Source organism: Sorex fumeus, unplaced genomic scaffold (genome assembly GCF_029834395.1).
Source record: "Sorex fumeus unplaced genomic scaffold, SorFum_2.1 ptg000041l, whole genome shotgun sequence".
In the NCBI taxonomy this organism is placed as follows: domain Eukaryota; kingdom Metazoa; phylum Chordata; class Mammalia; order Eulipotyphla; family Soricidae; genus Sorex; species Sorex fumeus.
The window spans coordinates 5,815,449-5,952,369 of record NW_026606098.1 but is presented as its reverse complement, the minus strand read 5'-3'; the positions used below and the strand labels follow the sequence as shown (position 1 = coordinate 5,952,369).

General features: G+C 60.7%; 7 protein-coding genes across 10 annotated transcripts; 5 read left to right on the top strand and 2 right to left on the bottom strand.

Annotated features, from left to right (window-relative positions):
• Window positions 1-6,204: 6,204 nt before the first annotated feature.
• On the top strand, window positions 6,205-12,049 carry POFUT2 (protein O-fucosyltransferase 2). Its single transcript, XM_056119580.1, has 9 exons — window positions 6,205-6,373; window positions 6,472-6,722; window positions 7,508-7,652; window positions 8,186-8,296; window positions 9,547-9,613; window positions 9,999-10,124; window positions 10,535-10,715; window positions 10,793-10,916; window positions 11,566-12,049. Exons 1-9 carry the CDS (start codon window positions 6,243-6,245, stop codon window positions 11,717-11,719), a joined length of 1,290 nt encoding a protein of 429 aa, XP_055975555.1. The 5' UTR covers window positions 6,205-6,242; the 3' UTR covers window positions 11,720-12,049.
• Window positions 12,050-15,532: 3,483 nt separating this feature from the next.
• Window positions 15,533-34,136, bottom strand: ADARB1 (adenosine deaminase RNA specific B1). 3 transcript variants are annotated; one of them, XM_056119578.1, is made up of 9 exons: window positions 34,076-34,136; window positions 31,333-32,255; window positions 29,058-29,172; window positions 28,315-28,483; window positions 27,931-28,079; window positions 27,095-27,263; window positions 26,270-26,451; window positions 16,838-17,016; window positions 15,533-15,753 (listed from the first exon to the last, which is right to left on the bottom strand). In XM_056119578.1, the coding sequence occupies exons 1-9, from the start codon at window positions 34,101-34,103 to the stop codon at window positions 15,574-15,576; spliced, it is 2,094 nt and encodes a 697-aa protein (XP_055975553.1). In that variant the 5' UTR covers window positions 34,104-34,136; the 3' UTR covers window positions 15,533-15,573. The 3 variants fall into 3 exon arrangements, 2 of the variants coding, with proteins under 2 accessions (XP_055975553.1, XP_055975554.1); XM_056119579.1 differs by having other exon boundaries at window positions 27,931-28,076; XR_008793232.1 differs by lacking the exon at window positions 15,533-15,753 and adding an exon at window positions 25,208-25,294 and having other exon boundaries at window positions 16,888-17,016.
• Window positions 34,137-70,707: 36,571 nt separating this feature from the next.
• Window positions 70,708-74,230, bottom strand: SLX9 (SLX9 ribosome biogenesis factor). Its single transcript, XM_056119581.1, has 5 exons — window positions 73,952-74,230; window positions 72,396-72,464; window positions 71,626-71,776; window positions 71,295-71,363; window positions 70,708-71,008 (listed from the first exon to the last, which is right to left on the bottom strand). The coding sequence occupies exons 1-5, from the start codon at window positions 74,190-74,192 to the stop codon at window positions 70,906-70,908; spliced, it is 633 nt and encodes a 210-aa protein (XP_055975556.1). The 5' UTR covers window positions 74,193-74,230; the 3' UTR covers window positions 70,708-70,905.
• Window positions 74,231-80,644: 6,414 nt separating this feature from the next.
• ITGB2 (integrin subunit beta 2) lies at window positions 80,645-96,150 on the top strand. Its single transcript, XM_056119426.1, has 16 exons — window positions 80,645-80,695; window positions 84,989-85,102; window positions 85,204-85,292; window positions 86,325-86,505; window positions 88,195-88,365; window positions 88,440-88,681; window positions 89,512-89,667; window positions 90,105-90,200; window positions 90,692-90,781; window positions 91,071-91,211; window positions 92,648-92,835; window positions 92,912-93,156; window positions 93,671-93,896; window positions 94,155-94,357; window positions 95,214-95,380; window positions 95,852-96,150. The coding sequence occupies exons 2-16, from the start codon at window positions 85,051-85,053 to the stop codon at window positions 95,912-95,914; spliced, it is 2,310 nt and encodes a 769-aa protein (XP_055975401.1). The 5' UTR covers window positions 80,645-80,695; window positions 84,989-85,050; the 3' UTR covers window positions 95,915-96,150.
• Window positions 96,151-98,549: 2,399 nt separating this feature from the next.
• Window positions 98,550-106,952, top strand: PTTG1IP (PTTG1 interacting protein). Its single transcript, XM_056119648.1, has 7 exons — window positions 98,550-98,665; window positions 99,530-99,738; window positions 102,079-102,131; window positions 102,639-102,747; window positions 104,506-104,680; window positions 105,217-105,263; window positions 105,806-106,952. The coding sequence occupies exons 1-7, from the start codon at window positions 98,550-98,552 to the stop codon at window positions 105,850-105,852; spliced, it is 756 nt and encodes a 251-aa protein (XP_055975623.1). The 3' UTR covers window positions 105,853-106,952.
• A 5,935-nt stretch (window positions 106,953-112,887) lies between these two features.
• SUMO3 (small ubiquitin like modifier 3) lies at window positions 112,888-118,418 on the top strand. 2 transcript variants are annotated; one of them, XM_056119318.1, is made up of 4 exons: window positions 112,905-113,064; window positions 115,129-115,257; window positions 116,435-116,506; window positions 117,670-118,418. In XM_056119318.1, the coding sequence occupies exons 1-4, from the start codon at window positions 113,044-113,046 to the stop codon at window positions 117,760-117,762; spliced, it is 315 nt and encodes a 104-aa protein (XP_055975293.1). In that variant the 5' UTR covers window positions 112,905-113,043; the 3' UTR covers window positions 117,763-118,418. The 2 variants fall into 2 exon arrangements, with proteins under 2 accessions (XP_055975294.1, XP_055975293.1); XM_056119319.1 differs by lacking the exon at window positions 116,435-116,506 and having other exon boundaries at window positions 112,888-113,064.
• Window positions 118,419-119,387: 969 nt separating this feature from the next.
• Window positions 119,388-135,246, top strand: UBE2G2 (ubiquitin conjugating enzyme E2 G2). The gene is made up of 6 exons (XM_056119317.1): window positions 119,388-119,535; window positions 127,337-127,372; window positions 127,464-127,509; window positions 131,242-131,360; window positions 133,394-133,534; window positions 134,894-135,246. The coding sequence occupies exons 1-6, from the start codon at window positions 119,493-119,495 to the stop codon at window positions 135,004-135,006; spliced, it is 498 nt and encodes a 165-aa protein (XP_055975292.1). The 5' UTR covers window positions 119,388-119,492; the 3' UTR covers window positions 135,007-135,246.
• Window positions 135,247-136,921: the final 1,675 nt, after the last annotated feature.

Below are 136,921 nucleotides of genomic sequence, written 5' to 3'. Positions count from 1 at the left end.
AGAACAAAACAAAACAAAAAAATAATTTTCTTTCATTTACTTTAAAAATTAAATGGATTCCGCGCTGTCGGGAGTGGGGCTGCCAGGCTGTGGGGTGGGTGAGAGCCCTCCCCACCCCAAGGGACCCAGCCCCAGCAGCCGACCTCCACTATGCAACCACTGCCACGCACCAGGTCGATTTATAAGACACCCTAACCATTTTCCACAATTACTACACCATATCTGATGGGGTTCAGACTATATAAATATATGCCTCTCAGAGAGCTCAGCAAGCTACTGAAAGTATCTTGCCCACACAGCAGAGCCTGGCAAGCTCCCTGTGGTGTATTCGATATGCCAAATACAGTAATGACAACAGGTCTCATTCTCCTTACCCTGAAAGAGTCTCCAATCATTGGGAAAAGACGAGTAAGGAGAGGCTGCTAAAATCTCAGGGCTGGGAGGAATAGAGACATTACTGGTGCCTGCTCGATTAATTCAACGATCAACGGGATGACAGTGAGAGTGACAGTGATTAATTTAAAAATAGTTTACATCTGCTTCAAGAGTTTTTTCCTTAAATTTGCATTTCAAGAAAGGCCCTTTAGTTTGCTTTTTATTTCATCTTTTATAATTTTATTTATTGAATCACCATGAGGGCAGTTACAAAGCTTTTGGGTTTAAGTCTCGGTAATACAATGAAACACTCATACCTTCACCTGTACCCACTCTCCACCACCAAAAACCCCAGTATATCTCCATCCTACACCCTCCCCTTACCTGTGGGGCAGATGATTTCCACATTACTCTCTCTCTACTTTGATCACATTCAATATTTTTTATCATTTTTTTTATTAGTGAAACACAATGAGGTACAGTTATAGACTTATAAATTTTTGTGCTTGGGTTTCAGTTATACAATGATCAAGTACCCATCCCTCCACCAGTGCCCATCCTCCCCCACCACGGGTCCTAGCATCCCTCCCACCCCCCATCCCACCCCCCCCTGTCCCACCCTGCCGCTGTGGCAGGGCATTCCCCCTTGTTATCTCTCTCTTCTTTTGGGTACTGTGTTTTGCAAGAGAGGCATTGAGTGGCAATCATGTTTGGTCTATAGACTACTTACATTCAATATTTTGACACCAGACTCACCATTATTATTTGGGGTTTTACCCCAACACTCAGATCTGCTGAAAAGGCAATATAGTAGACAATTTGTTTTCTATTGCTGGTTAAGAATAACGTATGATGTCACATGGCTGCAGAAGTGACCACGCGATTTTGAAATTCCAAAATTTTAACACTTAAATCTGGAGGGATTTCTGCCAAAACCTGCTGGGTTCCGAGATCTGTTCCTGGGTCTCTGGGATCATGGCCATTAAGCAGCTTGATCAGGAGCCAGAAAGGCCGTTCATGGGTGGCAACTTGGGGTCTCGTTGGGATGGGGAGGAAAGGGCCAGTTCCATCCCCATCCCATGAGGCCCCATGTGTCTCATCACTAAGGGCCCAAACATGACTGTCCAGTGGCCTCTGGAGGATGCAGGCCACCGAGCTGCCTAGGGTGAGCAGGAAGAGGGACAACACCCTTTCCCCCCTGGGGTGGCCTGGCGACAGTAACCTACCACGGGGTCTGGACGCATTTCTGCCAAAAGCCACTGGGTTCCAAGATTTGCTTCAGAGTCTCTTGGATCATGGCTGTTAAGCAGCTTGATCAGGAGTCAGAGAGGCCGTTCGTGGGCGATGACTTGGGGTTTCATTAGGGTGGGGAGGAAGGCTCTTTAGTTCTAAAGGTGTGGTAGAAAGAGCCCATCCAGGAAATTGGCAGGTCCCTCAGACCCTGAGGAAACCTGAGTGGCTTGTTTCTGAGGTCATGTCTCTGCCCCTGTTAAAGATTACATTAGTGGAGCCAGAGCAAGAGGACAGCAGGCACGGCACTTGCCTTACATGTCACCAATACAGGTTTAATTCCCAGTACCACATATGGTCCCTTGAGCCCATATGGTTCCTGAGCACAGAACCAGGGGTAAGCCCTGAGCACAGCTGGGTACACCCCACCCACCACCCAAAAAAAATTAGTGAGGCCTGAAAAATGGTACAGGGGTTCAGGCACCAGCCTTGCATTTAGCTGACCTGCTTTGGTCCCTGGCACTGTGCACGGTGCCCAGAGCCCTGCTGAGTGAGCCCCAAGCTGAGTCTGGAATAATGTCCGAGCACAGCAAGGCGTCTGCGGATCAAAAACAAAAAGATTGTGTGAGCAATCTCACCCTGCAACTCGACAGAATCACATGATGGCAAAGGCTGGCAACGTCCACTCAGCCACAGTACTTCGAGGCACTGATATGGAGGAGAAACACCACAGGCGCTAGCCATCATTTCCGGTTCTCTAGTGGAGCCCATTCCAAGACAGGGCCACCTCAAGTATAAGGCTCTGATAACTCCCGGGGCTGGAATAGTAAATCCTGCAGTGGCTGACCACTTTGGGGACCAAGTCCAATTCTTAAAATGGCAACAAGAGCCAAGGAACACCACCCAATTTCAAGAATCTCTTTCTCTGACAATCCCAGGCTGAAGAACCCTTGTGTGGGAAGGCTCAGAGTCAGGGGGTTTCTGCAGGGGTGCAAGGTGCCAGGGCCGTAGAGCCACATCCAGCAGTGCCAGTGGACCTGGCATAGGTAAGGCATGAGCCCCACCACCCAAACCCTCCTCACACTCTGAGATCCTTGTTTTACTATTATCCATATCCATAGGGGACTCCTTCTTTCTCTTCATTCAATGCACAGCTTTAAACTTCTCGCCCACATTTTAGTAACTCGGAAGAGGCCCTTTGTGGGAAATTAGAGGCATTTTTGTTCTTTCAACTGCAGTAAAAGCCATTGCCAGATTCATAACTTAAAAATTCCCTACAGGGTCAGAGCGATAGTACAGTGGGTAAAGCATTTGCCTTGCACGTGGCTGACCCAGGTTTGATCCTTAGCTCCTGTATGGGTCCCTGAACACTGCCAGGAGTGATTCCTGAGTGCAGAGCCAGAAATAATCCTGAGATTTGCCAGGTGTGGCTCAAAAATCAGAAAGAAAAAAATTCTCTACAGCTAGCTGTGATATTTGTACATTATTTTTTATCAACAATGATTTAATCTTTTCCTAATAAATTCAGATTAGATCACTCTAAAAGTTTCAGAGGCCCATTAAAAAACTTAGAAGTTTATCAATTTAATTGGGATTCAACCCACCAGCAGTTTTATAGTTTATGCAATAAATCCAAAGAAGCTCAGGTTCACCCTAGTATAAAACAAGATAGGAATCAATTGACAAAGGAGGTGAAAAGCTTACATATGGAAAAATTTAAGTCATTACTAAATGCGAGAGGACACCAGGAAGTAGAAGAATATTCCATGTTTCTGGATTGAAAGAATTAATATTGTCAAAATGACTACCCTATGCAAAGCCGTTGTACATACTCATTGTTATTCCAATCCGACTTCTAATGCCATTCCTGAAGGACATAGACAAATCCTACTGACTTGTATGTAACCATGAAGCTCCCAGAATAACCACAGCAATTCTGAAAAGAAAGTAGATGGGAGACATAGCAGTCCCTGACTTGCAATTATTCGAGAGGGGCTGGAGAGGTAAATCAAGGGACAAGCTTGGAGTCTGCCTGCAGGGGGCCTGGCTGATGGAACAGTTAGTGACCTGGGTCAGAGGGAGCCCGTGAAGACCTGTCCTCACTCACCTATGGTACAGAGAGATGCAAAGCAAGGGACCAGCCTGGGCAAACCCCGGGCCTTGCACCACAGAACTGAAATGACTGGGGGATGGGGAAGGAGGAGGCGGGCTCAGGGGACATGGGGAAGGGAGAGGTGGGTCTTGTCACTGTGGTGGCTGTGGTAGCTGTCCACCAAAATCAGGAACACTAACACTTTGTAGACATGTGGCCTTATACAACAAAAATTAGAAAAGAAATGGGAAAATGCAACCAGATAGAAGGAGAAATTCGATCTCCAAGGACAGTTGGCTGAAGCATTGGATTTGGGGGTACTCAGCCTGTGGCCACATCCCTGGACAGTCCGGGGCCTGCCCCCACTGACAGAGCAGGCCTTCTGAATTTTTCTGAACCAACAGAGCACTCAGCTGACATCTGCCCAGGCCAGGTGAGAACCCTCAGTCCCCGGGAACCTCAGGACAAGGTTCAACCAGGGCTCCACTGCTCTCGCAAGTCCAGGGGACACTGGGCCAGGGCAAGCTCCTGTCCACTGCAAACTCATGGGCCCCAATACGCCAAGCAGGGAAAGGAGAGGGTGTCCTCTCGGACGTGGGGGCACGCCTCTGGGACATCCGTGCCTGGCTCAGAGGAGGTGGGAGGGGATAAACGAAGAGGGTTCAGGAGCACGTGGGCAGCATGCTCGATGTGGAAGCTGAACAGTCCTTCCAGTGCCCCCTCCCATCCTGAGCTGTCCCCACAGGCCAAGGGACCTGGGGAATGGACCCTGCTCTGCCTCCCAGGCTTGCACTGGCAGGACTGGAGCCAGAGCCACTGTTTCTGGGACTCAGTTGGGCAAGAACAGAGCTCCCTGGGGCCAGCCCCAGCCCAGCCTGGGAGAAAGCTCCTCATGTCCCTACCACTATCCCTTCGGTCACCAGGGCTGCAGCCCAGAGCCTGGCTTAGCACAGCACTGCACCCCCATGCACATCCCCCACACCCACAGATTCCCCACCAGTCCTGTACCCCCACCACCCACAGGAAGCCCCACCCAGAGCACTTGGCAGTTTCTGGGTGGGAAAAGTCACTGAGAGGGTTGAGGCCAAGCCCTCAAGCCACTACCTCCTCTCCAGTCCACAGGACTTGGCCTCAGCACCAGCCCGTGGTATTGGTCACTCAGCCTCAGTACCAACCTACTACTAGCCATCAGTACTGACTACTGTACCCAGCCTCAGTACCAACCGTAGTACTGACCCACAGTACTGACCTACAAAACCCATCTACACTACTGAGTTTCAGCCCCTGTACCAAGCAAACTCAGTACTGATTCCTGAGGCCAGACAATAACCTCATGTCCACTGTCTGCCCCAAGGAGAAGCTGTCTCTCCTCTTTTGAGGGAAGTTCAGGTGGAGGCTCATCCTTGTGGGCCCCGTCCAGGTTGTTTTGCTGGGGACTCTGTGGAGGCTGGAAAGGCTGGACATGGCGCCCCTCCCACAGTAGCCCTCTCTGGCGTTACTGCCCGCAGCCTCTCTGAGAAAGGCGCCTCTGCCCTCTGGTGGCTCCAGTGTGTTGGGGACTCTGAGGGGTCCTCCGCCCTCACAGCTGGGGATCCCAGAGGAACCAGCTCTGGTTCTTGACCTAAAGACGTTTTCTGGGACAGCAGGAAAGCTCTTGGGCCATCCTGGAAGGTCCAGAAGTAGGAATCCGGGAAGAGAGGAAGAACGGAGTGGGGGTGGGGGTCCCACCTTCCGATCGCCTCAGAGGGCCAACTGGTTCCTCTGCTTCATGGGACTCGCCCCGGCTGTGACCACCCGCAAACGCAGGGACGGTGAGAACCCTCCGCCCCAGCCATATCTGGCCAGCACACCTGCGTCAGGTAACCCACGGGCTCTGCCAGAGAACTTGCCGTCCGTTTCTCTGCTTGCCCCACCGCTAACCCTAGTGGGGGCAACGCAGCGCGAGTAGAGCAACCGCTGGGAACCCTACAACCCCACGGCGAGGCCACGCGAGAGCGTCCAGGTGAGGGTGGGCACACGTGGCCTTAGCGTGGCCCCGCCCACAACTCCACCTCCATCGCCCAAGCCTCGGAAGATAGGCGGAGCCTGTTCCAGACCCGCCTGAGCCACGCCCACCGAGGCCCTGCCCACCAGTCAGCCCCGCCCACCAGTCAGCCCCGCCCATTTAACAGGCCCCGCCTACGGGCTGAACGTCCTCCAGTTCAGGGCTGGCGAAATCCAGTTAAAGAAGCCCGCCTGTTCGAGGTCCCACCTCAAGACAGCCCTACTCCCCAGAATCCCGCCCACTACGCAGCAGACAGACCCCGCCTCCAACCTGGGAAGCCCGCCTTTCGAGGCCCCGCCCATCAGACATGCCCCGCCAATCGCGTTCGTCCCGCGCCGCTGTCAGGCCCCGCCCACAGATCCGGCCGGGGCGGAATGGACGCAGAGCGCATGCGCCGGAGGCCCACGACGTTGCCGTGGTTACTAGAGACGGGCTTCGCGGGCCCGCGCGTGCGTTTCCGGGGCGGGGCGAGGCCTCGGGAAGTGCGTGGCCGCCGGGGCCATGGCGGCGCTCGGCTTGGGCTGCCTGCTGCTGTGCGCGGCGTGCTGGCCGCCTATCTGGGCCTCGGGCGAGGAGTTCTGGCCCGGCCAGTCGGCGGCCGGGCTCGTGGCGGGGGCGGCGTCCGACCGGCGGTGAGCGGGGCTGTCGGGCGGGTGGGCGGCGCTGACCTGCCCTCTGCAAAAACTCGACGTCCAGCGCTGACCCCGCGGCGCTGACCTGTCCCCCGCAGGTACCTGCTGTACGACGTGAACCCGCCCGAGGGCTTCAACCTGCGCCGCGACGTGTACATCCGTGTGGCCTCGCTGCTGAAGACGCTGCTGAAGACCGAGCCCTGGGTGCTCGTGCTGCCGCCCTGGGGCCGCCTCTACCACTGGCAGAGCCCCGACATCCGGCAGGTCCGCATTCCCTGGGCCGACTTCTTCGACCTGCCCAGCCTGGGCCGGAATATCCCGGTGCTCGAGTACGAGCAGTTCATCGCAGGTGAGTGGGCACTGCGGGAGCCCCTGCCGCGACACCAGCTCCGTGTCGCTGGGCTGTCACGCCCCTCGCACACGGCCGGGGTCTGGCGTTCCCGTGGAGATGGCACCGGGACCCCAAGGACATGGTTTCTTTGCACTGGATACACCTGCCTCCCCAGTGTCACCCCAGGTCCCCTACACCCACCAAGATGTGGCCCCATGTCCTGGGACGAATCTCAGGGTCTTGCCCAGCCTTCCCTCGCAGACCCTGGCCTGCTGCCTCCCTGGTGACAGGACGATGGTCAGGGCCTGGGGACCCCACCCTGCACCTGGCAGCCTCTTGACAGGCAGGTGTGGAATGGTGGATGCCCGGCTACACATCCTGGAAGCCTGGGCAGCAGAAGACTTGGTGCCTGGTTGTCCCCTCCCCAGAGCCACACAGGGAGGCCTTGGTGCAGTAATGGGAACGTGGGCAGGGCCTGCTCTCCTGGCTAGTCACTGTCCAGTGCCCAAAGCAAACGGGCATGGGGCCCTGGGCCGGGGAGAGCTGGGGCAGTGGGGCATGCATGCGGGTGCATGGATGCAGCAGGGACAGGGGGCACACAGTGTGTGAGTAGGAGAGAGTGCGAGCCTGGGTCCAAGAATGTTCTGGAAAGGTGCGGTCATTTGATGGGTGCTCCTAGGGCCAGGGGAGCCTCGAGGGCAGGGGAGCCTGTTGAGAGGGGCTGGGGAGGAGGCGTCAGCCCCGGATGGCTGTTCCGCCTGGGAAGGAGGCCCTGCCCACATGGAGCACTCTCATACTTTCAGAGTCTGGCGGACCCTTCATCGACCAGGTATATGTGCTGCAGGGCTACGCCGAAGGCTGGAAGGAGGGGGCCTGGGAGGAGAAGATTGACCAGCGGCCCTGCATCGACCCGCCCCTGTACTCACAGGACAAGCATGAGTACTACAGGTGGAGCCACGGCCCACACGCCATCACATACCCTGGCCTCACGCACACCCTCGCCCTACACCCCCCACCCCCGCCTCATGCATTCCCTGGCCCCATGCACACCCCTGCCCCATACACACCCTCACCCCACACAACACCCCTGCCCCATGCACACCCCCACCCCATGCACACCCCAGCCCCACTCACCGACACCCACACATGACAGTGCCCCACGCATGCCACTACCCACACACGCCACCACTGCACGCCTGTCTGCTGGTGCTGAACACCCACCATTGCCACTTGCACACCTGAAGGAGACCTTGCACCCCAGTTCTCTGAGGCACCCCTCATGCTCCCTGCATGCAGTTTGGAGGGGGCTGGCTTATCTTCCTCATGCCCTGTGTGTGGGAAGTGGCTGTGGGAGTGTGGGTGGCAACCCCTGCCCGTGCAGAGCAAAGTCCTGCAGACTCTGGTGCTGGACAAGGTCGCGGTGCAGACTCTGGCTTGGGCAGGTGCCTCCCTGAGTGTGTGTGCCTGCTCATGGTTTCCAGAGGCTGGTTTTGGGGCTATGAAGAGACAAGGGGCCTGAATGTCTCCTGCCTGTCGGTGCAAGGGTCTGCGTCCATCATCGCCCCTGTGCTTCTGAAGAACACGTCAGCACGGTGGGTGCAGGGTAGAGTATGCTGTGTACATGCAGGGGGTATGTGCTCGAGTCTTCACTGTGTATGCACATGAGTGCTCAAGTCTGTGCCACATGCTCATGTATATGCTTGAGTGTGTGCCATGTGCACATGTGTGCTTGAATGCTGTGTGCGCATATGTATGCTTACTCTGGTGTGTGCACATGCGTGCTTAAATCTGCTGTGTGCACCTCAGATTTGCATCATGTGCATTTGTATGTGCTAAGGTCTGTGTGCACACGCAGATTGAATCTGTACCGTGTGCACACATGCATGCTCAAGTCTGTGCCACCTGCACATGTGTGTGCCCAAGTCTGCACCATGTGTGTGCGTGTATGCTCAAGTCTTCACTGTGTGAGTATATGTGTGCTTGAGTCTTCTGTGTGCACGCAGGTGTGCTTGAGTCTGCAACATGTACACGTGTGCTCTAATCTGCCGTGTGCACACATGTGTGCCCGAATGCATCATGTATGCTTGAATCTGCACCATGTGCTCAAGTTTGTACCATGCACATGCATGGGTGCTCGTCTGCCATATTCACATGTGTGTACCCGAGTCTGCTGTGAGCCTCAGGTATGTCCATGTCTGAGCTCTCGACATGGGAGAACAGTGGGGGCAGGTCTCCCCCACTCCAGAGGCCTGTCCCAGGGGCACAGAGCTGGACTGAAAGAGACACAGCATCCACGCTCGGGAATGGGGAGGAGCGTGAGGAAGAGTAGATGGAGGTGCCCCGTGGACTCAGATGCAGAGTCCCCAGACACACACATACCCTTAATCTGCAGAGGAGTGGGTGGTGGTGCCGAGCACAGCCCCAAGAGGGCTGCCAGCAAACACACCCCCCAACCTCCCCCACTCCCGCCTCTGGGGTAGGCCTGTGAAGGTGTGGCCCGGTTCCCGGGAGACTCCCCTCCGCCCACCCTCATGTGATCCTCACAGGGCCCTGTCCTGTCCATGGTAGAAATGCATCACCCTGCTGGATGGGGCCTGCCCTTTCCTCAGGGTGCTAATTCTGGCCATGTCTGTGCCTAGTGCTGTGGACTGAGCGCCCGAACCCTGGCTGGGGCCACAGGGACTGCCCTAGGGTCCCTGTGGAAATAAAGCCAGAGGGAGCTGTGTGCCAGACCCCCCACTCTCGGGGGCCATGGGGTGTCCTGCCTCCAGGGCCCAGAAGAGGTCTGGACGTAGGCTGGCCCCTCTGGGCTCCAGCAGCCCCCGTCCTCGGCATCTTACAGGTCAGTAATGCTGGACCGAGCGGAGAACCTGCTCCACGACCACTATGGCGGGAAAGAGTATTGGGATGTGAGTGTGCCCCTCCTCCCCGCACCCTTTCCTCCTACTCGGACACACCTGAGACAGCACAGGGTCCCAAGCTCACGGGCACCGTGTGCCAATCAAAACCTGCCTGCAGCTTAAGCCCCGCCCCTGGCCATGCCCCCAGCGCCACGCCTTTCCGTGACTGGCCAGCTCCTGCCATGTGCTCCACCCTGGGGTCCCCTTCCCCACCCTGCAGGTGTGAGCGGGCAGTGGGAGGGGGTCTCCGGGAGGGGAGCTGCGGGCTCGGGCCTTTGCAGTGAGCAGTGGCTGGGTCGGGCCTCTCCGCTGACCCTGGGAACCCGGACTGGGGCTACACGTGCCGTCCGAGCCCCCCCGACTCCCGGGGTCCTGGGCTGCCTTGTGCCCGCAGACCCGGCGCAGCATGGTCTTCGCCAGGCACCTGCGGGCCGTGGGAGATGAGTTCCGGAGCCGCTTCCTCAACTCCTCCGATCTGGCCGACGGCGTCCCCTTCCAGGAGGACTGGACGCACATGAAGGTAGGAAGACGCATGATGGGGGCAGTGGGCGGGGTCAGCGGGACTGGTTGGGGACGGGGCGCTGGTGAAGGGGTGTGTCAGAGGTGAGGGCGTGGTCAGAGATAGTTGGTTACTGTGGCCACCGATGGTCACTGGTCTGGAGTGTATGGGGCGGGGGCTCTGCTTTCTCTGAAGCTGGGGGTCAACCCTGGGACTAGGTTTCTGAAAGCGAAGGAGGGGCGAGGAAGCTTGGTGGCCTGCCCGTGTCTTCACCTCACAGTACCCTGGGTCCCCTTCCTGGACGTCTGTGCTGTGTCCTTCCGGGCTGGCTCACATAAAGGCTTAGGTGATCACCGGCTTCCAGGGCCGAGGCAGCCCCCCACTGCAAGGGCACCCACGGGGAGCTCTCAGCCCCTCCCTCACCCCTCCAGGTCAAGCTGGGCTCAGCTCGGGGGGGCCCTTACCTGGGCGTCCACCTGCGGCGGAAGGACTTCATCTGGGGGCACAGGAAGGACGTGCCCAGCCTGGAGGGCGCCGTGAAGCAGATCCGCCAGCTCCTGAAGAAACACGCGCTGCGCCATGTGTTCGTGGCCACGGACGCTGTCCCACAGGGTACCCCTGCGCCCTGCGCCCAGCTGGACACCCCCCGCCTGCGCGGGGCACCCGCTCAGTGCCCCTTCCCCTTGCAGAGCTGGAGGAACTGAGGCGGCTGCTCCCCGAGATGGTGCGATTCGAGCCCACGTGGGGGGAGCTGGAGCTGTACAAGGACGGCGGCGTGGCCATCATTGACCAGTGGGTGTGCGCCCATGCCAGGTGCCTGCCCCCCGCTCATTGCCCTCACCCTCCCTCGCCTTCTCCAGCAGGACCCCTGACCAAGCCAGGGGCGGCCCCCATGGGCAGATCGAGCATGGCTCTCTGTGACCCTGGGGCTTTGCCGTGTGGGCTGGCGGCTCTGTGGTCTCTTCCTCGGCTGGCCCTGCAGAAGCTGAGCAGTAGGCTGTCCCCTCCCTGTCTGGGGGTCCGGGAGCCCCCCACCTCTGCTTAGATGCATGTCCTTGTCCCAAGAGCACACATGACTTCCTAGGACAAACCCCAGCACTTCCTACCCAGGTCTTCTTGCATCTCAGCCCCTCAGAAGTACAGGCTGGGCCTATCTGCTGTGCTTTGAGGGAAGAGACACACACACATACACCCCTGCATGCTACTGGACAGGACGCTGGGCCTGGGACCGGGTCCCCCGGGCTCCCTGTTTGGTTAGGCCCTGCCTCTGGCGGGGGGAGGGGAGAGAGATGTCCCCACACAGGACTGGGAGTGGGGCCATTTTGGAGGAAGGGTCAGTGTGGAGCTCCAGGGATGGCAGCACTGGCCACTTGGCAGGGGACTGCACCTTGGGAGTGGGTGAGAGCCAGGCGGATGGGGGTGTGGGAAGGCTGCACACCCCCTGACCACAGTGTGTCCACAGGGTTTTCATCGGCACCTCGGTCTCCACATTCTCCTTCCGCATCCACGAGGAGCGAGAGATCCTGGGCTTTGACCCCAAGACCACATACAATCGTTTCTGCGGGGACCAGGAGGACACGTGCGAGCAGCCCACACACTGGAGGGTCCTATACTGATGATGTCCACGGCCAGGCGGGTGCAAGCAGTGCAGACCTAGGGCACTGTGGGCCGGGCGGGGATGCAGGGCCAGCCCCTCGTCCCCAAAGGCTGTGGGGCTTCCAATGTGCCACGACCTGCAGCCCCCAGTGGCTGGTGCTCCCTGAGCCCCATGTGTGAGCAGCTGCTCAGAGCCAGGCCAGCCGGGAGGTGCTGACTCCCATCTCGGACAGCCCCTGACTGCAGGGGACAGAGTGGTCATGGCGTGGGAGCTACCCAGGCGGGCTGGTGCATGGAAATATTTATTTTCCGTTTGTATACTCAGGCCAATAAAACGTGTTTTCTAGAAAGCTGCTCCCCTCCCAGGCTTGTCTCTAGGGTGATGGCTGACCCACCATGTGGGGCCGCATGATATCCCCAGCTGACTCGGGGTGGAGGGGGTGCCTTTGCTTGTAGCACCTGAGGGCCGAGGGGAGTCAGGAGGGGTCTCTGGATTCTCCACTGCCCCCATGGCTCTGTGGCCAGCCCAGGGTGGGGGCACCCAGCGGAACTTCACGGGACACCCTGAGGAAGCAGCCGTGAGCCCCCAGGCCACGGGGCCGGCTGCCCTCCCATACCCCCTGCACCAAGCAGGGTCCAGTGTGGGCTTGGCCCTGCACTGCCGGTGGGTACTGCGGACCCTGAGGTTCAGTGCCTTCTGGTGGTCCCCGGGGGATGTCCTGAGGTCACAGGAAGGGGAGCCCAAGCCAGTGACTGATGTTGTGTTTGGAAGATGCGAGTACCTTCCTGGAGGCCCCAGGGTCAGGGACTTTCTGCGTGTCCTGGCAGAAGCTCCCAGAGCGCCCAGGGTCAGGGACTTCCTGCTTGTCCCAGCAAGAGCTCCCAGAGGGCACAGACAGACGGGAAGGGGTGAGATCTGTGTTCTGAGTACGCTTGTGAGTTCACACTGACTCAGAGATGGCAACCACGCCCACTCCAGCTTCCCTGGCTCGGGAGCAAGTGCCTGCACTGCTCACGTGCCAACGATGTGGTGACCTGGGCTCTGGGGCACGCCCGTCCTACTTGTCCCTGTACATGCGTGTACTTACAGGCAGCTACTCCACTGAGTGTCCCTGTACATGCGTGTTTATGGGGCAACAGCCCATGTTTGTGTCTGCACACATGTTCTTACAGGGCAGTGTCCCTGCACACATGTTCTTGCGGGGCAGTGTCCCTGCACACATGTGTTCTCACGGGACAGTGTCTCTGCACATGCTTGTTCTTAGGGGGCATTGTGGTGCCAGGATCTTATCCCAGCTTCAAGCTTCTGGGTCTCTCCTGGCCCACAGTGTCATTTTTACTGCCATTCCCTTCACGCAGTGTTGTGATTTGAAGTGTCAGTTGTCACCTGTGTGTGGCTTTGCTGGGAGACCACCACTGTGGACCTCGCGGCTCAGGCCAGAGCTGGGTGCTCTCTGCGTGCGGCTTGAACTTCAGAGCCTCCCTGCTGGCATTTCCTGAAATGACAGGCATTCGACTTGGCCTTAAAAGGCCCCTAAAGCATGGAGACAGTGGACAGACCCTCAGGGTTCCCGGTCTACGTGGGTGACCGACCTGTCACGCCATGTCCATTTCTCCTCCCCGGGGATCCTGAGCGTTCCTGCAACCTCTGTGTCCCCTCCAGGCGTGGGCGAGTGGCCCTGCTCTCTGGTCAGCTGTCCCCAGCAGGCGAGTGAGGCCTGGAGGCAGGATGCCTGTGTGGTGCAGGATGGGGTGGAATCCAGGGTTCTCAGAGCCCGGCCCAGCCTGGTGACACGCACACACATGGCAGCACACGCAGACATGAACGGTGAGCTTTATTGAGGACACTTGCATCCTTGTCTAGGGGGACAGCGTCTCATGCTCGTCCAGCTGTGGGCGAGGGGCAAGCTCATGCGGTGGTGAGCGTGGCATTATCAGGGACACGCGGAGACTGGGTGGGTGCCGGGAACTCTGGACAGTCCATCAGTGCTTGCATCCAGACTCGGACTGCAGACTCCAGCCCCAAGTGAGGAGGAGCTGCGGTGGTTCCCTGCGCCCCACCCTGTGTGCTGCTGTGGGCGAGCGCACACTCGGTCCCCGATCCCCCCTGAGACGTGGGGCTGGCCTGGCTCCACCGACGCTGGAAGCTTGGCTGGTCACATGCTCAGTGATGAGAGCCGGGGACCCGTGTGCGGGGGACAGAGGTCTGCGCAGTGCTGGCCGCAGACCCCGCCTTCCCCGCCACAGAGGGGACAGTCCAGACAAGGAGCGTGGCCGCGGCACGACCAGCAGCCAGTGTGCAGACACAGAATTCGGAGACTGGACGTTTGTGGGAAGGCTTGAACAGTCCAAATGAAACAATTCACCTTTGATTACAACAAAACTCCAAAACAGGAAGCGACAAGCAGAGTGGCATGAGCGGCTAGCAGCCGCCCAGCAGCAGTGGGACAGACATCCGAACTCTGGCCAGAGCAGCCCAGGCGTCCCTCAGTCCCAGTCCTCAGTAGGTGGCGCTATCGGGCGCCTCAGTCCCAGTCCTCAGTAGGTGGCGCTATCGGGCGTCTCTGTCCCGGTGGCTGCCACGCCCGGTGCTTCAAGGTCCTGGGTCCAGCCTGACTGCTCCACCTGACCAGCCTGGGGACAGTGGCTGTGCGGCTCAAGTTCCTCAAGTGACACCTCCATGCGGGATGCAGAAGCTAAGCCCTGGCTCCATGCAGGAGGGGTGAGGGTCCCCCAAAAAGCTGCCACTAAGACCCACTCGCTCTCCCAAAACACAGCCACCTCCCTACCCGCTAAGGAAACACCCTTCCTGAGCACCACGGGACACATGACCCTTGGTAGGCACCCAGCACCAGCCTGGTCCCACAGCCCTGTGTGGGGGTGGTGACAGGCTGCCTGCCCAGGGTACCCCTGGCTCCTGCACCAGCAGGCGGCTGAGAGGCCCTCCTGCAGAGCGCCCCCCATGGCCAGGGCTGAGTCCGGCTCCTCTTCTTCCTGAGTGTGAACCCCAAGGCACTGGGGGACGCCTGCACGTCCCCACCCTCCCCACCCCTGCCCGGGGCCTGTGTGCTGCAGGGTGTGGGCTGCACCCTGGCTCTCCAGTCACACCCCCTTCCTGCTCAGCACCTCCCAGCATCCACAGAGATGCCGCTGCCAGCACCTGCCTGCCCCTACACCTGTCCTGAGCCTGCTGCCTCCACCCAGAGCAGGGGCGCGCTCAGGAGCGCCCCAGTTACAGTGACCGCCTCCTCAGACCTGTCAGAACGTGTGATTGTGTCCGCACCTCAGAGGCCAGCGAGCCACACCCCACGACAAAGCCCAGAGCTGCTCAGAAGCTGTTAGAAGGGGCCGAAGGTCCCAGGCTGAGTCCGGGGACACGGTGCTCAGCGCCCTCCTGCAGATCTGCACCCACATGCCTGTGTGTGCATATCTGGGAGGTGAGCGCGTGTGCATCGGCGTGGGAGGTGAGCACGTGTGCTCGCACGTGTGTGGGAGGGGAGCCTATGTTGTGCTGTGTGGCTGTGCGGGAGCCGGGCCAGGCGCGGGGATGCTGGCTGGCGCTGCCTCATCTCCTCCGTAAAGTGCCCGAGTGCCTGGTAGAACACTTGTGCTCGGAACCACGTTCCTCGCGGCGAATAAGTTATTTATTCACGGTCGCGCGCGGTGACGCCTACTCTCCTACGTGGAAGGAAGCTCTACTCGGTAGAACTCGGCTCCTACAGGGGACGGGGTCAAGCAGCTGCGGGAATACTGACTCACCGGCCGGCCGCGGGGTGCGGGGTGGGCGCAGCCGCCTCCGCGCCCGGTGCCGGCCCGCCCCGGCACGCGCGAGGCCCCGCCATGCCCCGCCGAGCTGCGACGTCCGCGCTCCGGGTCAGGGGCTGAGGGAGAACTGGTCCTGCTCGGTGGGCTTCTGCACCCAGGCGCCCAGGCCCGCCTTGATGAAGGCCGTGAAGAGCCGCGCCTTGGCCGTCTGGTACTCCTTGGCCACCAGCTTGGACTCGTGGTACACGCCGGGCTTGAGGATCTTGGAGCGGTGCAGGTGGATGGGCATCTGCGGAGACAAGGGCCGTGACAGGGCGGGGCGGGGCCTCAGGGACGCACCGGGCAGGCGAGAGGCCCCACTCCACTCCGCTCGCATGCCGCACTGGACTGCAGACACCTCGCTTGGCCACCCTCCAAGCCGCGGGCCCCGCCCCGCCCTATGCCGTGGGGGCGGGGCCATGGTAGTGACGCATGTAGGGGGTGAGCCGAACACACGTGGGGGTGGAGCAATGATAGTGATGTATTGGGGGCGGGGTCAAGGTAATGATGCACGTGGGGTGGGGCGAGCCGTGGTAGTGAAGCACGTGGGGGCGGGTCGTGGTAGTGACGCACAAGGGGGCAGGGCCATGGTAGTGACGCACGTGGAGGCAGGCTGTGGTAGTGATGTACTTGGGGGCGGGCCATGGTAGTGACCCATCATAGACCCGGGCAGCTTGTGGGGGCCTGGTGAGAGCGTATTTCACGTGGTAGTGGCACACGTGAGGGCGGGGTCGTGGTAATGATGCACGTGGGGCGGGGCCATGATAGTGAGGCACGTGAGGGCGGGGCCACGGTAGTGACGCATGTGGAGGCAGGGCTGGGATGCACGTGGGCGGGGCCATGATAGTGACGCACGTGGGGGGGGCGGGCCATGGTAGTGATGCGCACGGGGCGGAGCCGTGGTAGTGACACACAAGGAGGTGACGCACTTGGGGGCAGGCTGTGGAAGTGACGCATGTGGGGGCGGGTCGTGGTAGTGACGCACGTGGGGCGGGGCTGTGGTAGTGACGCACGTGGGGGGGCGGGCCATGGTAGTGATGCGCAAGGGGCGGGGCCGTGGTAGTGACACACAAGGAGGCGGGGCCGTGGTGGTGACGCACTTGGGGGCAGGCTGTGGAAGTGACGAATGTGGGGGCGGGTCGTGGTAGTGACGCACGTGGGGGCGGAGCCGTGGTAATAACGCACGTGGGGGCGGGCCGTGGTAGTGATGTACTTGGGGGCGGGCCGTGGTAGTGACCCATCATAGACCCCGGACAGCTTGTGGGGGCCTAGTGAGGGCATATTTCAGGGCTGGCTGCGTCGCGGGTTTGGGGAGTCTGGTTTGGCCCCAGTACCTTGCCATGCACGCGCATCCAGCGGCAGTACAGGGCGTGCTTGCACAGGCGTGACGAGCGGCCCAGCTCGTCCTTGCCCGTGGTGGCGTTGATGACCTCCAGGGCCGCGTCACCCACTGTCCAGTTGACGCTGAAGTTGGGCGCCTTCCCAGGCTGCCGTGCTTCTGCATTGCTGATGCCTGGACAGGACACAGGCGGGTGACCCGCGGCCCAGGAGAGCGCTGGCCCAGCAGGGAGAGGTGCAGGGGCCCTGGTCACCCTCCTGTGCCCACGCCGCACGAGGGGCCCCTCTCCGCACCTGCTGTGTTGCAAGTACAAGAAGCCAGGGTTCCCAGGTCACCTGAGCACCCCAAAAACGACTTGCCTTGGAAAGGCTCCTGTGAGCTATTTCAAAGACTCCCATCTAGAAATAGGATGCACGCCCCTGCCCCTGGGTCATTGGTGACTCTAGGGGAAGACGGGAGCACCTGCTGAGCCCGCCAGAGAGGTTCAGCACCTCACAGAGGCTGAGGCCAGTGTGGCACCCGGGGATGCTATGGTTAGAGTGCTCGTCCCTGTCAGCAGCCCTCACTGTCCAGGTAGCAGAGCTTGGGCAGCCACGGAGGTGGACAGAGGGTGCAGGGCAGGGGCTTGGGAATGTCTGCTTCCAGAAGTCACCCACATCCCCAGACACACCTCAGTCCTCAGTCCTCCAGAAGCCAGGAAAGTCAGGGAGCAGGAGCCAGGGGCAGCTCCATCGGGGCTTCGCCCAGACCGGCATGTGCTCCAACACCTGAGCTAGTTCCCAGTCCTACCTACACACTTGCGTGCTCAGGAAGTCAGGGGCCCCAGTGAGTCTCAGCTAATCAAGCTATCAGATCAATACGAGGGGCCAAGGGTGTGGTGCTGCTCAGGAGCTGCCGTGCTGGCGGCATCCAGGGATGCACCCAGCAGTGCTCAGGGGACCATGTGGCATCTGGAATTGAACCTGGGCTGGACACTGCCAGGCAAATGCCCTAACCACTATACTATACACTGTATCAGGAGTCAGAGACAGTACAGGGGTTAGGGCGCTTGCCTTACACACAGCTGACCTAGGTTTGATCTCTGGCACACTTAGGGTTCCCTGAACACCACCAGGCATGATCCCTGAGCACAGAGTGAGGAGTAAACCCCTGAGCTCAGTCAGGTGTGGCCCCCAAACCAAAGCAATGAAATTTAACTATCACAATACTGGGGGAGCATGGATAGAGGAAACAGAAGTCCGTGGGGAGAGAGATGAACCATCCCGAATCACAATGACTCAACTGTCCAAGCACCAGAAGTGGGCATGCACCATAGGTCAGGGAAGGCACAGCAGGAGGCAGAGACCTGTCCATGGGACACAGAACTGGACAGAGACCTACTCAGAGGACGCAGACCCCAGCACAGGACACAGAGACCCGCCCACAGGACAGAGACCTGCCCACAGGACAGAGACTCACCCACAGGACAGTGACCCACCTGTAGGACATAGGACAGAGACCCAGCCACAGGAAACAGACCCCACTACAGAACACAGAGACCCACTCATGGGACACAGACACGACCCACCCACAGGACACAGACCTGCTCCTGGGTCACAGACCTGCCCAAAGGACACAGACCGCCCAAAGGACAGAGACCTGCCCACGGAACAGAGATTCGCCCATGGGACAGAGACCACGACAGAAACCTGCCCACGGGACACAGGACCGCCCATGGGACACAGACCTGCCCACACGACACAGACCCCGTCCACGGGACAAAGAACAGGACAGAGACCCGCCCATAGGACACATTCTCATTTAAGAGAACAGGGGCAGGGCTAGGAACCAGCTGGAAACAGGCAGTAGGGCCGCTCATGGAAAGGGGAGGTGGAGAGGCAGAGCCAAGATCATGATGGAGAAAAAGGTCATTTATAACCACAATGGAAGTAGCTTCCTGACTAAACAACTTATTCATGGGAACCAACTCTTTGGGGGCCCTCCCAGCAGTGCTTGGGGACCTGTGTTCATTCTTGCCTGGCCACGTGGACTTGATGTCTGGCGCTCAGGCCTATGGCTACGGGACTGCTTGTGCCCAACAGGGCTACACCTGGTAGTGCTGGAGTGGGGTAGGTGGCGCAGGGGTGGGGTAAGCGGCGTAGGGGCAGGGCATATGCACAGGGGTGGGGTAGGTGGTACAGGGGCAGAGTATGCAGTGCAGGGGTGGGGTAGGTGGTTCCAGGACAGGGTATGTGGTACAGGGGTGGAGTATGTGGTGCAGGGGCAGGGTATGCGGTGCATGGGAGGGGGCAGGGTGGTACATGGTGCAGAGGATGAACTCAGGCTCTGCTCGTGTAGAGAACAGACCAGCCCTCTCAGCTGTCTGCACAGCTCCTAGCTCCCTAAATCCTAAGTGTGCAGTCACAGGGCTGGGACACACACTCAGTGACTGAGAAAGGCGGAAAGAAGGGGAAACGTTTTGAGTTGCCAGATTCCCACCATCCCTCCCTCAGTCGCCAGTGACCGGAGGCAGCTCTGTGGGTACCCTATGCTGGCCTGTAGGATCAGCTCCGAATACACACACAGCATCCAAGGACGGTTCAGGAAGGTTCTACACGGGCTGGGACCCCTAACACGGCTTCTCAGCAGGTCCAGGGGACCCAAGTCATCACAGAACCGAGTCACAAATGAACCTGAGCCATCCTGGATACAGTGCCCTAACCTCCAGGAGGTGAGAAGAGGAAGGCATCCACACACTGCCGGGGCAGGCCAACCAGGACTGCAGCAGTGACCACACCAGCCTAGCATGGAAGGAGCAAGAGAAGGGAGTGCTATCACCAGACCCCTAGGAACACAGAGCCATGGGAAAACCCACAAAACTCAGCAGACCCACAGTCCCTGGGCAGACCATTGGGGAAACAGCCATGTACCCATCTCGGGGGGGGGGGGAGGGGCTGGATGACAAGGTGTGACAGCTGCAGTCCCCGCACACAGACCTGAAAACGGGAGCCTCCACAGCTCCTGTCCCCCTCTGAGGCAAATCAGTGGCTTCCCTAGCACATCCAGCCTCACTGATCTCACACCTTCTCCTGCATCCGCGCCCTCCTCTTCTGCTCTGCCCTCCCAGGGGTGAGGCCAGGCCTCCCGCACATCTCACCTCACCCCCTGGGATGGAACTCAACAGATTCTGGGTTCTGTTTCCTCTGCTCTGGGGGATGTGGAAGAGCAGGGAAGGGCACTGAGCCTGCCCTTCACCCCAAACTTCAGCAAGGGTGTCGCTGGACAGCAAGGTGACCACAGTAGGGACCACATAAGTGACTGGCTGGTGGAGGGTGGCAGGCAGTGCAAGGTTTGCTGTCCAGTGGCGTCCCTGGTGCAGTGCTGATACCGCAGCACTGCCCACTGCACCCTACAAGGCTGTCCACTCTCCAAGGGAGACCACGGGCCTGGGGCTATCATGAGGTCTTGGATCCTGATTCTGGAGGACTCTCTGAGGAATGGAGAACAGGCCCTCTCTGAGGGATGGGGGAGAACAGGCCCTTTCTGAGGGATAGAGAATGGGCCCTCTCTGAGGGATGAGGAGAATGGGCCATCTTTTTTTTTTTTTTTGGCTTTTTGGCTCTTTGGGTCACACCTGGCGATGCACAGGGGTTACTCCTGGCTCTGCACTTAGGAATTACTCCTGGCCGTAGCTCAGGGGAACATATGGGATGCTGAGAATCAAACCCGGGTCAGCTGTGTGAAAGGCAAATGCCCTACCCACTGTGCTATCACTTCAGCCCCGAGAACGGGCCCTCTCTGAGGGATTGCAAGAATGGGCCCTCTTTGAGGAATGGAGAACAGGCCCTTTCTTGCGGGATGGAGAACGGGTCTTTTCTGAGGGATGAGGGAGAACAGGCCCCCTCTGAGGGATGGGAAGAATGGGCTCTGAAGATATGGGAAGAAGGGCCCTTTCTGAGAGAATCAGGGCAAATTGGTTCTTTCAGAGTGATCGCCAGTGTGACGTGTCCAGTGTCTGAAGGAAGGGTCTGGACTGCAAATCAGTACATGCGGTGGGGCTAAGGGGGACCAGAAAGGCATGGGGTCTTCATGCTGTACTCTAAGCCCTCAGGCTTGCCCTTCAGCAGTGAGCACAGCAGGTGGTCTCCTGGAGAGGCAATGTCCCTACACTTACAGTATCCACATGCACATTCATATTTATACATTCACATGTCTATGCTCATATAATCACATAGTCATACTCTACACATGTATGCTCTAACTCACACACAGTATACACAGGCACGCTCATACAATATACACAGGCATGCTCATACACTCACATACTCTGTGTATACATAGGCATACTCATACTCACACACAGCATACACAGGCATGCTTATATACTCACTCAGTATACACACAGGCACACTCATCATCACTGTCACTGTCATCACCGTTATCCCGTTGTTCTTCGATTTACTCAAGCAGGTGCCAGTAACATCTCAAGCCCTGAGATTTTACCAGCCTCTCCTTACTCGTCTTTCCCAACACATTGTTGGTTCTTTCGGGGTCAGGGGAATGAGACCCATTATTATTACTGTTTTTTTATTATGATGATTTTTTTTATTATTACTGTTTTTGGCATATTGAATATGCCACAGCTAGCTTGGCAGGCTCTGCCGTGTGGGCGGGATACTCTCAGTAGCTTGCTGGGCTCTCTGAGAGGAATATATATACATATTTCTCTATCAAATATGGTGTGGGTAATTATGGAAAATGGGTAAGGAGTGTCTTATGATGTGTCCAGGAATATGTTCACTCATATGTGAGGCTTGGTCCGAGTGCGTGGAAAGTGGCCTGGAGCATGACAGCAGTTGGGTAGTGGAAGGCAGCTTCCGGGTCTGGTTCCCTTAGGGCAGGGAGGGCTCTCACCCGCCCCCCTCTGGGGTGCCACGAGTGAAAACAGCCTGGCATGGAGTCCGCAGGCACACTCATATACTCATACAAATACATATTATACACAGGCATACTCATATACTCACACAATCACAGTATACACAGGCACACTTATACACACTCAGTGTATACAGAGGCACACTCACACACAGTATACACATACATGCTCACCCATATGCTCATAGCATACACATACATGCTTATACACACAGTATACACGGCATGCTCACATAGTCACACAATATACACATGCACACTCATACACAGGCACACTCACACTCACTGTAGACACAGGCACACTCATACACTTGCACACAGTATATACAGGCACACTTATACACACAGTATACACAGGCACACTCATACCTTATACACTCTCACTATACACATGCACACTCACAGTATAAACATGCATGCTCATACACACAGTATACACATGCACTCATACACCAATATACAGTATACACATGCATAGTCATATACTCATATACTCACACACTCACACTCTACACGTGTACACTCATACACAGTATACACATGCACTCATACACCAACATACAGCATACACATGCATACTCATACACTCATACACTCACACTCTACACATGTACACTCATACACAGTATACACATGCATACTCGTACAGCATACATGTGCACACTCATATACATATGCTATACACAGGCACTCTCATGCACTCACACAGTATACACATGCATGCTCATACACATTCACACTATACATATGTATACTCATACACTCACACATGCATCCTCATATTTACATGATCCTACACTGGTACATACACATCTCACACAGGTGTGCATCCACACCTATGCACACATGCATGCTCATACACTTACACACTCACACTATACATATGCATGCTCACATACTCACGCTATACACACTCTGAAAGACTTCACATTGGTATGAAGACACACACTTTTACACACATATGCTCAGATACACATATGCACATTCAAACATATACACACTACATACATGCATATTCATACTTACATGAGCCTACACTGGTAATTACATACCTCACACAGGTGTGCATCCACACACATATACATATGCATGATCATGCACTTATACTATACACATGCACACTCATATGCTTATACAATCACACACATACACATGCACTCTCACATACTTACCCACACATTACACACATGCACACTCACATACTTAAAAACACAATACACACTCCTACACTAACATTTCACATGGTTGTGCATCCACTTTGATACACATGCTCAAACACATACACACTATGCTCATGCTTACACACACTAAACATATGCCACAGTGTTACACACCTTACATGAATGTGTATCCAGTTTTACACACATATCAGACATCCACGTGCACTCAAACTCTTACGCACATACACACTATACACATGCACACTCATATTTATACACACAATACATACTCTACACTGGAACTTACACACCTCACATGGGTGTGCATTCAGTTTTATACACATCCACTCACATGCACATTTGCTCAGAAACACAGATTATACACACTCTTAACTTGATAAACATTACATGGGTGTTCATCACATGCACATGCATGCTCATGCACTTACACACTCCACTGACACCTTACACAAGTGTGCATCCACACACATATACACATGTACACTCACACTCACACACACTCCAATACTGAGCACCCACACACTTAGACACACACTCATGGAGAAGCAGGGAAGCATGGAAAGAAGGAGGGGCCAGAGCTTTGGGGAATCACATTATATACCCTAATTTATATACATAACCCCACTGATCCCCCTCCAGACTTTATTAGCATGAGGAATGATATCATCTCACATGTCCATATTAGGGCATGTGCAATCTGACTAGTCAACCCACAATTCACCACACCCTCATTTGCATACTCAATCAGACTGGCTATTCCAGTCAGATGATTTCTTATGATATACCCAATTAGAAATCAGAAATGACTAGGGGGCAGGACCACATAATGTATATAAGCCCCGTAACTGTATAGAAGAGCCCCTTTTGTCCCCTGCTTCTGACCTTGCAAATGGCCTTGTCTATATAGCTGTTAAATAAGAGTTGTCAAACAGAAGACCTGCAGTGGTTGGAGTGCTAATTAATCTTAAACATGCACAAGAACCTAGAGCAGATGGCTCTCAGCAGTACCACAACCATTACACACAGGAACACACCCAACCACACGCTTACACATACACTGACACTGACACGGGTTTCACACATAAGCTTACGCATGCATACTCTTACTGACACATGCACGCGTACACATATACACACTCCTACTCTGACATGGATACTTAATACGTAGGTGGTAACACACATTCCTACACTTACAAATATACCTCATACACATGCACACATACACACTCAGGCACACACTCACGCCCACCGTGTATACTCAGGCCCCTTTCATCCCTGTCACTCACCTGCACCATCTCCACATAACTTGCTACTTTCTGACATCACACAGGACTGGCTTCCACACAGGGGTGCACTCTGGGGAGTGAGCACACTCCCTCGTCCCGTACCAAGATCGCTCCAACCCCTCAGATCCCCACACTCAGAGTGACTGCCAATACTTCGCCAAGCGCTGGCTGCACTGTGGATCCTGTCCCCTAGCCCTCTGGAGCCTGGGCCCGTGTCCTTGTTCTCCCAAGCCAGGCAGCATGCAGGCCAGCAGCTCTGCCAGAGCCTGGGTGGCAAGGCAGGTGCAGGATCTCTTCCTACGGGCACCATGTTTGGCACGGACTGGGAAGAAGAGATGAGAGCTGTGGAGGCCCCAGGCAGGCACCTGGTTCCACACATCCCTCCTCCCCCCACAGCACTGAGTGCCCCCGGGGCCCAGCCTGGTCTGCAGGCCCTTCCCTGACCCCTGCCACCTCCTGTGACATGCTCACACACGAGCAGTCAGTAAGCACTCAAGGACTTGCCCACTCACCCAGAAGGCCACACCCACTCCTGCCAGAACCCCATGTGGGTGAGAGTGGGTCTCCCACGTCAGGGCTGGCTGACCGCAGGCAGTGCCTGTGAGTGTATAGGGCAATCCCGAGATGCCTTCACCACCCCTTCCACAAGGGGGTTCCCTGCTCTAACCTCCTCAGCCCCTCAGTACCAGCTGTGGCCTTGATCTGAAACTCTTGCTCCTCCTCATTCCTGCTCTGCTCCAACACGCGGTCCAAGCCCTCCCACACACGTGCACGCACACATATGCACACACGCACGGCATGCACATGCGTGCACACACGATCACACGCAAACATACATGCACGCCGTTCAGCCCTGTTAGCCGGCAGCAGTGGGCACCACAAACAGGAGGGCCGCACACAGGGCAAACGGGGTTTAGTTCCAGGTTAAGGTTTAGTTCTGAGCTTAAAAGGTGAGTAAAACGGTATTGCCAAAAGGTGAGGTACCTTCACTGTGTCCTTTCAAACAAGGGCATGGGGGGTTAGGGGCCTCGAATCAGAGGTTCGGTGCCTTTTAGGGTTGGCCACTGTTTTCTAAAAGAAAAACGACAAACAGACCGGTAACATGGGGCGGGCCCACAGGCTCCTCATATCTTCCGGCCTTTGCCCTGTCACCCTCCACATGGGGTCCATGGCCCATCCCCACCATGGGCCCCCAAGGTCTGCTGGACACACCTAAGGCTGCATGAGGAGGGTGGGGGGAGTGCCAAGGCTGAAAATACTGTAAGGGGAACTGAGGTCCTCTGGGAGAGACAGGGGACCTGCCTGACCCTGGATGGCCCCTGACCCAAGATGACATCTTCTCTCTCTGACCCTGGACAGCCCCTCCCTGACCCTAGATGACCCCCTCCTTGACCCTGGACAACCCCTCCCTGATCCTAGATGACCCTTTCTCTGACCCTGGATGGCCCCTCCTTGACCCTGGGTGGCCCCTCTTAACCCTGGATGGCTCCTCTCTGACTCTGAACAGGCCCTCTTTGACCCCAGATGACCCCCTCCCTGAACCTGGACCGCCCCTCCCTGATCGTAGATGACCCGTTCTCTGACCCTGGATGGTCCCTGGCCCTGGACAAGCCCCTCTCTGACCCTGGATGACCTCTTTTCTGACCCTCAACGGCCCCTCTTAACCCTGGATGGCCCCTCTCTGACTCTAAATGGGCCCTCTCTGACCCTAGATGACCCCTCTCTGACCCTGGATGGCCCTTCTTAACCCTGGATGGCCCCTCTCTGACCTTGAATAGGCCCTCTCTGACCCTAGATGACTCCCTCTCTGACCCTGGATGGCCCCTCCCTGACCCTGGAAGGACCTTTCTTTAACCTGGACAGCCCTTCTCTGACCCTGCAAGGTCCCTCCCTGGCCCTAGAAGGGCCCTCTATGACCCTGGATGGCCCCTCTCTGATTCTAGATGACCCCTTCTCTGACCCTGGATGGCCCCTCCCTGACCCTGGATGGCCCCATCCCTGCCCCTGGGGTATCAGGGCCAGGCCACGCCCCAGGCTGGTACTTGCCACTGAGCAGGGGCTTGTTGAGCACGTAGAGGGGCGGGAGGCCCTCGATGTTGGAGATGCGCTGGTACATGGCCCGGGACAGGTGGTCCCCGTGGTAGAGGCTGCCCAGGATGATGCTGGAGAAGTAGACGGGCTCCACGAAGATGCTGAGCAGGGAGCCCTGCACGCCCACCACGTTCCACCTGGGACACAGGCCGGGTCAGGGGATAGCCACTCTGCAACAGCACTGCCCACTGGCCCCTTTCATCCTCTTGCCCCCTTCCTGGGGAGGGGGGGCAAACTGTCCTCCCACCCCCCTCCTGCAGAGGGTCCAGCAGTAACCCTGGGAAGACACGAGATCCCCAGCACCCCACAAACTGCAGCCCAGCCAGCAGGAGCCCAGCTGCCCCGGCCTGTCTGCCCTTGGCTCCAAGTGCACGGGGCCCCACACAGGCCACTGCCAGAGACACCTGTGCCATTCAGGAGCTGCCTCATGCCCTGCAGCGCTGCTGCACCATGAGACCCACTTGTTTCTGGGATAGACAGTGGCCGGTAGGCGTGCACACTGCTGGCCTTACTGGACACTAAGGCACAGACATCACCCGCACCAGCTGGGCCGCAGGCCAAGGGTGCTGATGCACGTCCTGAGGACCCGGGTGCTCTGTCAGGGGTTGGGCTGGTCCCCACCTCCACACTTTGTTTCTTTCCTGAAGCTGGACCCACCTCTCATCGGCAGCCATGGGGGTGGTGTCTTTGGAGAATGTCCACTGGGCCCAACAGAGAGAAACCTTGCTGCCAGTCATGCCCCACCCAGGGGGATGGGGGTTGAGGGACCGGGGGCCTCACCGTGCCATCTTGTCGCTGCAGGACATGGTGAGCAGCCTCTCGCCCTGCAGAACCCCGTCCCACGTCTGGATGCTGGCATTGGAGTGCACGGGGATGGTGCCCTCCCCGGACTCGATCTTGGTCCGCAGCTGGCCCCGCGCCTTGCGGTTCGGGTGTCTGTCTGCCGACTCTAGGGAGCAAGTGTGGAGAGCAGCCATGAGGCCCTGCAGCCCCTCGTGTGGTGCAAACAGGTGCCCACCCGCCATGTGCAGGGGCAGGAGAGGGCCCCACAGCACAACAGCCTGTGGAAAGGTGCGGGAAGTGACGGGCAGGTGCCATGGGGGAGGGGGCTGGTGGTCCCCGCATTTTCCAGTGGGGCTTTACCTTTCTTTTTTTTTTTTTTTGCGTTGCACTCAGCGATGCACAGGGGTTACTCCTGGCTCTGCACTCAGGAGTTACTCCTGGGAGTGCTCAGGGGACCAGACGGGATGCTAGGAATCGAACCTGGGTTGGCCGCGTGCAAGGCAAATGCCCTACCCGTTGTGCTCTCTCTCCAGCCCCTCCAGTGGGGCTTTAATTCTTAAATAAAACCTGAGAGCAGCAGAGGCCACCAAAGGGAGCAGCCAGTGCCCAGAGCTGTGGCTCTCCACGTGCCACAAACGTGGCCCATTTAATTTCCTTTCCTGTACTTAAGAACACTTCGCAACTTCCCACAGGGAATTGAGGATCATGCTGCTTCATAATCAAGGAAGATGTGGCATCCAGACTGCAAGCAGCCTCCGGAGCAGCAGGTAGGTTTGGGGGCAGCACCGGGGTCCCCACCAGGAAGGCACTGCAGGGCAGCCTCACAGCCATACCTTCCAGAATGGGCTCGTGAGGCGAGAAGATGCGGGCGTCTCCGCAGGGCGAGGTGCTGATGTATAAGTGGAACTGCACCGTGTCCTTCAGCCGGAAGCCCCCACGCTCCGAGTGCTGGAAGATGGATTTCTTCTGGTCCTCTCTGCTGCTGCCGGGGGCACGTGCCAGTGAGTGGTTCCACTGTGCCCGGGGCACCCACCCGCACCCAGAGCCAAGGAAGCTGGTACCATGTAGATTGTGAGGTTGACCCCCAGAGCACGGACACAGGGTCCGGGCGAGTCCCCTCCCCTGCAGGCCTGTAAGGACGAGGCCAGCACAGAGAGGCAGAGGGAGCCGCTCGTGGTCACCGTGTGTGCGTGGCAGGGGCGGGGAGGTGCCCGCACCTCAGGGCGAGCTCGAGCTGGGCGTACAGGAACCTGAGCAGCGAACGGCGAGAGATGATCTCTGCATGGCAGTCATTGAGCGCCAGGCCGCGGTCGCTCATGTACTCCCCGTTGATGCACTTGGTGCCCGTGGACACGCTGATCACTTTGGCATCTTTCACGTCCGTGCCTGCAGGACAGAAGCCACAGGCTGGCTCTCTGCTTGGTGCCCCTGTGCCCCAAACTCCCTGCATCGGGGCCGGCTCCTGAGGCCACACCTCTTCCCTGGGTCCTCTTCCCTGGTGGGAAGACATCCGGCATGGCCACCTCGGGAGGAGCCGAAGGGAAGAGCACATGGGTGGAGCTGTTCCTGCACCCAGAGGGATGGGGACAGGGAGGGGCCACCTGAGTGCTCCCCAGACAAGATGCCACACCCCAGGTGTTTTAAGTGACAGCGTTCCATTGGGGCTGCTGGGGAGGGCCTCCAGGCCCCACCCAAGGGGGCTCAAAGACCCAAAGTCCTTGGAGCAGGTCCAAACACTCAAGCCATAGCACATGGCTTCGGCAGAAAGGGCACTGCCTGCTGACACTTCAGCACCTCAGCACCCCCAGGGCAGCTTCTGTGCCCCACAGAGAGCCGTCGGGCAGCCAGGGCTGGCAGGGGTCCAGCAGGTCTTGGGCCTGTGTGGCTTCAGCACGGGTGTGGCAGGGCCAACTCTGCCATTCATGCCAGCAGAGAGGCCTGGGCACCCTCCAAACTGTACCTGTAGTCATGACAACACCAGCCAGGACCTTCCTGCGCGCGTGAGGGGAGGAGAAGTTGTCAGTCAGATCCCCGAACTTGTCCAGGACCAGGCGGGCCACCGCATCAGCCAACACCTGTGGGCACAGCAGGGCTCAGGGTGTGGACACCATGTGTTGGTGTGCACTCGGGTGCAGCTGTATCCAGACATACGAGGATAGGTTGGCACCACCTGCTGAGTGCCCACATGTGCCTGCAGTCCCAGCCACGCAGGCATCTGCATGTGTGTGCAGGAATGTGCATGTGTATAAGGCATGTGCATGTGTGTAAAGCATGTGCATGAAAGCATGTACATGTGTGTAAGGTATCTACATGTGTGCAGACATGTGCATGTGTGTGCAGGTATGTGTATGTGCAGGCAGGCTCGTGTGTGAGCAGGCAGGTCTAGTTGTGGGCATGGGTGTGCACCTATGTGCACTTGTGTGCATCTGTGTACGTGCACGTGTGTACATCTGTGTGGGGTGTATACCTGTGTGCATCTGTGTGTGTCTGTATGCATGCCCAGCTGTGTGCAACTGTGTGAGGCATGCCCAGGTGTGCATCTGTATGCGTGTATGCATGCAAACATAACAGCTGCATTCACAGACATGCAGAGAAGCCCCATCCCCAACCAAATCTGGTGCCCCCAGCCAGGGACTGGCACCAGTGAAAGCAGGTGGGACATGCAGCACAGATGGAGAAGAGGGAAGAGCTTTGCCCCAAGTCCTTTCACCCCAACACCTTAGGCTGGCCCTGTGCCCATCCACCCACCAGGGGCCAGCACCCGGCACGCTCTAGTCTCAAACACAAGCCAGTCAGCAGGCAGGAGTCACCAGTCTGAAGGGACCTTTCCGCAGCAAAGGCTCTGGCCTCGCTGAGACAGGAAGCCAGGGCATAGTACTAGGCCTGAAGGGCTACAAAGAGCTGAGGGACCTACAGATCACCCAGGCAGGACCCACAGATCACTCAGATGGGACCCACAGATCACCCGGGCAGGACCTACAGATCACCCAGGCGGGACTCAGAGATCACCTGGTGGGACCCACAGATCACTAAGTGGGACCCACAGATCTGGGCTTGCCCAGGTAATAGCCATGTGGTGGGTGGGAAGGTGCTGCTGAGGGGAGGGAGAGGGGCTCCAGGCCAGAGGTCTAGTGGGAGGCCCCCAGGGGCATCCAGGAACACAGTTGCAGAGTCGGCATTGGGAAGTCCTGGGACCCCCCTCCAGCAAGCAGCAGAGAGCCTCCACCGCTGAGAGGGGAGTGGTGGGGAGGGGTCAGGGCGCCCAGCAGCACCCACATTCCTGGGGCGTGGTAAGTGCACCAGTACCCTCAGCTCGAACCCCTGTGACTGCCTCACACAGAGGCAGCAGGAGGCGATGCTGCGCCAGTCCCCACTGTCACTCAGGGGACATGGTAGCTGAGCTGCACGTCCCCAGGAAGGTGCTGGAGCAGAGGCACTGCGGGGAGGCGTCCCCTCCCGGGAAACGGCAAACTGAGGGCCTTGAGCAGGAGTCATGGGGTGGCACAAAGGCCTCCCAGCCTCAGAATCCCCAGCACTGGCCGAGCACGGAGGAGTGTCCTGGGCTTCATGGATGCTGGCCCAGCAAATTCTGGTCACAGCACACAGACCTGGGCCAGGGCAGGGCTGCGAACACAGTGCGTGCCCACACACGCAAACACGTGTGCACACAACACAGGCACACATGCTCGTAAACACAGCACCGATGTACACACCGATGGCAGTGCACACCATGCAGAGACCTGCACGTGCAGGTACAGGCACACATGCAAATGCACACATATGCACTTATGAGCACAGAGGTGCAGGTGCACATGTGCACATACATATACACTCACAAGTATGCACAAGCACATGCGTGTGGCTTCCCCGTCCCCTCTGGGAACTGGACAGGGCAGCCACAGCCCTGCACCATGAGGCCATGGCTGCCCAGAGGAATCAGTGCCCACGTGGGCTTGTGGTTCTGAGCTGCTCTGCGCTGAAGGCATCCGGGAGCGGCTGGCTGGCGCATCCCTCCCATGCCCACCATGGCTAAGGATTAGCCGGCTGTGCTCGCCTCTCCTGACCCTCCTCCCACAAGTGGCTGAGGGGCACCTCCCTGTCCAGAGTCCAGTGCCCTGGGTGCAGCAGGACACCGGGTGTTGGGCAGACTGGGGGTCGCCACGTCGAGAGAGGGTGCCTGAGCGGCTTGGGGGCTGAGCTCCCGCCTCCCCCAGGGCCGCCCTGCGGCCCCTCACCTGCGGCGAGTGGAGCTGCAGTCCCTTGCTGGCCACGGGCAGGCGGGATGGTGTCTGATCCAGGTGCAGGTTGAAGATGGCAGCCAGGGCAGACTGCGCAGCGCGGGCCTTGGCCAGCTTCTTGTTGCGGCCCGAGCCCTCGAAGAACTGCCCGTCCACCACCACCGACATGACGAACTTCTTGGCGTGGCTCTCCCCGCTCTCAGACAGGAAGTCGTACCTGAGGCCCGGCCGCAGCTCGTTGAGGATCATCACGGGGTTCTTACCACTGGGCGGTGGGAAGGGGGGCGGCACGGGCAGGGGCGGCTGGGCCAGGCTAGCGGGCACGGGCGAGGCAGCCAGGCTGAGGTCCCCGCTGGAGCTAAAGGAGTCCTCGCCATTGGCGCCCATGTAGAAGGGCACCTCAGAGCGTTCCGGCGTCTCGAAGCCATTGAAGAGTGCATCAGGGAAGTCGGCCTGGTCCGACGTGAAGTCGGTCGTTGTGGACAGGGTCCGGCCCATGGCCAGGTGCGCCTCTGAGGCGTTGGGGAACTGCACGAAGGAGCGCAGGGCCTTCTCGGCCGCGTGCAGTTTGGCCTTCTTCTTGGTGGGGCCGCAGCCCTCAAACACCTGCCCGTTGACCTCGACGGCCATGACGAAACGCGGGGCATGCACGGGCCCTGTCTGTGAGAGCAGCGCGTACTGCAGCCCAGGCTTGATCTCATTGAGCTGCATCAGTGCATTCTTGGGCAGCGCTGGCCCCGGGGCCCTCCTCCTCTTCTTCAGGCGGAACTTGGCGCTGCCGTTGCTCCCCTCCTCCAGGGCCCGTTTCCTGCCACCCCCGTTGGAGAGCAGGGTGCCCTCGCCGGGCCCTGGGGCGCGGCCATCAGGGGCGGGCCCGGCACCCAGCCCCGAGGGCTCCTCGGCCCCTGCACTGCTGGAACCTGCAGTGCCCAGAAAGAGTAACTTACAACGCCTTCGATGCAGGACCTTGTAAATGCAAAATTTATAGGTTCCTTGGTCGCTCTCTGACTGGGTGGGTGGTGTGTGCTGATGCGGCCACTCGACCCGGGGGTACCAGGGGGACTCGGGGACAGCAAGCAGGCTGCCTGCTCTGTCTACACTGTTCACGTGAGGACTGGGGGCTTTAGACCACTTTAGACCAAGCAATGACACCGGAGTACCTACAGCTCAGAGTCTGGCTGCTGAAACGGGCAACTGGGTGAGGACCAACCCAGAAGGACCCGGAGCAGGTCCAGAGTCAGACTGAGCTTGGTCATTCCGCTCCACTCAGGGCCGCGGCTCTGGTCGGCCAGGACAGCAACGCTCTCCAGCCGCCAGGCGACCCTGGCTCAGCCTCGGCAGACAGCCTGTGCCATCACACCATACGCTGGCCGTTCAGAGACCACCTAGGAGCTGCGCCCATGAAGGTAACACAGTCTCACCCTAAACGGGGGAGGGTTCTTCTCTGAACCCCTCTCGTCGCCCAGAGAGCTGTAAACAGACAGAGAAGGGGCCAGAGCTGCTGGCAGGTGACCCATTCCTAACAAAACCCGGCAACCGCTGCATCTTTCAGGAAATGATTACTTGGTGGACTTACAAAACAATTTGGTCACCACCTTCTAAAGTAATAAAAGTGACAAGAAAAAATTTCGAACTCTAAATGTGGTTGTACTCCCGAAGAGCAATGAAGAAGCGGGTGGCCAGGCTCAATCAAGAGCAGCCGGTGACCATAGCCCGTGGGAAATGCAGCCACATGCCTGGCCCCCAGGGTGGGAGTCCACAGGAAAACTCTGAAGTACCCCAAGTGTTTGGGGGTGACATGGAGAATGGGGCACGGCAGGGCAGTGAGTGACCCAGAGACTAAGTGCCTGAGTGGTCAGCTGTCCCCACTAAGCTCTGCTTACAGGAGGCCCCTGACAGAGATCCAGCCAGGGATGCCTCGGTGTGGTTGGGCAGGGTGGGGAGGGGCCAACATGGAATCGGGGCGGGGCCAGGGGGCAGGGGGCGGGCAGCTGGACCTCTCTGGGCAACTGTCCCCTCTGACTCTAGACACACACCACCTCTCCCAGTGACAAAGCGGCCACCGGAATGCGCACTAAATTTTCATTTATAACATCCTCCAGCAAAAGCTCGATAGGTTACTCCTTTTGGTACTGGGAGGAAACAAAAGGTTATAAGCCAGATCCGCAGCTGTGACCCTGCACACAGACGCTTCACAGCACGGTCCCCAATCCTACGGTCTCTGATCCCACATGGACCGTCCCAGACCCCTCAGGGACCATCCCCGACCCCACAGGGACCGTCCCAGGTCCCTAGACTCATACTCCCTTCCCCAAGGCAGAGAGAGATGACACGGTATCACTCAGCCCTTCTTGTGACCAGGAGGCAGGTGAGGTGCCAGGAGGTGCCAGGAGGCAGGATGTGCTGCAGGTGCCTGTGCCCTGTCCCTGCGCCCAGAGAGCCACTGAGAGGAGAAATGGTGCAGCCTCCTCAGTGAGAGAGGCACTGTGTGGCCCTCACCTCCATGCAGGTACACCCGGGGTTCTTGGGGGCCCACTGTCCCCGGGAGGGCAGGCAGCCAGGGCTCTTGGGGTGTCGTGGTAACCATGAGCTGTGCTGTGCCAGCTCTGGACAGGACCTGGGCAGGTAGTGCCCTCAGCAGGGAGCTGCGTGGGACCAGCACAGGCCCCCCAGGGCTGAGCCAAGTTGGAGCCGCAGTGCTGGGGTCAGGGTCCGTGGGGGCCCACAGCCTGGGGCTTACTCAGGTTCTCGCTGTCCTCAGCGTCCATTGCCGGGGCCGCAGGGCACTGCCTGGGGAACTGGAGGCTGAAAGACAGTAAGGGGGCATGATCTTCCAGTCGTGGGGCACCAGGGTACATCCTGCTCGCGGGAAGGACCCAGCTCCTGCAGAGCCCAGGGGCGCTGGCTGGGGTCTGGACCCTTCAGCACAGCCCACACATAGGTCTGGGCAGGGGCTGCTCCGCCACAGATGCAGGGACGAGGCAGTCTGGAGCCCAGACCCAGGGTCCCTCCCTGCCCTTCACAATGGGGAGAATTTCCGGCCCAGAAGCTCTTGCCTACAGGAAGCAGCCACGCCAGCCAGGCCAGGACTGGCACAGGCCACCGTCTGCAGGAGCTTCCACAGGGCATGGCTGCTTTGCATGGTAAAAGGGGGCACTAGGCCCGCATGCACACGCCAGCTCTCCCGGGTGCCACACGAGTCACACACCTGCTGATGTGACTGCAGGTGGAGCCAGCGGGGGTGTGAGGCGCAGTCACCCCAAAGAAGCCATCGGCCGTGTCCGGGTTCAGCGTCTGCTGCTGTGTGGTCCTCCGTGTGGCTGGCGTGCGGTCTGCGGCCAACTGCGGGAGAGACGAGTTGTCCGCTGGGGCAGTGCAGGCCGTGCCCACTGCGTGTGGACTCACTGCAAGGGCAGTGGGGGGTGGGCGGGGCTGGGTGGTGCTAGCCCTTCAGGCATGTGGTGTGTGCCCATATGACAGTGTGTCCAGGTAGAGGCTGCTGTGAGTGTGTAGTCAAGTGCGTCTCTGAATACAGAGTCTGAGTCTGGCCACGAGCTTCTCTGGAGGCCCTTTACGGGGAGCTGCCAGGCCCTTTCTTTTGTTTTGAGGGGGCCACCCCCAGCGGTGCTCAGACTCACTCCTGGCAGGCTCAGGGGACCACATGGGGTGTTGAGGATAGAACCCGCAGTACCATCACTTGGGCCCCACCTTCTGAGCCAGCCTCCCCGCTGGTCTGGCTCCTCCACGCACACCTCCTGCCCGGCTAGACTCATGCATGCACAGCATGCGGGGCTGCATTCTGCGGGGACTGAGCTCGATTCCTCGGGTCCCGCTCCTGAGGGTGCAGGCCATACCCATGAGCTCACCAGGGACAGCGTCGGCCCCACACAGTCTGGGCAGGGCCATCTGGCTCTCTGGAGCGAGGTCTGAGAAAGGCCACATGGCCCCAGGGGACTGCATCCCCTTGTCTGGCATTTCCTGGGGGTCCACAAGGTGCCCTCCAGCCTCTAACCCACCCTTGCAGTCAGCACTTATGGGCTGGACTGCAGGGGTCTGCCCCAAGGCACGTGCCACCCACAGGGCACCAGCCCTTAGCAGGGTGCTCTGTGGTCCTGTGGGAGCCACGTCCAGCGGAGCACAGATCTGAGGATGAGACCTCCCCCAGCACAGCACAAGGCCCCAGCATGCATGCACCACTGGGGGTCCTTGCGGATGGCACGGGGCTTCACTGCCCATGATCGGGGGCCTGGGGCCCTGGGAGCCAGGTGTGACTGTCCACAGTAGCAATGTGAGAGAAGCCAAGGCCAGCAGCTATCCCTCAGGCCTCCTGAGCTGAGTGCCACAGCCAGCGACCCTCCTCGAAGGTCCCCCACAGCATGGAAACATCAGAGCTGACCCGCGACTTCGGGAAGCAGATCCCGGCTCTCCCTGCGTGCCCCCTCTGGGCAGAGAGCATCTCCTGGGCTTGCTGGGCAGGGGGGATGGGCTGCCCCAGCCTGACAGGACACAAGGCAGCACCCCACAGACACAGCCGCTCCCCCCGTGGGTGCCACATCCAGAGCTGCACCAAGTGAGGCTCTGTCTGCTGCCACCCCACGCGCCCCCTCAGAGATACACACGGCAGGTACCACGCACCCAACCACAGGACAAGGAGAACACGGGTCTAAGCAATGCTGGACAAGGTTGCAGTTCGGAGAAGGGCCGGGAATGTTTCCAAGTGGTGCTTGTGGGTGGGTGTATGATGGATGGATGAATGAGAGGGTGGGTGGATGGTGGGTGGTGGGTGGGTGCCATCCCGGCCTACACTGTCCCGTCACCACACCTGCACCTCAGAGACAAACCTCAGACCCCAGGTCCTGGGCTGTCCCCATGAGGACACTGCAAAGCACCATGCACTCCCAGGGTCGCCTGTAGCCCTGTCCCTGAGTGTCTCCCACCTGCACTCAGAGGGGACCCCTCCTGCTCTGGGTCTGCCTCTCTTCCACGCGCCACACCCCCACTTCTCCAGGGCGGGACCCCTGGGGCAGTGACATTCTGGGGAGTAAAAGGGGCACTTCATGGTAGGACACAAGTGCAACAGCAAAACTCATACATGGGGGACCTCTGGTGTCCCCCCCCCCATCCACCCCTACTCCTCCAAACGGAAGGTTCCAGTGAGTGATGGTGTTCACCCAGGCTTCTCCCCTGCACCGAGGCCCGGGAAGAGGCCGCTGCAGAGACTTGGGAGGAAGCCCAGCATCACACAGAGGGGCTCTGCCAGGAGCCCCAGAACCGAGATGAGCCCAGGCTCTACCTCAGCACCCCCACCCCATGCCCCATCTTAGGGGTAACTGGGAGAAGCGCAGAAGCCACAAAATGGCCCACGGAAGGTCTGCATGTGCGCCAAGGCCAGTGTGGGCAATGCCTCAGGTCTGGACTCACCCGGACTGGGGGACCTCAGTGGGGAGCAGCACTGATGATGGACAGCGCCAGACCCAAACACCTCAGTGCTGCCAATTCCGCAGAGCGACCCTGTGCCACCAGGGGGCAGCAGAGCGCCGTGCTGCCTCTGTGGGAACAGGAACCTGGAAGTTTCCTAGAAACCTTTTCAGGGCAGGATCAAGGCTTGCTCAACCTCCTGAATCAGCGCGGGCCTTTGTCTCATCCCTACTGGCAGTTTATCAGGACTCGCTCCTCCCTGGAGCCTCAATATCCCACGCTGGCCGGGCACTGAAGCCAGATGCCCCATAGGACAGTGGCTCTCGGTGACTAGAGATACCCCAAACCAAGACACCATCATGTAGCAGACCGAGTCACATTTACACCTGCCGACTCACAAATACCCTCTCACACCAGTCCCCTCACACTCACAAATGCCCCCTCACACCTGCCCCTCATACCTGCTCCCTTACACTCGTCCCTTACACCAGTCCCCTCACAACTGCCCCTTCACAACAATCCCCTCACAACTGCCCCTTCACAACAACCCCCTCACAGCTGCCCTCACACCTGCCCCCTCACACCAGTCCCCTCACAGCTGCCCTCACACCTGCCCGACAAACCTGTCCTCTCACACTAGCCCCCTCACACCTGCCACCTCACACCTGCCTCTCACAACAGTTTCCTCACACATGACCCCTCCCATCAGCTCCCTCATACTAATTTTCTCCCTCCTGCCCCTTCTCACCCGTCCCTTCACAACAGTTACCTCTCACCTGTCTCCTCATACCAGCCCCTTCACACAGTCCCTTCACACTAGTTCCCTCACACCAGCCTCTCACAACAGATGCCTCACACATGACCCCTCCCATCAGCCCCCTCATTCCAGTTTTCTCCCACCTGCCCCCTCTCACCTGTCCCTTCACAGCAGTTGCCTCACACCAGCCCCTTCACACTAGCTTCTTCACATAGTCCCTTCACACGAGTCCCCTCACACCTGCCTCATACATGACCCCTCCCATTAGCCCCCTCATTCCAACTTTCTCCCACCTGCCCCCTCACCCAGTTGCCTCGTACCTGCCCCCTCTCACCAGTCCCTTCACACCAGTCCCCTCACACCTGGCCCCTCACATCAGTCCCTTCACAACAGTTGTCTCTCACCTGCCCCCTCATACCTGCCCCTCACACCAGCCTCCTCACACTACTCCCCTCACACCTGCTCCCTCATACCAGTTGCCTCACCCCTGCCCCCTTCATCGGCCCTCTTACACCTACCACCAGGCAGGGGGTACTAAGCAGAGGGGCACCGGGCAGAGGAAAACCAAGCTTGGGGGCGACTGGGCAGAGGGGGCAGCTAAGGCAGGAGGGGCACCGAGCAGGGGCAACACACAGCAGGCACTGGGGTACTGGGCAGCGGGGACTCTGGGCAGAGAGGATACCAGGCCAGGTGACATGGGTAGGGTGGACACGGGTCTGACGCACACGGCATGGTCCCGGAAGCAGTTCTGGGAGACAGGACAGGAGGCAAGTGGCACCTGGGGAGTACCGAGCCCTGAGGACACCAGGACCGCCAGGGTCACGGCCGCTGTCAGCGCCTGGGGACCAAAACATCAGCCTCCAGCGAAGCCACCCCACCGCGGGGAGAGGGGACTGGCCGCCAGCCCTGACCCCTCACGGGCGCCTGCTGCCGGCGGGGACAGCTGGACACCGGCAGGGTCAGGAGGGGCGACACAGGTGCCGCCGCCACCTGCCAGCTCCACCTCCATGCAAGGCCCACACCTCAGGCCCATGCGGGACGGCGCAGGCTACGTACGCGCTGCAGGCAAGGCCACTCGGTGCGCAGCGCTCGGCATGCTGGGACATGGTGGGCGTACAGCACAGGGCACGCTGGGACACAGGCGAGCACGCAGGAAGGGCACGCTGGGACATGGGGGAGCACAGAGCCCAGGGCATGCTGGGACATAGACATGTGCACAGCACAGGGCACGCAGGGCCATGGGCGAGCGCACAGCACAGGGTACGCTGGGACATAGATATGTGCGCAGCGCAGGGCACGCCAGGAGACGGGTTTGTGAGTGCCAGCGGGGCATGTTGGGACACGGGCGTGTGCACAGCGCAAGGCACGCTGGGACATGGATGTGTGCACAGTGCAGGGAATGCTGGGACATGGGAAGGTGAGCAGTCACAGGGTATGCTGGGACAGAGGTGTGTGAGCGGCCACAGGGCACACTGGAATGTGTCACATATGTGAACACGCAGGGCCTGCTGGGGCGCGTTTTGTGTGTGTGTGTGTGTGTGTGTGTGTGTATGAGCTCACAGGGCATGCTGGGACACATCGTGTGTGTAATGTGTGAGTATGAGCCTGCAGGGCACGCTGGGATACATCGTGTGTGCGTGCACGCTCGCCCCCACAGGGCATGCTGGGATGTGTCAGCATTTGCGCATCCAACGGGGCAGTGCATGGGGCAGGCGTCACACAGTGCATGTGTGTCTGCCCCGGACTCTTCAGGCCTGAGCACCTTGGTGGCACTGCTGGCTGCAGAAGGAGGGTGACCAGTGGGCCCTGGAGGGCTGAGGGTAGAGGATCCCGGAGCAAGGGAGCAGCACAGCTGGAGGTATCCTTGGGGCAGCAGCAGGCCCCCTGCAGGAGGGCAGTCGGGGCACATGGCCGTACCCAAGGTGGGCAGGGACAGGGCACACGCTTTGCACTGTGCAGGAGACTCCAAGCAGGTATTTATCGCATTTGTTTTCCTTTTAGGGGTTGTTCTAATACTGGGGAGAGGCTTGCGGTGCCAGGGATCAAACTCCAGCCGCACAGCCACCAGACACACCTACCAACACCTCAGCCAAACAGAATCACATGGCTCCTGACAGCTGCGGCAGTAAATAGCCTTCTAGCCAGCGCGAGCTTCCCCAGAGATATCGGGGTCAGCACTGACTGCAGAGTGGCCATAAACCGCTGAGTGGAAACCACTGAACACTGGGGGCGGGGGTCCCCAGGGCCAGGTCCTCACGCGCCACCCAGGTCAGCCTGGCAGGGACCTGCTCTCCCAGAACACAGGCACATCACTGGGCTTGTTCCTGACGGAGGAGGCTGGGCCCCTTCCTGGGGCGCGTTCCACCGGCTCTACGTCTGCTCCGGCAGGGCTGCGCATCAGGAGGGAGTAACAGAGAAAAGAGCCCCACATTCCCTTCTCAGACTCCAGGCGTGAAAAGGTCAAGTAAAAATAAACACAAAGCAAATAGACTAATTTGAGCTGCTTTCTCCTGCACTAGCTCAGAGCAGAAAGTTAGTTAAAAATAAAAGAGGTCTGTCTTTGGGAGAAAGGGCTGCGGGTAAAAATACACACTGGCACCTGCCTTCTGCTGAGCCGCGGCTGCCCCCCGCTTCCTCCCCACCACCCTGGGTGGAAGCAGGTGAGCTGCTTTCTCTCTCAGAGCCAAAGGCCAGCAGACACACTGGTGAGCAGCAGAGCTGGAGGCCACAGCAGGGCCGCCCCCAGACGCCTGCACTGCGCTAATCACCCTCCAGACAAGCGGCGCCTTCTCCACGGCCCCGGAGCATGTGGGTGCGTGGGCATGTGTGCACAGAGAGCAGAGCAGCCACGAAAGGCAGGGGCACCTACAAAATGGGTGCCAGGCCTGGGACACACACACATATACACACATGTGCACATTCACACGTGTGCAGACCCACAGCTCTCATGTGTGTGTCACACACCCCCATGAGGGTCCATTGCACAGGAACATACGTGGAGCCCATCCCGCTCCCGACAGAGGCCTCTGGCCAAGAGCACACACACATACATATATACTTGCATGTGTGCACATATTCATACATACATGCTTATACACACATATGTAAACACACACACGAATATATTCACATGCATGCACACACATCCATGCACATACTCAAACGTACACACACTCACATATACATGTGCTCCCAAATACATGTACACTCATAAGAAAACATGCAGTCATACATGTGCACATTCACACGTGTGCAGACCCACGGCTCTCATGTGTGTGTCACACCCCCCCCATGAGAGCCCATTGCACAGGAACATACGTGGAGCCCATCCCGTTCCTGACAGAGGCCTCTGGCCAAGAGCACGGAGCTTCCAGAGTCAGGCTGCCCAGCGAAAGCGAAGCTGTGGCCTCCCCGCATGTCACGGCAAGAACCTCAGGGGCATCGCCACGTCAGCTGCCCTGTCACCGACTCAGAAGCCTGTAGGTGGCACCTGCTCCGGCTGGGGGCATGGCCACGTGCATGCCCGGCCCCCCACCTGGTCAAGATGGGTGTGTCCAGCAGGGGGCCTCTCCACGCCTTGTCTTTGCCACACTCCTCGCACAGCTGGCCTTTGTCCTGCTCCCTGGTCAGGCCGTGAGTGGGCACAGCACCTATCCCCCACCACTCTGGACCCCGACTCTGCAGGATGCCGGCCCCTCCACCCTCCCAACTGTGCCTCTCTTCAGGCAGCAGGTGGGAGGAGCCCCCTAGACAAGCGGGAGTCGGTCATCCGGCCTGTGCAGAGCAGCACCAGCACACGCCAGAAGCCCAGCTTCACTCCCACCACCCTCACCCTGGACAGAATCTTCTTGTCTCTGCCTCCCGAGGGAGCCCTGCACAACCCTCCTCTCCTGAGGGCAAGGAAAGGACAGGAGGGTTTGGGGGTCAAGTGTTAGAGCCACCCCAGAAAGCACCTTGTCCTGCTCCCCTGCCGGCTCCCAGTCCCTTCTGCAGCCCGGGATCTGGGCCTGTCTGGTTCAGGGAGGGGGCACAAGCCAGCACTGCAAGGCCTGAAGCTCGATGCCTGGCACCACATGCCCAGGCATCCCCACATGCCCAGGCATCCCCGGAGTACACCTGGGGCCCTGGGTGTAGGCCTGGGAGTTCTCAGCACCCTGGGCGTAGACCTGGTGGCTCTCAGCACCCCGAATGTAGGCCTGGGAGTTCTCATCATGCCGATGTAGGCCTGGGAGATCTCAGCACCCCAGGTGTAGGCCTGGGAGCTCTCAGCACCCCGGTGTAGGTCTGGGGGCTCTCAGCACCCCGGGTGTAGGTCTGGGGGCTCTCAGCACCCCGGATGTAGGCTGCCTGGGGGTTCTCAGGACTCTGGGTGTAGACCTGGGAGTTCTCAGTACCCCGGGTGTAGACCTGTGGGCTCTCAGCACCCCAGGTGTAGGCCTGGGAGTTCTCAGCACCCTGTGTGTAGACCTGCAAGTTCTCAGCACCCCAGGTGTAGACCTGGGAGTTCTCAGCACCCTGGGTGTAGGTCTGGGGGCTCTCAGCACCCCGGGTGTAGGCTTGGAGCTGGCAGAACCCCCAGGTGTAGGCTGTGGTCCCGGAGCATCACCACAGGGGCGGGAAGCAAGTGGCCGTGAGCAGCACCGCATCCTGTTGAACCACCTGCTCTGCTAGCCAAGACCCACTTCCTCAGCACCCCCAAATGAGCCCCCAAACAATGCAAATTCCCTGCTGGGAAAATTCACTTGTTCCTTAAGTGTGACTCTTAACTCCCAAGTCACTCACCATGGAGCCGGGAGAGCAAGGGGGGTACCAGGAGACTCAGCTCCAGGGTTATGCCCACCTGTGCCATGGGCAGGGAGGGTGGGACCGAGCTCCAGCCCCTGAGGCCACCTGTGCAGTTTCAGGTCCACAGGTTCCCCCATGGGAGGCCCCAGAAGGTGCAGGCGACAAGGCGGGAGGCAGTACCCTGGGCATGTCCCCTACGAACAGCTGCCCAGGTTCCTGGCCCACGAAGCCAGCTCTCCCTGGCCGCCTGTGGACAGTCACGGTGGTTTCCTAGCCACATCCAGGGGCGGGGGCTGACAGCCTAGGATGCCTGAGAACACAGGCATGGCCACCAGGGCTGAACCCTGCCTGCAGGCTGCTGCCCAGGGCAGGTCACTGGCACCAGAAGAGATGGAGAGCCAGGACAGCGGCCAGGGTACTCCTCCCACACTCACACAGGAAGGGTCAGCAGCCACAGAGCACCGAGTCACCAGTGGGGCAAGCCGAGAATGGGGGGAAGTGGAGCCGGCCCTCCTAGCCACCAGCCAAGTCTTGCTCCGCCCAGCTGCTGATCTGCTAGTCACCACCTCGTGCCCATTGCAACTAGGGCCAGCACCAGGTGGGCGCTAACTGCTACCTCGACAGCCAAGCCTACTCGGTTCACACGCGACGTGGCTAGGACACGCGGGCACCCACGGGATGGGCTCCGTCCACCCCTCCTCCCTGACTGGGTGCAGCCTAGGGACTGGACGCCTGCTGGTGGGAAGGCTGCCTGCAGCGTCCGGAGCGTGGCCAGGAGCCGGTCCCAGTTCTCCAGAAGCCCATGGCCCTTCTAGGTGTGTGAGGATCCAGAGCGCGTACCAGGGCAGCAACGGGGGCCGGCAGAGAGGGTTACGGCTGGGCCCCGCAAGGGGTAGAGCCTGGGTATGCAGGGCTGTCTGGGCGGAGCTCCAGAGGGGCGTGGCCCGAGTGGGCGGTGCATGAAGTGGGCGTGGCACGTGGGTGGGCAGGGCTCTGGACGGAGCAGGCATGTGAAATAAACAGGGCTCCGGCACATGGAGTGGGCGGGGTTCCCAGGACGCAGAATGGGCGGGGCTCATTGTGGGTGGGGCCAAGCGGTGGGCGGGCCTCCAGGTGCGTGGAGTGGGCACAGGTCACGAAGTGGGCGGGGTGAGGAGTTGGGGGAGCCGATGGGTGGGGCCGGCCGTGGGCGGGGCCAGCCGTGGGCGGGGCTCCCGAGGCAGGCGCGCGGGCGTTGACCAGGCACTGGAGGTGACCGTTAACAGCCGCAGGCCGCAGGTCGGAGCGGTGTGGCCGCAGAGCTCCGGGCGGAGCCACCACCGCACTCTCGGACCCCAGCAGCGTCCTGCGCCCGCACCGAGAGAGGGGAGAGCACCGGCCGGCGTGACCATGGCTGCGCGGCCCACGCTGGCGCTGCTGCTTCTGCTGCTGCCGCCCCTGCTGCTGCCCGCGCAGACCCAGACGGAGCCCTCGGACACGGACAAGGACACGGACAAGGACACGGACAAGGAGCCCACGCCCGCGGCCCCGCCCCTACCGCTGCCCGAGCCCGAGCCCGAGCTGGAGCCGGAGCCCACGCCCAGCGCCAAGCCCAACGCCTCCGCCAGCAGACCCCGACCCGGCACCCAGCTGGTGGCCGGCGGCCCGCGGCCCTTGGCCGGCCTGCTGGCCCTGCTCGCCCCGCTCGCCCTGCGGCCCGTCCTCGGGTAGCGGCGCACGCCCGTCCCGGCCTGCCCAGCGTGGACACAGCCCCGAGGCCCGCTGTCGCGGCCACACGAGGGCCCAACACCCGCCCTGGCCTGCGCCCTGGAACCGAGCACACCTGGGCCCCCGGGAGCAGAGGAGGGGCTGCCTCAGAGGACTGAAGACAGGGCTGGGACTCTGTGTCCCCACCTCCACCCGGGACCAACAAGAAGATGTTTTCCTTTATTTTGGTTCATTAAACTTATAAAGTCTGGCAGGACTGGGTGGCAGTGTCCGCATGTCTGTCTGGGACGGCCAGGGCTCCATGGGCACCACTGGGGCAAGGGGGCAGCGCAGTGCCCTGCAGGGCGTGGGGGGTGGCTCAGGTGCTCAGGTCCACAGGGGCCGCGCTTAGGGCAGTATCAGCGGTACCTGGGACAGAGCTAATGTACGTTTTGGAAGACAGGCCTAAGCCCCTCAGAGCTGGAGCTGGCACGGGATAACCCCCAGCCTGCGCTTTCGAAAGAGCATTCCAGAACCACTGATGGGGGGAGAGCGGAGGGGATGCAATGCCCTGCCCCGCTCTGGGCCCCACCTGCGGGGGGCTATTCCCCAGGAAGATGCAATCTGACAGCCTCCCAGCAGGACTCAGTTCACTGCCTGATCCAAGTCGAGGGGGGCAGTGAAGGGCAGCAGAGCAGAGGAAGGCAGCTACCCAGTGCTCCCATCCCGGCTCTGTGGAGCCGACCAGTGGCTGGGGAGGGGATGACACCGCCAAATGAACAGGGTACCTCCAAGGGCGGGCAGGCGGGGGCACAGCAGGGGAAGGGCAACTTGCAAAGCTGGCCCGAGGGAGGAGACCAGGGGCCCATAGCAGATGGGAGAGTGGTCAGAAGGAGAAGGCTGAGGAACTGAGCGTGGGGAGGTGCTGAGGAGGGGGAGGTGAGCATGGACGGGGTGAGGAAGAGCCAGAGGGTGGGGGGCCCAACTCTGTGTGGGTCCCTGGACCCTGACTGCACTGTCCTGCTGCCCAGCTCTCTGCCTGCTCCCACAGCGCCCCCTGCTGGCGGGCAGTGTGTCCCTGCGGGGGGGAGGAGGAGCGGGCAGGAGGAAGCAGGATGAGCCCACAACTGAAGGAGAGGTGGGCACCGGGCTCCCTGCGGTCCCTGGCACAGCCACAGCCACCTCACCTCACACCTCTGCACAGCCCACAGGTCAAGGCCTGTACCTGCTGCTGACCAGGCCGTCCCCACTCGCTCCCACAACCTCGAGGGGCCAGTCACATGCCAGTTCCTCACTTCTGGTGGACCCTGGGCACCTGCCGGAGGGGACGAGGGCACCGAGGACAGGGGCAGGGGTGTCCCGGGACAGCCAAAGAGGGGCAAGCCAGGTCCCAGCAATACCCACACCCACGAGTGCCCGAGCACCCAGGAAGTCCCAGTGTTGGCACTGCCCTGCTCCCACCCTCTCCCGTCCAGAACCGCCCTGTCCCGCCCCCACCCCGCCCCCACCAGACCCGCTTCTGCACCCCATACCTGCCCTGCACCCGCCCTGCCCCACCTTACACTAGCCACCAGCCCCCTGCATCCTGCCTGGACACTGTCCCCGGCCCTCGGCCCACGTCTGTCCAGTCTCCCCGCTGGAGCAGGACCAGCTTCCTTCCTCCCAGACGAGCTTATCTCAGAGTCCCGACTTCCTGCGCTGCTGGCACTATTGTGCAAATATCGGGGGGCTCTCTGGCGGTCCCGGCCTGGGACTGTGGACGCAGAGCCAGGCCAGGAGTCCCGCCGGAGGGAGGCGCGCCCTGCTGACGTGGGCTCTGTCACCAGGCAAGGGGGGGGGGGGCAGCGGGCACCGCCCAGAGCCACCACAGGGTCTGGGCAGCTGTGACAGAAGGACGCGCCGCGGCCTGAGCAGTGCAGGGAGCACGTGCCGTGCCCACAGGGAAGAAGCTGTCCTAGTGGGGGTCCCCGAGGGCTGCACACGGGCAGCTCAGAGGACTCCCAGGACCCCACACACCCAGTGAGGGCTGTGGGCAGGCCGCAACCCCAGCAATCCCCAGCTTCATTCCAGCTGGGGTGTCCACATCGTAGGCCTGCCCTCGGGTGCATGGTGCCCACGCTTCTCGAGGGCCTGTTGGACACTGGCCAGCCAGAGCAGGACCCATCCCTCTATCCTGCAGAGCATGCCCACATATCCCAGGGCGTCTCTGAGCACCTGGCCAGCAGCAGACATGGGGCCGTGGTCCCGCCTCACCTGTCACCTGTCTGTCGCGGCTGCCAAAGAACCGAGATCGAGGAGAGGCGGGCGGGCAGGCGGGTACTGCTGACTCGGGGCTGACTCGGCGCCATAGAGCAGAGCAGAGACGCCAGGCAGACAGCAGTGCCGAGACATGCCTTCACACAGACCGACAGAGGAGGCAAGCACACAGCCCACCTCAGCTCGACACCACAGTCCCACAGAACACCCCAGATAACCCAACCCATCCCCCATGCCCCATCACTTCCGATGCCCCACTACCTCCTGTACCCCTCACTTCTGTACCCCACCACCTCCCATGACCCCATCACCTCCCGCGCCCCATCACCTCCCATGATCCCATCACCTCCCATGATCCCATCACCTCCCATGCCCATCCCCTTCCCCTGCCCCATACCCTCCCCTGCCCCCATCACCCCCCCTGCCCCATCCCTTCCCGTGCCCCATCACCTCCCGTGTTCCTCAGCACCATCCTGTGCCCTGGGGAGCAGGAAGTGGCCCTGGTGCTCCCTTTAACCCAGGAGCTAGTCTCCCTGAGGCGCTGGCTTGGGAGAGCGTCACCCCACTGAGGAACTTTACAGGCTCCAGACGGTGCCAGCACGGTAGACCTCGTGCTCTCACCCTGAAACACAACCACAAGACAAAGTGGGGCAGCCTGAGAAGGTATCAAGGATGTCCCGGGGCGGGGGAGGGGTTGTGCCTGGGACCCCGGGATGCCTCAGCACCCACCTCGCTCTGGAGGAAAGGGACTAAGGACCCCCAGTGTGCCCAGGGGCGGGACCCCTTAACAACGGGGCAGTACTGGGCCCAGGAAGGCTTCCAGAGCACCAAGGCCTGCCTGGCTGTCACCTCCTTGGTGCCAGGAACAAGTGGACATCACGCCAGGGTTGCCCCATGGGGAATCGCAGGGCCGGGGGACAGAGGCTAACCCTCAGGACTGGGCACTTGGGTCCCAGAGAGCCCTCTGAGTCCGGCCTCATCCCTCCCCTGCAGCAGACGGACCCCTGGAACCTGGCGCCCCTCGCGTGCTGCCAGTGGAAGGGACTCGCCATCCCCCATGGGGGGTGGGGGCAGAGCCAGGGCTGCAGGCTCACGCTACCCGCCTGAAGTGACTTTTTCCACTTTTAATAAATAAACAAGACAAGACAGATCCTGTTTCCAGCACCTGCAGTCCTGCTGCCCTGCCAGACCCCCGCCCTCATCTGGGCACATGTCTGGGTAGAGCCCCGGGTGGACTCACCCTGACCATACCCCCATCTGTTCATCTGCTCGCCCGACCCCGGCCCAGGCAGAGCTGCGGGGCAGGGCAGTGACCAGGCCAGCAGGTCGGGTCATGGTCTTGTCCTGGTGGCCCCTGGCCCCGTCCCCAGTCGGGGGCAGGTGTGGCCTCCCCGGCTCTCCCCGCGGATGCAACAGGCAGCTGGAGGAAGACATCCCTCCTGGGGTCCAGCTTCTGTGCTGGCCCCACCCCAATCCGGCTCACTGCTGTCTGTGGAATCAGGTTCCCCCAGGGCTGCTCCCAGCGGGTCACACAAAGCCCCGCTGTGAGGGGGTGGATGGTCCAAGGGGCCCCCAGAAGGCAGGTTCAGGTCCCTGGGGTCAATCTGGGCTGAGGTTCTGCAGGTCCCACATGCCTACATCCTGGCAGGATGTAGTCTGAGTGTGCAGGGCTATCCTGCAGTGACCGTGGGCTGTCCTGCAGTGTCCACACACTGTCCACACAGGGTCTGTGCAGTGATTGTGGATGGTCCTGTCAGTGTCCACAACAGTGTACATGCAATGTTTCTGTACTGTCCACAGTATCTGTGCAGTGACCATGTGCTGTCCTTCAGTGTCCATGGACTACAAGTGTAGCACCCACACACTGTCCACACAATGTCTGTGCAGTGACTGTGAACTGTCCATCAGTGTCCATGTATTGTTTGTGCAATGTTCCTGTACTGTTCATCAGTGTCCGTGCAGCATCCATGGACTGTCCACACAGTCAACACTGAGCTCTTTGGCCAAGAGAAACTGAAGCACCACCCACATGCAGAAATCAAGTGGGGTACAGGCAGCGTCTCTGGACAGTCCACGTCCTGTCTGTGCAGCGTCCATGGGTTGTCTGTGCAGCAGACATGGACTGTCCATGGATTGTCCATATCCTGCCCGTGCAGCATCCGTGGACTGTCCGCACGGCGTCCGTGGACTGTTCATGAACTGTCTGTGCAGTGTCTGTGGACTGTCTGTGCAGCATCCATGGACAGTCCGTGCAGCATCTGTGGACTGTTCATGTACTGTCTGTGCAGCGTCCATGGGCTGTCTGTGTCCTGTCTGATCAGCGTTTGTGGACTGTCCGTGTCCTGTCTGAGCAGTGTCCATGGACTGTCCATGGACTGAACTTTCTGTGCAGTGTCCATGGACTGTCTGAGTCCTATCTGAGCAGTGTCCATGGACTGTCCGTGGACTTTCCATGTCCTGCCTGAGCAGTGTACGCTTGAAGAAGTGCCTTCCCACAGCAGCTGACGGTCATCAGCACGGCACATGGACCTCATCACCCTGTCAGTGAGAGGGACCCTAAGGCCCTGAGAGCTGCCACAGGAATTTCTCAGGGCCCCTCCTAGAGGACATAAACCACAGACACCCCTGCCCCCCAGATCCCTCCCTCCCCACCCCTGCCCTCCAGCTCCCCTCCCTCCTCACCCCTGCCCTCCAGCCTTCCTCCTTGCCCTCCCTCCCCACCTCTGCCCTCCAAATCCCCTCCCTCCCCACCTCGGCCCTCCAGATTCCCCTCCCTCCCCATCCCTGTCCCTCCAGACATCCCCAGCTTAAGCCAGCACAGAGGGACCATGACCCTGGGTCTTGTTCCCAGTGCCCTCTCAGAGTAGCTCCAAGCCCACTCCCTGACCCACCACCATCCCACACTGTGACAGAGCAGGGGCACATCCCCTGAACACCCCCAGCAGCAGCCCCAGAGCACAAAGGAGCAACCACTCGGCCCCACCCTGAAGCTGGGTATCAGCCCATCCCCCAAGGACATGACCCCACCTGTCCTGTCCCTCTGTCCCCAAGGACATGACCCCACCCACCTCATTCCTCTTATCCCCAAGGTCACGATCCCATCTGTCCCCTTATCCCTCCTGTCCCCAAGGTTTTGACCACCCAGACCATCCCCTCAGCCCTCCTGTCCCAAGGGCACGACCCCACTGGTCCCCAGGATGTGCCCCACCCGTCCCCGTCTTCCCTGTGTCCCTAGGACACGCCCCACCCATCCATCTGCACCCTGGGAGTTCGCACCGCCCACCAGCAGCAGATGAGCTCAGAGGCCGCTGGGGCCTGGTCCCCATGAGGCCTGTCCTGTCCACTCCCCAGTGCCCAGACCCAGGAAGTGAGAGGTGCTCCCCCAACCCCTGTCGCCTCACAGTCCACTGCGGAGTCTCGTCACAGAGGCCCTCTGCTGTGGGCACTTGGGCTGCCCCGGGCTGTGTCCCCCCACCACCACCACCACTGGGCTGCACACGCCGGGACACCGCCAGCCCCTGCTCCAGCACCCACTGCACAGCTGGGCTCTGAGCGTCCATCTACAGAGTGACTCCTCTGAGCTGGCCAGAAGCGGCCAACCTGGCCGGCTTCAGCGCGCCCCACACAGGCGGCCGCAGACACTGAGCTCCACCACGTTCCTCTCCCTCCAGACCCCAGGACGGAACTTCCAGCCGGGTGAGTCAGCCCCGGCCCTGGCCTGGCCCCGAGGAGAGCAGGCTGCTACAGGCTCAGGCTCGGCTCCCCCGCCGCCGATGACCTCACGGCCACCTCCCGCAGCTGGGCCACCTTCCCACCATCTCTGCAATGGGCCTCCCCTGCTCCCGCAGCCCTCCCAGGACCCTGTTCATCCCCCCCACACACACCTGCCCTCCTCCTCCCCCTCCCCCAGCTCGGGTGGGGGGCTCTTCTGGGCTTTCCCACACACATCACACCTCCCGCGCGGGCCTGCAGGGAAAGGGGTCTCTGTGCCCAAGTCTACACGAATCAAATGCTTCATCACCCCCTCTCCGCCTGCTCTAGGCACCCCGACCGCGGGAAGATGCGCTGGGCCTGGGGTCCCCTATACTGGCACTGAAGCCCAGAACGCGGGCGCCGGGCGGTTCCCGGCTTGGCTGGCCACAACCACACCAGCTTCCCGCCGGCTGTCAGCCGCCCGCCCAGCGGCTTCGCAGAGGTAAGGTGCCAGCAAGGAGAGCGAACCTCATCAGAACAGACCCCCAAATTGGCCACGTTTCCGTCACAGCCCATCTTACACCTTCCTAGCCCGTCCTCCCGGCCGTTCCCGCACGCTGACGTGAGCCGGGCGTCCCGATGCTGGGGCGCCCTGGTAACTTCCACGCGGTCGGCGCCTCGGGCGGGACGCGGCGCATCCGCGCTCCATCCCCGGGCGCAGCTCGGCTCCAGCCCGAAACGTATCCCAGGTCCTGCCGGGACGCAGCCCCGCTCCGTCCCGGACGCAGCCCCGCTCCGTCCCGGACGCAGTCCCGCTCCATCCCGGGCGCAGCCCCGCTCCATCCCGGGCGCAGTCCCGCTCCATCCCGGGCGCAGCCCCGCTCCATCCCGGACGCATCCCCGCTCCATCCCGGACGCATCCCCGCTCCATCCCGGACGCATCCCCGCTCCATCCCGGGCGCAGCCTCGCTCCATCCCGGACGTATACCCGGTCCATCCCAGGCGAACCTCTCTCTAGCCCGGGCGCAGCCTCGCTCCATCCCGGCACTGCCTCGCTCCAGCCCGGGCGCAGCCTCAGCCGGACGCACGCTCCGCTCCTCTCCCCTCCCCGCGGCGCAGCGCGCCCCGCGCGGACACCGTGCCCTCCCCGGGGGCGCAGCGCGCCCGGACCACGACAAGGGCTGTCCCCGGCGCCGAGCCCCCCGGAGCGCAGTTTCGCCCCGGGGCGCGGTACCCCCTCCGCTCCAGGGCGCAGTCCCGGTCCCGGCGGCCCGGGCACCGGGTGGGCACGGACGGGAGCCGCCCGCCACCTGCCCGGCGCTTACATAAACGCCGCAGCCCCGCGGTCCGAGCCTCGCGCCCCAGCCCGAGCCTCACCGCGTCCGTCCGCGCTCCGCCGGCTCCGCCCGCCGCTCCGGCTCCGCCCGGTCCCCGTCCGCCGTCCGCCCGCTCCGCCCGCTCCGCCCGCTCCGCCCGGGGCTGCAGCGCGGGGGCCGAGGGCTGGCGCGGCCCCGAGCGCGGCCCCGAGCGAGCGCGGCCCGACCTGCCCGCCCGCCCGGCCGCAGCCTCCGCCCCGCCCCGCGCGGCGCGCACGCACGGCGCCGTGACGCAACGGGCACGCCGCCTCCAGCTGTCCCGGATCGCGGGTCGCGGGCGCACCCTGGGCATGCCGTCTCACCTGGGCACGGGCGCCGGGACCCACGGGGCGCGGGCGCACCCTGGGCACCGGGCGCCCGCGACCGGCGGGACGCGACGCGGGCAGCACCCTGGGCACGGCGCCTCACCTGGGCACCGGGCTCCCCGACCTGGCGGGACACGGGGCGGCACGCCTGGACACGGGCGGCACGCCTGGACACGGGCGCCTCACCTGGGCACCGGGCGCCCTGGGCACGCGGGGCACGGGGCGGCACCCTGGCACGGGCGCTTCACCTGGGTTCCGGGCGCCGGAACCCTCGGGGCGCGGCGGCACCCTGGGCACCGGGCGTCTCACCTAGGCATCGGGCGCCTGGACCCGACACGGCACAGGGCACGGGACCTCTGGACACGCGGCGCCCGGATCTGGCGGGGCGCGGGCGGCACACCTGCGCACGGGCTCGCTGGGGGACCCGCACCACCCGGGGCCAGAGGCGCTGGGAGGCAGGAGAGATTGTCTGGGACCCCGAGAAGCGATAGCCACAGGGTGCTGGGCGCGGGAACTCCAAGCTGCCCGCGGGCCCGAGTCCAGGAGGACCACCGCCTGCCCACCTTCTCCCGGGGCTTCAGGCAGAGACTCTCTGTAGCCCGGAGTAGGGAAGGGCTGGAGGGGATATGAGTCTCTGCCCCATGCCCAGGTGGCTGCCCCCTCGCGTCTGGAGCTCTGAAGGAGACATGGGGTGCTGAGCCTACGGCAGAAGCGCCCCCCTCCGTGCCCACTCCTCATGTCATTGGACCTTGTCCAGTCCCAAGGGGTGGGCACTTTCCCAGAGGGCAGAGGTCACATCTCAGAAAAGGGGAGTAGACCCCAAAATGTGGCCCCTCAGGAACTGCCCCTCCCCCATGTGCCACAGGGTCTGTTTATGTGTGTGCGTGTGTATGTATGAGTATATATGTGAGTGGGTATAGATTTGATTGTGGGTGTGGGTACAAATGGGTGAGTGTATGTGTAAGCGTGTATATGAGTGTAGGTGAATGGGTGTGAGTGAACATGAGTATACGAGAGTATGTACTAAAGTGTGAGTGTGTATTAAAGTGTATGTGAGTGTACATGTGTGTATTAAAGTGTATGATTATGAGTATATATGTTAGAGTGTGTTTTGTGGATGTATATGTGTACATATTAGAGTTATGATTGTGAGTGTATACATGTGTGTAATAGTGTGTGTGAGTGTACATATATATGTATTGGTGTGTATAATTGTGTGTGTATACGTGTGCATGATTGGGAGTATATGTGTGTTAGGGTATGATTGTGAGTGTGTGTTAGTCTGTATGATTGTGCGTGTGAGTATGTATAAAGTATGATTGTGTGTGTTAGTGTGAGTACACCTATGTGTGTGTGCTGTGTGCTGGTGCCTTCTGGAGGACCCCCTGGGTTCCTGTCCTGCTGGGCTTGTGTGCTTGGTGCCCCGTCTCTGGCCTGGTCACCCTCCCCTGGACTGTCAACTGTGTCAGGGCCCTGGCTCAGGGTTCGGCAAATCAGTTTGAGACGTGGGGTGAGAGGTACGGAGGTCCCTGGGCCGCCACAACCAGGCATGCAGAGCCCCTTTCCCACCCCTTTCCTGAAGCCCACCAGGGCCCGAGGACAGGGACAGCAGGGACACGAGTCTCATGAGCCTCAGCAGTGGACACGTCCGCTAGCCTGGGGTCCTGCTGCCTCGGAACCCGCCCTCGGTGAGAGTCAAGTCCGTGGGCAGCCAGGCTTGTGATGGTCTTCATCCCTTGTGATGGTCTTCAGGCACGGACCCTCCACCCGTCCCTGACCTCCCAGCTCACTCACCCTGCTGGGTAGCTCACTGCCCTGTGCAAGCTTCATGGAGTAGGGGGATGGGGGCAGCCCCAGGGGGCCTGCAGGCAGGGGTCTGTCCATGCACCAGTGAGCACTTGTGCGGGGAGCCCCTTGCACCCATGAGCACCCATGAGGGCAGCCCCTTGCACCTGTGGGTGCTGGACTCTGACACAGTACCCCACGCCTGCGGCTTGGTCGGCACAGGCAGCACTACTGGAGAGGCCGGACCCCATGCGTTGCCACCACCTGCCCCTCTGGACTCCCTGGTGGGGCCAGTGCCCAGTGTCTGATCTCCTGGGGACTTCACGTGGGGCTCCCTGCAGGGGTAGATGCAGAGTCCATGCCCAGCCCATGTGGGCCCACCTGTGGAGACAGTGACAGGGACACTGAGCTGCTCACAGCCCCGGGTCAGAGGGGTCCTCACTGTGTCCTCAGGGCGGCTGGCTTAGGAGCCAACAAGCACCCCCAGAATGCCCATAGCCTCTTCTCAAGGAGGGGGAACAGATGGACCCACCAAACCTGAAGGACCCTCCTGCTTGGGGGTTCTGTGAGGCGAGGCCGAGTGGGCTCAGAGACCCCCGCCGGGCTGCTGAGTAGTGGGACCAGGCAGGCAGGCATTAGTCGGCAGTTGGGGTGACGGGGAGCTGCCCGCTCCTGGGAACGAGCCTCTGACGGACATTTACTGAGCAGGGACAATGGTGGTCTCGAGCCACAGGGAAGTGGCTGTGAGGCAGGAATCAAAAAAAAAAAAGTAGAAAGAGAAACAGTTCCTAAGATTCACGTGTGAACCAGTATCAATGTCTCTGAACACTACTCTGAGGTGTGCCAACATGGACGGCAGGACTGGACTGTGTGGACAGGGTCCCCGGGCCTGCACGTGGCTCACTTCCCGGGGACACGGGGCTACCCGGTGATGTGACGGCTGTGGCCGCGCCAGGCCCCCAACAACCTGTTTGTCTGAGGGCCCTGCTGGCAGTGCTCACTCCCGACTCTGTGCTCAGGGGTCATTCCTGGGGGGGCTCGGCCCTGGGCCAGTGCCCTACCTGCTGTGCTATCTCCTGGCGCCAGAACCAGAACTCTTCCCTGGTCCATGATCCATGAGCCCAGCAAGGGGATTGAAAATGATGCCGCTCTCAGCCGCTTCCCTCCCCACCAGACGCGCCCAGGGTCAAGGCACAGGCCAGGCACCCCCACAGCTGCCCACGGAGCCGCAGACCTCCAGCTGCACACACGGTGCAGAGGAAGCTTGTCCGACCGGTCAGCCTCGAGAGCGACCACTGGTCAAGAGCCAAGCTGGCACACGCCCTCCTGGCCGCCAGGACCCTGCCTGAGGCCCATGGGGGCAGGTGCAGTTGGGCAGTTCCAGAGTGACCACACTGTGGGGGGGCAGAGCGAGCCCCTTCCCCGACAACCCCACATGGAGCCACGGCGCAGGGCAGGTGCTGGCACCAGCGCCCAGAGGAGAGCCAGGGCACTGAGAGGGCACCATGGAGCAGCCATGATCAAGCTCCGCACCAAACAGGCACAGCCCCATCTGCACGCAGGCACCTCTGGTTAGATGTCCACTCGCGTGTGTGTGACGTGTCAGGCATGTCCCCGCGTGCCATGTGCATGCACACATGTGTGGCACGGTGCTGCCTGCTGACTGGGCACAGAGTGGGGCGCGGCCCGAATGTGCGTCCAGCCTGGCTGTGACCTGATGAAACCGAAACCTGTCAAGGACTCTTTGGGGCAGGAAACGTGGCCAGCGGTGGAACACATGACACGCCTGCACATGTGAGAGCCGGGACCACCCAGCACCAACCCAAAAATACAGAAAAACCTCAGGGCGGACAGTCCTGGAGACCAAGAGCTGCCCCCAGCATGGACGTCGCCCCAAACCTCGTAGCGGTGCAGAGGTGAGGGGGAGCAGCAGGGACAGCCGAGAGACCAGCAAGAGCTGATCCAGGGTATGTTGGCACCTCCTGTGGGAGGGGGGGGCGTTGTGAGCAGCGAGGTCAGAGGTCAGCCCTGCACCCCCATACTGCTTTCTGAGCACTCACAAAGCCAGCAGAACACGCAGCCCTCCTCCCCCACCGGGATGTTGTGGGCGTCTAAATCAGCTCCCGGGTCCGGCACACAGGCAGTGCCAGCCCCCTCCTGCTGCCCCCTCTAAGGATGGTGCTGGCGGTCCCTGTGGTGGCCGTGGGCGGTGGCCCTGGCTCCCTGCCAGCCGCGGCCCCTTCAGAGAGGGCGGGCAGCGTGGGTGCAGGTGGTTATTTAAAGCCTCTCCCGGGACCTCAGCATGTCCCCAGGTTTCCAGGGGAGAGTAGGGCACTGGGCAGCGAGCAGTCAGACTGCCTCTCTCTCCTTCCCAGCACAGTGGGGCACTTGGCACCTGCTCACTCCAGCAGGTGAAGCTGCCCCTGCTGGGGACAGAGCTGGCGGCCACACAGCCTCCGGCCAGCCACCTGTGCCAGGACAGTGCGGGGGAGGGGGCTCGGGGACTGCCCTCCCCTCCGGTCCCCGTGGCACTTGGTACACCCTGCCAGACCCCCGCTGGGGAGAGCAGCAAGCTCAGAGTTGCAGAAGGACTCTTCGGGGAGGGGTCAACCCCAGCTCTGTGGGGAGGGGATGGGAGGGGTCAGCCCCCAGCTCTGCAGGGAGGGTCAGCCCAAGCTCTGCAGGGAGGGGTCAGCCCCAGCTCTGTGGAGTGGGGGTCAGCCCCAGCACTGTGAGGGGTCAGCCCTAGGTCTGCGGGGAGGAGTCAGCCCTGAGTGGGCCCCTGTCCTTGGGCTAGCCTGCTGGACGCTTGGTGGGCACCTGGCCCCCTACCTGGACCGAAGGACTCGGGCTTGTTCAGAGGCATCTCGGGGCACTTCTAGACACTGTCCATCTTTACTGCCCACCTCTGCCCAGAGCCTGTGTCCAGCAGCGCCAGCCGCCTCCCAGAGTCTGCGGGCCCTCACCCTGCAGCATCTGGGAGAAGGCTGACCGCTCCACCCTCTCTAGGCAGGGGCGCGTCGCCACCATCCTCCATAGGACCCTCAGGGACCCTGTGATGACAAGGCTCCCGAGGGACTGAGGTGTCCCCCTGCCCTAGTCAGCTATTCAGCGAACCTCCTGCTCGGCGGTGGTGGGCCGGCTACAGAGAGGGCAGCGTGCCGCAGCCGGAGCGGCCCCCCTGTCAGGGCCTTTTCCCAGGTCCAGGAGGAGACGCAGGCGCATTCCAGAGCGCTGAGGCAGCCTCGGTGTGGCCACGAGTCACAGACAGGCTAAGCCCACCTATTTTTGCTTTCTAGAATTCCATTTCTATTTTTGGTGGATATAAAAGCTTTGACTATTTCCCAAATTGGAAAAAAAAAACACATTTTTCCCCCCCCGGGCTGCCTTAGAGTTTCTTGGTGGCTCCTTAAATGTGCACGTTCCGGGGGCCGGGGAGCCCAGATGACTTCCCCGGCCGCCCGCGCCTCTCGTGGCCGCTGCTGTCTGGCACACGGACCAGACGGAGGGGCAGCCAGCTTGCCGCCACTCGGCGGAAGGGGAGGGGGGAGGTGGCAGAGGGGGCTGGGCCAAGGGGCCCCCTTACCCCCACTGCTCACAAGTGCCTGTGGCAGGCCCAGGTGCTGGTCTGAGGCAGAAGCTGGGCGGGTCTGACCGGTCTCAGCCTGGGCCCGGGAACGTGCCCCTGGACACCACTTCAGCAGACCTTACCCGAGAGGCTGCCTCACCCTCAGCACCTGGAAAGGCTCAGCCTGGAGACCGGGGCAGCCCCTCTCCCGCCTTCCTTGACCTTGGGGTCTGCATCTCCCCTGACCCTCACGCTGGGAGTCTGTGGGCCCTTCAGAAGTGACTTCCTAATGTGAGTCCGAGCCACAGGGTCCCTCCTGCGCCCCACTTCATGGGCCCCAGCCCCGCCCTCCCGCCTCCATGCTCCCCACCCAGGGACCGCGGGACGGGGGGAGGCCAGGACCCAGCAGTGCTGTGAGTTAGTGTCCCATGGTGGACACTCAGAAATTTCTCATCTGTGTCTCCTGAAGATGAACACTGGATGAAGGATTTTTATCTCCTCTGGGATGGCCGGAGACCCCCAGGCAGCACTGCCCCTTGACCTGTATGCTCACCCCCTGGCTGGATGGGGCCTCTGCAGCTGCATGGCCAAGGCTTAGCTGTGAGGCGTTGTGACTTCTCTTTCTTCTGCATCTTCTCCCTGGCACAGACCAGGCCTTGCAGCTCGCAGGGGCCAGCCAGCAGGGAGAGGAGCTCTGGAGTCCCCAGACCCGGCGTCCATCCCAGCAGCTCCCCCAGTCAGCAGTGATCACCAGGGACTCACAGCAGCTTGGGGCTGCTTCTGTGCCTGCCCTTGCAGTTTGTCCCCACCCGGAGCCTCCCCTGCTCCCGTTCAGGCTCCCGTGGTGGAGCACATGCAGGGCAGGGATGGACACTGGGGGCTCCTGACAATCACCTTCCCGCCCCACCGAGGGAAACTGGGGTCTCTGTCCAGAGTGCCCCCAGGATCCGGCCACCTGGGGTTAGCCGAACACTCCTTCGTTAGCAGGTGGCAGGAGCCCTCCTGTGGGGACAGTGGCGTCCCTGCTGGAGAGCAGAGCAGACACTGATGGAAGGACAGGCAGCAGGCTCTGAGCTGGACGAGGGCAACAGCCCAAGGCTGTGCTCAAGGCCAGGACCCCACCCCGAGATGGTGCCTGCATCCTGTGACCCCCCATAAGCACGTGAGTCTGGGACAGTTAGCGGGTCCCCGGGCAGTGAGAGGTTCCCCGGGGGATAGTGGGTGGACCCCCTCTCTAGGGGACAGTGAGCGAGTCCCCAGGGGAGACAGTGGGTAGACCCTCTCCCCAGGGGACAGAGAGTGGGTGTCCAGGCTCCTCTGACCCTCTGTGCCCGACCCTCAGGCGCTCAGCCTGGCATGGCCATGGCAGTGTGGCCTCGAGTGGCTTCTGTTTCCTGACCGACTCTCCTCCCAGCGTTTTCCTTTCTGGGCCTCAGGCGTGGCCTCTGCACAGCCTCCCTGACCACACTTATTTTGCTGAATTCTTTTGTATCATGTATTTTGTTTGTGCCAGGACTGTGCCAAATAGTCGAGACATCCAGGGGCTAATGTGTAGCAGCTGACGCCCCGGCCAGCGGGCGGGGGGCCCAAACAACCCCGTGGCCCCCAGAAAGGCACCATGCCCGGCTGCACTCTCCTCCCTGAGCGCGAGGGCACCCGAGGGTAGCCCGGCGTCCGTTGACAAGACTACCTGATTGGTGGACAGTCTCCAAGCAGCGTCTGAGTGTGGAATGCATGCAACAAAGGCTAAGCTGCAGCGCTTGAAGATGGAATTTTCCTCGCCAGTGTTCCCCCGAGGGCCGTGTCCGGCCCGGGAAGCGTTTGGCTTCTCTGCGCCTTCGCATTGGAATGCCTGGACCGGCCCGCGGGTCAACAAGCCACATCATGGGTTCAGCAGCCACGGGCCAACTCCCTGGCGGGGCCTGGAGCTATGACATGCATCCCACAGGGTGATCCTGCCGCGGCCACACTCCCGCCCCCCCACCCCCTAGACCACGCTCTGCCTCCCCCAACGCCCCCCATGCTCTGCCTCCCCTGCATCTCTGGGCACCCCTCAGCCACTGCTTCCTAGAGGAGCGCTTGAGGCCATGGAAGGTTCCGGACATCCACAGCTCCACGGACCCTCCCAACAGCCATGGCAGAGCTGTGGGGAGCTCTGGCCCATGGCACCCAATCTCAGCCCCAGCTGAAGGGGCTGTGGTAGCAGGCAGGGAGGGGGCCTCTTGCCAGGTCTTCGGGACTGACCCCTGTCCCCTTGCACCTCCCCTTCCTCACAGGGCCAGCGGGAGGAACTAAGGAGCGGCCGGCGCCTTCAATGCGGCTTCTAAGGCTTCCTGCACAGCAGCTCGTTTGACCGAGACAGTAAACAGAGACACGCGTGGCCCCGAGCCCTACCAGGAGGGCCCTGAACACCGTCAGGTGTGGCCTAAAAACAGAAAAAAAGAAAAAAAGAAGAAATAAAACCCAGATCAAGGGACCCGCACAAAGGAGCGTGCGAGCATCACATGCGCCAGGACCCTGAGTCCAGCCCCGCCCCTGTCTGGCCAGGCCCTGGGTGCATCCACGGGCCCACCGTGTCCTCGCCCGCCTGGCCCAGGGTCCCCAGGGGCCCTGGGGCTCGTGTCTGCCTGTGAGGGTGCAGACCCGCGGACCCTGAGTCCCGGCTGCTCCCACTGGAGTCCTGCGGCTTTCCCCAGCCCCCGGGGCACAGGGCAGGAGGCAGAAAGCATCCCGTGTCCCCCAGCAGACATGTCCCCTAGAGCCAGCTGTCACCTCTGCTCTGCCTCATTGTGAATTCATGGACCTCCAGGAGCACAGGACGGCGAGGACCACGATCACTCAGCTCAGAGCGTTCCAGCCAGGCCTCCGCTGATGGCGCCCGCGTCCTTTTTTAACCCAAAGGATTTAATTTTAGAGATGTTCAGATTTATGGAGGAGCAGCAGAGACAGGGAAGTCAGACCTGCTCCCCCCCAGGGCCCCGTCACCAATGCACCAGGAGCACCTTTCATCCCCATCACGCCACACGCGGGGGCCTACCCCTGTGTTGGGGAGCTGGCGGGTCTGCGGGGCCCAGCTCTGTCCTCCACAGCCACAGAGCCCCCCTGCGCCCTGCGGTCAGCGCTGGGCCCCACCCAAGGGAACGCCCACAGTCTCCCTGCCCCTAAAAGTGAGGGTCGGCGGCTCTCCACAGAGCTGAGGGCGGGCGCTGACGCCCCGACACCCAAGCCCGTGACGGCAGGGCGGTGCCCGAGTCCTCCCATGGAGCCGAGGCACAGGTGCGGCCCCTCCAGGGGGAACAGACACGCTGTGAGCCGTGTGCAAGGAAGCTCAGAAGGGATCAGGCGGAGGGAGCCGCCCAAGCACCGCAGGTCCTGCCCTCCTGCCCATCCAGCACATCTGCAGGTGGACTGGGAGTGCACCTACTGGGCACAGACGGGAAGCGGGAGACCTGACCCGCCCAGAGTCTATGGACAGGTCAGCGCGCCACCCTGAGACAGCACAGTCCCCACCCGCACCCACACCCAGCCCCCACTGCATGCACACCCAGCCCCCACCCGCACCCAGCACCGCTGCAGCTGACCCAGTTCTGCTCTGTCCCCTTCGCTTCCCAGAACCACGAGGACTCTGGGGTGACCCGCAGAGGAGAAGTCTGGCCTCCGAGCTGGGCTGCCTGGGGTTTGCCTGTGAGCAAGACCCTGAAGCCTTTGAAGGCGCTTTGAAAGTGGCAAGAAAGGAATTCATCACCTTATGTGAATCCAGAAATGAGTGACAGTAATTCAGCTAAACTGTAAAATGTGAATTCAGACAGAAATCTCGGACCGAAAATAAACATTTGTAGAGTCTTAAAATAACAAGCCGCACAGCCTGAGTGCTGCCTTAATCACCCCTTTCCCGTCCCGAGTCTCAAAGGGGGAGCAGCGGGGACGGGGACGGCTACCGCAGGCTGGCCTCCCACCCCTCACACTCCCCCAGATAAAACCCTCCCTGCTGAGAAACCAGGGAAGTGTCCCCACATGCACCGCGAGGGACCAGGCCCTCTGGGATGGACATGGGAGCAGCAGCCTCAGCGTGGCCCCAGCTGGTCACCCCCAAGGGACCCCCAAGGGCTGGGGCTGCTTTCACAAGCAAGGCCCACAGGCACCCCCAGGCCCTGCTCAGCCTGACCCTGAGCGCCCAGGGCGAAGAAGGGCGAGGTTCCCTGTACAGGGTTCCCCTGGCCCAGCTTGTCCTTCCCTCAGCTCCTACAGAGCTTTCTGGAATTTTCTCTAGAAGAGTGAGAGGCACCCAGGCTAGAGATGAGACATTCCATCTGACCCCTGACCCCCTCCCGGAGGGCTGGTTCTAAGTCAGCAGCACCCACACCTGACCTGCTGCCCCTGCCTCCCCCTGCCTCCCCTTTCCTCCCCCCTCACTCCTATTCTCCTTCCCCCTTCCTCCTCCTCTCCCTCCTCCCTTCCTCCCTCTCTCCTTCTCTCTCTGCCTTTCCCCTCTTCCCCCTTCTCTCCCTCCCCTCTGGCCATCCCTCCTCAATCTGGCCTGTCCTGGGGGATGTGAAAACGCTCAGGGACCCCCTGCTATGCTCCTGAAGGAAGAGCAGACAGGATTGACGGGGGTCTGGGGTGAGTGTGGTGAGGGTGAGCCCTGCCCCATACAGGACACACTGCTGCCACAACCCCAGGAGTAGCAGAACCAGGGAAGCACACAGCCTCCACCCTCCGCCTTCCGGAGGCGGGGCCCGATCTGGGGTCCCCCCACAGGGGCTCCTGTCTCAGCCCCCCACAGGGGCTCCTTCTTAGCCCCCTATAGGGGCTTCTGTCTCAGCCACCCCAGGGGTTGGATGCAGGCCCTGGGGCTCATGCCAGGTTCCTAGGGTTGCCATCACCTCAGCACATGTGGGGACCATCAGCCACACCAATCCCCGGCCCGTCACTGCTGATGTCCTGTTTCCTGATGGCAGAAACATGGCCCCCAGCTGCCCCCACCCCACTGCCGAGGGGTCCTGACTTGTGTGGTCCTGCCCCACCTTGTCCCCAGCCAGACTCTGCTGCCCCCCGGGCTCTGGGAAAGAGGTGACCCTCTGTCACCTCTCACCAAGCTTCTAGAAGCTTCTCTGCACCTCGGGCACTGAGTAGGGCCATGGGTCAGCTAAAGACAAAGACCTGAGTCTCACGGTGTCCCCGAGATCCTTCCCAGGAAGGGACCCAAGTTGCCAAGTAGGGATGGGGCAGTGGCCAGGCAGAGGGACGGGCAGCCACAGCCCAGGTGAGGCCTCTCGGCTGGGCGCTGCCCTGCCAGCCCCACACAGCCACTTCTCCTGGACCCCACGGCAGCTTGCGCCATGATGGCTCGGACACGTTCCTCAGCCTGTCAGAAGCACCCTTAGCCCTTCAAGTGGCACATTCCTGGGGCTAAAAATAAGGCGCCACCAACGAGCCCAAGATGCCTGTCCTGCCTGAGCCATCCGGGGCGCGCGCCGGCCAGGGGACTGACAGAGCTCGGGTAGCCCTCAACCTCCCAAGCAGGCTGACCCCCCCCACACACACTTTGTCGACCCTGGGGCTCAGCTGAGCAGGACCCTGTGGGCAGGGTGATCCTGCCATGGGCTGCACACCAGCACCCCCGCCCACCCCCACCCCAAGGACTCATGGGTGGAGGGGGAAACTGGCCACTCGGATCTCACTACAGTTGGGGCAGGGGGCAGGAGGACCCCAGCCTTGGCGGGTGGACAAGGAGGCAGTGAAGGGCTCCAGCGGTCTGGCCCCTCCCTCCACCCGGGGGCCTCCAGGGGCTGACAGGAGCCATCTGGACCTCTGGACAGAGCAGAACCCACCCTGGCTCAGCCCCATGACAGGGGGGACACAGGGAAAGGGCAGAGGGCACAGGACCCATGGGAGCACGGTACAAGGTCCCAGCCGCACAGACTTAAACAGGAGTGGCACCCAGAGAAGAGTAGCGGGTGTCAGAGGGCAGGGATGGCCACAGAGGGAAAGCAGAGATCTGGGGCACAGAGATGCAGACATGGGGACACAGAGGTACAGGGACACAGGGACATGGGGACACAGGGACACAGGGACACAGTGATATGGGGACTCAGGGACACAGGCCAGACCCTTGAGAGCAGGCTCCAGGCTGCTCAGAAGTGGTTCCTGTCCTTTCTCATTAGGCTGGTTCTGGTTCTGGTCCCTGGAATCAGACCCAGTTCTGGTTCTGGTTCATTTCACCAGGCCCAGATCTGGTCCCAGTGCTAACCTTGGTCCTTTGGGCTTCAGACGTCCTTGCTCACAGGTTCTAGTCAGTGGCGGCCCCCGGGGACGCCCCACCCGGCTCAGGGTCCTCAGGCCATAGTGAGCCCCCAGGACAGCTGCTGGCCCACGCGGGGTGTGAGGGAGTGTGGGGAATTGGGCGTCCCAGCACACTCGGACCTGGGAGCTGTTTCAGGGTGCCCGGTGGGTCTGCCTTCCCCGCTGAGCCTCCAGAGCCCCGACAGCAGCTGGGGGTTCACCAGGGACGCTGCTTCCTGGACGAGAGACCAAGAGGCGAGTGCCCCTGAGGTGGGCTTGACAGGGTGGGCAGGGACTGGGGGTGGTGTGGGGGAATAGGGTGGAGGATGAAGCGAGGGTCAGAACGGAGTCAGTACCGAACTGGGCCTAAGCGGAGACCAACAGGCCTGGCGTGGATACGGGGCTAGGGTCAAGGGGGTCCAGGGGCGCTGAAGTTCGGGGCTGCTACCGCCCATCCGGCACCGCTGGGCTCCGCCTTTGCGGGTCCCAGAGGCTGCCCCTTCGACCCCCTACCTGGGCTTCCAGGGGAGAGCCAGAAACAGGCTCATTGGCTGGGCCTGAGTCACGCGCCCGTTCTCAGCCAATCGCGCAGGCGGCCCGAGACCGGCGTGCGGTGATTGGCCAGGCTGCGGGAGCGGCGCCGCGGTGAAGGGCCGCACAGGTGAGGCTCGGGAACTGCAGGAGGATGCGCGTGCGGCTCGGTGGCCGTCCCGGGACCGTTGACCCAGGACCGCTGACCGCTGAGCTCCGGGGCCCTGCGTGCAGACACCGGACAGGGTGGTGCGGGTGTCTCCTTTACTCTGCTTTGGGCTCTTTTTCTCGGTTTTGGGGCCACACCTGGCGGTCCCCCCGGACTGCTCCGGCTCCAGGTGGGGCCCGAGGACCCCGCGGGCGGGTCTGTCGCAGCTCACGCACAGACCGTGTGTCGCGTCTGGCCTCGCGGGCCCTTGGCCCCCTCTTCCCGCCGGCGCCAGGGTCCCCATGGCCACGCGACGCAGAAGGGGCACTAGGCAGCCCCCGGCCGAGAGCACCCCGGGGTGGGTGCCGTCTTCCCCAGCAGGCCCCGGCGGGGTCCCAGCCACGTGGGAACGCTGCCCCTGGGTCGGATACACAGCACGACCCCCGGCGGCGTGGGAGCCGAGCAGTTCCCAGAACCCCGCCAGGGTGCCAGCAGCGGGGGCAAAGAATGTCTGGGAACAGGAGACAGGCTTGGCCGGGAGTTCCCAGCCGGCAGGAGCCGAGAGGAAAACAGTGCAGATAAGGCGGCGCCCCTCTATCCCCACAGCTCCGGGCCTGGACGGGGCCAGGTGGAGACTCCGGCTGGACCGAGGAACCACGTCTGCACCCCGAACCTGGCCTCTCCTCCACCGGATGGTCACAGGGTCGGGCGGGCACAGCTGGACGCCCGGGCCACCCCGGGGCTGCTACAGGCAGGAGGGCCCTGGGCTGAGGGACCACTCGCGGTGGGGGACCCTGCTGCCTTGACCTGCTCAACCATCAAAGCCAACTCCCGTTCTGCCAACAGGGTGTGGCCTGAGTCGTAGGCCCAGGGACCCAGTGCTGATATCTCAGTATCTAGCCTATTCCCACCTGCAGCCACGCCCAAGTCTGAGCCAGGCCCCGCCCCAACCCATTGAGACTCCGCCCCATCCCATCCAGGCTCCACCCCGTCTCGTTTAGGCTCCGCCCCACCTCTCCAGGCCCCACCCCATCCCGTTCAGGACCTGCTCACCCCACCCCAAGTCCTTGTTCATTCCATTCAAGCCCCGCCCACCCCAGGCCCCACCCCATTCCACTGCTTATCCAGCCCTTGTTCCACAGCAGGTCCCACCACTGTCTCCCAGCCCTAACCCCCCTCTGTTGAGAAGGGTGTTATCACAGGTATCTCCACTGAAGAGGCCAGAGGCCACTCCCCAGTCCCCAAGGAGGCTCCCCACCTACCATACCTCCTTACCCTTCTAGAAGGTGAGTACCAGCCGCCCAGGGCTGAAGCCAGAGGGACCCAGGGTGAGCCAGGCTCAGCACCGCACCCACCACCTGTGGACTGACTCTGCCCCTGACGGGTGTGGGGCATGATCCCCACACTGCCAGGCCAGGCGTGTCGGTCTCACACGACCACTGGCACGATGGTCCCCACTGCCTGCCAGGAGCCACCCTAGGTCTGTGCCTGCCTCTGCGCCCCTCACCCCAGCACAGCACACCCTGTCTGTGGGCTCAGCTGGTCCTGCTCCAGGTGGTAGCACACCAGCTGCACTGCTGCCCTGAGGCGACTGAACCAAAAAGGGAGCTGGCCAGCGAGGGGGGGGGGGGGTATCCTTCACCCACACACACAGGGCCCCAGCGGACAGGGTGGTGCGGGTGTCTCCTTTACTCTGCTTTGGGCTCTTTTTCTCGGTTTTGGGGCAGGGGGCACCCAGCTGGTCCAGTGGTGGGCACCCAGCTGTGGTAGCCTCCCTGCCCCTGCCCCTTCCAGGGGGCAGGGGGCACCTGCAGCCGTGTGCTGGGAAGAGACCGGAAGTGGATCGCACACTTGCCCACTTACCCTAAGCACAGGGCCTAAGCGGGTGGGGGAGGAGAGCCCTTCCGAGGCCCACCCAGGAGCCCTGCTTCCCACACTGGTCACCCCCAGGGGTGCTGCCCAGAGGCCTTGGCTTGCCACAACCCTGGAAGCAGCTAAAACCTCCCCCTTGCTTTGGGGTGTCGGCCCCTGACAGATCTGAGGCAGGAGCTGGTGCCAAGGGGTGACCAGCAAGTCCCCACACAGGCCCAAGAACTGGGCCAGGACAGTGTCAGAGGCAGAGTACCCCTGGGAGGCGGCCAGGGGTAGACAGCCTTCCCCGGGCCCCACCAGCCTACCTTACCTGAGCCTGGCTGGCAAGTCAGGAGCCACTGAGGATAGGCCAACCCAGATGCATTTGTACACAAGGAAAGAAGCCTGAGATCCAGGGGGCACCCAGCTGTGGTAGCCTCCCTGCCCCTGCCCCTTCCAGGGCAGGAACACAGACCCCCAGGCCAAGATCCCTGCAGCTCCCAGCAAGGGCTGGGAGCCCTGGCAGCAGGCCACAACAGTGGCGCAGGGGGCAGGCGCTGGGGGCCTGCAGGCGGGACACTGCTGGGCCGGGGGCCAGCGGGACAAGAAAATAGGAAACTATTCAGAACAGCAAACAGAGGCCGTGCCAGCGGGTTATCAGTGATTGTCAAGTTTTCTCCCTGAAGTTCCTGGCAGCCCGCAGAGCATGTGCTACCTCCCAGGGCAAGAAGAAAGCATGTTTATCTCCCTCCCAGCCAAGGAGTCTCGGCTGCGGACCGGCTGCTGGCTGCAGGGTGGCTGAGACAGGGCAGGGCCACGCCGCAGTGCCGAGCAGCGAGGAGAGGCCTAGCCCAGGGTGGACACGTCACACCCCAGCTCGGCCTTCCCACGGACTGAGCATGAAGGAAGTGCCTTTCCGTGGGCAGCAGAGTAGTCCCAGGGAATGGGGACTGGTCAGGATGCTCCCACCTGACCCCACACCTCATCAACAGCAGCACGAACGGGGCACGCTTTCCAGAGAGAACGCAGGCTTCTCCAGAGCGAGGAAAGCCCAGAGTGGAAGAACAGGGTGGCTCACCCCTTTCCTCCCGGATGTGGGAGCACCCCGTTTGCCTCTGCCAAGTTTGCCTCTCCTCTTCCTATGGAGAGGAGAGTCCACTATCGAGGGGGAAAGCTTGGAACTGTGGGTGTCCACTTTCTTATCTGCCCAAAAGCCTTTCTCCAGCTGGAGCTTCTGCCTGCGGCGCCCCGCCATCTGTGGGCTGGCAGCAGGGCCTCCTGGAACAGATTTCCTGGTTCTGCAAAGGGCCTGACCTTCACGCTTTCCTGCTATTTTAGGGCTGCTTTAGGGCTGTGACAGAGCAACTGCTTTGATCACACCTTGCTTTCATTTTTTTCCAGCGAACTCACCGCCAGCCCCCATCTGTCCTGCCCCAATATGCCACCAGGAAAAGGCACACGTGGCCCCAAGCAGCAAGATGCAGTCGGCTCGGTAAGGCTGCAACCGCTGCACAAGGAACTCATGCTCAGAATCCTCGACCCCTGAAAACTCAGCCCACAGCTCTGAACAGATTCACCAAAGCTGCAGGCCACTAGGCATGCAGGCCGTGCCCCATCATCAGCCCAGGGGCGTGAGCTCAGGGCCTGCTGCTGGTGCGGACCGGCGGGCGGTCACTACAGAGCCTGGAACCCTCCCCCACATGGCAGACTGCAGGGTGCAGCCCTGACCAATGCGTTTGTCCCCAGCACACGCTCTGTGCAGAGACACGGGATGGATCCCATGGTCACTGCGGAATGTCGGGGCAGCGGAGATGAGGGCAGGCCCGGGGCTCAGCGGCTGTCACCTCTGGAGAGTCCCCATAGCCTTGGCTACACTCCTGAGCAGTGGTGAGGAGGCTCCCGCACAAGCGTGACCTGCCAGCCCCACCCCACTCCGCAGGGCCCCCAGGCCACCTGCAAGTAGAGCCGGATGGGCCTGTGGCTGGCTGCGCTCCTGGGATGGGGCTGTGAAGGCAGGTCCCTGCATCCTCCGGGACCCACACAGAACCTCCACGGATCTGGAGGTGCTGGCATCTGCCTGGGGCGGGAGTCAGGTGTGGCCAGGAGGGGACAGGCAGGTGAGCACCTTCATGAGGCTGGAGGACGGGCGGATGTAGGCACTTTCCCGGAAGGAGCAGAGAGGGGCAGCTGGCAGGGGTCCCAGAGTCAGGCCTGTGGCCCCTTGGTCACCCGCCCAGCAGGGAGGGGGCAGGGTGCCAACAGGCCTGTGGTGAGAAGACAGGCTTGCAGAGAATATCCTGGGAAAATCGCAGCAAAGATCAGCTCGGCAGATCAGCTCGGCAGTTTGCAAATATCACAGAAGCTTGGAACCAGCCTGGAGACATTCCACAGAGGCCAGCTGCCAAGAGCCAGGGAATGGGGGCAGGGGTGAGGAGTAGGGGACAGGGGCGAGTGGGACAGGAGTGTGGGGATGAAGGCAGAAGTGCGGGGCAGGGGTGTGGTGATAGGGCAGGACTGTGGGGGCAGGGGTGTGAAGACAGAGTTTGTGATGGGGGAGGGGACTGGGGGATGGGGACAGGACAGGGGTAGGGGTGGGGGTGGGGATGCTGGCAGGGGGGGTGGGGAGTCGGAGCTGCAGGTGGGAGGCCCTGCTGTACTTCACCTTGGAAAGCATAGGTCTCCCACCCCATCATATCAGGGTAAATGCTCCCTTTCAGCCTCCTGCAGTCCCAAGGGACAGGACCTCACCCCCATTCTGCGCCTGGCCCTGGACTGAGGCCACTCCAAGACCTGGAAGCCAGCCAAGAGGCCCTGGAACAGCAGACACACACCTGCCCCCACACCCCTGCCCAAAGTAGACCCCCACAACAGGGGCAGAAAGTGGGGAGCAAACTGCCAGCTGGAAGAGCATAAGCTGCCCCTACTGCCCAGACCCCGATCCACCACCCCACACCCACACGCCCCTGCACCTCTACCACGCTTGGGAGGTTCCTCACCCACCCTGCCCCCCCCCCAAAAAAAAAAGGCACTCAAGCCAGTTAAGGAAGCTTCCAGAGGACAGAGCAGCACGGGCTGCCAGCAGGCCCTCTCCTGTGTTGGATGCCAGGCTCCTGGGACAGCTGGCTCTGTGGCTGCCCTTTCGTCTTAGGAAGGAGCTGCCTGCAGGTCCCTGCCCAACCCTGAGTCCCAGTTGTGTCTCTCGGAGCTGGACCCATCCACCATCCTGCACTTGCTTGGGCCAGCTCGGCTCCCAGCAGACCAGACAGCTGCAGCCCGAGTAGCCAGCAGGAGACTGCTGTCCGTGCGCTCAGGAACAGCTCTGCACACCCTCCTCCTGCCCACAGGAGACTGAAAATAAAGCCACTCTGACCCCTCAGAGCCCTGGGCAGATGGGGGCCCAGGGGAGCTGGGCACAGAGGTCCCCCCACCCCCGTGCCCTACTCCTGCCCTGAGTCGTCATATGGGGCAGGAGTAGGGGCCCCAGGCTCCCTACAAGGCCTGGTGCAGATACCCCAGCCCAGAGACCGGAACCTCAGGGGACTCCATGCTGCTTGGGGGATGGGGAAGCAGCTTGAAACCATCTCTGAGGGGCAGACCTCACGGCCTGGCGTGACTGTGGCCAGTTCCCCAGTGCTCCCCATCCCACGGGGGTCTCCATCCCTGCTGTCCTGGGCCACTGCTGGGGCCAAACAGCTCCCTGCCCTGGGCCAGGTCCCAGAATGGCTCTGAGTGTGGGTGGGGCTCCACCATTCCTCCTGCCTGTGCTGACCCTGGCCAGTGCCCCCCCACCCCCGGCCTGTGCCCCACCCCCGTGTCTTTACCGACTCCAGCCAGCGCCCCCCTGCCTGTGCTGACCTGGCCAGCGCCCCCCACCTGTACCCTTCCCGTGCCTGTGCTGACCCTGGCCAGCGCCTCCCTGCCTGTGCCCTCCACATGTCTGTGCTGCGCAGGCCCGGCTGGCCGCCTGCATCTGGCCAGGGTGTGGTCAGCCTTGGTTTCCTTCCCTCCCAGGACACAGGCTGTTCCTGCAGCTTCCGGAAGCCTGTTTGTTCCTTGGCCTCTGGAAACACCATCAGTTGGGCAACTCTGCCCAGTGTGGTCAGGGGCAGCGGGGCCCTGCACCCACTCAGCAGGGCATGCTGGTAGCACGCAGGAGCCTGCTGGGACCCGCAGAAAGAACCTTCGTGTCTCAACAGCACGGTCTGACCCCGAGTGCCCTGTGGACCCTTGAGCCATTGAATGCACATGATCAGCGGGGGAGGGGGAGGGAATCCAGGAGGTGGGCACTCCACTCAGGGGCAGCTGTGGTGGGGCAAGGGGGCCCAGGAGGGAAGGACTTGGGCGTCCCAAGATCACACAGGGAGGTGAAGACCGGTATCCCACCCTGGCCTCGTGGGGAGCAGCCCTGCCCCCAGGACACTCCCTGGGGCCTGCTGTCCACTCACTGGGTGGTCTCCGCTACCCCCCAGGACCTGTCCCGCAATGTCTATTCCAGAGGTCAGCATCCCTTGTACGTGCCCCTGAGGTACAGGTGTGGTCAAGAAGTCAGGTCCCCACACCTGCCCCTAAAATGTGAGGTTTCACTAGAGCTGGGGCTGCTCTGCAGAGCCCCAGGACCCAAGGATGTCCCCCCGAGCTACGGACATCAAAGGCTTGACAAGGCTGTAGGGAGCACACAGCCCTTCCCGGGACACGGGGAGTTCGTCTGCCCCAAACACATGTGCGAGCACAGCACACAGCTCACCCACACGCCCACATACACTACACGCACACGGGCCGGAGCCGGGAAACTGTGACACTTCATCAGTAGACCCCTAGCACTGGGACCCCATGGGCTGTGGCCAGCGGCTCCTATTTGGGTGGGCAGCGGGGCCCAGTTAGGAAGGCTGAGTGTCTTTATTAAAGGTGCTATACTGCGGCTGCCGAGGTAAAGAGGGGGGCCCTGGGTACCCTGTCCCACAGGTGTTCCCGGTCTCGGAGCCCTCGGCTACAGTTCACACACTTGGCTCCGCACACGCCAGCCAGTCCTCAGGAGTCAGGGAGATGCCAGCCAGCAGGCACAGACTCTCTGGGCCCCTGGCCCCCATGGCGTCACGGCGGTGGCGGGTTTGTAGTGGCATCACAGGGTGTCACAGTGCCTGGCTGTGTAGCTGCTCCCGGATGGCCAGCAGGGGGCAGGCCCTGTAGGTGGGACTTGCCAGCAGCTCACGGAAGCGCGTCCTTTCCTCCTCGCTGTGGGGATGGGGGTGGAGGGTGGAGACAGGGAGTGGGGGAACAGGGTCAGTAACCACCCCACATGGCCCTTAAGGGAGGGCAGGGCCAGTGCAGAGGACCCCGGGGCTGGTCTAGAAGCTCCCAGTGGGAGTGATGCCCTGGGGGGCACCGTGTCCAACAGGGGTTCCCAGGCAGGGCGGGACAGGCCGCAGCCCAGACTTCAGGGGCAGGGAGACCATCGGGAGAGGCTCGGCCTCCTTACACCCCCGCGCAGGGGCCCATCCCAGGGCGGCCTGGTACTCACAGCAGCTGCTGCCTCTGTGTGGTACTCATGCGGCTCAGCTCAGTGGCCTGTGGCCTGCTGCTCGGTCGGCTGTGGACACGGGGGTGGACATGGTGATGGATGTTGGGTAGATGAGGAAGGGACACGTGAGTGGACAGGGCGAGGGATGGTGGGTGGGCAGGAGAGTGCATACAGGGATGGGCGGAGTAAGGGGCCGACGAGGGGCGGACACGGGCACACATGTGCCTGCAGGGGGTATGCCAAGCTGCACTGCATGGGGGCCACAGAGCGGGGAGGCGGGGAGCCCAAGGCAGAAGCGCAGAACAGTAAGTCCCCCCCACCCCCGCCTCACCTGCGGCTGCGGGGGGCCCTGGCCACCGCTTCCAGCTGCAGCAGGTCGGGGAGCGCGTCCCGCAGGGGCTGCAGGTCCCCCACCACCACTGCAGCCCGGCGCCTGCGTGCTGCCTGCTGCTCCCGCGCCGTCTGCTTGATGGCCTCAATCTCTGCAGTAACACAGCGTGAGCCAGGACCCCGGGAACCGGACCGCATCCATAGCAGCAGGGTGAGAGTACCGCCTACCCTCTGACCCCACACGTGGCCGTCAAGGGCAGGATGCAGGGACAGCTGCTCTCGGGCTGGTTCTCACCCAGAATGAGGGACCCCGTGACGGGCCCTGGGGTGAGGGAGCAGCCAGAGTGGGATGGGCTGGGTCCTGCCCTACAGCCACACAAGGGGGAGTTCAGAGAACACCCCCGACTCACCTCTGCCTCTTATCCTGGCCCCCATGGGCTGCCCATGTGGCTTCAGGGGTCAGGGGAAGGACCAGGATCACTTCCACATGCCCAACAGGCCCAGAAGGAAGGAAGGTCTGTGGGGTAGTGGGCGGGTCTCTGGGACACACCCCTTCCCTGTACCCCTTCAGGTGCATCCCATGTCCTCAGTTCCCAGGAGGGTCCCGAGACACCCGCCTGCAGGAACACCCTTACTCTGCACCCCTCCCCCTTGCAGGGATCCCCTCACTCTATACCCCTCATCCCTGCAGGGATCTCCTCATTCTGCACCCCTCCCCCTTGCAGGGGTCCCCTCACTCTGCACCCCTCACCCTTGCAGAGATGTACTCACTCTGCAGCCACCGCTCCCGTCTCAACCGCAGCTTCTCCTTCTTGGGCAAAATGGCCTTGTGCTCCACACCTGGGAACAGAGAATAGGAGTCCTGGGGTGGGCCCTTCTGGCCTTAGGCAGCAGCACAGGGCACCCAAGGTCCCTCGAAGAACAGGGCAGAGATGAGGTGTCACAGACTGCAGCCAGCACCCTGGGTCCCTCCCCAGCCACTCATGCACCGCTGAAGTCCTGCTTCCTGTATGTTGGGGGCTGGCCATGCCAGGCTGCACCCACAACCAAGGCCCCTGGAGCAAAGGCAGTGGCCTAGGGAAGAGAGCAAAGACCTGGGAGTCCCAGGCAGCAAGCAAGGGACCCAGCTCAAGTTTAGCCCCCAGGAGCTGAGCAGATGCTGACCTGCCTGGCATGTGGGTATGGGCCCTGATCCACAGGTGGGAGCCGAGGGGCGCTGGGTCCCAGAAAGCAGCCTGTGTGGCTCTGTTGCCCTCTGCTGGGCAGACCCTGCACCGCAGCCACTCACAGCCCAGGTAGGAGGGGACACGCCCCACCACAACCAGAGCCAGACTGACCAGGGTCAGGTCCCCACTCTCAGGGCTGTGGACAGCTTCCCGTTGCCTGCAGGCCGCAGGCTGGTAGGGGTGTGGACATGACCAAGGAGAGCGGCGGGAGGAGCTTTGTGACCAGCAGGGGGTGGTGGCACAGCACTCTGGTCTCACCCTGGAGGTAGACACCCTGGCCACCCACGTCAGTCACAGATATTGCCCACAAGCTAGTCCCTTCCAGAGGCAGCCAGCCCTGCACGGGTGGCCAAGGAGGCATGGGAGGTGCGCAGCCAATACAGACACTCCTCACAGATGCCACAGGAGGAGGGCACACTGTTCCGCTCCTCTCACAGATGCCACAGGAGGTGGGCACCCAGTCCTGCCCTTCTAACAGATGCCACGGGAGGTGGGCGCTTCTCTCACAGATGGCACGTGAGGTGGGCTCCCTGTCCCGCCCCTCTCACAGATGCCACAGGAGGAGGGCACCCCATCCTGCTCGTCTCACAGATGCCACGGGAGGACGGCACCCCATTCTGCCCCTCTCACAGACGCCACGGGAGGTGGGCGCCCAGTCCTGCCCCTCTAACAGATGCCACGGGAGGTGGGAGCCTCTTTCACGGATGGCACGTGAGGTGGGCTCCCTGTCCCGCCCCTCTCACAGATGCCACGGGAGGAGGGCACCCCATCCTGCTCGTCTCACAGATGCCACGGGATGAGGGCGCCTCTCTCACAGATGCCACGGGAGGAGGGCACCCCATTCCGCCCCTCTCACAGATGCCACGGGAGGAGGGCATCCAATCCAGACCCTCCTCACGGATGCCGACGTTTGCCGAGACGCTCCCACCCCCCCGCCCCTCCCGCTGCCCCACGGTGCCCGTGCAGGACCCCCGGGTTCGCACAGGACCACGGGGTTCCAGGCTCGGGAAGACTCCCAGGCCCCAAGCCGGGGCTCTGGGGTCCCAGCCGGGGCCGAGGGCGCCTGTCCGGAGCCGCGGGGGGTTCGGGACGCCCACCCACCTGGCCCGGCGGAGGCCACGCTGCGCGTGTCCGGCTCCAGCGTCTGCACCAGGACGCCGGGCTCGATCCGCGTGCCCGAGAAGACGCCGGCGCCCCCCGAGGCCTGGCTGAGGGGAGGCGCGGGCGGCGCGCGCGCGCAGGCGGTGAGGTCCTCCGGGCGCGCAGGCCCGCCCGCCGCCTCCCCCGCCGGCCTCACGGCCGCGCGGTGCACGCGACTCCGCAGCGCCCTCACTTTCCCCATCGCGGGGCGGCCGCGCCGGAAGCCGCGGGCACGCGTGCGGAGCCTGCAGGAAGCGGGCCGGAAGCTGCCCGCGCCGCGGGCCGGGCGGAAGCACAGCCGCGGAAAGTGTTTCCTCCGTGCCCCGCGCAGGCGCAGGGCGGGGCCTGCTGGGTGGGCGGGACTTCCCAGTGGCCCTGACCCGCCCTAATGGGCGGGGCCTTTTTCCAGGGTGGGCGTGTCTTTCTTAGTGAGGGGGGGCCTTTCCGAGTGGGCGTGGCCGCACCCGAGTGGGCGTTTCTTTCCTACTGGGCGGGGCTGCTCTGGAGAGCGGGGCGTGGTGGACGTGGTCGCGGGCGGGGCTTATCCCGGGCCCCCTCCACGCCGGAACCTCGCGGGTCACCCCGGCGGCCCAGTCCTGCCCCTCTAACGGGCGCCTCGTCTTCGGACGTTTCTGGTCCCGGGATGTCGGTGAAAGCGATAGATTTGGGGCTGAAGGCGCTCCTGTCCTCTGAGCGTCTCCCAATCGCAGCGCAGAGGGCTCCGCCCCCGGCCCCTTCCTCGCCCCGGGGCCCCTGCAGCCGCCTCCGCCCTTCCCTGGCTGCCTGGGGCCCAGGGTGTGAAGCTCACCGGAAACCGTGGGGCTGGTTGAGCCTCCCCCCACCCCAGGAGGAAGTGGGTAAACGGGGAGATGCAGTTACCCCAGAGAGGTATCACAGGTATCACCCTGTGTCCTATCCTGCCGAGAGAGAGAGAGAGAGAGAGAGAGAGAGAGAGAGAGAGACAGAGACAGAGAGAGACAGAGAGAGAGACAGGGTGAAGGGGGCAGGGCGAAGGGGCCTGGGGGAGAGGGGTCACGGGGAGGGGAGGAGGTGGCCAGGGGGAGGGAGGGCAGGGTGAAGGGGCCAGGGGGAGAGGGGTCACGGGGGAGGGGGACAAGGGAGGGGGCTGGGTGAAGGGTGCCTGGCAGCACATTGGAGCAGGCCCCCCTTCTGCCTTGATTTCTTCCCCATCTCCCCTCCCCTCCCGCTCCTGGTATCCAGTGGGAGAAGCCTCCTGCCAGTGCTGGGTGCTGCGAGGAGCAGACAACCCTACCAGGCCTGCAGAGACCTAGTTCTCATGGGCCTTGCACCCCTGTCCACCGCAGGCTGCCTGCTCTCACCAGCGCCCTCCAGACCCTTCCAGGGTCGCCTGGCCTCTAGCCCTGGGAAGCCTTGCCTCAGCCCCAGGCCTCCCTCTCCGCTCCAGCCCTACCCAAATTCTCTCTCAAGTTCTAATCTCCCCTGGCCACTCCCTCTCTCTCAGTCCTCTCTCCTCTCCCTCCTCCCTCTTCCTCTTTTCTCTCCCTTCTCTCCGTTTCCTTCCTCCCTCTCCCTTCTCCCTCCTCCCCCCTCCTCTCTTTCCCCTCCCCTTCCTCCCTCCTCTGCTCCTCCTCTGTCTGTCCCTGAGGAGAGAATGATTGAATGAAAGGTTGTTTCCTCCTTGCTCCCATGTGCCCGTGCCCCCTCCCCTGCTTCCCTCCAATGTATGGTTTGGGGTTTTGTGTTTGGATCACAACCGCAGTGCTCAGGGCTGACTCCTGGCATCCTGTGCCTCCCTGCGGTCTGTGTCTCAGGTGGGCCCTTCGGGATTTTCAGAGTTGTGTCTGACGGACAGCTGGCACCCTGCAGTGAGAGTGAGGGCACAGGGCCCTTCCTGCCGGGTCTAGACAGGCCCTTCCAGGGCTTGGTCAGCACCCTTACCGCCCTCCTCTACTTCCTTCTCTGTGTGAATTTGTGGCTTCTCAGGGCCAGGCTCCCCTGCCCTTGCAGTGCACTCACTTCCTGCTTCTGACCTCCAGAAGTTTCAGCCGGAAGTGGGGGGAGGGGTGGGAGGTGTTTTTTGAGTTTTCAAGTTTGTCAAAACTCAGGGTCAGGGGGCTGGAGTGATGGAACAGCAGGTAGGGCATTTGCCTTGCACATGGCTGACCCGGGTTCGATTCCCAGCATCCCATATGGTCCCCTGAGCGCCGCCAGGAGTAATTCCTGAGTGCATGAGCCAGGAGTAACCGCTGTGCATCGCCAGGTGTGACCCAAAAGCCAGAGCTGCTCTGCCCCTACATGCTACTGTTGCGACAGTGGACAGCCGCCATGTCAGTCATGGTGTCCTTTCCCCAGAGCAGCTCCGCCCCTCGGGTCCTTGGCCTCTCCAACTGCCCAGGGTCCCCTGCACACTGTCATTCGGTGGCCCTTGTCCTCTGTTAAGGCGCGGATCGTGATCTCCATTTAACGACAAAGAAACTCCAGAGACTGCAAACAGCAAGCAAGGTTTATTGTAAGACTGGCTAGCCAGGGTCAAGCCGCCTACACAGACACGCAGGTCAGTTAGGTGAGGCAAGACCCCGAACTTCTTCAAAGGGGGTCTTATATAGGCCTTCACTGGCCGTTACAGCAAAGCCCGCACATTTCATAGCCAATAGATTTGTAACAACATATGCTTTCTTAACCAATCCAATTAAGGGTACATCACTTCTTAGCCTATAGTTTAAAGATCAGCATTTTGCGTCAGTGCTTAGGAACTGACAGGTTTTTAAGGCAGTCCTGGGTCTTGCAACGTGGGTCTTGTGAGAGACATCCGGTTATCTGGTCTGACCCCCACCCTTCGAGTACCTGTATCTGAATTCCTTGGTCAGGGGCAGAAAAACCAGTTATTTTGCAGTGCAGGCTCCTATAAAGCGGATCTGAAAAAGCTTATCTAGACCTGTTCCTTGAAAAACAAGTTATTTTGCAATGCAGTTTCCTATTAAGCTAAGCTAAATTAATTCTGGTGGTAGTCCATTTTGGGCCTGTCCCTTACATCCTCCACGCGAGGCCGTCACTCAGGCTTTGAGTGACCTGGTCTGATAGGTTGGCGGGGATCAGCTCATGCTCAGAGAGCCATCTCAGAGACTTTGCACGGCTCCCTGGAGCACAGCCCCACAGGCCGGAGGTGGGGGGGGGGGGGGCGGGGGAGATTCACTTCTCCTGGCCAGGCCCCCTGAAGCCACTCCAGGGTGAGATGGGCACTAAGAGGCTGGGCGTGCCATCCTGCCGCAGGGTGCAGGCACTCCCGTGGGCAGTGCATAATCGTGATGGACAGAAGCTGCCCATGGGTGGCTGATTTGACACCCCCTTTGTCCCTCAGCCACTTCCCCAAAGGACATGCACAAACCTCCACCCACCGCCTCACGGTGATGTCAAAGGCCTCCACTACCCACACTGGTGCAATCACCAGAGATCCCGAGTTCCAGACACTCACACCCATGACAACTCACACCCACGAACACCAAGCAGTCCCCCACCCCCGGCCCACCCTCTGCCTGATGACTCGGAGCGTTTTCCTTCTTTTCCTTAATAGATAGAACCGAAGATGCTGGAGGCTAGCCAGCACCACACACGGGTCCCTGAGACCATGGGTGTAGCCCCCAAACAAAGAAAATAGATTTAATAGACAGTGAAGGCCCCTGCTAGCCTCCCACACACTGACCCCATGCCAGACCCGTGGCCGTGGGGGCACAGATCCTGCTCGGCGTGGGGGCAGATCCTGCTCGGCGACAGATGCCGCATGTCCACAGTCCCCGGTGTCCCCTCTCTGCCATGTGGCATGACTGGGTCCTCTGGGAGACTGTGACCCCGCTCCCGCTCACTTCCTCGGCCTCTCGCTCAGGCGGGACTGAGGCAGGCCCGCATCTTGTTTGCTTGCTTTGTGTGACCTTGGTTTGTGGTACCCCAGAGCGTGTCTCTCTTTTCCGCAGGTTGCTGCCCTTGGCGGATGCCCCCTGCCTCTGCGCCCCACGGCCTTTCCGCAGTCTGTCTGGGCTCAGGAGTCCGGACACTTTAAAACTTGTGGTAAATATCTCCTGGGAATATATCTCAGAGAGGCAAAAAAAAAAGTATAGTCGAAGTGACATCTGCACTTGTTTGTTCATTGCAGCACTGTTTACAATAGCCAGAATCTGGAAAAAACCTGAGTGCCCGAGAACAGATGACCGGTTAAAGAAACTTTGGTACATCTACACAATGAAGTACTATGTAGCTGTTAGAAAAGATGAAGTCATGAAATGTACATACAAGTGGTACTACATGGAAAGTATCATGCTAAGTGAAATGAGTCAGAAAGAGAGGGACAGACATAGAAAGATTGCATTCATCTAGGGAACATAAAGTAACCAAATAGGAGACTAACACCCAAGAATAGCCGAGATTTATCCTGAGATAAGTACCAGGAGGTTTACTCCATGACTTGGAGGCCAGCCACACATGCTGGGGGAAAAGGCAGCTCAAATAGAGAAGGGAGCACCAAATAAAGGGTGTTGGGAGGATGGAAGATGCATGCTGCATGCTGAAAGTAGGCTATAGACTGAACATGATTGCTACTCAGTGCCTCTTTTGCAAACCACAGCACCCAGAAGGAGAGAAAGAACAAAAGGGAATGCCCAGCCACAGAGGCGGGGGGGGGGGGGGGGGGGGGGGGCGGGGAGGGATAGGGGGTGGGAGGGATACTGAGATCATTGGTGGTGGAGAATGGGCACTGGTGGGTGGAGGGATGGGTACTCGATCATTGTATAACTGAAACTCAAGCACAAAAATTTATGGGTCTACAACTGTACCTCATGGTGTTTCACTAATAAAAATTTTTTAAAAAAACTTGTGGTAAATATACCTAATATGCAGAGATTTTTTCCTTTTGGTTTGGGGCCCTTGCAGTGCTGAGGGGTCCCTCCTGGAGCAGCGGGAATTGTACCCCGAGCCGCAGTGTCCCCTCACACCCGCTTCCTAGCTTTGCTGTGAGTGGGGGTGGCGCCCTAAAGCTTCTTCTCCCATGCAGCTGTTCGGTCTGGGCTCCTGTGGCTGGAGCCTCACGCACCCTCACACATGCACACACGAACACACATACATACACCCACACATGTATGCACACTCCCACAACATGCTCACACATACACTCACAACGTGCTCACAATGGTCACACAGCGTGTTCACACACAGCATGCTCTCACACACAGCGTGTTCGCTTGCACACACAGCATGTTTACACACACAGTATGCTCACACATACACATACCGTGCTCGCACACAACATGCACACACACACACACACAGCATGCTCACACACAGTGTGCTCACACACACACATACACACTCACACAGCCTCTTTTCCCAAGAAGCAACCTTTACAGAACAGGCTGGTCATTCTGGTTCTGTGACTTTATTTTATTTATTTATTCTTGGTTTTTGACCACACCTGGCAGTGCCCAGGGCTTCCTCCTGGTTCTGTGCTCAGAGCTCTCTTGTGGGGCTCCGGGACTCTATGGGGTGCTGTGATGGAGCCCGGGCCAGCCGCGCGCAAGGCCAGCTGCCCACTGTGCTGGAGCTCCCGCTCCTGGTCCCGGGATTTTATTCCCCAGAAGCCATCTGGGACCTATCCAGACTGCGCCCGAAGAGACAGCACCTCCCGTATGGGGCGTGTATGTGAGCAGCTGTGTGAGTGCACATGTGTGATCATGTGTGAGTGTACTTGTATGCCTGGGTACGTGTGTGAGGGTGCTGAGTGTATGTGTGTTGTGTGTGGATGTGAGTGTATCTGTGTTTATTGTGTTGTGTATATGAGAGGAGTGTATATGCGTGTGCATGTGTGAATGTATGTGTTGTATGTGCATGAGAGTATGCATGTAAGAGCGCATGTGTGTATTGTGGGTGTGCACATGTCCCTGTACATGTGTGTATGTGTGCGTGTGTGTGGTGTTGGTTGTGGGCAGTGTCTGTCTCACTAGTGGACAGCAGTGGGCAGACCCTGGGCCCGTCCTCCTCTGAGTTGGGTCCTGGAGCCTCTGGACAGAGGCTGCACACCACCCAAGTCCTTCCTGTCCTTTCCCATCTGGCCTTTGTGGCTGGGCCGAGGGCGATGCCCACCCCAGCTGCTGTCCCCCACCTTCCCTTTGCTGGTGGGGCAGGTGGGGCCCATGTACCCCTCCCTCCTGCCCACTGCCCCGTCCTTCTGCCCACGTGCCCATGCCTCCTTCCCAATGCCTGCGCTTCCCAGTGCCCTCCTGCCCGCACGCCTGTCCCTCCTGCCCGCTGCCCAGGTGCCAGTCCTTTCGGAGCAGATGTGTGTTTGGGTCCCCACACCTGCTCTCGTGGCCGCAGCTGACTCAGCTGCCCCTCCAGGGAAGTCCCCATATGAGTCTGACTCCCCCAGACATGGCCCCCCATCCTCTCCTCGCCCTCCCCGCCCCTGCTGGTCCCCCTTGCCTCTGCACTCTAGCATCACCAGGCAGTTGGGGGCCTCATCACTGAGCCTGGTCGAGCCCTTCCTTCTCTCCCCTCTTTAGGGGATGTGGAGCTGGGCACTGCCCTGCCCCCCCCAACACACAGCTCTGGGGGCAGGGGAGCCCCGCGGGGGCGAGGCCACAGGGTGTGAAGCAAATCGACAACTTCCTCCCAGCCAGGATGAGGAAGCCCCAGAGGAGGCCTCTCGGCACTGTTGGCCGCCAGCTCCCGCGCTCTGAGGTGAGTGGGCTCCCAGCACAGGCCTGTGTGCTGAGTGACTGGAGTGTGGTGTGTGAGCGGGTAGTGGATGGTTGTGTGAGTGTGTATGAGTGTGTGGAACTAAACTATCTTCTGAGAGGTGTATGGGCCACTTCTCTTAGAAGGGATAGTTTTAGGGAACAGGCATGAGGTGTGACTGAAGTTCCCACAAGCACTCCTGCGAGTGGGAAGTCAAAGTCACACCCTGGAGTCTGAGCCCAACCCAGTTCCGAAGTATTGAGGATAACGGGACTCCCAATACTGAGGATCACGGGCCCCCCAATACTGAGGCCCACTGGGATCCCTGATACTGCCTCCACTCTTGTCATCATCCTTGGCTTCACCCTTCCTGAGAGGGTTGGTGACCCCATGCTGAGCCTCAGTGGGTCTCTGTACCCTGCTCTCCCCACTGGAGTGCTCTGGCTGAAGAGGAGAGGAGGGCAGGAGGCACAGGGAGGGCAGGAGAGGGCAGCTGTGGCGAGGGCCAGGGGCATAGACCAGGGGCGAGGGTGCCTGGGCCGAGCTGAGAGACTTTGGAGCGTGGGTCAAAACTATGCGCCCTGTCAGCCCTCCTGTGGCGGGCATGTTAGTTTATTTATGTATTGGAGGAGGGTGGGCCACACCCAGTGGTAGTCAGGGATCACTCTTGGAGGGACTTGTGAAGCCCTATGTAGTCAAGGGACGCATCTTCCCCCCGTGCTATAGCTCTAGTTCCCCATGGTACCACGGAAGGAGCCCCCAGCCCCCAGCCTGCTCAGAGGAGGGACAGACCACAGGATTTTCTGTCAAAGTCCCCAGGCCCAGCCTAGGACCCCCAAATAACAAGGAGGCTCTGAGGGGGGGGCAGGGAGGGCCGGGGCAGGTGACCTCGGTGAGCCCCGAGAAGGGCTGCACCCGCATCGTGGGGCAGGAGCTAGAACTGACGACTGCAGGGGACCGGAAAGCAGCACAAGGGATCGGGGTGGTCAGCACCCCTGAGGCAGCAGGTATTGGGGTGGCTCTGTTGTGCCCCGTCACAGGGCTCATGCCATGTCACAGAGCCACTCTGCCCAGTGCGAACCCTGGAGGTGGCATCCAAGATTCCCCTCCTCCAGGACCAGCCCACACAGAGCCAGCGCAGCGAGACCCCCATTCCATACTGTGAACCCTGAGTCCATGCGGAGACCTCACTGCACACTCTCCACCTACGCACAAAGCAAGTTCCTGCCCATCACACACACACACACGGGACCAGGCAGGCGTGGTGCCCCTCCCCACGGGCTCCCTAGACTTGGGGTGAGGCACCTCAAAACTCGTGGAATGGAAGCTCAGGAGGTGCTGTGCCCAGCAGCCCGGCCCTGCTCCTGCCCAGTGTTATGGCCCCTCATGTCATGGGACCCACAGGTTGGGCTGGCAGAGGGTATTCACTGCCGACATCCGGATACTGGCAGAGGAGAGGCGGGACTGTATGTGTGGAAGGAGACGCCCCTTGGGGCCCTGCAATCACCCCAACTGAGGGCCTAGAGGGTGGCGTGGCGTGGCGTGGCCTTCCGCCTGCCCCCACAGTGGTCCAGAAGTTCTGGAGTCAGGCCTCCAGCAGAGGGCAACTTGGTGGTGAAAGACTTGGTGGTGGGGAGAGGGAGTGGAGACCAGGATGAGAAGCCAAGCCGATGTGCCTCATTGTCCCTGGACCCGGCCTGCCCACGCCCCAGCTCCCACGCCAAGAAAGCACCTCAGAGCGTCTGCTGTCTGGGGCCAAGAGATAGCGCAGCGAGGAGTTCGTCTGCCTTGCACATGGCCGACCTGGGTTCAATCCTCGGCATTCCGTAGGGTCCCCTGAGCACCGTCAGGAGTGATTCCTGAGTGCAGGGCCAAGAGGAACCCCTGAGCACCACAGGTATGGGCCAAAAAAATAAAAGCTTATGTTGGACACTTACGCAGGGCTCAGCGTAGTAGGGCAGAGAAGCTGCTTAATAGAAAGTGTGTGCATGCACACGTGTGTATATGCATGTGTGTGCTCCTGTACAATCATGTATATGTCCCTGTGTGAATGCATATTACCGTGATTGTGTATGAGAGTGCATTGTGTCCATGTATGTCTATGTATGTGTGCACGCATGTATGCGTTTGAGTATCCCTGTGTCTACATGTACTCCATGTCTCTGTCTTTGTGTGTGCACTCATTTGTGCCTGTGTCCATGTATACAAACCTGTGTACGTATATATGTGCAGAAATGTATCCCTGTTGCATGTATGTGCTTGTGTGTCTGTGAATGTATCATGTATGTTCATGTGTCAGTGTGCACGTGTCCATGTGCATACATACATGTCCACATGTGTGTATGTGTTCCTGTGTGCTTCCCTGTGCTTGTGATTGTGCATGTGTGTGTGTGCATGCACGTTCATGTGTCTATGTACATGGGTGTCCATGTGTCGCATGTGTATATCTGTGCATGTTATGTGCACAGGTGTCCATGTGTGCATTGTGTACCTGTGTGTATCTGCACATGTCATGCATGTGTCTTGTGTCTCTTGTGCATGTGTGTACACTTGCATGTCTTGTGCATGTGCAAACATGTGTCTGCACATGTTCTGTGTGGTGCACTTCATGTCCCTATGTGTGCACATGCGTGTGTACATCCTGTGCATGTGTGTGCATTTTCTACACACATATGCTTTGTGTATATGTATGGTTTGTGCCTTGTTCATGGGTGTGGGTATGTGAACCATATCATGTATGTGCATCATAAGTCTGCATGTGTGTTATGTACCCTGTGTGATGTGCCTCACAGATTCCTTGTAAGGAATTACTCATGTGCCCTGGCGGGCGGTACACCCTGAGTCCTGATGGGGGGCTTCACTGTGGGGTGGGATCTCACTGTGAGGATGAGGGTTTCACTGTGGGGCGGGGTCTCACTGTGGGGTGGGGTCTCACTGTGGGGATGAGGGTCTCACTGTGAGAATAAGGGTCTCACTGTGGGATGAGGTTCTCATTGTGGGGACGGAGTCTCAGTGTGGGGATGAGGGTGTCACTGTGGGGATGAAGGTGTCACTGTGGGGTGGGGTCTCACTGTGAGGATGAGGGTCTCACTGTGGGGATGAGGGTCTCACTCTGGGGTGGGCTCTCACTGTGGGGGTGAGGGTCTCACTGTGGGGATGGGGTCAGTCAGAGCTAGAGTCAGCCTAGAGCAGGTACCAGGGAAGCCATCCTGGCCCAGCGGAATATCTCAGGTGCTGAGGGCGGGCAGAGGACCATCCCAAGTCAGGCCTGGTCCTGCTGAGAGGATTCCTGGGGAGCGCGTCCCATGGGCCCACCTCGACCAGGACCCTGTTCTCTCTGGACTGCTGCCGGGGACGCCCCTCCCCCATGCTCTGTGGTCCTGAAACACAGCCCAGGGCCCTCACAAAGCTGGCGACAGAAGTGCTGGTCCCCAACTCAAGTGCTTCCTGGGGCTTCCTGTAGCTGCCTTGGCGCTGGGGACTCACGTCTCCTCCCATGGGGGCTGCCTGGGGCCACGCAGGAGGGGCGAGGATCTCAGCCCTGCATCCCGACCCTGTACCCCATATCTTGGGAGACAGTGGGCCGCTGCCACAGGGGCCACACCTCGGGGGGCAGGAAGGACACCCAGGGCACACAGGAAGCTGAGGCATAGCGGGTGGAGGCTGCTGTGGGCAGGTGCCCTGCCTGGTGGCGCGGGGGCCCAGGCTGGGGACATGCGGGCACAGAGCTCTGGGTGAGACATGTTCTGTCCAGTGGTACTGCCCCAGGGAGGACATGGAGACCCAGGGGCAGTTCTGCTCTTTGTAAGAAGGGCTGGCCTCAGTTTCGCCAGGTGCCAACAGCCAGTTTGTCAACCCTGTTGACAAGAATTGTTTGGGGCACACAGCGGAAGGCAGAGAGCTGAGCTCACTGGGCCCCTTGGAATCCTGGGCTGCCTCCCGAGGGGCCCGGCCTCAGTGAGCACCCTCAGACAGGAACGGGATCCGGCCACGAGCCTCAGCTAAGCCCCAGCCCCATAGTGGGGAAGCTCAGGGCACCCTTGCTGGGCACTGGGATGGTCTGCCTGAGACAGGGGTCCAGGAGAAGGCCCTGCCTGATGCCTGCTGGCCAGTGAGGGGATTAGTGTGGTCTTGGGCCCAGCTTCCCATGGGGAGGAAGCCCCCTGCTCTGTCCTGGGGATCCTCATGAGTAACTGCCACCCCAAGCTCTGCCTAGTCTCTGGAGATGGAATCAGGGCTGGCTCCTGCTCTGGGCACAGCAGGTGACCTGAGGGCCTCCATCCCTCTGTTGTCCAGCTGCCGCCAGCACCTGCGTCCACCCTGTTCATCACCCAGCACCCCCCCTTCTGCAGGACATCATGTGCCGGCCCCTGCTGCTCACCCTGCTTGCCCTGCTGGCCTTGAGCCCTGGTGAGTTCTGGGGACAACTCCTCTCCTTCTGCAGGCCCAGGTGGGGTGGAGGCCCCTCTCAGCCTCCAGCCCTGCCCCTCACAGAATCTCTCTCCCCGAAGCCCTGCCCCAGGAATGCGCCAAGTACAAGGTCAGCACCTGTCGGGACTGCGTGGAGTCTGGGCCCAGCTGCGCCTGGTGCCAGATGCTGGTGAGCGCCACGGGCTGCTGCCTGTTGCACCCTCCCCCGTACCCACCCTCCCCCCTGCTGCTCACTGCACCCCTCCCACTGCACCCGCCCTGCCCCCCACTGCCCACTGCCACCACCGCTGACCTTTGCACCCTACCCTCCCTCCTGCACCCACCTCTCATCTCCCACTGCCCGTTACACCCCACCCCTCAACCCCTGCTGCACCCTACCCTGCACCCCCCACCAAACCCTCTTCCTTGCCCCTGAAGCTGCTGCTGCACAGGAAGTTCACAGCTGTGTGGAGAGGGCTTCTGAGGACACAAGTACACACACACGTGCACATACACGCATCATCTACACACATACATGCATACATCCATACACAGCCATCTACACACACGCACATATGGACACCTCTATCTACACACAAATATGCAGACACACACATACACACGTGCATGCTTACACATATGTGACACAGGTACATATACATACATGCAAACATGATATATGTGTGCGCATGTATGAGTATATATGCATTCACACAGGCACACATACATAGGCACCACATCCATGTAGCACACATCAGCCCACAGAGGAACTGCAGGAGGAGCCAGGCACACGGTGGGAGGAGCCAGGCACACAGTGGGAGGAGCCACGTACATTGTGGGAGGAGCCAGCCAGTGCCTGGTGGCACAGGATGAGCCCTGATCACGTCCCTCCCAGGGAGCCCTACACCTCTCCCCCTTCCCCCTTCTCTGTCAGGATCCAGGGGACTCTCCAGGTGCAAAGTGACGGCCTGGATTGTTCCCCTCCGAGTTGCAAGGCCGGAGTCTGGCTGGGGCCCTCGTTTCCTCAGGCCCGCTGTGTCGGGCACACGCATTTCCACAGGGGACCGTTTCAGGCCCGTCGTGGTTCTGCTGACGACCTGAAACCTGGGCAGGTGCCAGGGACTCTGCCCCAGCTCTGCTGTGACTCACCCCCCCCCCAAGCCTCTGTCCTGAATCCTGGCTATGAGGAAGCAGGTGCCACCTGTCTTCATGCGTCCCCCAGAACTTCACAGGGCCTGGGGAGCCTGACTCTGCCCGCTGTGACACCCGGGAGCAGCTGCAGCTGAAGGGCTGCCCTGCCGATGACATCATGGATCCCACCAGCCTGGCCAAGCCCCAGAATGACCAGCAGCAGGGCCGGCAACAGCTGTCCCCACCCAGGGTGACGCTGTACCTGAGGCCAGGTGAGATGTAGGGGAGGGCGGCGGGGCTCAACTCTGAGACACTTCTGGGTCCAGACCAGCTGGACAGGAAGGGCCAAGGATCATGGGTACTTGTCCTGTCCCCCAGGGCACCCCCTCACAGTCTCTGAAGCTGGGTCCTGTCACTTCTGTGACCGGAGCTCAAACATCTGGGAGCACTATTCACTCCAACACACTTACACCCCCCTCTCTCACACACCCTATCACACTCTTACACACTCGCCTCACACACCTCCTCACACACACCCCCTCTACTCACACGCACCCTCGCACACACCCCTCACACTCTCACACCCCTCACTCTCACACTCCTCACACTCTCACACCCACTCTCACATCCCTCGCACTCCCTCACACTCACACACTCTCACACACATACCCCATCACATTCACACACCCTCACAGTCACACACCCCTCAGTCATACACCCCCTAACACTCACACCCAGACCCCCACAGTCACACACACCATCAGTCACACATACTCTCACACTCATACCCCCTCACACTCAAACTCTCACACACACTTACACTTTCACACCCCTCAAACTCACATACTCCTCACACACACACCCTCACACTCTCACACCCTATCACACTCTCACACCCTTCATATCACGTACCTCCTCACATTCACACAACCCTCATACACACACCCTCATGCTCACACCCCTCACAGTCACATACACCATCACACACATACCCTGAGTCATACACCCCCCTCACTCTCACACACCCCCTCACAGTCACACACACTGTCAGTCACACATACCCTCACACTCACACACCCCATGAAGCAACTCTTACACACCCTAACAGTCATACTCACACAGTCCTTCACACTCATGTGTAACTAGCATTTGGTACACACCCCTTAGCAACCCAGGCAGGCATTAACCAGCAGTTTGGGTGACGGGGAGATGCCCACTCCTGGGAGTGAGCCTCAGACAGACGTTTACGGAGCGGGGACAAAGGTGGTCTTGGGCCACGGGGAAGGGACTGTGTGGTGGGAGTCAGAAAAACAGCAGAAAGAGAAACAGTTCCTAAGATTCACATGTGAACCAGTATCAGTGTCTCTGAACCCCACTCTGGGGTGTGCGAGCATGGTCGGCAGGGCTGGATGCGTGGATAGGGGCCCTGGGTCTGCACGTGGCTCGCTTCCTGGGGACACGGGACTGCCTGGTGACGTGACGCCTGTGGCTGCACCAGGCCCCCAACACTCACACACACACGCACACACATACACCATCATACTCACAAACACACACACTCTCATGCTCACATATGCCCACACTCATACACATACACACATACACTTTCGGATACATACACATACTCACATCTCACACAGTCACACACAGACATAACACACTCACATAGAGTCACACCTCCACATACTTTCATACACATACACTGTCCTATACACACACACCCTCTCACAGACATCACACTCACATACACCCACACATTCACACAGTCCACAGAACACCCTCTTTCGCACCCACTTTGTCCCCTGCTGGTCTCCCCCACTTTGCTCTTGTTCTGAGCACCTGCAGGGGCAGTGCAGGCCTTGGGGTCACAGAGCAGAAACCAGGGCCAGGGAGGGTGGAGCCACGGCCCCAGGTGGGCATCCAGGTGGACCCTGCAGCCCCTCACGCCCCATGTGTGCCAGGCCAGGCAGCAGCCTTCAACGTGACGTTCCGGCGCGCGAAGGGCTACCCCATCGACCTGTACTACCTCATGGACCTGTCCTACTCCATGAAGGATGACCTCGACAAAGTCAAGAAGCTGGGGGGTGACCTGCTGCAGGCGCTCAATGGCATCACAGAGTCGGGCCGCATTGGTGAGTGGCCGTGGGTATCCCAACCCACCCAGGTGACCCCCCCAGCCACCTTGCTCACTGCCTGCCTCTTCCAGGCTTTGGCTCCTTCGTGGACAAGACGGTGCTCCCTTTTGTTAACACACACCCTGAGAAGCTGCGGAACCCATGCCCCAAAAAGGAGGAGAACTGCCAGGCCCCTTTTGCCTTCAGGCACGTGCTGAAGCTCACCAACAACTCGCAGCAGTTCCAGACCGAGGTGGGCAAGCAGAAAATCTCTGGGAACCTCGACGCCCCCGAGGGCGGGCTGGACGCCATGATGCAAGTAGCCGCTTGCCCGGTAAGTTGCCTGTTCCCCAGACCTGGGGCCTCCTACCAGCTTCTCAGAGCACCCATGTCAGGGACATGGGCCAACCCAGGAGGGGGAGGTGGAATGCCCATCACCGATTTCACCATTGGTTGGGACCTTGAGCAAACCAGGCAGCACAGATGGTAAAAAGGAGCATGTCTCAGGGCGGGAACTATCATGCTGAAGGGAGGGTGCTGGCCTTGCATGCGGCTAACCCACGTTCAGTCTCCACCAACCCATATGTTCCCCTGAGCCCTACGGAGCCCTGAGCACAGAGTCAGGAGTTAGCCCTGAGCACTGTCAGGTATGGCCCCATCCCACAAAAGGAGCACATCCCTGTGCACTCCAGGAAGGGGGTGCCCTGGTGTGGGGGCAGGATCTTGGGGCCGAAGGCCAAAGAGGCCCACCCTATTAAGTTGACCCCACCCCACTGTGTTGGTCCCGCCCTGCCCGTCCTTGTCCCACACACTGGGTTGTTCAACGGTCCATATAGGCTTGTGTCCGGTCGCCAAGTGTCCTTTCCTGTCCTTTTCGCTTCTCCCCCACACCCCTTCCCTCTCCTGTGTGCTTCCCTAACCGAGCCTGACCCAGGGCTTCCTTCCTCTGCTGGGATACTTCCCTGCGGCTCAAGCCCAGGCCTCACACATCCAGGCCACAGTTCCACACGGGTCTGTCTGCCCAAGCCCTGCTCAGGGGCCCACTGTGCCTAGTGGGTCAGTGAGGTCTCCAGTCCTGCAGGCCCTCCACGAGCCCGATCCCTGCCAGGGCCCTTCTGGACCCCTGGCTCACTGGGGCAGGGGCAAGTCACCACGTCTCTGCAGGAGGAGATTGGCTGGCGCAACGTAACGCGGCTGCTGGTGTTCGCCACGGACGATGGCTTCCACTTTGCGGGAGATGGGAAGCTGGGGGCCATCCTGACCCCCAACGACGGCCTTTGTCACCTGGAGGACAACCTGTACAAGAGGACCAACGAGTTTGTGAGTTCCCCCATGCCCCCACCCATCTGCAGCAGGAGCCTCCCACAGGGCCCCGGCTAGGGGAGCAGGCCTGTGGGCTCGGGGTACAACCTGGGGCCTGCAGCCCCTTCTTTCCCCATTTGCCCAGGCCCTCTGCCAAATGATGCTTTGGATCCGGAAGTGTCCAGCTCGGAGGTCCCCCCTGGAGCTGGACTCAGAGGGCAGTGGGGCACAGAGGGTTGGGGAGTGGAAGACCTCTGGGGTGTTGAGACCTGGAGCTTTCGGTGGGCATGAGTCGGGAAGTCCAGCCCCAGTGGTCAGGGTCTCTGCCCTGCTCCCACACCAGCAATGGCTGCAGCGTCCACCTTTCCGCTTTCTGGTCTGCACATGCTGGGGTGGCAGGGAAGGCTGGGGGCAAAGGGAGAGTCCGTGCGGGTGTCTGAGCTGAGACCCTCCAGGACTATCCGTCGGTCGGCCAGCTGGCACACAAGTTGGCAGAGAGCAACATCCAGCCCATCTTCGCTGTGACCCAGAGGATGGTGAAGACCTATGAGGTAGGTGAAGACCTATGAGGTAGGTGAGGGCATCTGGGAGTTGCCACCTGCCAGGACTACCTGTCTGGGGCCAACCTCCTTGTGCAGCCTGTCACCTGCCCCTAAAGCAGAAGCAGGACCCAGAACTTTACATTAGGGACAAGTCACAGAGGGGACAGGCTCTGACCTAGACCCCACCTCAGGCCTGCAGGTGGACAGCACTGGGCTATCTCTGTCACGGGGTCTTCAGGACTGCTTCCTAGCAGTGGTGTGCGGCTGGGGTAGAGGTCTCAGCTGAGGCATATTGGGGGGGAGGTGCAGAAAAAGTCCACAACACAGTGGTGGAATGTTCTGGAAGGCAGGGGTGGTGATCATTCATGTTGTCTGGGGAGCGGGAGACCCCAGGCTTGAGTAGTATATGACCCATCGCACCCTGAAACCTGTAGGGATTCAGGTGGCTCTGGGATGTTCCCAAGTTAAAGTGGCCCTGACCATACCCTCCTGCCTGACAGAAACTCACGGAGATCATCCCCAAGTCTGCAGTTGGGGAGCTGTCACAGGACTCCAGCAACGTGGTTCAGCTTATCAAGAAAGCCTACAACGTGAGGGACCAGCAGCAGGGGCTGCGACAGGGAACCGGGAGTGGGGGACCATCAAGGGCACCTATAGGGGCCCGAAAAATTGTATAGCAGAGGGCGTTTGCCTTGCACATGGCCAACCGTGTCAGGGCTAGGGATGCGAGGCCAACAGTGGGGGCTGGCAGTGGGGGCCCATCAGAATGTCCACAACGTGAGGGGTTAGGAGTAATAGCCGGTTGGGGACCAGTAGTGGGGGCCAGGAGGGGACCCACCAGGAACGCCTACATGTGGACAGCCTGGTTTCTCTTCACAGAAACTGTCTTCCCGGGTTTTCCTGGAACACAGCAACTTGCCCAGCACACTGAAGGTCACCTACGACTCCTTCTGCAGCAAAGGGGAACCCAATGTGAACCAGCCCCGGGGGGACTGCGATGGGGTACAGATCAACATCCCGGTGAGCTGCCAACCCACCTCTGGAAGGTTCTGTGGGAGGGCCCAGTCCTGGGGGAAGGCTCACGCCTACAGAAGAATCTCTGTGTGCTGTGAGAGTTTGGTCCACACTGGCTTCTGGTCTGACTGACGTTCCTGAGGCGCAGCAGGCCACAGTCTAACTGGTACTTTGTCCCTCCCACTGTCTCAGGAACTCATTCTGCATCCCATATCCTGTCTCAGGAGGGCATGCCTGGCTGCAGTCACGTGTGCGCAGTTTCTGCCCGAGCCTTGCACTTGGGCCCACACAGGCCTCACACAGCCAGAGTCAGTCGGGGATCATGGTTCTGGTCCAGTGCTGTCTCCTGTGCAGAAGCACCATGGTGCAGACTCCAAAAGCCCACACAGAAATAAAAGTCCCAGGAAGGGGGTCTTTGCATATTATTCAGCACCTGTGTTTGAGAGGCCCTTGGAGCCCTGGGTTGTGTTGGCTACATCTCCCACTTACTCTGGGCTGAGGCCGCACAGATGCCCAGAGAGGTGAGCTGGTTTGCCCGGGTTCACCACGACTCCCCTTTACTCTGCTGCTACAGATGGGCAGGATCCCCCAGGAGGCTGAGCATCCAGACCCAGACACAACAGAGGCACCGGCTGCCCTCTCCTTCATTTATTTATTTTTTTTTGTTTTGTTTTTGGATCACACCCGGTGTTGCTCAGGGGTTACTCCTGACGGTGCTCAGGGAACCATATAGGATGCCAGGGACCAAACCCAGGTCAGCTGCGTGCAAGGCAAACACCCCACTCTTTGCACTGCCACTCTGGCCCCAGTGCCCTGTCCCTTATGTGGTTCTGGATAATTCCAGACCTGGCCAGAGGCAGCTCAATGCACTGAGTGCAGGCTTGGCATGGAGGCACTCTGGGTTTGAGTGGGCACCAATGGCAGCACCCTGAGCACAGAGCTAGAGTAGCTCCTGAGCACTAAAAATAGGGTGACTGGAGAGATAGCAGAGCATGTATCTTGCCTTTACATGGCCAATCTGGATTTGATCCCCGGCACCCGATATGGTCCCTTGAGTCCTAACGGGAATGATCCCTGAGCACAGAACCAAGAGTAAACCCTGAGCACTGCTGGGTGTGGCCCCAAAAATAAACAAAAGAATTGAATGTATAGTTGCTAAAAAGGTCTCTCCTGAGGGCCAGAGAGATAGTGCCGTGGTCAAGATGTTTGCCTTGCGGTGGCTGACCCTGGTTTGATCCCGAGCATCTTATAGGATTCCCTGAGCCCCACTCAGCACCACTGGGCTTTGATGCCCCAGCCTCAGCCTGCCTGGCTCTTACTGTACGCTCCTCTTATGTTGCCTCAGTGCCGGGGCACCGGGATAGAAGGGACCCTGGAGTGGGGTGAACCGCACTGTGAGGACAAGCCCTTACTGCCGGTCACCCGGAGTCTGTGCTCCCCAGATCACCTTCCAGGTGAAGGTTACGGCCTCCGAGTGTGTGTCAGAGCAGTCGTTCGTCATCCGGGCGCTGGGCTTCTCGGATACGGTGACAGTGCGCGTCCTGCCGCAGTGTGAATGCAGCTGCCCGGACCGCAGCCGTGACCGCCACCTCTGCAGCAACAAGGGCTCCCTGGAGTGCGGCGTTTGCAGGTGCGGTGCTGGCCGACCTGAGAGGCGTCCCGCGGCTGCCAGCGGGGCCCCGGCTGCCACCCGTGTCCTTGCGCAGGTGTGACGAGGGCTACATTGGTCAGAGCTGCGAGTGCAGCACGCAGGGCAGGAGCAGCCAGGAACTGGAGGGCCGCTGCCGCAAGGACAACAGTTCCGTGGTGTGCTCGGGCCTGGGCGACTGCGTGTGTGGGCAGTGCGTGTGCCATGCCAGCGACATCCCAGATCGCCAGGTCTACGGGCAGTTTTGCGAGTGCGACAACTTCAACTGCGAGCGCTTCAAGGGACAAGTGTGCGGTGGCGAAGGTGCTGCGGGGAGGGGCGTGAGCGTGGGCGTGGCAAGGGCGCGGGGCGGGGAAGTGGGCGTGGTAAGGACAGGGGGGCGGAGTGTGGACGGGGCAGTGGGGTTGGTAAGGGCGAGGGGCGGCGTTTGGGCGGGGAGTGGGCGTGGTAAGTGAGCGGGGCTGGTGGTGGGCGTGGGCCGGTAGTGGGCGTGGTAAGGGCGGGGCGTGGGCAAAGAGGCGTGGCACGGAGCATGGGCGTAGCAAAGGGTTCGGGGCGTGCTACGGGTGTGGCAAAGGGCGCGGGGTGGGTCATGGACGTGACTAGGGGTGGGCGGGGCAAGGGCACGAGGCAGGGCATAGACGTGGGGCGGGGTAAGGAGCTTGGGGCCGAGTATGGGGCGGGGGTAGGGGGCTTGAGCGGGAAAGAACAGCGCTGGGGCTGGTCTTGGGCAGGGCGGGGAGCGGTCCTGGGTCACCGGCGGAGCGGGGCCAGGGGCCAGGTCCGGAGCCCGGGACTAACCGCTCCCACTGTCCAGGACGCGGACGCTGCTTCTGCGGCCAGTGCAAGTGTGAGCCGGGCTTCGAGGGCTCGGCCTGTCAGTGCTTCACGTCCACCGTTGGCTGCGTGGACGTGGGTGGCAGCGGCGCGGTGTGCAGCGGTCGCGGCCGGTGCGAATGCAACAGGTGCCAGTGCGATGCTGGCTACCAGCCGCGACTGTGCAAGGACTGTCCAGGCTGCCCCTCGCCCTGCCCGCTTTACGTGTGAGTGTCCACCCGCCCTGCGCACGCCCCGCTCTCTCCGCGCGTCGCCGGCGCCCGGACCCAGGACCCCTAAGCCCAGCAGGTCCGCGCCAGCCCGCACCCTGTGCTCGGCGGGGGCGGGCCCCTCATCCCCGCGCCGGTCCCCAACTGGTCGACCGTCCGTCCCTCCCGCGTCCTGCGCCCGTCCCCCGTCCCGCGCCCGTCCTCGCCTGGTTGCCAGGCCGTCCCCCGTCCTCAGCCCGTCCCCATCCCCCGCAGCTCGTGTGCCGAGTGCCTGCGCTTCGGCCAGGGCCCGCTGGCCAAGAACTGCAGTCGTGCATGTGGGGGGTTGCAGCTGCGGAACCTCACGGCCCCGGGCCGCCGCTGCAAGGAGCAGGACTCGGAGGGCTGCTGGCTGTCCTATACCATGCTGCAGCGCGACGGCCACGAGCAGTATGATCTGCAGGTGGAGGAGACCCGAGGTGAGCTGAGCCCCCAGCAGCGGGTCTGGGCGCCCCCAGGCCTGACGCAGAAGCTGAGTGCTCGTGGGGTGCGTGGGGACAACAGCCATCAGTCAGGGTCAGTGTCGCTGAGTATTTGCAGCCCTATGCCCCACCCTAGGATGGGGACAGGCTTGTGTTGCATAGTTCCTAAGGGCCCAGAGGAAATTCTGGTGATGGGACCCGAAGGCTGATTTGGGCTGTGCAGGAGACATCCTCGCATTCCCATAAGGGTGCCCCACCTTGGTCAGGGTCGTGGGGTGCCACCACTCTTCCAGAAGTGGAGTCACAGGGTGGTGGGACACAGGAAAAGGGCGTGGGAGGGGGACATGAGAGATAGGTAGGGAGCTCGTGGTGGGCACAAGAGCGGGTGCTGAGTGGGTGGGACGCTCATCCACAGCCTGGCCTGGGCCAAGGGCTCAGGAGCAGCCCAGGGACCAGGTGAGGTTGGGGTCCATAGGAGATTGGGGTGGGCTGGGGGCCCTGGGAGCCACAGGCAGTGCACTCTGTCAGGTTCCAGAAGGTTTGCTGTGGAGCTTTTTGTTAGAGAGAGGATGATGAGTCTTTTTGTTAGAGAGAGGATGATGAGTCTAGAGGATGATGGGGATGATGAGGGGGGGTTGGGGGTGGTGCCAACTCAATGCCCACAACTCCACCCCTCTCTGAGGGTTGCAGGACCCTGAGCTTCACCTTGGGCAGCGCTCACCCACGTGGCATCTGTCCATCAGGGTATCCAGGTCTCACACTTTCTCAGCAAGGGGGCGGGGTCTGGGACAGGTGCACCCTTTTTCTCATTGGGAACCTGGCCAGGCATACCTGATGCTGGGCTTCCCTGCAGAGTGCCCGCAGGGCCCCAACGTCGCAGCCATCGTTGGGGGCACCTTGGCGGGGGTGGTGCTCATCGGTGTCCTCCTGCTGGTCATCTGGAAGGCGCTAACGCACCTGAGTGACCTGCGCGAGTACAGGCGCTTCGAGAAGGAAAAGCTCAAGTCCCAGTGGAACAATGTATGCTGCCAACCTGCACCCCTGGCCCCTGCCCCATGCTGCCTGCCCGCAGGGCCCCCCACCTCCTACATGCCCTGAGCTGGGCCCCTCCTTCCTGCACCCCCTGTGCTGAGCCCTCCCTCCTACACCCCTGAGCTAAGCCCTTCCCTCCCGTACCCCCTGTGCTGAGTTCTCTCCTCCTATACCCCTGAGCTGAGCCCCTGCCTCCTGCACCCCTGTGCTGAGTCCTCCCTTCCCACACCCTTGAGCCGGGCCCTCCCTCCTGCATCCCTGAGCCAGGCCCTCCCCCCCGCACCCCTGAGCTGAGCCCCTCCTTCCTGCACCCCTGAGCTGGGCTCTCCCTCCTGCACCCATGTGCTGGGCCCCTCCCTCCCGCACTCCTGAGCTGAGCCCCTCCCTCCTGCACCCCCTGAGCTGAGGACCCCGGCTTCGGGACCTCTTCAGCTGAGGTCTGTCTGCTTTTCTTTCCAGGATAATCCTCTTTTCAGGAGTGCCACCACAACAGTTGTGAACCCCAAGTTTGCTGACAGTTAGGGGCCTGATGGAGACCCCCCACATGTGACCACCCAAACCTCACCCATCAGGCTAACTGGGGACACCACATGACTCCAGAGATGCACGGTTTCTCACTGAAGTGACCCATGTGCACCATGAAGACAGTTCTGGGACAGTGACACAGAGCCTGGAGAGTGGGGGTGCTCAGGGCTGGGGCTGTAGGGAGCACTAGCCGCTGGTGCTGTCCTTCCGGCAAGAATAAACCCGTTCAGTGCGCCTGCCCACCATGGGGATCTGTGATTTCTCTCCCCATTGGAGCCCCCTGCAACACTTCATGGCAGCGGGGTCCCAAGTGTAGATTGCTGCCCTGCAGCAATTGGGACATCTGGGTGTCCTTCCCCCCACCAAGCCCCATCCCACAAGAGCCACCTGACCACAGAGTTGAGGTTGCCCACACCTTTAAAAATTTTGTCTTCCTTTTCCTTTTAAGCACCACACCCAGGGGTGCTCAGGGCTTCCTCCTGACTCTGTGCTCAGAGATCACTCCTGGCAGGGCTTATGGGACGATATGTGATGCTGGGGACCAAATCTGGGTGGGCCACACGCAAGGCCAGTGCCCTTCCAGCTGTCCTACAGCTCTGAGCTGCCTGCCCCCTGCCCCTGCGGGAAGGCCGGGCCTGACTCGTAGTTTCCTTGAAGAGCCCAGAAATTCAGCTCTGAGAAAGGGGGACAGGGGAGGCAGGGTGGGCACACTGGTGCAGATCAGGTGGGTGGGGTGCAGACTGCAGATCCCCCACAGGTACCTGGGACAGTGACATGGACCCCGGAGTCCGCGCCCCTGCCACAGCTACTCTCCCAGACAGGCACCTCCGGTGGGACAGCTGAGTCCCCAGAGATGACCTTGCCCCCGGGAGGCCCCCTCAGCCACCAGAGTGGAGGGATCCCTGTGGCTTTCTCCAGGGCAGCCCTGGAGGAGTCAGTATGAGCAGCAGAAATGGGGCAGGGCTTCTTGTCACTATCCCAGGCACCAGAAGGGTGGGTTTGGGTGGGCCTGGGGCTCTGAGACGGGGTCTCCCAGAGGCTGATCCTCCAGCTCCCAAGTCCTGGGGTATGGCCAGGTCACCTCTGAGGCCCAGTCACATGGTCTTCTGACTGCGGGTACCCTGGCAGCCCTCCCCTCCACCCCGGCCACCTGCATAGCCAGCTGCTGACCCCTGTCTGAACCCACAGAGCTTTCCAGATCCCTCTGAGACCATCCAGAGTCCACTGGGGCAGTGCCGCTGCCTGCAGGGTTAATGTATGACTAGCTAGAGCAGCTTCATGCTCCAGAGACCTTCCTGAGGGCTCTTCCTGGCCCCCAGGAATGGGCCCTCAAGCTCAGGTGTGTGTTCCGCACAGCTGACATTCCAGAACTTCAGGGGGCCATATGCCCTCAGAGCACAACAGGGATGCCCTGCAGCCAACCCCTCTGAGAGTCACTACAAGGACACGGGCGTGGACACGACTAGCATGGGAACAGCCTGGGGCCCTGCATTCCTGGGGTGGGGTTGGGGGCCCCAGGGTCTCCGTAGTCTAGCCTCCTGGGGGTATGTGGAGCATGTGACTGGGATGGAGCCCTGTCTGTGCAGAGACCTGGCTCCAGAAGTCCCTGATACCCCACACACTCTGCCCTCCTACAGCCAGGAGCAGGAAGGGGCGTTGTGGGTTGTGGCCAGGAAGGGGCTCAGCTGGAAATGTGAGGGGGCAACCCCACTGGGCAGATTTCATCTGGACCCAAGAGCTTGCCCATGGCTTCTCAGGCTGCACCCACAGCTGTCCCTGAGCATCCACCCCTTTTCTAGGTCTACAGCAGCCACACTGAGAGGGTCTGTTGGGGGAAGTGAGGAAATCAAGATGGTCAGAGTAGGAAGGATGCAGGAGTATTAAAAGCTCAAGAGAAAGAAAACCGCCTGCAGGGGAGGGGCTAATTGGAGCCTGACCCCTCTCTCAGTGGGACAGCTGGGCCTCTCAGAAGGCTTCCCACTGCCCCAGAGAAGTCTTGTTCATTTAGGGGCCATTCGTATTGCCAAGATGAACATCTTTCATTCTCATTTAGGTTGGTGGGGACTGTTTATTTGTGATCTTTTAGGTTCTATATTTTTACATATGACCAGATTTTGTCCCATTATTTTTATTATTTTTAGTCACACCTGGCGATACACAGGGGTTACTCCTGACTCATGCACTCAAGAATTACTCCTGGAGGTGCTTGGGGGATCATATGGGATGCTGGGAATCGAACCCGGGTTGGCCGCGTAACTATCGCTCCAGCCCCTGTCTCATTATTTCTTAGTCTCCCATGAGCACAAGTGACTTAGGTAGATTAGGGGAGGCCCCTCTCCTCCCCCGCCATGGCAAGGAAACTTCTGGGAAGTAAATTCACTAGTCCTAAGGCTGACCCACCTGCGGACACAGAAAGCAAGACCCGCTAAGACCTTCCCCAGCAGCTGACCCTGGAGATGGGACCCCACCCCACAGAAAGGGCCTGAGGGAAATTACTGAGAACCCTCAATTCCTTCCTTTAATCTGATAAACTTTAGAGGCTCAACTAAAAGGCCAGAGAAGGCCAGACCGACCCTCGGAGAGAAGATCCAACAGGAACAAAGGTCAAGAAAAGGAGTTTTCAAAGAGGGTCATGGACCACTCCCAGCTCTACCCCCTTGGCAACCACCTAGCAATGGACTCTTTCCTAGCTAGAAGCCCCCGGTGGGGCGGCTTGGAGAAATCCTGTAAAAGCCACTTCGAACAAAGGTAGTGTGTGCACATGCCCGAGCCCATGGGCTGCTTGTGCCCCTGACTGAGCCCATATGTGGCCCGCGTCTCCCCCTTGGGATGCGCACTTTCGTGCTTCCATCTCTAATGCTGGGCTGTGGGGGCTCTCTCCATCCCGGAGAAGCCCTGGCTCGCTCTTGGGTGTCTCGCTCTCACTTTCGCCCCCTCCTTCCCCTTCCTAAAAGTCTCCACATACAATTCTGTTTTACTTTCTCTGTGAGGGAAGACAAGCGCTGTAGCCTGGGGAAAGCCTAGGACTGACTTTCCTTTGCTGCAGAGAGCGTTTCCTCACCCCACCCTGAGTCGCGCCTCCCCCGGAAAACTGAGGTGAAGTGATACAGGGCCTTCAGGTGCGGCTTCCCGGGGGGCTGGTGGGGCCCCGCCCGTGCCCAGCGGGGGTTTAGCAGTCTCAGGCTTCCCAGGCGGCCGCGGGTGGCAGAGGCGGCCCTGGAGTGACCACCTCTGCTCTCGCCTCGCGTCAGCCACCCGTGGCGCCACCCGCCTCCCAAGGTCTGGGGCAGAATTCAGAATTCAATTCAGCGAGCCCGGGAAGCCGTAACGGAGCTTCACACGCGCAGCTGCTCGCAGACGCTGGCAGAGGGAAACTGAAGCGAGCGCCTTTCGCAAAAGGAGCGTCGGGCGGAGAGGCGCCGCCCCCGCCGCGCAGGCGCACTGAAGCTCCGCGGGCCGCCCCGCTGGCCGCCGCCTCACCGTCGCGCAGGCGCACTGAATAATCACAGCGGCGCGCAGCGGCGAGCCAGCGCGTCCCTATTACGCAGGCGCAGTCCCGCGGCGCCGGGAGGCGGGACGCTGAGCAGTCGGGGAGGGTCCGCGACTGCGCAGTCGCCCCGAGCACCGCCCCGCTCACTTCCGGGGCGGGCTCTTCCGGGCGGCTGAGGCTGCCTGTGAGGCGGGGCGACGACGCAACAGCGACCCTCCGGACCCGGGCGCCATCGCCATCGCCATGGCGCCGCCGCCGCGCTGGGGGCTCCTCCCGCTGCTGCCCCTGCTGATCCTCCAGGCGGCCGCGGCGCAGAAGCCGCCGGGAACGGGTGAGCGCGGCAGAGGGCGGGGCGGGAGCGCCGGGGCTGGGCGGGGGTCGGGGCCGAGGTCGGGCCGGGGTCGCCGGGGCTGGGGTCGGACGGAGGTCGCCGGGGTCGCGATGAGGGGCACCGGGGTCGGGGTGGGCGTCGCCGGGGTCGGGATGAAGGACTTCGGGGTCGGGGCGGGGTCGCCGGGGTCGGGGCGGGGGACTCCGGTGTCGGGGTAGGGGTCGTCGGTGTCGGCGCGGGGGTCGCCGGAGTCGGGGTGGGGGTTCCCGGGGTCGCGGTTGGGCACTCCGGGATCGGGATGGGGGACTCCCGGGGTCGGGGTGGGGGCGTGGCTTGTGTCCCTCGTCTGGGGAGGGGGACGGTCCCAGGCCTCAGACAGCGGAGCATGGCAGCAGCCAGTCCCGGTGGGCTGCAGGCAGTGCTCGCCGAGTGGTCCACTGGGATCTGGTTCCGGGTGGGCCCCGGAGAGGGGCCAGGTCACCGGGCCCAGGGAGGCCAGCGCTCCTTTCCTGCTCCCCACGCTGCTGGGCTGGAGGTGGCCCCGTCTCAGTCTCTGCTCTCTGGTTCTCACTCTCGTCTTCCTGTCCTCATCCTGCCTTTCATCCTATTATTCTCCCTCGGCCCTCTCCTCCTCTGTCCACTGCTGAGTCCCACCAGGACCCACTGACACCGTCCCACATGTGCTCCCTGGCACAATACAGGAGACCTGCCTTTTTGTTTCAGGGGTCCTGCCCCCCCCTCCACCATATGATGAGGCCTCTGATCCTCTGAGCACCTCCTGCATTCCTGGGGTGCTGACCCCCTGGGTTCATGCCCCGACCCCACCCCAGCTGGTGTGAACATCTGGGGATGAAGACCAGGAAGAACCACCCCTGTCTGTCCCCAAGTGCAGGGGTGGAAGGGCAGTGACATGGGCTCATGGGCGTGGGGCATTTACCCCATCTGCCCAGGGCCAGCTCCTTCCTCCTGTTCTCACAGTGAGTCAGGACCCACCCGAAACCCGAAGGCAGAACTGAACTCTGCTCCACAAAGGGCCTTTGTCTTCTCATTTCTTGGATAGAGATGAAGGTTATTGGTCCCAGGACTGGAAAATTGGGGAGTCCCAGCCCAGGGTTCTGGGCACGTGGTACTTGGTGCATGACAGTCAGGAGAGTGGACCCAGGGCCATGCCCAGGGTGTGTTGGAACCAGGGAGGGACTGAGACTGCTCTCAGCTTGGCTCGTTCTTGGCACAGCTGTTTAGCTTGGCAGTTCTAGGCCTACTGTCGGCAGAGGCCCCGGGCTGGGGCAACCCATGAGGCAGTTCCTATATCTCGTGCTCCTGCCCCTGAGGGGGCCTGTCTGAGGTTGACAAGGGCAGCCTGGCTTGGCGCCGGCCTGAGCGTTAACATTCTTTCCTCACGCCACTGCCCAGCTGCCCTCCAGGGTGAGCTGTCATGGGACCTTTGTCCCCCAGACCCTGCCAGATGAATCTACGCATGTGAGCAGAACCAACCAAGTCTGGCTTGCTCAGACCCCATGCTCTGCTTTCACCCTCCAAGGCTCTCACCCCCTGCCCTGTGGCTGCAGGCCTTTGATGACTCTTGGGTGTCTCGATTGCTTTCTTTGCAAGGGTGGTGAGGTTGGGACGGAATCCCTGTTCAGACTGCTCTGGCCTTACTCTGCATACCCGGAAGCTGCCAATTCTGTGGGGAACCAACTCCTTTCCCTGGGGTGCAGTGCCTCAGCCCTGCTGGGCTCCTAGCCCACCTCTCTCCTCTCCAGAGGCGTCAGGCTGTCTTGTGCCTGTAGGTGCTCCCTGCCTGAGCCTGTCCCTTTCCAAGCTTGCTCTACTGTCCTGTTCCCAGGGCGTCTTCTTTAAAGTTGTTGGAGGCGCCGGAGTGATAGTACAGTGGGGAGGGCATTTCCTTCGCAGCCTACCCAGGTTTGATCCCCAGCACTACCAGGTGTGGCCCCAGAACCAAAATGAATCAAGTTGCTGGGACATTCCCATGCTCATGCGCTGGTCTTTTGGGGTGGAGTCAGGAGGGGCTGAGTCTAGATGGTTGCGCCCCCATACTCAGGTGCTCTGTGGTCTGTGGCTGGCACCCTAGGTGTGGGCCCTTGGTTGGACTTGAGCTTTCTGGTGGGTATGCAGGGGGCTTGTGGTCTGCCCGGATTCCTGCTCATGAGATTTTGGGGTTCCCCATAGCAGTCCTATTTGTGGCCATGTGGGGTGTTTCCGTGAAGTTCCAGGATTCACAGGGAAGTGGTGGCTTGTGGTACAGTATCTTCTGGGTGGTAACCACCTCTGTGCCAGGGCAGGCCTGGGGCTCGGTGACACCTTTTCCCTTCCCTGCAGCCTGCTCCCAGTTCACCAACACGACCTGCCGTGAGTGCCTAAGCAATGTCTCGGTGAGTGCCCACATTTATGCAAGTGCTGGCCTTGGTGTATACCTGCTTCTGTGTGCGTGCCCGCCTCTGTGTGAGTGCCTGCCTCGGTGAGTGCCCAGCTTGAGCTCTGTTCTCGGGTGTGAGGGTGGGGGCGTCTGGACCAGGATTCAACAGGAACCTCAACAGTGCAGGGTCCCATGGAATGGGCCTGCCAAGCAAGTGATGCGACTCTGGAATGAGCGTTGAATTCCTGGAGAGGAGCTGGCCTGGGTTGGGACCTCTGGGAAGGAAATCTGTGTTGTCTTGGCCTGGGGCTCAGGCAGCTCCTCGCGCCCTACAGCTGGGTGTGTGAGGTGATTGAAGGGTCCTGGACTCTGGGAGTAGGGGAGTGAGTATCCCTGTTTGGGACCCCTGCTGCTGCGTGTGAGACGAGCAGGGTCTGGCGTGCACATTCCTTCCCAGCTGCACTGTCTGGAAGGGGGTAGGACTGGAGGGCTGCAGCCTCCCTCACTCATCTCTTCTCTGCAGTGTCTGTGGTGCAACACCAACAAGACTTGCTCTGACTACCCCGTCTCCAGGATCCTGCCCCCCGCGTCCCTCTGTGAGCTGAGCTCTGCACGCTGGGGTGTCTGCTGGGGTAAGTTTCCGGGACAGCAGCTGGGCATAGAGGGGAGTCTGAGTCTTTCTCGTATGTCTTGGCACGTTGTGTTTTGGGGTGTAGGTATGTGATCTGAGGTGGGAGCCACAGTGCCCCTCCCAACCATGCTTGGCTGCCTGGGATCACACAGAGCTGCCTTCTGGGAACCCATAAGCTGCTGTTTGTTTTCTAGGGGGCATGGGGTGGCTGCTGCTAAAGCTATAGTCGGAGGGTCCTGGGACCCCTCCTGTGTCCTCACCAAGCAGGCTGGTCAGTCATTGTAAGGCCCAAGGAGCTGCTGTTGGGCCCTGCAGTGCCAGGAGTGCCGTGGTTGACTCCATGCCAGCCCTGGGGCCTTCCCTCTCGCAGAGCTCTCTGGGGTTTTTTTGTTTTTGTCTTTGTTTTTTCTTTTTTTTTTCTTTTTGGGTCACACCCAGCGATGCACAGGGGTTACTCCTGGCTCTGCACTCAGGAATTACTCCTGGCAGTGCTCGGGGGACCATATGGGTTGCTGGGAATTGAACCTAGGTCGACTGTGTGCAAGGCAAACACACCTGCCTGCTGTACTATCGCTCCAGCCCCTTCAAGAGCTCTCTGAACCCCCTTGATCTGGTTCCTATGTTTGCCTCTGTAAAATGGTTTTCCTGGTTATTGTTGGTGTCCATCAGCCTTTACCTGAAATTGCTCAGTTAGTGTCAGGGCAGGAGTGTGTGTGTGTTTGTACACGTGTGTGCCACCTGCAGCTGATCATGAGTGTGTTGTGAGTTGCTGAGTTTCTTTCCCATGGGGAGGGTTCTGTTCTGGGGATTATCTGAGCTCCCTGCTGCTGTCAGTGGGTGGGGTTCAGGGTGGATTGCTGGGGCTCTGTTCCTCCTGGCTTGGCCTTCCTGGCTCTGCAGCGACTTTGGCATGTGACCTCCCAGTGCACTCCTGCTCTCAGGCATCCTGGCTTGGGTCCGCCTGGGGGTGACGGGGCCCCGGTTGGGGTTAGAAATGAACGACACTGGCTTTTTCCAGTGTGCTTGTTCGGAGAAGGCTCTCACGCACTGGATCCCACGGCGAGGCCATGGGGTTGCTCCTGTCCTGGACGTATGGGACCCCTGCAGCCAGACTTTGGGCTAATTAGTGTGGGAGATAGCACGGGGAGGGAGACCTGTGTGCCTCCTCTGGGGACGTATGTGTGACAGGTGTGGCAGGAAGAAGGGCAGCTGAGTCGTGCGTGCTGCTCGTTGGGAGGAAGGTGAGGTCTTGGCTCATGCTTCAAGCCCTACCCAGCCCAGCTGCTAGTAGGAGCCCCAGGAGGTCAGGGCTCAGTCACTGTGTGAGGGGTCAGCTGGTACTGAGGGTTGAGCACCGGAACCCCGCTGGCCAGGCCTGGTCCCTCTTGAAGTGTCTCCCAGGACGCTCGAAAGGCAAGGCTGAACGCACATGTGTCTGCATAAGCTTAGCCAGCCCTTAAGGGGCACTGGCTTGAGCTAAAGAGGCGGGTCAGATGTTCCGGGGGCCTTGAGAATGCTGGTGAGGCTTGGTCGTGGTGGAGAATTAACTGTGCCATGTTAGTGAGGGCATTAGAGCCCATGTGCCCCATGTTTTCGCAGGTGCCTGTTGGCAGTAACTGCTGGGACAGGAACAACCCCCCCCCCCCCCCCCCGAGGTTTTGGGAGAGGCTGATGTAGTGGAGGGCACTGTTGGGAGTGTCAGCTCTGCCCAGGCTAGGATAGGTGCCCCTGCAGCTCCTGGGGTACACTTTGTTGCCAGTGAACTTCGAGGCCTTGATCATCGCCATGTCGGTGGTGGGAGGGAGCATCATCCTGGGAATCTGTTACTGCTGCTGCTGCTGGCGCCGGCGGAGGCGGCGGAGTCGTGAGCCTGACAAGCAGGAAGAAAAGGCCATCCGGGAGCGGGAAGAGCGGCGCGTGCGGCAGGAGGAGAGGTGAGGCGGCCCTGGGCGGCTTGGGAGGGTCGGGGTGGTATATAGGCTCTGCCCTGGCCTCTGTCGTCTAGGGCACACCCCCCACACACACACTCCACCCCCTGCTCCAGCTTGTCCAGCTTACTGTCCCACCACACTGGGCCACACCTGGCCCATGTTCCATGTAGTGTGGTAGCAGCCAGTGACATAGGCCACCTCTCCAGGTATCCGTACATGATACTCCGGTGATAGGACCAGCTGGGTGAGGCTGGGGTACGGGTTTCCATGCTGTCCTCTAGAACAGATACATTCATATGTCCCTGCCGTCACAAATCCCAGTGCGAGTGTAACTAGTCAGCACCTTTCCTTGATGTGCGAAGAGGCTTTTTGGATCGCTGAGTCTAAGCATGAGGACTGCTGCTCTTTAGACCTGGTGGCGTGGCCCTGGCACAGCCTTGGGTCCTTCCTGTGACACACCCAGGACATATTTGGTTTCGGTTGACAAAAGTGCACTGTCTTAGCTATGTCTGGTGTGACTGTGGGGCTTTGCTTTGTAGGCGAGCAGAGATGAAGTCCCGGCACGATGAAATCAGGAAGAAATACGGTAAGAGCCCCTCAAACGTGGTGAGAGCCCCCCATACACGGTGTAAACCCCCATACACAGTAAGAGCCCCCATATGCGGTAAGAGCCCCCCTATATGGTGAGAGCCTTCTCATCTATGGTGAGAGCTCCCATACATGGTGAGAGCCCCCCCATACGCGGTGAGAGCCCTCATATGCGATGAGAGCTCCCATACATGATGAGTGCCCCCTATATTTGGTGAGAGCTCCCCTATACATGGTGAGAGCTCCCATTTGTGGTGAGAGCCCCCGTACATGGTGAAAACCCCCATTTGTGGTGAGAGTCCCCATGCATGGTGAGCGCTGTCATACGCGGTGAGCGCTCCCATACGTGGTGAGAACCTGCCCCTGCTCACTCTCATTTTTGCTGTCCTGCCCTGTGCAAACTTCATGACTGAGCATAGGGGGAGCAAGTTGACAGCCTGGTATGATGGGCTCATAGTGACAGGTGTTACTGTGTTGTGGTCAGCTCCCGGGATGGGTGTGCGTTCCGGTGTGTTGGTAATCACAGCTGTCTGTTTGCAGGTCTGTTTAAGGAGGAGAACCCCTATGCGAGATTCGAGAACCACTGAGTGTCCTACCCTGGACACCAGTACAACCCCGTCCTCCAGCCTGCTGGCCACAGAGCCTTTTTTCTGTCACTCTTTCTGGATCAGCTGTTCAAGACCTCAAGCCTGTCATGCTCCTGCTGTTGGGGTCTGGGGGTGCACAGCCTGCAGCTCTGGCTGCCAGCTCGCCGCACTGCCCCCAGTTGGAGAGAGCCCTGGGCACAGCTCAAATCACCAGCGCCTTATCTTTTTAGGGACACTTGGTTGCAGCAGACCCTTGGATGAGGTTTAGAATTTTGCACCTTTGCCAGGAGAGAGGGACTCTGTCCTGTATAGCTGAGGTTCTGGAGGCTGCGTCAGCCCCCTAAGGGCCGTCGCTGTGTGGGCGTGCGTGGGGCCTGCTGTGCCTTCTTCTGCCTTTTCTAGCCCCCCACACAGGGGTCAGCTGTGGCCACTGATCCCAGGAGGAAAGAGGGCTGGCCAGGTGTCCTGCCAGGTCTGCACATGGCTGCATGCCTTCACCTTAGGGCCTGGGCAGTCTGCGTCCCTCGGTGCAGCTGTGGGTTCCACTGTGAATGGACAGGTTGTGGGAGCCAGAGCTCAGGGACAGTGCGTCACAGGTGTCCCCCAACCCCTGTTGTGCTGGGACTCAGCTCGGATCCCAGCTATGTGCCAGCACAGCAGACTGGGAAGTGAGCCCTTCTAGCCTTGCACGCAGCTCCAAGGTGCCGTGTGGGCCTGTTGGGGCAGTCTGTCCTGCCTCTCATGGGCACTGAGTTTGGCACAAGTCTTGGGTCTACTCATGGACTCCTAGGGCATTTGATAGCAATTCCAAGGTCTGAACATTCCTGAGGATTTCTGCTGTGTACCCAGAAGACCACGCACACATGCACGCACGCACGCACTCCCTGATCACCCTTGTATTAATCAGCAGTGTGTATGTACTCACACTTCACTGCCCAGCTGAATGCCTTAATAACTTAAGAATGTTTAACCTGCTCACACAGGCCACACGGCTGTCCCGGCGCGGCTTTTGGCTGCACTGGTCAGCAGCTGGCCTAGAGCCTGGACATTACCCCTGAAGTGCCTTCACCTCACTAAACGTTCCCACGGGCCCTGTGCTGCCTCTGCCTGGCTGTTTCTTACTGATTCCTGCAGCTTCCCTGGGACAGTGGCTGCTGGCTTTTGTGGGTGAGCCCAACTCGGTGCCCTCATACCACCATGGTTCTCAGAATGCCCCTTCCTGAGTGCCTGTCCTGAAGATAAAGACAGGCTCCCCACCATCCTGGGCTTTTCTGAGACATAGGGGCACCCAGTGTGGAATATGTTCATCCTCACTCCCTGAGTGGGCACGACTGACCTTCTGCCCAGGAAGCAAATGGACACTCGGGCAGTGTGCCTCGGGGGCTCTTGAAACATGGGGGTCATTGAGGGGGAGAGTGGTGGGCAGCTGGGAGCTGCACAGACTGGTTGAGACTGGAAGGCCAGTGCACTGCTGAGGGATTGTGCTGTGCTGGGCTCCCCAGGTGTGACCTTAGGGCCAGAAGGTCAAAGGTCAGGGTTGAGCAGTGCTGCACAGGTGGGGTATTTGCCTTGCATGTGAAACACATGGTTTTGAGTCCCAGCACCACATAGGGACCCTAAGCCCACCAGGCCTGATCCTGAGAGCAGAGCCAGGAGTAAGCCTTGAGCAGTTGGGTGCGGCCCACCCCCTAAGTTGATAGGTCCTGATTGGGTGGGGTGGGATGGGGGTGAGGACAGGTGCCCTGCCAGGGCCTGAGTCATGAGAAGACCCCAGAGGACATTGGGCATTGTGCCCCACAGCCACTGAGGCCACCTGAGCTGTACATTACACCTGGACCTGTGTCTGCACACTCCACTACCTGCTGATGGTATGGCCCCTCGTGTCCTCAAGCTACCTGTGCCTCCTGGTGGACCTCTGTCCTGGTGCCCCTCTTGACTGTCCCTCCCAGTGTGTCTCAGGTCACGCTGTCTGTCTACAGGTGATACCTGTGTGGTGTCTTAACCTTCCTTCTGGCTCCCTCCTATCACACTTCACCCTGTCCTCTGTTTTGGTGCCTCAGCTTTACTCCTTTTGTACATGGGTGTGTGTGTGACCCCTTTGGACTTCAGGTCATTCTGTCCATCCTGCTGTACCGTAGGCCATCCATAGAATAGGTCTGGTGGATCTGCATGATGATCTTCATTTGTACCCCTGAACTGCATTTCCCATAGTTTTGGCACCTGCCATGAAACCAGCTGCAGAGAGGTGATCCACGTGAAGATCCAACTGGCCATGCACAGGACAGCTTGCTTGTCTAGGTTAGAATGGCTGGACAGAGGTCTGGACTGGACCTCTAGCAGCTCCCTGTGTGCAGAACAGCTGGCAGACAACCATGGAGCGCAAAGGTGGGCCTGAGCAACCAACTTAGTAGGAGAACAGGAACCCGGTACAGGAGCATCAGAGGACCAGCTGGTGAGGATTCAGGGGCAGCAGCTATCAGCTTTGTGTCCAGCTGGCACCAGGAAAATGACCCAGCCTCACCTGGGCCCAGGAGCAGCCTTGATACCCAGGTCAGGGTCATGGAGGCTGCTGAGGACTGCATGGTGCTCATGCACCTTCCCATCCCCAACAACCCCCTTAGATGTGAGGACCCCCATGCTGTTCGCCTCAAGCACACTTCTGGACCCCTGTCATGGGTGGGGCTTTCCTGATGTTGCACCGGCCAGCACTCTGGAACAGTGGCACTCCCTGCTTCTGGCCCCTATAATGGCACTGGCCTTGCCCTGGGCCCTTCCCAGCAGGCCAGAGTGACTGTTCCCTGTGGTGTGGATGTGGGGGTCTTAGACTAGGTTGCGAAGGGTCTCCCACAACTGTCTCAAGGACTAAGGGGTACCTCTGCTGTCGCCACCGGTGGGAATGGGGAACGCAGAACCCAGAAAGCTTCCTCCCCTACTCTGTGGCCAGACTTCTTCAGGCCTTGCTGATCCCCAGCCTCAAGGCTCCTCATAGCTCTGGCTCACCCTCCAGCAGGGAGTCCCACCACCATCTTTCTTTGCTCAGAATCTCCCAGTACCTGCCTGCTACCCACCCACAAATACCTGGCAGAGTTCTGGGGAGTCTCCACCCATTTCTGACTCACGCAAAGGGCATCTGTCCCCTTGGCCAGGATATCCCACTGTTAATTACCTGCACCCAGCTCAGGAAATAGTGGAGTGGGTGGGTGATGGAAATGTGGATGGATACATGGGTGGGAGGATGGACTCTGATAGTGGAAGAAGTGCCGGCAGCCCTGTAATCTTTCCCAGCTGCCTGGTGGTGTGAGGGTGGTGACAGGTGGGCTTCTCCCCATGTTCACTTCTAGTTGGGGTGACTGCCATCCAGATCCTGTCTGTGGAGCCCCTTGGTGCCCAGGAACGCTGACGTGTCTCCCCGCTTGGTTCCATCACTCTGCTGTGCACCTCCATCCTGTGTGTGATGCTCAGGCTCTTGCATTTGATGGGGAGCAGCTGGTGCTTTGGGGGTTCACTGTAGGAGGGGCAGGGAGGCTTGTGGTGCCAGGGCCTGAGCCACCCAGCATTGTTGCCCCTTGCTCAAACCTGGCAGGTCTGTGGTTTGCGCCCAGACAGCTGTTCCAGTGGCTTCTCTGCCCAGGCGACCCTGCCCCCTGCTTTGTCTCTGGAATCAATGGGCTGAGGCCCCTCCTGTGAACAGACCCAAGGGCTGGGTGAGGGCCAGCTGTGGGCTTGGCTTTGTGTCCCCAATGCACTTTCTCCCCACCCCAGTTGCTCCGGTGGTTCAGGAGCTACTGACGTTTCAGATGCTCTTAGCTTGGACAGGACACTTCCTCCTTTCCCGGCCCAGCAACTCCAGGCCTGGCTCCTTACAGGGTGGCTCCCCGGAAAATGGACCTCACTGGCTGAATCCCCTCCCCAGGCAGGCTTTTCAGCTGTGTCCCGCAAGCTCCAAGTGCTCTTTTTTTTTTTTCATGTTTATAGTGGGAGGGAGGGTGGTCTGGGCCACACCTGGCAGCGCTCACTCTTGGTAGGGCTATGCAGACCATATGTGGTGCTGAATCTGAACCTGGGTTGGGCGTGAGCAAGTCCAATGCCTTTCCCCTGTACCGTCTCTTACCTCCCAAATGTTCTTTGAGAAAAGTAATTGGAGTGCCTTCCAGGTGAGAGGTACACACTTGCCCAAAGCTGGGTCCACCCCACCAATACTCATCATGGCTGAGTGCCATGGCCAGAGAAGGTGCACTAGGGCTTCCACCCGAGCCCTTCACCTCTGGGAGCTGCATGTCCTGGGTCTGTGGGGGCAGAGGGAGGAGAGCCCAGCTTTCCCAGCTTCCTCCCCTGTGCCCATGTTCTGGGCTGGGTGCTGCTGGCTACATCTTGCCTGTTGGACACTGTCCTTGTGCTGAGCACTTCCACCCCAGCATCATTAGGAGTGTCTGTTAAGGTGATGGGGAGTTTGAGTCTGTCTCACAGTGAACAGTTTAATCCCCTCTCCCTCATAAGATGTATTTGCTCTCTAGCATAGTAGTTTCTAGTGTTTTTGTTTTACTTTGTGCTATGCGGGTATCTTGGACAGAAACACTGCCATCTCTGCTTACTCAATAGGGACCACCACAGCTGTGGGTGTGGGGCTTGGTGCTGAGCTTGGTTTTGGACGTGCCAGACCTGGGTGTCACCTCAGTCCTGTCCTCCTGTCCCTTCTCTTTCTGCTTCTATCCCAGGATTTTCTTCTCACCCATCTTCCAGTTTATGGATCATCTCTTCCGCTGTGTCTATCCATGGAACACATCATTTCATGACTTTTTAAGTTTACACTTGATTTCCCTTTGAGATTCCACTTTTTTTCATCTCATATCTCAGTAAATACACCACTCCCCTCCCCCCTTTTTTTTCTTGTGACTGTGCTTATTACTCCTGGCTCTGGTACTATATGGGATGGGAATCATATGGGATGCCAGGGTTCCAACTTAGGTCAGTCAAATGCAAGACAAACACTATAACCTGTACTGGCCCCTGTCCCCACTTAGTTTTATGGTTATTTCCCCCTTCTGATGTGATGATTGGGACTCCATGGCCACACCTGCCACTGAGCTTCTTGGCCCCAGCATCCCTCTTTGGAGTCCGTGTCTCCGCCACTGAGCCACATCCCTGGCCCAAACATTTTTTGGGGGGTGGGGTGGGGCACTGACCTTATCCTTGGCTTTGGACTTAGGGGACTATGTGGTGCCAGGAATGGAACCTGGGTAGACCATGCCCTCCCATGTGCTCTCTGGTCCTCTGCTTTTAGGTTTAATGACAGTGTTCTTGGAAATTGACTTTATGGCAGCTGTTGGCTAGTGCCAAGGGCTGGGCCACGTGCTGAGCAGTGGTGGGGGCTGGGTGTTGATCCCCTTAGCACAGGGTCTCCTGACAGCTCTGGTAGGATCCCTGAGCACTGCTACGTGTGGCCCCCAACAGCAGTTTGCTTCCAAGAGGTCTCATGGTGGAAGGAAGGGCTGAACCACTCACAGCCCAGCAAGCTCCTCTTCCGGTGCTCCGTATTTCCCACCATGCCTAGTGTTGTCTCCTTCCCCCTAGACATACCGTGCTGAGGCCCGTGATCATCCTGGCTCAGGCGGGGCCAGGCACAGGTGAGCAGGAAGAGGCCCTGCCAGGAATGAGCCAGCTGAGCCTTGAGTTCAGACCCTGCCTTCCATGGCAGGGACTGTGGCTGCTCATGGTGAACGCTGCCCCAGCCTACAGGCACATCCCACTGTCGCACATGCACTGAAGGGACCTTTCGGCAAGCTCATGGCAGTGCAGTTTCTTTTCTATGCATGTATGTCTCTTCAAATCATGATTTTTTTGGGCAGGATGCTAGTGCCAAGGGCTGGAGCACGAGCTGAGCAGTGGGGAGACTGGGTGTTGATCCCCTTAGCACAGGGTCTCCTGACAGCTCTGGGAGAATCCCGGAGCACGGCTACACGTGGCCCCCAAACCAAATACAGAACCAAAAAAAAAAGTCACAACAGTTGCATAAGTGGGTTTGAAAACACGATCAGGCGCTGGAGAGATTAGGTGGAGTAAGCAGCTTACCTTGCATGCTGCCCACCTGGATTCGATCCCTACTCCCCCAAGCCCTAGTCACCCAGAGTAAGCTTAAGAGCATAGGGTCACCTTTTTCACCTTTTCTTTTGTACCCATTCCCTTTGTCCGTTTGGGCCATACCCCGCTGTGCTGGGGACTGAACTGGGGTTGGCTGCCTGCAGAGCAAGCGCCCTGCCTGCTGTGCTGTGTTCCTGTTCTTAGAGGTTTTCTACCCTGGCGCCGTGCACTTCCACCCGTGCGCGTGGACCGTATTTTGATGCTTGGTTGCTAAGGTTTGCAAGTGGGTCTCAAGTCTCAGTGAGAGCTGGAGGTCCAGGTGCCGCCCCCAGGCTTTATCACTAATGGTGTCTGAATGGGGGTGACTGGTCGGTCCGACGCCGCGCCCAGCCCGTATCACTCCGCAGGTTCTGCTCAAGGAAGGGCTCAGTGCTCTGGGGCATGACACCCGTCTAGAGTCGCCTGTAGCCAAGACCGTCAACTGGGCAGGGACGGCCCAGGACGCTGCACGCAGAGCTGCGCCCCGCCTTGGCCCTATCACCCCCGCCCCACTTGGGTAGGGGGATATGGTCTGGAAGGAGGGAGGGGGCACCAGGGACCTGGGTGGTCAGGTCTGGGGCCAGTTGGGGCTGGGGCGGGCTTGCGGCGGGGGTTCGTTCGGGAGGAGCCGCCGGCGTCCAGGCGAGGGGCGCGGGGTCTCCCGAGGGGTCGGCGAGGTCCTCGGTGGCCAGCGTACTCCCGCCCGCGGTGTCCGACAGGACCGGGGCCCTGAGTCGGCCGCCCCGTCCCCGGAGTTCTCGGTGGCTCGAGGGTCGCCCCCGGGCCCTCGGGATCCAAACCCGGCCCGCAGGGTGCGCGCAGGGCCCGCCCCGTGACGCATTTCCAACCGACAGGAACCGCGGCCCGGGCGGGCGCGCCCCCGACGCCGCGGTGCGCGCGCATCGTGCACGCGCGCTGCCACGTGACCCCGCGCGGGCCAACCGGCGTGCCGGGTTCGGGGATAAAGCGCGGCCCCGCGAGCAGTTGCGGCGGGAGACGGCGGGGCCGAGAGCGTGACGCGCCCGCTCTGCGCTGCTGCCTTCGCCTTCGCCCTCGCCGCCGCCGCGCGCAGCCATGTCCGAGGAGAAGCCCAAGGTAAGCGCTGCGCGCCGCCCCCGGCCCGCCGCCGCGCCGCCGCGCCGCCGCGCCACCGCCCCCGGCCCGGCGCGCCCACCCCGCGCACGGGAGCGCTCCGGGGCGCACGGCGCACAAGGGGCGCGGGGCCCGGGGACGCGGGGCCGGCAGCGGCGTCCGCGGCCTCCCACCCCTCCCCCCGGGCCCGCGGCGCGCCACCCGCCGCTCCCCTCCCCCCGCGCCCTGCCCTCACCGGCCCCGCCCCGATCCGCTGGCCCCGCCCCGGGCCCGTCCCGTCCAGGCGCCGCCCCGCGCCCCGCCCCGCACAGACCCCGCCCTCCACCCAAGAGGCCCCGCCCTCCACAAGCCACGCCCAATTCAGCCCCGCCCCCAGGCTCCGCCCCGCCAGGCTCCGCCCCCGAATCCCCGTCCCGCCCCATCGCGGCCACGGCTCGGGAAGCCGGTGGCTGCTCTGCTCCAGGGCCCGCGCCAGCCCCATTGCTCCGGGCCTCTTACGCCGCGGTGACACTTTCCCGGGTCTCCTTAGGAGAAACCTTCCCAGCTGCATCTTGGCTTACCGGTCTTCTCTCGGCTTGGACTGGATGGCGGGAGGACAGAATCCCCTGGCACCACTGTCCCCCGCAAGCCTCGCCGCTCGCCCGCGGGCTTTGGGGGAGCCAGAATGCGGCTTGTCCTCCCAAAAGCCAGTTTCCAGCGCTGCGGGGCCGTCCTCGGTGCACCGCCCCGTTGCACGATGCCATCCCGCCAGGGGCCGGTGGAGACCCTTCCTCTCCTCGCGTCCAGTTCCGACCCGGCTTTGCAGGGAACGCATGCCCCTCTCCCCACTTTCCCACCTGCTCCACCTCTGTTAAATCTTTACCAAGTGACGGGAGGGGGGGGCGGGGCGTGCCTCACGAACACCCGTTCTCGGCTGTCCCTTTGTTCTGAGACGCCTCTGGGGGGCGAGGGGACCTGGGCAGCGCCTCCTGGCCCACAGGGTTTCTCTGCTGTTTGAGGTTCTTGGGGGCCCTGTGTCAGAGGAGGATGTCGGGACCTGTCGCGCCCCTCCCATAGCCGGGCTCCCTTCTCCTGCCCCTACTGCTGCCTCTGCAGCCTGCACCCCTGCCCCATAGCACCTCCTCGGGACAGACTGCCTCCCAGGAGCCAGGGTGGGCTCTTCTCGACCTTAAACAAAAAGCAGCTCCAGAGGGCTGCAGTGACTCGTGTGTGCGTGCATTGATGCTCCTAGGATGGCCCTGTTGGTGCATAGGCAGTGAAGGAACAGACAAGTCCGACTTCAGGAGAAAGACACTGCATTGTTACCAAAGACACTATCCACTAAGTAAAAACACAGCACACAGGGGGACGAAGCCAGTCCTAGATCTGACAAGTCCTAACTGGGATCGGAGGGAGCTACATCTGGCAGTGTCAGGCCAGGGCTAGTGCAGTGGCAGCCGCTGTGGCCCTGAGGGAGGGCCACTGTCTTATCAGTCGGGGCAGGAGGGAGGCCCTAGACACTGCTGTGTGTACCAGGCTCCCACTGAGGGTCAGGCGCTGAGGAACAGAGGCTGAGGGATGGCTCCATCACACGGGGCCCGGCTCAGGGTAAGCTCTGCTACCCAGGGACAGATGTGGAGGGTCAGGACTGGGCCTGCAGCTGCCTGGTGCTGCTCACTTCTCATCCAGCCAAGGCCCTGGGCTGAACTGCTCAGGTTATAGAAATTCCTTGCCCCCCACAGCCACAGGCATTGGTGGTGGGATGCCAGGGAGGGGGCTTGGGGGTGGGGACTGCACCTTAGAGTGTGGTGGTCCCATAAAGCTGTGGAGCAGGGGACCCTCTGTGTGTGTGTGTGTGTGTGTGTGCGCCCTATCACCTGTGTCTTTGGGCATGGCCTGCCCTACCTGAGACGCTTCTGGGCTCATCCTGGGTTCCCCTGCTGCAGCCGCCACTCTGACATGCTCACATGGGTCTCTGGCCCCTGGTGAGGACAACAGCTGGCAAGCCCATGGAGCCCTGTGGCAGCGAGGCCCCGCCCTGCCCAGCAGGCGAGGCTCGGGCTTGGAGGCCGTGCGGTGTCTTTGCAGGAGGGGGTGAAGACCGAGAACGACCACATCAACCTGAAGGTGGCTGGGCAGGACGGCTCCGTGGTGCAGTTCAAGATCAAGAGACACACCCCGCTGAGCAAGCTGATGAAGGCCTACTGCGAGCGGCAGGTGTGTGCATGCGCTCATGTGTCTTGTGAACTTTTCCACTTGTGTTCTCACGCACATGTGCAATCATGTGCATCCATGTGTGCATGTGCTTATAGGTACACACATATGTGCGCTCATGCATGCAGTCATGCATGCATGCACCTACACGTCTACTCATGTGCCGTTGTATGTTCATGCATATGTGCTTATGCATGTGTGTGTGCACGCTTATATGTGTGTTCATGTGCATGTGTGCGTGTACTATGCCTGTGTGCTCATGTTTGTCTTCTTATGCTGATGCATATGTGCACTCGTGCATGTACCTATGTGTACCTGCACTTGTATGCTTGGTCGAGTGTACATGAACCTGTGCATGTAAGTGTGCATATGAGCCTCTGTGTACGTGTTCATGCATGAGTGTGCTTATGTGTGCCTGTGCCCATGTGTGTGTACATCCATGCATTTGTGTGCTCGTGTATGTGTGCCCTATATGAGTGTGCTCATATATGTGGATGCCCTATACGTGTGTACACATGTTTCCATCCCTGTGTGCCTGTGCTTGTGTGTATGCATTTGTGTATACCCGTGCATATGTATGCTACTGTGCGTGTGCCTGCTTGCACCTACTCTATGTGCATGCATATGTGCCCGTGTGTGTGCATGAATGTTCTTGCATGTGTGCCTTGCATGTATGCATTTGTGCACTGTGTGTGCCTATGTATGCATGTGCCCAGAATGTGTGCTTGTGTGTTCATGTGCCTTCATGCCTGTGTGCTCTTGTGTGTTCATGTGTGTGTGCCCTCTTCAGTGACCCTGCACTTGGCTGCGTGTTCCCTTATTGTGGGGGCTATGTTCTTTGCTGCTGCTCCTGCCTCCTGTGGGGGTGAGTGCACTGCCTTTCCACAGGTGGTGTCTGCCCCGACACACCCCATCCACTCTGCACTTAACTTGCTGCAGATGTCTGGGGCCACCAGCTGGAAACTGCTGGGCTTGTAGGAGGCTGTGTGGGAGGCTCCCTGGGAATGGAAGGTGCTGGAAGGGAGGGATCTGACGTGTGGGCGTGGTGTTTCGGAAAGCAGGTGGTGGGGAGGGAGGGGGTCCCATCTTGGATGGTCCAGTAAGTGTGCGGGGCTCTGATTACCTTCTGCCCAAACACGGGACAGACTGCAAACAGGGACCAGGGTTTTTATTCTTTTAGGGCTTGTCAATGAGGCAGATTAGATTCCGGTTCGACGGGCAGCCCATTAATGAAACAGACACCCCAGCCCAGGTAGGAGAGGGGGATGGCTGGGCCCTGTGGTTCTCTTGGTGGGGCTCCTGGAGGGGCTAAGTGGGCTCGGGAACCTTCATCAGCTTTATGATGGCTGCTGGTCATCCCCGGACAGGCATAGCTTCATGGAATCTGTAGTCACATGTGAAAACCCTGGCTGACAGCAAGGCAGGAAAGAGGATACCAGAACATGCATGCATGCAGACAGGAACACAGTGCAGACACATGCCCACAACACATGAACAGACACACAAATGAGTGAACACATGCACACATACAATATTACTAATACATGCATGCACAAGCACCCATGTGCAGACAAAGGCTCACAAGATAGAGATGCCCACACAAACGTGAATACGTATGTACACACACCATACACATGAACAAATGCACACGCAAACACCCATATGCCTATACTAGCCCACAACACACAGATATGTACTCTGATGAATACATGTGCGCACATACAATATACACATGAATACACATAAGCACCTGTGGAAGCACAAATGTGAACACACCTACAGTATACCATGACGACTTGCACACATGCTTGTGATGCATACCCATGAACACACGTGCATGCATGTGTGCGTAAACAACCTGTGAACAGACACATGAGTACACATAAGCATGCATGAATACATGGGCACACATGCACACCTGCCCATAATACACTCAAACATGTGTGCACGGACACAGGCATATGAACGTGAGCACACATGTGAGAGCACATATGTCGCTGCCAGCCCTGCTCTGGGGTAGGCCCTTGCTCCCTTGGCTCCGTGAGGGTGCCCTGAACCCGGGAGGCTGGGGCCTTGCTCTGGTGGCTGCTGTGCTGCCAGTCTCCGGGAGCGTGGGCACGCCCTGTTCTTCTGTCAGCTCTCGAGCTTCTGGTATCTTTTCTGTCTACACATTCTGTCTTGGGGCTGGCCACTGCTGCTGTGTCAGGTCATCCCGGCTCAGGCTGGGGACCCGGGCCTCTGAGCATCGCCCTGGCGCTCTTTCATGATTTGTTAGGGATAAGCCAGGGCAGAGCCACTTCCCTCTCCGCTCTTTCCTGTCTGGGCCAGGCCCCACTCCCTGTGGGAGGAGGCGGGGTGGGGTGGGGCTGTTGGAGTAAGGGGCACTGACACCCCCACCCACCGTCCTGCCCGCAGCTGGAGATGGAGGACGAAGACACCATCGACGTGTTCCAGCAGCAGACAGGAGGCCGGCACGCACCCTGCTCGCCCGTGGGGTGCCGCCTGTAGGGACCTGCCCCCTTGTCTCTGTTCTCACCTTTGCTGCTCAGTAGTGACCCGTGCCCAGCCTTTCCCGGAGTGCGCAGGACCAGGACTCACCGCCACCCGTGCCCCCTCCCTGTTGTCAGAGCTCTGCCCGGGGCCGCGGTGTGGGGGCTCGCTCCTGTTCCCTTTGTGGCCTGGACACCCCCTTCTCTGGTGGGCCGGGCCAGCTCTGCCTGCGCCTGCCCTGCTTCTCCATGTGGACAGCCAACAGCTGTGCCCCAGCACTGTGTCGTGCGGGCAGGGGGTGGGCGCAGTCTGCAGTGCCGAGTATGGGAATGATGGCTGTGAGTGGGGGTCCCATGGCCCCCTCTGCAGAGGCTGGCACAGCCAACTGCCTTTGCCCTTTTCTAAGCCCCAAGGAAGTGGGTGGCTGTGCTTGGCTCTGGAGCCACTGTGATGGGGAGCCTGGCCTCCCATCAGTGGCGGAATGTTGGGCAGAGGGTGGGCTCTGCTCCTGCCGGTGCCCCAGACCCCGGCCCCTGCCCGCAGACCCCCTGCCACCCTGTTCCGACCTTCCAGGATGGTGGCTCAGCCTGCTTGACCGGGCGTGGCCACATGGCCTCTGGGCGGCCGCTCTGTTCTCCCCACTGGAAACAGTAAATATAGTTTGGTATTCTGTCTCCGGGCTCCCTCACTGCATCGGGGTAGTGCCCACTGCACGGGAGACGTGGGCCAGACAGCAGGTGCTCGCCAACAGGTAAGGTTCTGGCAGAGCTGGGTGACAGGAGTCCATGCTGAGCCATGCCACGTGCGTGCATGCCCCGTGTCCCATAGAGGGCGCCTTGCCCTCTGACTCCCTGTGTCGGCGGGATGGACAGCTGATTAGGACAGGGTGGGTCTGCGAAGCCTGCTGTAGGCCTGTTTGCTGGTGCTGCCTCGTACGTGGATACGTGCCCACAACCGGAGCTATGCAGAACCACGCTGGGGCACCCGCACCCTGCACTAACTTCTAGAGCGCCATTGAGCAGGGGAGGCGTTGGAGCAAGTGCTGGGGAGCAAGTGCTGGGGAGCACGCCTTGCAGTGCTGGGGCCTTGGACAGGGCAGCTAAGATCGGGAAGCTTCCAGGACCCTGCGGGGCACGCGTGGCCCACAGCCCCAGAACGGAAGGGCCCCCTCCCCAGAATCCTCACGCTGGAGGGTCTCAGGGTGGGGGTCTGGGCCCCGGGGCAGCCCTTCCAGACTCCAGTGTGCAGACCCCTGCCACGCGGTCTGCGCTGCGGCGGGTGAGCGTGATTCCCAGCAATGATGGGGGCCCAAGGGCCACCCGCTCCCTTACCGACCGTGCAGGGGTCCAAGCCGGTGGCGTGCTCTTGGGCCCAGCTATTCCAGTCCCTCTGCCGCCCACACCGCAGCACCACCTCCCCGCTCCTAGTCTGTCCCCTTACCCTCCCACCTAGCTCACTTTCTCCCCAGCGCGGCAAAGCCCGCCGGGGCGTCCCCGGGAAGCAGCCAAGCGCCGTAACTCCGCCGTCGCGCGGCCCCTCCCTGCGCACGCGCACGCCTCGCTTCGCCGCCCCGCGCCACCTAAGCGCAGGCTCCGCCCCCCGACCGTCCTACGCACGCGCGCTGCTCGCCTGCAGGCCCCGCCCCGGCCGGAAGGACGCGGCATCCCGGCGGCCGCCCGGAAACTGTACGGCGTGGGGTGGGCGCGACCGGCGCTGAGGAGCGAGCCTGGCGCCGCTGTCGCCCGAGCATGGCGGGGACGGCGCTCAAGAGGCTCATGGCCGAGTACAAACGTGAGTCCGCCGGCCGGCCGCCCCGGCGCGGGTGGGGCCCAGGGCGTGGCGCGCGGAGGCGCGGGTCGCGAGGCCCGGTCAGGCCCGGTGAGACCCGACGTTCCCTCGCACCCGACGTGCCCGCTCGCGCGCACGCCCACAGGGGTCGCGCCGAGACACGTGCACACCACATGCACACACGCAGCACACGCGACCCGAGGCCGTGCACGCAGCACTGTCCGTGTGTGCAGGTAGCCGGTGCATGGTACGGCCCGTGTGTGCACGCGTGACTTGAGGCCAAACTTGTAGCCAGGTGTGGGCGAATCATGTACACGTGGGGCCGCACGAGGCCAGCTGTCCGAAGGTGCGGGCATCACACACGTGCACACGCGTCCTCGTGCGAGGGGACGTGGGAGCGGCCTGGGCCTGGATCGAGGCGCCCGCGCCCTGTTCGTTTTCTAGGTTGAAAGCTGGGTCCTCCCGCGGCCAAGAGGCCGTGCAGCTGCCCCCAGACCGTGCTGGCCCCCGTGTGGTGGCCGGCCCTCACCCCCAGCCTGGCGCTGTGACTCCTGGGCGTCACCTCTAAGTGTCTGGCAAGTGTGGCCCTGGACTCTGCTTACAGAGGGACAGGTTGGGCCAAACTGACGCCCCCCTGTCCGGCAGCCCCTGAATGACCACCCACGCCCAGCACCAGGACTGAGTTCTGCCAGTGGTAGGAGACCAGGGCGTGGCTCTGTGGGATACAGGGCAGGATGAAGCTGCTGGCTGGGCAGGGACAGGGATGGTGAGGACAGGAGGGCAGGGGATGGCATTGGCGGGGATAGGACAGGGAGGGGGATGGCAGGAGCAGGGGGGACAGCAGTGGCCGGTGCGGAAGCCCGGAGGATGGGCACCTTTGTGATGTCAGTGACAGGTAATGCTAGGCACAGGTATGTGTTCTCTCTGAGCATCTTCATAATCCTTTCTGTGCTCGGGGATCATAGCACAGACTCAGGACGCCAGAGGTGGGGCTGGACTGGGTCGGGACACTGTCCTAGAAGCGGCTCCAGCCCGAATGCTGTCGGAGGTTGAGGTGCAGACCCACATCTTGTGTCTCTGTCACTTTGCATGTGTCACCCCACTCCTGGAGGGTCAGAGACGCGTTCTCTGGCCCTGGGGGCAGGGGTGGAGGAGCGGGTAGGACCAGGCTGTTTCCTGGGCCTGCAGCTCCACCTTCAGTGCCCCCGAGGCCCAGGGCACAGCCCCAGCCAGCCTGGTCCCACGACCACTCTCTTCTCCCAAGGGGTGGCCTCCACACGAGCACTGCCAGCCCAGCAGGACCCGTGCACCCCTTCCAGTTAAGGGCTCACTGGGCGCAGGGAGGTGCTGGGCGCAGCCTGAGGCTTGGCGGTGCCTCCCCTCTTCCCCTGTGTATTGCCTCAACCTTGTGCATGCGCCACCGGGTCAGCCTGCTGATTCCTGAAGGGGGCCTGGGGAGCCCCGTGGAAGCTGAAAAGTCAAAGCACAAGGCCCTCTCCAAGACCAGGAGCCAGGAGTGGACGGGCAGCTGGGCCCAGAGCAGCTGCTGCCCATCAGCACAGAGTTTCCTCAGTCCGGCCCACTTACCCCCTGCCCCCCGCTTTCCTCGAGGGCCTGCAAGCCTCACCGCGGGGGTCCTATGCACACCTACCACCTGTGATAAGGGTGCAGTGCTCGAAAAGGAACCAAGACCAGTTGAGGGGGAAGAAAGGCCTGTGGCAGCTTTGGCCGTCTTGGTGCCTCCCTCCTGCCCCTCCACCCCCCAAACACACTTTCCTGATGCACGAAGGACAAATATGGGAGCAGGACCTCATGCTCCCTCCAGGCAACAGGAACGGGTGCTGAGGGTCAGTGGGGGGCTGGGCCAAGCTTTTGTGCACCAGCGGAGGAGAGACACCGGGCCGGCAGACTGTACCCTAAAGGGGCCCCAGGTGCCTCCTATAGGTGCAGACAGCCCTGATGAGCACAGCCACCCCCGACAGCGGGGCCAAGCAGTGCAGGCACCTGTGGAGCAGCCCCGTGCAGTGCTTCTGGGGGTGCAGAGAACTGGGGGTCAGGGCCAGAGAGATGGGCCAGCAGGGAGGGCACTTGCGCTGCCCCTGGTTCAGTCTCCTGCACTGCCTGTCACCCGAGCTCGACCAGGGGTGATCCCTGAACACAGAGCTGGGAATAAGCCCTGAGCGTTGTTGGTGTGGCCTCAAAGGCTCCCCCCTCAAATAAAAAGTAAAAGAATGGACTGTTTAATTTTTAAATTAAAATTTATTTTGCTTGGTTTATAACTTTAAATTTAAATTTTAAATTTCCATTAACAATTTTTGGTTTGAGGGGCCAGAGAGATAGTATAGTAGGTAAGGTGCCGCCCTTGCATTCTAAGTACTGCTGGGTGTGCCCCCCCCCAAAAAAAACCCAACCCAAGAGCCCCTTTAGTGTCACTCACCCACTGGCCTTGCCCTGTCCATTCTCTGCTAAATCTCCGAGGAGATTCACGTTAAGCGGCTAAAATCCACAGAAACTCTTGGGAGGCCGGCCAAGTGCCCCACTCACTGTCCCCGTGGCCATAGCCAGCACAGCTGCGGCAGTGCCACCGCTTCACTGCACACCAGACTGAGTCACGTCAGGTCCCAGGCCGAGAGCTTGGGGGGGGGGGGAGGCTTCTCGGAGTCGGGGTGCAGCCTCCTCCCCATGCCCACCTCCCCAGTGGCCTCGGTGGCCTCTATTGACCATAGACCCTGAGGTCTCTGGGACATGTGGACCCGCTCCCTAGCTCCTCAACGCTGACCTCCCAGGTGGGGCATGGTTACATTATTATGGGCTGGAGCGATAGCACAGCGGGTAGGGCGTTTGCCTTGCACGCAGCCAGTATGGCCGACACGAGTTTGATTTTTTAAATTTGCTCGAGCGGGCCCAGTAACGTCTCCATTGGAGACTTTGTGGTTACTGTGTTTGGCATATCAAATGCGTCACGGGGAGCTTGCCAGGCTCTGCCGTGCGGGCGATATACTCTCAGTAGCTTGCCGGGCTCTCCAAGAGGGGCAGAGGAATCGAACTCGGGTTGGCCATGTTGGGTGCGTGCAAGGCAAACACCCTACTGCTGTGCTATCACTCCAGCCCATACCACCCTGAATGCGCCTGATCTCGTCTGATCTCAGAAGCTAAGCAGGGTCGGGCCCGGTTAGATTTTTTAAATACTTAAAAAAGCATGGTGTGATTTTAGCTCCCAGCAGTCTGCTTTTAAGCTCTGGGGAAACTGGCTTTTTTGTTGTTGTTGTTGTGCTGCCCGATCTTTCTCCTGGGCTAGAGACATTTTGGATGGTTCCACCTCTTCTTCACTTCTCTCGTGGGGTTATCTCCTAGACAGGACTGGCTGTGTAGTCACATGAGCTGCTTCTACACATCCTCCATCACATCCAGGTTGGGCTGTTCCTTATGTACCGAGAAAACTGTTTCTTGTTGGCATCTTCATCCTCCATGAGGTAATTCAGATAGTCTGCGGCGTTCTGCCCCGAAGTGTACCTCCATTGTACGTCAGCGTTAAATTCCTCACTTTCTGAGTCACACCTGGGAATCGTTGAGTCCTGTAAGGAATAGACAAGCCTCCATCTGTGGTTCCTTTTGGGCCCCCAAAACGTAGTTTCCAGTAATAGTTCTGGGAAGTGCAGGGGAAGGCACCAGGATGGCCATCAGCGCCTCCCCAGCTTATTCCTCTTCGGTGCCCTCCATTCAGCCGTGGTGAGTCTGTCCATGCCAGACCCCTGGAGAAGCCTGCAGGCTAGCAGCAGGCCAGTACCAGAAGCTGCGGTATGGCTAGTCATGCCAACTCCGTACCGTGCTTTGGGAGCTTGCGAGTGTGTGCTCGTGGACTGTTGTGCCTCATGTTCGGCAGGGCCCAATGATGGTGCTGGCTGCCTTGGCCCTCAGACCGTCCTCCTGCATTTCCGCGGGTGGTATTTGTCTTTCTTTACCCAAGATCACCAGATGTCTCTGAGCACAGTGACCACTACTGCCTTCTTGCCGTCTTCTAAACTTTACTTGGTATCTCTTGAAGTATGCCTTATTCTTTTCTTTTATTTTGCTTTTTGGGTCACACCTGGCGTTGCTCAGGGGTTACTCCTGGCTCTTCACTCAGGAATTACTCCTGGCGGTGCTTGGAGGACCATATGGGATGCTGGGAATTGAACCCTGATAGTCCTTGTGCAAGGCAAACAAACACCCTACCTGCTGTGCTATTGCTCTAAGCCCCTGCCTTATTCTTTTAAATTTATTTCCTGGGCTTTGGGGCCACACGTGCTGGTCCTCAGGGCTTACTCCTGACTCTGCTCTCATGACTCACTCCTTGAGATGCTTGGGGACCATCTTTTTTTTTTATTTTTTATTTTTTTGGCTTTTGGGTCACACCTGGCGATGCAAAGGGCTTACTCCTGGCAGTGCTCAGGGGACCATATGGGATGTTGGGGATGGAACCTGGGTCGGCTGCAGGCAAGGCAAATGTCCTCCCCGCTGTGCTATCACTTTGGCCCTGGCACGCCGTATTTTTGACAACTTTTAACTAACAACCCCCATCCTGTGGTACTGACCAACGTCTGCAGCTTGACACTCCTGCAGCAGAAGGGGTTGCTAGAGCTCTGTGACACTGCAGCTACCAAGCAAAGGAGCAGGACAGTTCATGGGCACAGTCTCATCTGAGCATGTTTAACGGGCCTGGTGTCCATGTCTGTGTATCACAGCCCTCGGCTTTGGATAAAGGCAGTTTCAAAGCTGGGGACCAGTGACAACAGGCGGGGGATGGTGAAACCTGGTGGCAGGGCAGATGTGGGAGGGAGACGGGAAGGAGGGCTAAGCCTGAAGGTCACTGCCAGGTCCTCTGCCCTGTGACTGTCACTCCCCACGGATGGCTTGTTTTCTGTTTGCACTGAGGCAGCTGTTGTCCTTCCTGTTGTGGGGGGCCTGACTTGTCCCATCATTCAGCTGGGGATGGGGTTGGCCACAGATCGCCCAGGGGACCGGTGCTTGCCTTCTCAGTAGATTGATCCCAGGACCACTGGGTCATTTTCGTGAGGACTCGCCGGGGCCATGTACCCTCGCTGCGTAGACCTGGGTGTGTCCTGGGTTCAGAACACAGTCAGGCATCTGTTTGGCAAGGTGTCTTCCACTTGCTGTCTGCTAACCACATTCGTGGGCTTCTGGTGTTGGGGCCTTTCAAGCTGCACCGGGAGCCCAGGGCCCTCTGACAGCTCTTGGCCAGCTGGGCCAGCGGTCAGTGTGGGGCCAGCGGTCAGTGTGGGGCCGGGGGGTCCCTGGGCCACCCTGGAGGCACTCATGTTTGGGTGGCCCAGGGGTGCCACTGGTGTTGTGCTTTGCCCCACGGTTCTGACTGAGCTGTGAGAGTCTGGTTCTCTGGTGGCTCTTGTCTCCTCCTGTGGCCAGCTGTGGTGGTGACACAGGCCAGCAGTGGCCCCCCATCTGCCCACCACTGCCTCACAGGGCTCCCGGCCCATTCCTCAGCACACCCTGCTTTCTTTCAGGGATGTTGTCTTGGTGACTTCCTTTTGGTTTGGGGCCACACCCAGCAGAGTCCAGGACTGACTCCTGGTGGGGCCCAGGAGATGCCGTGGGGTGTTGGGGAATGAATCTGGGTCTCCATGTGCCAGGCCAGCGCTGCCCCTCAGCTCTCTCCTGGCACCTCTGCCCCAGCGCTTGGGCTTTGCCTGGGCCTGCCACCATGATTTCGTGGCCAGGCCCTCAGCTGCGCTTGCACTTTGCGCCCTCAGCGCCTGTGACCTTGAGTCCCTGCAGCACCTGCCCGGGCCCTGGGCATCTGTCACCTCCTGCCTGCTGGGTGCCTGCTTCCTGCCCTGCCAGCTGTCCCGCTGCTGAATCTTAGCAAGAGACGCTTGGTCTTGGCCTCTGCCCACTGCTTGGGGTCCAGCTTTGCTTCTGTCCACCGTGGCCCTGGGCCCACTCTCCCTCAGCGAGGAGAGCACTGGACTTTGGGATGCACCGTCCCTCCTCCCCCCCCCCGCTCAGGCTGGTCCCTGCCCCCACACCCTGCGCCTGTACCCCCACTGCCCTGGGCTGCCCTCCACCTGGCCCCGGCATGTCACAGCCCCAGATGTGGCCCACTGCCGAAGGGTGTCAGGCATGTCCGCTCTATCCCCACCACAGCTCTTGTCTCGTCCATCTGCGACCACCTGAAGGTGACTTTGCCGCCCCACCCCTGGGAGTGCTCCCCGTTGTAGCCCCTCCCCCGTGCCTGGGTCTCAGCAGCAGTACCCAGTTTCTGCCTCTGGCCTGTCTTTGGGTCTCTGGAGTCTCCTGTTTCTCTGTGCCCCGAGCTGCTCCCCTCAGCCTGCACTGCCCTCCTACTTCCATGATCTCAGACTCCACCCTGTGGTCCGTGTCCTCTCCAGCCTTGACTCTTACCCCACTGGGCTCCTGTCCAGTCCCCACTGACTGCCTCCAGGCCTGTTTCTTGCCTCAGTGCAAAGTCCTGGCGTCCCTGTCTGGGCGAGGGTCATGGGCTTACCCAGCCCTTTGCCGCTTCCCGCCTCCCCCGTCTGCTCTGTCGGGGAGCATGTCCGGGGGGATGGAGGAGGGGAGGATGGCCACCCTGTCGGGGAGCACATTCAGGGGGATGGAGGAGAGGGATAACTACCCTATCGGGGAGCACATCACTGGGATGGGTGGGGATGGAGGAAGGAGAGGATGGCTTCCCTGTTGGGGAGCATGTCCCTGGGATGGGGGGGGATGGAGGTGGGAGAGGATGGCCATCCTGTTGGGGGGCACGTCCTGAGGATGGAGGAGGGAGAGGATGGTCCCCTGTTGGGGGGCACGTTCCTAGGCACTGGGCACTGCCCCTTGGCCACCCTGGCCCCCAGACTGACCTGCTGCAGCCCTGCTCCACTCCCAGGCGGCCCTCGTGGCCCTCGCAGCCCTCACAGTGCTCATCAGTCCCTGATCTGTGCCCTCCCTCCTACGTGCCTCTGGAAGCTGCAGGGACCTTGTCTAGACCCCCAGGGGCCGGGACAGGGACTGTGACTGGACCAGAGCAAACACTTGGTCACTTAGCCATGGGGTGCATGGCACCTTGGGGCTGCCTGAGTACAGGTGGTGCCTGCCATATGACTCCTCTCAGCCCCAGGGATACGGTGGATCCCGATGCCTCTGCCCGGGTTGTGGCCCAAAAGTCAAAACAAAGGGAAACAAGCAGATGGCACTGGGTGGTCACGGTCCAGGACATTCCACCCCTCGTGGGGGCTTTTCTCCTTGACCTCCTCTTCACCCTGGCCTTTAGTGCTAGACACCTTATGTGTTTGCATCTGGCTACTCAGACTGGTTCTGCTATTTCTAGAACTTCCTCTGAACAGAGCCGGGCAGCAGGTGGCCTGTCCACTGGACTCTTTCTTGTGGCCTAGTGCTCTGGGGAGCGTGTCCAGGCCTGTTCCCTTGGGTTGCTGGGCAGTGCTGCCTCTTATGGAGGTGACATCCAGTTGCATTTCCTTGTCCTGGACACTGGGCCTTTCCATTGCGTTCTTTGGAGTCAAGTGGTTTGAACATCACCCTTTGCGTTTGTGGACACTGAAGTTTCCCTTTTCTCCTAGGTCTAGTCTTGTGACTTTGTGTTGTGTGTGTGTGTGTGTGTGTTTATGTGTGTGTGTGTGTGTGTTGGGGCAGGGGTGGTCGTGGTGGTCTTCCAAGAGGGGCCTGGGCATTCCATTTATACAGACTGAATCTCAGCTCCCTGGGCTGCCTTATTGTAGTTGTCTTGTTACAGTGTCACTAAACATTCTGCTCTTTGATCTTGTAGAATTGACACTGAATCCTCCAGAAGGAATTGTGGCAGGTAAGATGCTGACAGGAGCCTCACTTCGTGGTCTCTGCCCGGGTCACCGTCACCTTCGGATTTACAGTGTGGAACTGCTTCTTCCTTGCAGGCCCCATGAATGAAGAGAATTTCTTTGAGTGGGAGGCGCTGATCATGTAAGTGAGGGGATAGCATTTCCATTTCCTGTGGTGTGTGTGTGTGTGTGTGTGTGTGTGTGTGTGTGTGTGTGTGGGGTGGGGAGGGGTAATGGGACTGCAGCACTTCTAGCTCCTCCCTGATTCACTGACCCCAGTGGATAGAGGCTTAGCCTGGTCCCTGGCATCATGTGGTCCACGGCCACTGATAGTGCCGCAGGGAAGGCCCTTGCATGTGGCCAGCGCAACTTCAGTCCTGGCACTGCCAGGGATCACTCCTGAGGACATGGGTATGGCCCAACTCCCCCTCCCCTCAGGCCTCCCAAGAAAACAAATCAAAGAAAATGTTTTATTTGAAGCTAATAAAGTTGAGTCACATGTCCGTGGGGCTGCTCCCGGCTTTCAGGTCCTATGGCCGTCCGCGGGCTCTATGCGGGGCACCCAGTGGACGCCTCCATCCGTGTTGGAGTTCTAAAGCTATTGGTTGAGTACCATCAGGGGTGGCCCCAAAACCAAGATCAGCAGTCACAACATATTCATGTACACACACATAATTGCAGAACTCACACTCTTGCACTGACGCAGTCACACAGTTCTAAAACACATTCACGTTTACACAGAAAACACATTCACACATACTTACACTGACACACACTTTGCCACTCATACACAAACCGACACAAAAACCACAGAACACTCACAGAAAACTCGCTTACACTCTCACATTCACACACACTAATACACTCACAAAACACTTACACTCACGTACTTTCACACTCGTACATTGACAATAACCACACACAAAATACTTTCACACTCACACACGCTATACAGTCACACTCGCAAAGCACTTTCGCATTCATGCGCATTCACACGCACTCTCTCCCACTTCACACCGACACACTTGCACACGTGTTTGGCGTCTTGGCCTGCATGACTGCTTCAGGACATTGCAGATCCTAAGAGCCTAGCCTGGGCAGTGGGAGCTGCCCCTGGTGGTGGGCTGCCCTCCCTTGCTGTGGGCACGTGCCTGCCCCACTGGAGAGCATGTGAGGGCTTGTGTGGGTCACAGTCGGCCTCTGGGAAGAGCCGCAGGTGAGTGCAGCTGGGTCCCGCCCGAGTCCACCCCCCTCGCAGACGTGCAGTGCTGGGTCGTTCTGTCCCTGTGCTCTGGGGTGGCCAGGGCGCCTCTCAGGTGGGACAGGTTGTGCTCTACGCTGCAGGGGAGGGGTGGGATGTGGGCAGGGTCAGGCTCAGCCCTGGGCGGATCGGGGTGCAGGGAGGTTGGTGGGTGCCGAGTGTTCCTGAGTGAGCCACCTGCTTCTCTCGCGGCTGGGTGCAGGGGGGCTGTGCTTGCTTGGTCCCTGTGCCCCGTCTGTCTAGCTTCTGGATCCAGGGAGCAGACTGGAGGCCACCCGGCTGGGCGTGGACATGGAACAGGGCGTGTTCACCCACACTGGGCTGGTGCCCTTTGTTCTAAGGAAACGGGGTTCGCTCCCATCTGTCACTGCCTTGTTTCTTCACGGGTTCATGGGGGAGACAGGCCTTGGGGATACCTTGGATGGCACGCGAGCCTCCAGCCGGCTTTCCGAGTGTTTGTTATTCCACAGCTGGGAGCACGTTCCTGGCTCTCGGTAAACAGAGAGTTAAACCCGTGTGGAGGCCGTCTCGCGGGGCCGGGCCTGTCTCCAGGCCGAGTGCTCATGTTTGAAGAAGGCTTTGCCTCACTGCGGAATTCCCCGGCCCCCGAGCCGCTGCCTTTGTGGGTTTTGGTTCTGTTCCAGGCCCTTTCACGAGCAAGCGGCCGTTCACAGATGGACCAAGCGCCGCACATCTATTAAGGAATTAAGTGTCCTCCCGGGTCTGCCTCGCCCTCTGTTCCGGCACACAGCTGGGGGGTCTCCCTCCTTCCTGCCGGCTCCCTTCCTCCCCCGCTTTGTGCCTGGGGAACCCAGGGGGGCCTAGAGTGAGTGTGGTGGAGGGAGGGAGGCGGGGAGGGTGCAGCTGCCTGCTCACAGTGTCAGAGGCCGCTTCCATGCTCCTGCAGGGTCACTGCGTACACATCTGCCCTCAGAACCTCTGCCCTCAGAGCTGATGCCTCAGAGCCTCTGCCCTCAGTGTGCCTCTGCCCTCAGAGTCTCTGCCCTCAGAGTGTATCTGCCCTCGAGTGCCTCTACCCTTGGAGTCTCTGCACTCAGTTCTCTTAGGCTCATGGATTCCCAGCACCTCCCCATCAGAGCAAGGACACGTGTGTCCCTCGGGAGCTCACGTCACTGCTCATTGCCAGCCCCAGGGGGCCTGTGTGCTACAGGGCACTGTCCTTTCAGCCGGGGTGAGGGTCTGGGCCTGTAGTGCCTGGAGAAGGGTGGACAGCGTCGTGCAGCCGAGATGGTGGAGCCCAGATGCTTCCTTCCCGCGTCAGAATCCCCTTAACCCACCCAAGCAACCCCAGGGCCCCCAACAACTCCAGCCTCTGTGGGGGGCTGCCCTGTGCTTCCGCTTTCCTTACCTGCCTGCCAACTCTGCTCTGGAGCACGCCTCGGGCTCGCCAACACCCTCACACCAGTTTCCCACCCACTATGCCAGAGCATATATGGGAAATAGCCATATCTGTGTGTACGCGCACGCGCGCGCGCACATACACACACAGAGCAGAAGTGGCCACATCTGTGCACCTACAGCCACATTTGTGCACACATAGAGGCAGTAGTCACATTTGCGCTCATGCATACACACATGGGCGCGCGCGCATACACACACACACACACGCTGCCAGGATTTGGCTTTCCAAAGGGTTGTTTTCTTTCCGATTTTGCTTTGCTTAATCCCTTGGGTTCCTTTTAATTTTCTGCGGATGCAGCATTTCCATCGTTCTCTCTCCTTGGAGGCCTCCCAGTGGGCCATGTGCAGTGGGGATCACAGCAGGCCTTTTATCCAGGCCCATTGCCTGGCCTTTCCCTGAGCTCTGGGCCGCAGGAAGCTGTTGGAGCTCACTTCCCTGAGGCCACTTCTGCTCTCCCTCTCCCCAGCTACTCCGCTGCGTCCACACTGGGCTCAGTTGCCCTCACAGGCCGGGGTGCTCCTGCGCCCCGTCTCGTGTCCTGCCAGGAGTGGGGCCTTTGTCTTGGAGCTGCCTTCCTGGACACCTGTTAACGCGCTGGGCCTGGGCCATGGACAGTTGGCAGAGGCTGGGAAAACCCTTTCCTCTGATCTGCCCAGTGTCCTCCGAGCCCTGGGGCTCCTTGGGGCTTCCTGCCAGCTGCAGCTGAGGAGAGGCAGCGGGTGGGAGATGTCCACACTGGCAATGTTGGGCGGCCACGGCAACAGAGGGGCCCTGTCTGCTGGGACGCTCCTGTGTCCGTGCAGGCAGCCCTGAGGCTGCACGCGGGTGAGTGTCCAGTCTACTCTGCTTCTGTTGCCCAGGAAGGCGTGAACCCACGCATGTGCCACACCCTGGGCGGGGTGTGCCCAGCACTTCCTGCATAGCCCCCGTGCCCATCACCCCTAGGTTGGGTCATCTGCTTGTGTGGCAGCACAGGCCGCGGTTTCCGTGTCTGCCCTCGTGTGTCCTGAGCCCTGCGGACAGAGCCCTTGGTGTCGCCATGTTCTCTCGGGTCTGCTGCCGCCCTGGTGTTGACCCTGCTGATTGCCTGGTCCACCTGTGCCAGCTGTGCTGCGTCCCGGGAGCCAGTGGAGTCCCTGGCCTGTGCCCTCCCGATGTCTGAGCCCGCCCCCCACTCTGTTCTCTCCCAGGGGCCCCGAGGACACCTGCTTTGAGTTCGGGGTGTTTCCTGCCATCCTCAGCTTCCCTCTGGATTACCCACTCAGCCCGCCCAAGATGAGGTTCACCTGTGAGATGTTCCACCCCAACAGTAAGTGCCTCTATGGTGGGGCCGGGGAGGGCGGCCAGTGTCGCAGTTGCTGGCTTCCCCTCGGCTTCCTGCTTCTCTGGCTGAAAACGAGAACCACCTAGGTCCCCACCACAGAACCAGGAGGCATGAACCCAGGCCTGAATCCACGCGTGAGCACTGCGTGCCTGGGGACCTTTCATGCTGGGCCGCCCTTTCCTTTCTGGAAGTTTCTTCTGAAGTGACTGTTCTGCAGTGGTGACGGCGAGGCTGGGCTTCAGATCTGTGGTCTGAGTTGTGAGCTGGGGTGCTCAGAGCGATCGGGGAAGCAGGGTTCCAGTCCGAGTGGGCTGCTGGCCGTGTAGAGAGCGGCAGGGACAGGGGCGGGGCAGTGGGGTTGCTGCCCGCTGCCCGCAGGCAGGCAGGCAGAGGGACGCATCTCATCCTATTGGTCTTTGCCATTCACACTTGCTGTTCCAGGGTGTATCCGGAGTGGGGCACAGGCATGGGGCGCCTGGGCTGGGCAGAGGGAGGGGCCTGCCCCTTGTGTGGGGGTGCCCACAGCCCACAGACTGCCCGTCCTGATTCCCCTGTCCCTTCAGCCAGGCATCGGGTCCCTCTGGGCCCCTCCATCCACTCTGGGTCTTCCCTTCGGACGCAGTGGCCTTGCCTGTACCCGGAGGAGCCCTGGTAGCTCCTGGGACCCAGGTGCAACTGGCCCTCCCGTGACAGACTTTGTGGACGTTTGTTCTCGTCGCGTTAGTGCCAGAGTAATATGGAGTTGGGGCGCGATTCCCTGCACCCCCAGATGCCCCTTCTCTGCTCATTGTGTGCCCCAGGGAGCTTCGACAGCTGAGTGCTGGTCCTGTCACCTGGTTCACGTGTCCGTGTCCTCCACTTGCAGTTCCGTCTGTGTCACAGCAAGTAGCAGCAGGATTGCCTCCTCAGAGCTGCAGGGCTGCGATGTGTCGGTGTGTCCAGGTGTGCCCCGAGTTGGGGCTGTCCCAGCTCCTTCTGAATGAATGAATGAATGGATGTTCGTGTTTGGGGTGTAGGTGCCAAGGAGTGGGGTTGCTGGGTCCTTTGGAAGCTCTGTTCTTACTCTGATGAGAAGTCCCCTTGCTCCTTCCCACAGAGGCTGGACAGTGACATCCCTACTAGGTTAGGGCGGCTCCTTCCCACTCACACTGGCTGTTTCTGGTCCTATTGGCCTTTGCCATTCGTACTGGCTCGAGGTGGCAGCTCTTTGTCATTGTGACTTGTGTTTCCTGATAATCTGTGATAGTGACCGCTTTCCTGACAGATGTCTGTCTTCTTGTTCATTCTCTCCATGGGGGACTGTGGCGGGTGCTGGGGATCTGACCCAGGCCAGCCGTGTGCGGGGAGGACACCTTCCCTGCTGTCCTGTCTCTGACCGCCCCCTGTTTCCTGGAGGGTGCCCGGTTCTGCTGTCCTGAAGGTGTTGCAGTGCTCTGCGCCCCTCCCGTCTGTTGGGGGTCTGCCTGTTCTCACGGGCCAGGACTCCTGTTTCTGGTTTCATTTTCCCTCTGGGCTCAGGTCAGAGATGACAACTGTGATGGGGATGCAGAGTCTGTGTATGAGGTCACACCTGGCGGTACTCCGGGGTTATTCCTGGCTCTGCACTCAGGAATCACTCCTGGTGGTGCTCTGGAACTATAAGGGATGCCGGGGATGGAACTGGGTTGGCTGCGTGAGGTGTGTGGGAGTTCTGCCCTCGTTCTCAGTGCACTGAGGGTTTTGGTTCTGTCTGTGGGCCTTGGGCCCACCTGGTGACAAGGACACTCAGTGTCGCAGTGTGACTTTCCCTGATTGTGTGGTTTGTGCGAGACTCACTGGGCCGGACATGGTGGGGACAGAGGCCCATTGGCTTGCCCACCCATGCCCGGGGCTGTCACTGGTCCTGCCCCTCGACTCATGTGGACATAGTGCTGCCCGCCGCACATCATGACCCTGTGTGACAGCCCTGGGGCCCCGCTGCCTTCCGCCTAGTGGAACTTTCCAGAAAGCTGCCCCAGCTGTGTACTCTGACCCCTTAGTCTACCCGGACGGCCGTGTGTGCATCTCCATCCTGCACGCACCCGGCGACGACCCCATGGGCTACGAGAGCAGCGCCGAGAGGTGGAGCCCGGTGCAGAGCGTGGAGAAGATCCTGCTGTCGGTGGTGAGCATGCTGGCAGGTGAGTGCGGTAGGGAGCTGGCCTGCATCCGTGCTGGCCTCCCCGGCCCCGCCTTGCCTGCTTTTCCCAGTCCCACCCGTGCAGGCTGCAGCACCCGGGATCCACGGTGCCCCTTCCCGATTCCCTGGCTCCTGAGCCCTGTGGGGAATAACTGGGCTGGGCCAACCCCTGGGGCGGGGCTGTGCAGGTGCAGGTGCCCCCTGGACACTTGGACCCTGGAGAGGCCTGCTCAGCTTTTTTTATTTTTTATTTTTTTTGCTTTTTGGGTCATGCCCGGCGATGCACAGGGGCTACTCCTGGCTCTGTGCTCAGGAATTACCCCTGGCGGTGCTCAGGGCACTATATGGGATGCTGGGAATTGAACCTGGGTTGGCCGCGTGCAAGGCCAATGCCCTACCCACTGTGCTATTGCTCCAGCCCCCCTGCCCAGCTTATTGGCAGCAACACCTGCAGGCAGTTGGCCATAACATCCGAAGGGCTGTGCGGGACCCCCTGCCTTCATGGAGAGGTGGCCCTTTTACCCACTCAGGCTCCTCCTGCTCTGCCCGCAGCTGCCCCCTCCCACCTCACCCCTCCCTGTCTGCCTCCTAACTCACCCAAGTGGCTCTGCCCCCTCCTGCCTCACCCCCGATTGGCTTTTGCCCCTCCCACCTTCTCCCCAGGTAGCCTGTGCCCCCTCCTGCCTCACCCCTGCATGCCCTGTGCCTACACCGCCCCCTCCCCACCCCCCCGGCTGCTTCAGGGGATGAGCCCGTGGACCTGTGAGCTCTGGGCTGTGTGGGGTGGAGTGCACAGCTGTGTACAGACCATCCTGTGCCTGCGACGGGAGCAACGAGGGACCCCGGGTGATGGGGACCCTGAATGACAGGGGCCCTCAGTGACTGGGGTGCCCTGAGTGACGGGGCCCTGGGTGACAGGGGGACCCTTGGGTGACGGGGGCTGGGTGCTGGGTGCCCTGAGTGGCAGTGTGACGCTGGCTCTGGTGACCCCCTGAGCCGTGCCAGCACAGGGCCACTGTGGGGTGTAAGGACAGGCTGAGGAGTGGAGGCACAGATGTGGGTCGGGTGGGGCCATAGGGTACATGGCCTCTCCTTCCTGTCCCCTCAGTGTGCGCCCTTGTGCCCTGCTCCCCCAAGGCCCCAGCCTGTGCCTCTGTCCTGGCAGCTTGCCTGCTGCCCTGGGCCACAGCCTGCCTCCTTTATCTGGGGGCTCGAAGGCAGTGTGGCGGGTGGGTGACCGCTTGGCTATGTCCTATGGCCTGTGACCCTGGCGGGTGGGCGGGCCGTGTCCAGTGTCCTGTGTCCCAGGTGGTGGGCCAGGCCTTGGTGCTGGCTCCCTAGCGTTCCTCTCTCCTTTCAGAGCCCAATGACGAGAGTGGCGCCAACGTGGACGCGTCCAAGATGTGGCGTGACGACCGTGAACAGTTCCACCGCGTGGCCCGGCAGCTGGTGCAGAAGTCTTTGGGATTGTAGGCGGCGCCCAGCGCGGGGTCTGCGGCGCCCAGTGGCTGCCCCCGCCCCCCTGAAGGGGCCTTGCCCGCGCGGGCGCGGTGTCCCGCGGCCCTCCCGGCCTGGGGCCTCACAGGACGAGACTTGTCCCCGCTCCTGGGGTTTCCAAGCAGGTGCTCTGCCACCTGGGGCCCGGGCGTCGGTTCCAGCTGTCACAGGCAGTGCGGGAATAAATGCTTGGTGCCCTGTGCACGCCCGAGACGGGCCAGAGGTGTTCCAGGTCGTGTTGTGGCCCAGGACCTCTGCGTTTGGGGGAGGCCTGTGGGCTGCGCGGAGGTGGCCCTGCCTGGCTAAACAGCCTCTGGGCTGCATACATGGCCACACGCAGGCTGTCCAGAGGAGAAAGGACAGTGGCTCCCTCCAGGCCCTCCTGCCAGATGGTGTTGGCGGGGGACCCATGGGTACAGCAGCCCTGGGGAGGGGCTGAGGTGGGTAGGGCAGCTCAGGGGTCCTTTCGGGTGGGTGGGTAGTCACCCTTGGTCTGCATGTCCCACCCAGCTTGTGTCTGATGTCAGGGAGGGTTGAAGTGGTGGCCTGACCCACGAGACCCTCGCCCAGGAGACCCAAGGGAGGTACCATCCACCTGCCAGTTGTGAGGGGTGTGTGCCAGCCACGTGCCTCCTGCCCAGGGTAGGTGCAGACAGTCACCAGCCTCTGACCTGCGCCCTCAGGAGTCCCACAGTGCTTGCACCGTGTGTCCTCCTGTGCTCTGCTCAGGAGATGCTGCCGCCCTGCCTGCCTCAGCCCCTTGGAGCTGCCCCTCCCACCCCTGCTGCAGGGGCTGCCTGGGACGGTTCCCCCAGGTGGTGGCTGCCCAGGGACCCGGCACCCGCCCCCTGCTCCACGTGACTCTGGTCTGGGCTCTGCTGGGATGTGGGTGCTGCCACCCCAGGGCAGGTGCCTGGGCTGGTGTGGGAAGGGCAGGTGCAGGGCAGTGCCCCACGTCCATCCCAGCCTGTCCCCCACTGGGGCAGGAGTTTGCAGGGATCCTTCATACCCTCACACCCATGTCCACTCTCGTGTCCCCCAAAGCCAGCCAGCTGCGTCCACACCTGTGTCCACACCTGTGTCCCAAGTCCATCCACCGTGTTCACACCTATGTCCACACCCTGTCCTGAGTCTGTCCAGCTACGTCCACTCCTTTTATTTTGCTTTTTGGGTCACACCTGGAGATGCACAGGGGTTCCTCCTGACTCTGCACTCAGGAATTACTCCTGGCGGTGCTCGGGGGACCACATAGGATGCCAGGGATCGAACCCAGGTCGGCCGTGTGCAAGGCAAATGCCTCCCCGCTGTGCTGTCGCTCTGGCCGCCCACGTTCAAACCTGTGTCCCCTGAGCCCACCCCCCATCCTGCCCACGCCCGTGTCCTTAGTCTGTCCACCCTGCCTACACCCGCGTCCCAAGTCTGTCTACCCATGCCCACGCCCGTGCCCACACTCCCCGGCGTTCCGGCACCCACGCCCATGCCCACACTCCCCGGCATTCTGGCACCCACTCTCCTCCCCGTGTGTCCCAGGCTGGGCCTCCGTGGCATGTGTGCAGCTGGGTCCTGAGGGCAGCCCTGTGTTTCCCAAAGGGTCTGGTCACCACAAGGTGGCTGTCTGGGTGACTGGCCAGTGGACAAGAAGTGGAGGCCCCCGCCAGTCTCTCCCCCCAGAGGCCTGGAGCCCCATGTCTGTTGCTTTCTCTCTGCGCCGCCCTGACTGCCATTATGGGAGACGCCTGCTCACAGTGACACGGTGGGTCAGTGGGCAGTGGCATGGACAAGCAGGCAGCCATGGTACCGGGTGCCAGGGACCCCCAGATCCATGAGGGGCTTCGGCTGCACAGTGTTCCTGCCCTCAGTGTCTCCAAGGTCGCTGAAGATGCCACGCTGG

What these genes read in the sequence shown, in the direction of transcription:
- SLX9 (XM_056119581.1), bottom strand. Translation starts at nt 74,192, where the DNA reads ATGGGGAAAGTGAGGGCGCTGCGGAGTCGCGTGCACCGCGCGGCCGTG. An exon ending in ACGGGAGCGGTGGCTGCAGA is followed by an intron (nt 71,777 to 72,395) that starts GTGAGTACATCT and finishes GTGTTACTGCAG; the next exon opens with AGATTGAGGCCATCAAGCAG. An exon ending in AGGGCCCCCCGCAGCCGCAG is followed by an intron (nt 71,364 to 71,625) that starts GTGAGGCGGGGG and finishes CCGTGTCCACAG; the next exon opens with CCGACCGAGCAGCAGGCCAC.
- UBE2G2 (XM_056119317.1), top strand. Translation starts at nt 119,493, where the DNA reads ATGGCGGGGACGGCGCTCAAGAGGCTCATGGCCGAGTACAAAC. An exon ending in GCTCATGGCCGAGTACAAAC is followed by an intron (nt 119,536 to 127,336) that starts GTGAGTCCGCCG and finishes TTGATCTTGTAG; the next exon opens with AATTGACACTGAATCCTCCA. An exon ending in GGTGGTGAGCATGCTGGCAG is followed by an intron (nt 133,535 to 134,893) that starts GTGAGTGCGGTA and finishes CTCTCCTTTCAG; the next exon opens with AGCCCAATGACGAGAGTGGC.
- ITGB2 (XM_056119426.1), top strand. Translation starts at nt 85,051, where the DNA reads ATGTGCCGGCCCCTGCTGCTCACCCTGCTTGCCCTGCTGGCCTTGAGC. An exon ending in GGATGGTGAAGACCTATGAG is followed by an intron (nt 90,201 to 90,691) that starts GTAGGTGAAGAC and finishes CCTGCCTGACAG; the next exon opens with AAACTCACGGAGATCATCCC. An exon ending in TCAAGTCCCAGTGGAACAAT is followed by an intron (nt 95,381 to 95,851) that starts GTATGCTGCCAA and finishes TTTTCTTTCCAG; the next exon opens with GATAATCCTCTTTTCAGGAG.
- PTTG1IP (XM_056119648.1), top strand. Translation starts at nt 98,550, where the DNA reads ATGGACCACTCCCAGCTCTACCCCCTTGGCAACCACCTAGCAATGGAC. An exon ending in ACGCTGGGGTGTCTGCTGGG is followed by an intron (nt 102,748 to 104,505) that starts GTAAGTTTCCGG and finishes CTTTGTTGCCAG; the next exon opens with TGAACTTCGAGGCCTTGATC. An exon ending in TGAAATCAGGAAGAAATACG is followed by an intron (nt 105,264 to 105,805) that starts GTAAGAGCCCCT and finishes GTCTGTTTGCAG; the next exon opens with GTCTGTTTAAGGAGGAGAAC.
- POFUT2 (XM_056119580.1), top strand. Translation starts at nt 6,243, where the DNA reads ATGGCGGCGCTCGGCTTGGGCTGCCTGCTGCTGTGCGCGGCGTGCTGG. An exon ending in GTACGAGCAGTTCATCGCAG is followed by an intron (nt 6,723 to 7,507) that starts GTGAGTGGGCAC and finishes TCATACTTTCAG; the next exon opens with AGTCTGGCGGACCCTTCATC. An exon ending in AGGACTGGACGCACATGAAG is followed by an intron (nt 10,125 to 10,534) that starts GTAGGAAGACGC and finishes TCACCCCTCCAG; the next exon opens with GTCAAGCTGGGCTCAGCTCG.
- SUMO3 (XM_056119318.1), top strand. Translation starts at nt 113,044, where the DNA reads ATGTCCGAGGAGAAGCCCAAG. An exon ending in TGTCCGAGGAGAAGCCCAAG is followed by an intron (nt 113,065 to 115,128) that starts GTAAGCGCTGCG and finishes GTGTCTTTGCAG; the next exon opens with GAGGGGGTGAAGACCGAGAA. An exon ending in AAACAGACACCCCAGCCCAG is followed by an intron (nt 116,507 to 117,669) that starts GTAGGAGAGGGG and finishes TCCTGCCCGCAG; the next exon opens with CTGGAGATGGAGGACGAAGA.
- ADARB1 (XM_056119578.1), bottom strand. Translation starts at nt 34,103, where the DNA reads ATGGACGCTGAGGACAGCGAGAACCTGA. An exon ending in CAGCTCGAGCTCGCCCTGAG is followed by an intron (nt 28,080 to 28,314) that starts GTGCGGGCACCT and finishes TGCCCCCGGCAG; the next exon opens with CAGCAGAGAGGACCAGAAGA. An exon ending in GGATGCGCGTGCATGGCAAG is followed by an intron (nt 15,754 to 16,837) that starts GTACTGGGGCCA and finishes TTGTCTCCGCAG; the next exon opens with ATGCCCATCCACCTGCACCG.